General features: G+C 35.9%; 5 protein-coding genes across 12 annotated transcripts; 4 read left to right on the top strand and 1 right to left on the bottom strand.

The window, feature by feature from the left end:
- Positions 1-30,020: 30,020 nt before the first annotated feature.
- LOC126818760 (putative ammonium transporter 3) lies at positions 30,021-43,495 on the top strand. 2 transcript variants are annotated; one of them, XM_050546311.2, is made up of 10 exons: positions 30,021-30,258; positions 30,736-30,976; positions 34,910-35,092; positions 35,520-35,600; positions 36,465-36,747; positions 37,859-37,930; positions 38,682-38,741; positions 39,112-39,188; positions 40,081-40,310; positions 40,742-43,495. In XM_050546311.2, exons 2-10 carry the CDS (start codon positions 30,844-30,846, stop codon positions 41,357-41,359), a joined length of 1,737 nt encoding a protein of 578 aa, XP_050402268.1. In that variant the 5' UTR covers positions 30,021-30,258; positions 30,736-30,843; the 3' UTR covers positions 41,360-43,495. The 2 variants fall into 2 exon arrangements, with proteins under 2 accessions (XP_050402268.1, XP_050402267.1); XM_050546310.2 differs by having other exon boundaries at positions 30,021-30,318.
- A 10,341-nt stretch (positions 43,496-53,836) lies between these two features.
- Positions 53,837-73,482, top strand: LOC126818765 (follistatin). 6 transcript variants are annotated; one of them, XM_050546321.1, is made up of 8 exons: positions 53,837-53,928; positions 54,310-55,468; positions 64,812-65,012; positions 65,454-65,672; positions 66,704-66,928; positions 67,497-67,727; positions 68,368-68,440; positions 71,221-73,482. In XM_050546321.1, exons 2-8 carry the CDS (start codon positions 55,384-55,386, stop codon positions 71,276-71,278), a joined length of 1,092 nt encoding a protein of 363 aa, XP_050402278.1. In that variant the 5' UTR covers positions 53,837-53,928; positions 54,310-55,383; the 3' UTR covers positions 71,279-73,482. The 6 variants fall into 6 exon arrangements, with proteins under 6 accessions (XP_050402278.1, XP_050402279.1, XP_050402281.1 ...); XM_050546322.2 differs by lacking the exon at positions 53,837-53,928 and adding an exon at positions 53,944-54,074; XM_050546323.2 differs by lacking the exon at positions 53,837-53,928 and having other exon boundaries at positions 54,169-55,468; positions 64,818-65,012.
- Positions 73,483-84,980: 11,498 nt separating this feature from the next.
- Positions 84,981-90,112, top strand: LOC126818761 (kelch-like protein 24). Its single transcript, XM_050546313.1, has 2 exons — positions 84,981-85,112; positions 86,012-90,112. Exon 2 carries the CDS (start codon positions 86,057-86,059, stop codon positions 87,764-87,766), a length of 1,710 nt encoding a protein of 569 aa, XP_050402270.1. The 5' UTR covers positions 84,981-85,112; positions 86,012-86,056; the 3' UTR covers positions 87,767-90,112.
- A 1,659-nt stretch (positions 90,113-91,771) lies between these two features.
- Positions 91,772-97,913, bottom strand: LOC126818764 (protein prenyltransferase alpha subunit repeat-containing protein 1). Of its 2 annotated transcripts, XM_050546318.1 has the most exons (7): positions 97,777-97,913; positions 96,138-96,307; positions 95,621-95,696; positions 95,130-95,234; positions 93,552-93,864; positions 92,555-92,781; positions 91,772-92,049 (listed from the first exon to the last, which is right to left on the bottom strand). In XM_050546318.1, the coding sequence occupies exons 1-7, from the start codon at positions 97,842-97,844 to the stop codon at positions 91,809-91,811; spliced, it is 1,200 nt and encodes a 399-aa protein (XP_050402275.1). In that variant the 5' UTR covers positions 97,845-97,913; the 3' UTR covers positions 91,772-91,808. The 2 variants fall into 2 exon arrangements, with proteins under 2 accessions (XP_050402275.1, XP_055956611.1); XM_056100636.1 differs by lacking the exon at positions 91,772-92,049 and having other exon boundaries at positions 92,551-92,781.
- Positions 97,914-98,143: 230 nt separating this feature from the next.
- On the top strand, positions 98,144-110,373 carry LOC126818757 (asparagine synthetase domain-containing protein 1). Its single transcript, XM_050546307.1, has 12 exons — positions 98,144-98,287; positions 99,178-99,378; positions 99,948-100,070; positions 100,437-100,556; positions 102,899-103,482; positions 104,672-104,773; positions 105,317-105,413; positions 105,666-105,700; positions 105,821-106,033; positions 108,093-108,176; positions 109,196-109,286; positions 109,821-110,373. Exons 1-12 carry the CDS (start codon positions 98,228-98,230, stop codon positions 110,004-110,006), a joined length of 1,896 nt encoding a protein of 631 aa, XP_050402264.1. The 5' UTR covers positions 98,144-98,227; the 3' UTR covers positions 110,007-110,373.
- The last annotated feature ends 805 nt before the right edge of the window (positions 110,374-111,178 follow it).

Genomic DNA, 111,178 nt, shown 5'->3' with positions numbered 1-111,178 from the left:
GATTGAAACAAAAACAATGTCACTGAGCGTAACTGGCATCAAACGTTTTTTTTTTCCATCATCAGCTTTGATTTTGTAGAGCCATAATAGTGTATATGGTTACTACCACCGAAATGGTTACTATCATGTTCGTATTGCTTAATCAGTCATGTTTGCCACGACTGTCATATAATAAAGTTTGATTTATTTGTAAATTTGACATTGCGATGACATTCCATTGTAGATTTCAGAAAATATTAATACTACCGCGAGAAGCAAGGCGTGGTTTATTTTTTACAATTCATTCCCATATACATATTTGAAGTCTATGAAGCTGACTGCTGACCGAAGCGTGCCATCAATGATTTACAATGTACCGTCATGGCCAGGCCTTTGGGATTCTAAAGTTTAGAAACAGGAACTGACATAATTTCTACGAATTTCTCAAATGATAGATTGATAATCAGTACTGAATGATTTGTTCAGTTTAACTTTAAAGCCAATAGCCCTGCGTATTGCTGTTTCTTTTAAGTGCACGTGAAAAGTGTAAATGGGCCCTCGGATTTTTGTCTGATCAGAGGGTGTAGGTGCTGTCCTAACCTGGCCCCACGTCCTATATCACTGACAAGGATGAATCACGCCGGAAAGTGCAGAGAGCACTGAGCTGTCTACTATATATAATCGATATTTTTCATTTTTTGTGGACTATTAGGCCTATGTTTGATACAGTATTTGTATATATCTGACATTTTTATATCGACATTTGGACGCGGGGTATATTTATTGTAGCTACTGGCAATATTTTCGTGATGACGTCAGTTACAGTTAGGCTCAATGCCGTAAAAATCGTTATTCATTTCATAATTTTGTCAATGTAGAAAGGCCTATCTATAACATTTCTATCACTTTCTGTTTAATACTTTGGACGCTATTGAAAGAAAGCGCTCTTGTTGGTCTTTGTCGGTGGGCCGCAATTATACAACTCGTTCTGCTGATCTACGACGTGCACACGCTTGTCCGTGACGGGGTAGTGTCTCCTACTTGAAGATACATTCCCACAAAAGTATTTATCAGGTGGTTATTTTCAATAAAGTATGCAATTGTGGTATATATGGAAAGTAGTAATATCCAATCTTACTAGAAAAATACTGAATCCCACAAAAGTATTTATCAGGTGGTTATTTTCAATAAAGTATGCAATTGTGGTATATATGGAAAGTAGTAATATCCAATCTTACTAGAAAAATACTGAATTCCATGAAAAACACCCATGGAGCGCATACAGGACAAAAATATCAAGGTTTCCTTAACCGGCAACTCGGCGATTAAGGGTGCCTGCTCGAGTGACGTCAAAGGTTGCACGCGAAGATTGTCTGATCTCTCAGCGTTAGGGAGCGCTTGATGTATATATATGCTGATAAACATGATGGTGAGCGGACTAGGAAAATGTCAGAGACTTAAACGTATATAACAGTTTCTGAGACAAAAACTTCGGAAAAGGACGTTGGCAGTGGACTATCCGAGAATTTAATTAGGCTTCGATATTTATGATAAATGGACAGCGATTAAAAACAACATCGTCTTGTATATACAATAAATTCTCCTCCGGATTCGCACCCGTTGCTAGGTACCACGTCAGCCAAGTCACGTAACTTGGTGTATTTTCTCGCGAATACAATGTTTTGAGAAGAATTTGAAGCAAAATTTTGATAGCTTAATTAGTTTGAATAAGTTTTTAGTCCAAATATATCAATCTGATCGCCCAGTTTGTACGCGGGAAGGTACCTTTAATGTCTTTGGCTTTAACTGGGTTATTGTCTCATAAAAATGATCAGTTTTGTAATAAAAAATGCATTTTATCTTAAAAGGAAATCTTAACGACTTAGCTATATAAGTCAATTATAAGATCATTTGAAAATCGATGAAAGTGAAATCAAACAATAAGGATTAGTTTATATGTTTCTAAATATATGATATATTATTTTCTGCGCTTTATTCTCAGTACAATGATGTCAGGATAAGGAGACCACTTACTGGTACGCTACTCGGGGTGCCGCGCACGTCTTGGTTTGGTGCCAATTGATTCGACACATCGATCCTAGCTAGTTTAACACAGAGAGACAAAAACCAAATATTTCTTCCAACTCTCTAGGTTGTATTCTTTACGTTAAAACGACTACCATGTCTATTAATGCAATGTTGACATTATAACATCTTTTGTCTCGTTTATTTTCTATGGTTTCCCGTTTTAGAAATCTAGTCTTTTTGATAATGATTCTTGATTTTGAAGATTCTCTCTTATCTTGAAGACACTTTTAAAGTTTCCTCTTTAAAATGCTTTAAAGACCCAATACCACTCTTGTTGTAACTGAATAATATGTCCCAATCTTTATTCTGGTCAACAAATTGTACTATTTTACAATATTCCAATTAATTGATGATACAAATTTCATCTTAACACACCTAATTTAAAAAATTGGAAAAATTCAACTAAATGATTTGAAAAGCCTGACGTAAAGTTTTTCAAATGTGACTTTGATTTAAAAATATTTTTGAACCCTTTGGACAAGTAAAATATGATTTAATGGATAATTTACACAACAGGTAGGACACTAACACATCTAGTACTTAAAATAAGGCTATTTTTTATTTTCTGGAGCTGTTAAGCCAGCAAGAGTGTTATTGTCCCTTTAAAGTGTCTTAAATTTCTCACATAAATCAAACATCGTGGAGATTTAACGTTCGAGTCTTGTGTTTACAGTGCATATACAAACAATATTAAACCAACCTGAAACAATAGTTGTAGCTGTTGTGGCAAACGAAGCTTGAAAGAAAAACTTGGAATAAACCCATCCAAGATCTTCTTCACTTGCCTTAACGAAAAACTTGCCCCAACCATTAAACGCATTGGAATAGGATTCATCGTCACCGAAACTTAGCCCGTACCCAAACATCCAATAAGTTAGACCACCAAATATAACGTCCACTGCATTCTTAACCATAATATTCACTTCATTCTTCTGGGATACGGAACCACTTTCTAATAAACCAAATCCTGGAACAAAAATATTAAAAAACGAGCGTTTGAGGTTACATTCACATGTTACCAATCGACGACAATCTCATAGAGACAGTTGGTAAAGTCAAAGGAAGTTAACGTAGCTTGCCTAGAAATGTAGTAATATAAACACCCACCATTAGCTCCGTTGTGTCCGCGCTGTAATAAAACTATTCATCTTCAGATTTACCACAGACAAACGATAAAGAAAGTTAACATAACTTTGCAGGCAAAGTAATAATGTAAACACCCACCAGCAGCCCCGTGATGTCCTCGCTGCAATAATACTCTTCATCTTCAGATTTACCCCTTCTCTCAGTCTTCAATTAATAATCATAAGTGAGGGGCAATAACTCTGGGATTACTTTGCGAGAACCTCAAAAATCGACAGGCTCAGGTACCATCTTTTGCCCAATACTGAATATTACTAAATATATTTGTTTGTCAACATACGTCATGGTTAATAACTCACGAAACAGCTTTGTAAAAACATTAAAAATGGATAAGGACCATAACTCATAGCTACCCATTTCTGAAAATTGGATGAAATCGGTCAATTAATGAAAATGAAATGGGGTTTAACCCCTAATTTTGCCCCGACAGCCGCGCTACGGCTTACTCTTATTTCGAATTCCACCTGTATCAGGACCTCGGTTTTTCTTACCACCCGAAGGCGCCTTGGCTGAAAAACTCCAGGGCCCTTTCTCAGTTAGAGACTTACTAACCGTGTAAGGATATCAATAAAAATATTGTATTTCTCAACATTATCATAGCACAGAATATAATCAGCTATATACTTGTAATAAATTTTGAAGAAAGAAAGGGGTTTAGAAATTTCTTTCAAAACACTTATCCGTCATCCATCCTTAGCAGTATATTTAAAATAAATATTCTTGAAATAAATATTTCTTTCTCGTTACATTTTGTTAAAATCGAAGTGCCTTTGAATATAATATCAGATTTAGGGGTACTTTACAGCTTGAAAATCGAATTAATTCATTTTGTCAAAAATCCAAAATTAAATTTATGACTATATTTTCATTTTATTTTCAAAATCAAGAACTGGGGCGGCTATGGTATCAGTATTTTTAAATTTTCAGGTGTCAGTCATGGATAAATTATCTCGTGACGGTAAAACAATTATTATGTATTCATTTGAAAGGGCGGGAAGTCTATCAGTAATCATTTAGATGTACTGATAATAACAGTTCAAGCTTTCATACTCAATGCTACAATTTTCATAGTTTTCAACGCGACGACAATATTTATCTAAATAATTACATTAGTTAATGTTTTTGGTATTTGCTAGGTTGTTGGTGGCGTTTGTGTAAATATACTTATGTGTTGTGTAATATTTGCTCCTATAACCATTAGACCTTGCTTAGTACATAAATATCTAGTTCTAAGCCATAAATAAACTCCCTCGTCTTAACTGTGTATCATTATGAGTGTTAATCAATTAATGCGCTTAAACACTTTAATATATCTTTGTTGTTCTTCTTCGGTGGAGTAACGGTCGACACGAAACTTGACGTGCCTGTTGCGCACCGATTGACGGATTCAATTCCAATATGGGCGCGACGACGTCATACACGGTTCCTGGTCCATATAACAAAAAATACTCTATAAATATGAATAATAAACGAATGAATTGTACAAAATGGCTATGTAAATGTTTATAGCTTCAGGTTTGCCATATTCATAGTCTTAATATAATTTTAACTAAACCTTCATGAGATGTGTTGAATAGAAATAATATTATCACCTGTGCCTTTTAATAATGTCTGTATTGAAAGTAAAATAACAATCGATTTTTTTATGTGATTTGAATGTAAAGGACATGTTAAAAGGTAATGATCCGCATCTTCAAAACCATGACCGCAAGCGCATGCCGGGCTGTCTGATATGTGCTTTAATAACAATAACATTTTGCTATCTTAAAGTATTTTTGTCTTTTATCGCCAGGCAACAAAATATACAACCACCAGCGTTTTCTCCCTACGTCAGATGTTGTTAGTTAGTTGTATTTTACGTCCGCTTCCACCGAGGTGATATCGCAGACAATCAACATCAGATGAGAACTAGGCCAATTTAACAGAAACGCCGGTTCCATCTCTTTGGCTAGATATCAATTCTGTTCACAATTTACAGTGCCCGTATCCTTATAATTACATGAATAATACTATTTAAATTCATTTCTGTACATTCAATTCCGATGTGGACTGAGCGCAATGGAAAACGCATCACTTTTTTCCCCAAATATTTTATTACTAGGTTGTTTTGTATGTATAATATTATGCAATACTATGAACTATTGTTTCACACAATGCTCCCAAACGCAAAAAATATCGGCCCGTGTGCAAAAAAAAAAAAAAAAAAAAAATTGCACGAGATGCACATGAAAACCCCAACATTCACGTGCAGCATTGTGTGTTTTCAACTTAATGTGCAGTACATGAACTGTGAAACGTCAATCTCTCGTAATTTGTTGTTGGACGTGTGAAGGAATCGAGCTAGAGATGCCGAGACTTACTGAAAATCAACGGAATGAAGCCATGGGAATGTCCAGGGCTGGCATGTCTACACGTGCTATTGCCAGACACTTTAGTTATCATCAGTCCACTATTGTAAGGTTGGTGGAACGTGTTCGAGTTACTGGATCAACGCGTGACCGTCAACGTCCTAGTCCACAACGCGTTACAACCCAGGCTCAAGACCGCTACATCCGGGTCACTCATCTGCGTGACAGATTCCGCCCAGCGAATCGATGGGGTGGGGGAAGTGTAATGGTGTGGGGAGGCTTCACATTTTATCACCGGACCGCCCTACACATTTGCAGGGTCGCGTTAATGATGTGGCCTACAGTGATGATGTCTTGCAACCAATTGTTGTTCCGATGTTTCGAGCGCACCCACAACTTCAGCACTTCCAACAGGATAATGCACGTCCGCATACCGCCCATTTTAGTATGGACTACCTGGCTGCTAACAACATCAATGTCTATTGGATTGGCCAGCCATGTCTCCGGACATGGCACCGATAGAACATGTCTGGGATGAGATTGGACGCCGTCTGTATGGGAGACCACAGATGCACACCATTGCTGCTTTATGCTTTAGAAGCTGCTCTTGTCCAAGAATGGAACAATTTGCCCCAGGCCTTCTTTCAAACATTGGTAAATTCCATGCGACGTCGCTGCACGGCGTGCGTAAGAGCCCGTGGAGGACACACGCGCTACTGACATCTGTGTCGTACTTTTGGTTTTGATCCCTCTGACTTTGTACCGTTGATTACAGATTAAACATCCATAAGTGTACAATTGTGTTGTTATTGATGTGTTCCCATTTGAATATTGTTCACAATAAGAAGCAAAATAAATAAGATATGTTTACAGGATCATTTTGTTATACAAAAAACTAAGTGATGCGTTTTCCATGGTGCTCAGTATATTTCACTTGGATAAAGGTAATTGCAAAACCAGCGCTGCTGATCAGCTAGGTCTATGCTGGACTGAGTACAGTTTACATATGTATTAAATAGAGAGAAAGAGAGAGAGAGAGAGAGAGAGAGAGAGAGAGAGGTGTTAACGTCTACTCGACACAAACTAGGTCATTTCGGGACTAACATATGGTTCAATTTTATTTCAATAATTCGCTTGCGCGTGGGGGTCTTTAGCAGTGGGAGGAAACCGGGGGACCCGGAGAAAACCCACGAGGTTGGACAGACGACCCTACTCCTTGTCACGTACAACCGGGGAATCGAAAGTCCGCCAGTTGACTCAATGACAGACCTTATAATACAGTGCACATACGCTAACCATTCGGCCACCCACCCCACCCCCCTCCCCCTGTGTTTCAATTCTTCGATCGGGATGTGAATTTGTTGGTGCTTTGGTTTAAGTAAATTAGTGAACGAAAAAAGAAATTATAAAACGTCCTGATAAACAAAAGATAGCATATACCATCGGTTCAATAGTTTGTTCTAATCTTCCAGTAAATAAAGGGATTATTATTATTCGTTTTATATAGCGCTTCATTACACGTGAAGTGTTTTTAAGCGCATATCACAAACATATACTTCAAACACACAGAAACAATCAAAATCAGGAGAACATAATTAAACACAGCTGCCTGTTAGGCGCTATTATTCAAAGGTTTATATCCAACAAATCAACCGGCTAATCTCTACATGTATATTGAACTCAGTCGAGGTATTACCTGATGAACACCTACACCAAGTAGAGTTCAAAAATAAAAAACGAAGTTTAAAAGATTGGTTGTTGTTGTTGATTATGGTGTTGAATGAATGTTATATTGTTATTTGTTAATGTATTTCGACCATGTGACAAATTATATGAGCATTTAATATACCAAACAACACCCACTTCTTGAGATATAGCTAAAACTGTCGATTTTTCAAATTCATTTAGTAAAAGTCCGCGGATTCAGGTAAGAGGCCAACTAAGGGGGGGGGGGGGGGTGGCGGGCCCTGTAAATTACAGTATAAAAAAATCACTTATTCTATTTCTATGAAACGTGAACATTTGAGCTTTTTGATGGTTGGGGTTATGTAGTTGATTAAATTGAATTTTATTTCAGGTCCAGATATGCGCCACAAATCACCATTGACGCCATGATACAGTATCCGCCACTACAAATCGGTATCCGAAATATCACACACACCGCATGACAAAATTGGTTAGTTCCGGAAAACACCACTTAAATAAATTCCCAACCACTGAGACTAGGTCAGTAATTTTCAACTAAAATAATTGACAATTAAAGAAGATTGAAGATCCAGTGCTAATTGTGATTGAGGGTCCAAGATTCATATAACATTCAATTAAATAATTTCTCAACCACTAAGACTAGGTCAGTAATTTTCAACAAAAATAATTTGACAGTTAAAGAAGATTGAAGATCCAATGCTAATTGAGGGTCCAAGATTCATAACATTCAGTCGTGGCAATATTCTGGAAATGTCTATAAGGCTAGAAGTAAGCTGTGGCGGTTTTAAGGACCACACATATTATCAAGTTGTCGTCGGATATCTTATTGATAGATATAAAATTTGAATTATAAATTTAACGGTTGTAAGAATCCTCGGATTATCACATCTTATGTCGTATTCGGTATACAAAAAATAATACTTCTATTACATAGGCGGTATCTGTCGCCCACGCTATGTACAGTTCACGGGGGTCTACTGCTTACTCTCACTAGATCACCTGATATCACATCTAATTTGAGGACTTCGCGCTGTTCTCGGGTCTAGTTTAGCTTTCTTGGAGTCCTTGCACTATGGCGGATGTGTATCTTTTCTGGTCATTTTAATTGCGAAGCCGTCCCTCTCTACCCATTATGCTAGGTTCTCGCTGTCGCACAATGCATTACGATAGGATCGCCCCTATTGCGTACACGATCTGGTAAATGCAGATACGTTCGGATACGTCTCGATACGACTAACTCGATTGTACGACTGACCTCAATATATGATAAGACCTGATAGGATCACCACGATTGCTCCACAGTTAAAACCACGATTTCAATCGTAGCGTGAATCGTGATAGTGAGAACCTAGAATAAGATTGACAGACTTACGATAGCTGTTTCCGATTGCTTAGACACGATTATATCCTGCTTCATGATCTAGGGGATATCTCTACTCCTTAATTGAAATGAACTAAGTCAGACTATTGTGTCAACGGAAGTTAATTTTGTGGCATTTTCGGATGTTCTAACGACCAATAATTGCGTGTAGTATTTCAGGTTAAACAGGAGAATGTGATTATCGTGAACGATTAATTTTTTAAGAATACATTTTATACAGGACTACTCCACAATGGTCTGAGATAAACCGGAAGTGAACGGTTTTATGTAAGATTTAGATATAGGGCTGGTCGTTCTTGCTACACTAGTTTAAAAATAGATGAACGAAAAGGGAATATATTGGAAATTCGTTCAAATTACTTCATTCTGAACGAAGTTATGACTGTTTGAGGAATAGCGTAGTCTCGATTTTCATTACCACTCGATTTTCATTACCACTGTTGTTACGATAATAAACACAGTCTCGATTATAGATTTTTAAATTAAATTATTAAATGGCGATAGTGTTTCAATCTGTTCACAACCACCCGATGGTTTAGATAGTGGATTGTGGCCTTGTCATGTGAATAAATGACTAATTAATAATCTATATAACATTTGAGGCCAAAAGAAAGATCTGCAATAGGCAGATTTAGCTCTTACAAAATGCATCTATAAGACTATATTTTTAGACAAGAATGTTTATGGAAGTTGTAATTTGGTCAAATTCTCGTGAGTTTATTGAGATTTGAGTTATAGTTGCTAGAGTTTAAAACTTTTGCCAATTGATGCATCACTAACATCAATTTATATCAATATTTATATCAATTGATCAATCCGTTTAGTATACATGACTATCATATGTCCTGACTATATCCTTGTTTCTGAACATTTCATTGCAATATCTTCATTTATATTCAAAATATTGTGAGATATTGTCAAATTAACGATATACACCTTTTGATTTAAGCTAAAAATGGAGGAGCAAGACTTAGCTTCGAACAACCAGTACGGCGGTTGAAATTATTACACACGTCTCGTGAAACCTTCAAAATGCTAATATCTTCGCTCGCAAAAGAGTAATTTGAATGAAATTTTCAAATTATCCATTTTCGAACTATTATAGCAAGTATGGCTAGCTCTTTATCTAAATCTTACATAATGTATCTTTAACAAGTGTCTTACCTTAAATCGGTATTCAAAGACTCTATTTTACATATACTTGGCTATGAAAAAACATAACAGAACACTTAAAATATGGAATACCAACATTAGCCAAATAGCATGAATTTTTAACTTACGGAATACCTACACTGCCAAAAATCACGAATTACTCACGCCGCACGCAAGTTATGTCCCCTTAAGAGCGCTGCACTATACTCTATTAAAATCTTAGTTGTCATTACTAGGAAAATGTTTTTTCGAAATATTATATTGTAACGCAAGAAAATAGTATGACTATAATTTATGATAAATTATGATGATACGCATCTGTTACGGGAACAGCTGTTTTCGTATAGATGTTTTTCAAAAACAATAGATTTCAATAGCAGTTATCGAATAGTGGTAGTATAATGATGGATATTGTAAACTTTATCATAATAATAAAAAATAATAATATAATGAATTTATAAAGCGCCTGCATTCCAATAAAACTTACTGCTCCGCGGTGCTATTACATTTTGTAAAAATGGTAGATGCAGAATAAATAAAAATGAATTATACATAAAATCACTTAGCTAAAAAGTTCAGTTATTAAAAGTCGTCACAATCGCTACATAAAACTTGGTTAACAAGTTCAATTTTTAAAATTCATCACAGACACTCCACTCCATAAAACTTTGCTTAAAAGTTCAATTTTTAAAAGTCATCGCGATCACTACATATGAAACTATGGTTAAAAAGTACTGTTTTTAACAATTTTTTTAAAGTTACCAGGTATTGTGAGTTTTTTATGTGTTCGGGTAGAGAATTCCATAACATTGGTGCAGCGTAAGCAAAAGATCTCTGACCGTAGGACGATTTGGTTTTTGGTTGTACCAGTAAATTGTTATTCTGGGATCTTAGAGTTCTAGTTGGAGTGTATCGATGGAGTAGAGATTGAAGATTGTGAGCAGAGTCTTCAGAATGGAGAGCCAGGTACGTTACTTAAAGTTAAGTGGATTTTTCTCACTTAAACTAGCCTTTGAATACCACTAAAAGACTAAGCACTTATAAGTTAAGGCAGCTTAACTTAAAGGGAAAATTCGATACTTAACACTGCCTTTGAATACCACTTACCCCTAACTTACAGTAAGTTACGTATATTTAAGTAAAATCTAGTAGTTAAGTGACTATCTTAGACTTAAGATATCCTTTGAATACGGACCCAGGCCATCAACGGACTGGTCTGTAGTGCATGACTGGTAACAAGCATTAACAAGCTACGCGAAGCTAATGGAAAAGTTATCATTCGTTAACAATTACTAACCCGGGTTCCATTGGCTTCTTCAATTCGTCTTTCAAAAGCTCCCAGCGGCATACGTTTAACTCATTGCGAACGGTAAATCCCACGTCTGCGTGTGTAATAAGAACAACCCTTACCCTAACGGCTAACTGAGCAATAAGAACGAAAGAAAATTAGCATATAACGAAGCATAATTATGCCTATTAGAAGACTGCAAAAATTAGTAATTTTGATCTTAAGAATATGGCGTTCTACAATTTTAATAGCTAATCAATATGTCACAAGTACTATTAATATATCCTAGTTACAAACATCAAAATTAAAAGGGTTTTAATCTGCAGTTCTATCAGGTTATAGACACGGATAATCAATTCCTATAAAGTAATGTGATTGTATTGTGATTTACAAGTTATCTCTTATTTCTTAATGTCAAGCTACAATAAAATCGGAATCACACACAATGTTATCTGGCAATATTACTCACACACGAGTACTTTTTGAAACAATCAAGAAGACGCGACTATAATGTCTGTTATTGGAAACAAAGGAAATGCCATTTTGTAGGGGGCATTTGGTGCATGATACATGGAAAATCCGTATGCACTTTAGATCATCATTGAGTCAAGTGGCGAGGTTTCGATCTCACACTTGTACCTGACAACCTCTTGGGTTTCCACCGGACTCTCCGGTTTCCACTTACTGGTGGTCCCGAAATGATCCCATCTGCTTCTAGGCTTGTCATTGTGTCAACTGGCGTGGTTTCGAATCCCCGGTTGTACCGTACGTGACAAGGAGTAGGGTTGCCTGTCCAACCACGTGGGTTTTCTCCGGGTCCTCCGGTTTCCTCTCAATGCTAAAGACCCCTACGCGCAAGCGAATTATTGAAATAAAATTAAACAATATGTTAGTCCCGAAATGACCTAGTCTGTGTGAAGTGGACGTTAAACCCCATCTCTCTGTCTCTCTCTCTCTCTCTCTCTCTCTCTCTCTCTCTCATAGTAAATAGTATCAAACACACTACCTGATTTAATTGGATGTTTATAACTACCATTTTCTACGCCATCAAAGTATCAAAAGACTGAAAAGTTTTATGCTCTGTTCTAGATGTATATGAATCAAATCAAAATTGAATAAAGTTTCATATAGATATCTTCAAGGTTTTATGAGATATGCAAACGTTAATTGTTTTACTTATTTCAAAAGGCTGACAGAAGTCAGAATTTGTACTTTCAGAACAACGAACTGTCGGGCCTCACTTACAGTTTATATTTGAAACTAGCAGGATACACGGTTTCGCCCAATTTGCGAGTGGCCCGAATTCGCCCGAGGAACAAATTCGCCGAGGGCCGAAATTCAAAGGCCTAAAACATCCACGGGGTCATGCTGGTTAATTTGATACCACATATGTGGAGGTGGAACGTGGTGGGCGAACATACACACTTACATATAGAAACACGCAGATTTATATTTATATATATTTATATAGATAACGGGATTTTGTACTAGGGAGAATCCGAACAGGTAGATTCTCGATGTAAATTCTTCAGTATATGCGGTCCAAATTCTTGTGTGTGAACCCTAACCTAACCTTTGACATTACATTTATTATTTTTTGCATAATGTATGTTTAAGCCGAATTGCGTTGGATGTCACATAATTCCGTGCACAGCTCACTCTTTTAACTTACTCTGTAAACGATAAATAACCTTTAAGTTGGCGGTTAGTATAGGTCTATGTGTGACGTAACGTGACGTAACGCAAACTTGTCTGGGCAAAATTTGTGCCTTTTACCCAGTCATCTTGGGTAAACTGACAATTTTAAAGTATTGCGGAAGAATATATTTATAAATGTTAGGTTAAGTGAGATTTTCTATTTGTAAGAGTAGACAAGGAGCGAGTATGGTTTTTTGATTTTTTTTATCATGTAATGGAAATACGTCGGAGCTGTTATTCTCGGGGAATAGGAAGAGTGATGGGGGCGCAGAATAAATATATGGCATTGTCGGAAATATCAAGAAACAGAAAAAGCAAACGATACTTAGATCATTTAAGTAGAAATCGAAAAAGCAGGGATTATCATGTGTTTCGAAATTATTTAGTACATTTACGATAAAACAAGTTCACTAAAACATCTCGGATAAATGAAAAGTCGAATGGAGTTTAGAAATGTTTAAACATAGCCTAAATAATAATATATTGAACGCCCGTTTTCTCCTTGTAATCTGTCTTCATTATCACAGTCGGATGCTAAACCCCATTTCATTTCATTTCATTTCAATTCCTTTATGTAATAAATATAATTAAAATAAAACACAAGAGAGGCAAGAATAAGAAAAAAAAATATCATCCTTACCAGACTGCATGGTAAAAATGATGAAAGTACTTGTAAGAATCCATATTGAATCCGCCGAGGGATCATCTGTGGAACATTCGCCAAATTCCCTATTTCCTCGTCCGATATCCGAGCTGTTACAAATGACCATATCGAGGGGTAATATAAAGAGTTAATAGTTCTACAATTTCAGACACGTCCGTATGTATTGTGTGTGACAAATTTATGATTATTCCATCGCTATTTCTCACTGTGTATGATATATTGATAAAGTTAACATGTCCTATACACGGTTTTTGTCGTGACGAACACGTGTACCGATTGCTGCAAGCATTGATCGTATAATATCAGTCGTAGTCGTTTTAATTACAGGTTTTAATGTTATTTTGAAATCAATTACCACAAAATAGGAAAATACATTTTAATGATGTGTTTAGAGTAGATATATTAATTAATTTAGATTGTTTTGGACAAAGTTAATAATTTGTAGATGATGTGCGTAACTCGTCTTTAAATTCAAAATCAATAGTAATACACTGCTAGGCCTTTCTCTTCCGGCGAGCCACTCCGTCCCTATCAAAGAACAATTAATCTGAAATGGATGAAATGGGATTTACGTCCTATTATTATGCCCCGCCCGGGTAAACTGAAGACAGGGTTACTCCGTGGAGAGAGGTACTATCGTTTATTCCTACTTTGAATTGCAACTGTCAATGGTTGTTTTACGTACACACAAACGGGTTCATGGGACCTCGGTTTTTCATATGACCCGAACGACTATAGACGTTATTCCTTGTCAAGCTTTTCGTCCTGCAAGGGGAAACCACGTCAGAAAATCACGAGAAACTTTTTCGGCCAAGACCGAGTACTTCATTTACTGTCTGAACCACCGTAAATTTTAAACGGATTTCTTCGATTATGATCAAACTACTTATCTTTGGTTATTCAAGAGAGAACTTTTTTATTCGTTGGGATATTAAATTGTGCAATGGATTTTAATTAACGGGAGTTGATTTCAAACACTCAGGTAAGTTTATAATAACCAAAGTTAAGTAGTTTGATCATAATCAAAGAAATCCGTTTAAAATTTACGATGGTTCAGACAGTAAGCCCCCGTCTGACCGGGGTGGCGTCCTTACTGCGCTGCTGCGACCGTACGGTGGCCAGAAAATGCACAAGGTCGCGGCAAACGTGAATACAACGCGAGAAAATGTCCCCCAAAAATTACAAACTTGAAAAAAGTCGCGTTCTTACCGCGACATTCGCGATCCCACACTGGCTAAGATAGTAAGACGCTAGCTTGCTAAATGGGAGGTCGTGGGTTCGATCCCATTGTTGGGATGGGCCGAAAAGCCGAAGTCCCGTGTAAAAATCTGCGTGTACGTAAAAGATCCATTGGCAGTTGGAATTCGATATAAGAGTAGGCTGTAGTGCGGCTGTCCGAGCAAAATGTCCCTCATAGTACACTGTATGGAGTATGTTTGTCTTCATTAGGCCAGTCGTAGCAAAACAGCGACAGCGCGCCGTTAAACCCCATACCAAAGTGGCACTATATAGCATTTTATTTCAAATAATTCGACAGAAGAAGGTAATAAAAAGAATGTACTCTTTCATCATCTTCTGACGGTTTTTACTATGGACTTAAGTCTGTTAGCTTGGAGATTATATATTACTGAAATCCACAATTCAAAATCAAAGCTAAAGCATCAACTGGTTTAGAATAGATAATGTTATTTCTACAGGCGTCATTTTACCTGTCATCCGATCAAATGTAAATTTAATCACTTTTTAAAATCAAATTATCAAAAGGTTTCATTGATCGACGTTCATTATGTACATGGCCGATTTACAGATTAAAAATAAACATTCATAGTCGATAAATGATAGTTGATAAAAATAAATTAATCTGCTTTTCTGGTTCTACTAAACAAATAATTCAATTGCTTTTCGTGATTCTGTCAATCTGGTTAATATACAGATCTAAATTTTGTGCCGTTTCTATAGACTTTCGATGACCACTATATAGTATAGATTAAAGATACATAATGGGAGATTAGATAAAGAGCTGGCAGTTCTCATTATAATAGTTAAAAACTAGATAATGTAAAGGGAATTTGCTGAAAATTTCAGTCAAATTGATTCACTCTGAACCGAGATTTTAGCGATTGAATTTTCGGTCTAGCTTCGATCATCATTACTAAAATCGGTACGATAAAAACATAGTCTCGATTATCCATTTCTTGGATGAAAGTGGAGCAGCAAATGGTATCCTAATCCAGTAAACATCACAGGTTAGCGTTGACATCGAGAGTTGATTATGGTCTTGATAAGTTAATTAATGTCTAATTAATAAATTAGATAACATTTCAGGCCTAAAGAAAGACCCATCATTAAAATCTACTGGGTTAATATGTTCAGCATCAATATTATTGCATAACATGATTGACGTCATCCTTTGATGTTGACGTATCATTATTTCAAATAATGGTACGGGCAATGTGCCAAGCGTGCATTATTTATACTAGTTAAAATTTTGGACCCGTGTAACGTATTTCATTGCAAAACATGTGCGAGTGTCTCAAGCTTAAGACACTGCGTAATATATTGAAACAACAACTCGTGACTACGTCAATATATTACTTAATGTTTCGCTCTCGACCATTAAACCACACATAATAAACATGGTTCATGAAATACCAGGACACGATAAATATCATCAATCAATAGATAGTCAGTAAAATCAGCAGGACACTATAAATATCATTAATCAATAGATAGTAAGTAAAATCAGCAAGACACTATAAATATCATTAATCAATAGATAGTAAGTAAAATCAGCAGGACACTATAAATATCATTAATCAATAGATAGTCAGTAAAATCAGCAGGACACTATAAATATCATTAATCAATAGATAGTAAGTAAAATCAGCAAGACACTATAAATATCATTAATCAATAGATAGTAAGTAAAATCAGCAGGACACTATAAATATCATTAATCAATAGATAGTCAATAAAATCAGCAGGACACGATAAATATCATTAATCAATAGATAGTAAGTAAAATCAGCAAGACACTATAAATATCATTAATCAATAGATAGTCAGTAAAATCAGCAAGACACTATAAATATCATTAATCAATAGATAGTCAGAAAAATCAGCAAGACACTATAAATATCATTAATCAATAGATAGTCAGAAAAATCAGCAGGACACGATAAATATCATCAATCAAGAGATAATAATCCTGGAGTGGCATTTAGCGATTGAGCACATTAAAAACCCCACCACAATTTATATGGAAAACAATCACTGGTTTATTCTTGAAAACAATAAGGGAATACTTGACAAAACGTCGTGCTATGTGTTTATAAACCAGTGATTGTTTACCATAATTGTGTAAAGTAAAACCAGCAGGACACGACAAGTATCATCAGTCAGGAGATAGCAAATAAACTAGCAGTACATGATAAATATCACCAATCAAGAGATAGTAATGAAGTACAACCAGCAGTACAGGGCACGACAAGTATCATCAGTCAAGAGAAAGTAAGTAAAGAGCTTCAGTAAGAAAAGCTAGCCGGACACGAAAATTGACACCAATTAGAGACGGCAAGTGAAATTATAAGGCACGGTAAGTATCACCAATCAAGAGACTGTCAGCAAAATCAATCTATAGAACGCAGGGAACCCGCATTATACGATAAGTAACATTAAACCAGAATCATAGTAAACCCAGCATGATATACTAAGCATCGTCAATCTAAGGAGTGTAGGAAGATCAACAGAGCACGATAAGTGTCATCAAAGTTGGGGCGGTAGCAAGACACGATAAATATCATCAAGAGACCATGGAAGAACAATGAGGACACATTATTGTCAATAAGTCGAGAAGGAATAAGGTAAGTATCATCAATCTAGAAACGGTAAACAACATCAACAGACACTCAATCATTGGATTGGTTTATGCATACCTGCCCTGTAATACAGATAAAGATTGTTTCCATAAAGCGGCACTCTAATCTCTTGCGAGTATTGGATTGTGGTAAGATAGTTCTTGTATAATTGGAAATGCCATGGGGTTTACCGTTTCTGCACCAGTAAGGAGTACGTTGTTTATTTAAAGTTCGAGATAACATTTTAATGTGAATGTACACACTAAAAGCCAGACGAAAAGATAACCTTTACAAAAAATAATATTTTCTAGACATGTATTCGTTGTCGCTGTTGAGACAATACACGGGAGCGATTTTCAATAGTAATCCATTCCCATTTACCTAACCGTAACCAATAATTTAATCTTATATATATATCCGATTTTGATATGATAATAAATTTTAGGTATTATTGATATCCGGAATGTTTCTATATATGACAGGCCCTTTTAGCCTCTAAGGTAAATCGATTTCAATTCTTTAGTAACACATATACACAAACAAATTATTTTTTCATTTCCTTGTTACGTGTTCACCAACAATATGGCTCTAGTGATATGAACTTTATAGTTTTATTGTTAAAATATTTCCATATCCGTATTATTTTACCATAAATCTTTCTTGTAGATATGTCTAACTTCCGGTGCTAAGTAATCCAGCTAGATAGATAATAATCAATAGTCTAAATAAAGTATAATAAAACGACCTGAGGAATAAAAGGGATCATAATGAATATAGAATAGATATAACTGATATACCGAGAGTGTGTCTCTACGATAAATTGTTATATAAACTGTTATATAAACTCGACATGTGCCAGAAGTATTTATACAGTCCCCACAATTAAACTAGCAATATTATTACTATTTTATAAAAAACAAATCACACCTTTGTACGGAGTTGAAACATGTAGGGTGTCATTTGCTTACTATGGTACTATGGAAGCCTCTTGTGGCCATTTAATAATCTCGACTTAAGATGTCGAAAGAGAGAAGTCGATAAAGCAAGGGGCGAAAATTCGAGAAGCCGAGAATTTTCAAACGCGAGAAAGGGAGAACTCGAGAAGACCAAAGGCGGGGGAGCGAGAAGTCGAGATTACAATAATGTCACAAGAGGCTTCCATAGTTTACAGTACGTGACGTAAAAAATATTATCTTTAAATGGGGTTTAACGTCCTAGTATTCCGCAGATTAGCATGCGGGCAATTTTGCTACGGTATACTCTTATTTCGAATTCCAACTGTTAACCGTACTTTCCTGCCAAAGTTTTTCTCCCCATCCAAACGACTATGACGTAAAAACTGATTATGCGTTACAGAGCTTAAATTGTTAGAATTTCTAAATTAATATACATATTCAACAATTAGTACGATTTTAAAGGTGATTAATGACGACAAATTATTCTGGCTTCTTTAGATTTATTTATTTATTATTTTTTTTTTACCGCTTTAAAGATTCAAATTTGCAGACCTATGTGGTCAACAGCTTTAATGTTCCATTTTGAACTTTTCTGTTCAGCTGCTTTACCAATTGTAATTTGTCTATAAGGAGATAACAGACTGTAGATATTGTTCTATTTAAATAAGTGTTGACGGCACAAATATTACTTTGAATGTTTAAGTCTCATCAAGCCGATTTTAATTTTGCTTCATACATACTGAAAATGTTTCATTTATTTAAAAATTAATTTCATGTTTTCATGAATATGGCCTCAAAAAACATTTTCAGAATAACATATTCAACGCGTATTTAACATTCGACCACTTAAAGATACATTATGGGAGATTTTAATAGACAGTTGACCATTCTTGCTATAACAGTTCAAAAATAGATGATGAACGAAGAATATATTAAAAATTTCAGTCAAATTACTTTATTCTGAACGAAGTTATCACCATTGTAATTTTTGACTATAGAAATAGGAGTCAACTCTCTCTTCCCCGTACACTCGATCATTTAGCCTCGATCTAAAATTTCCGGGAGTATGACGTCAACGTAACGGTTAATCTCCGCTTACGACGCCATTTAAAAATTTAATCAATCAATGAAATCCTGTTTAAATCCAAGCTGAATCCAAGCCATCCGTGGGTCTACAGGGTTAATTTTGTGCTTGTTGTGTAAATAAAGATCTAATTTATAATTTCTATCACATCTGAAGCCTAAATAAAAACTTGCAATAATCAGACTTAGCTCTTGCATAATGTATGTTTAATATTGCATCTTGAAATTATCAAGTAGGCCTAGCCCTCTGAAAAAAATTACGACTATAATTAATCTTTAATACTTCGAGCATTACTTGATTTTCTGGACACATTAAACACTATATTGTTTCATAGAACTAGCGGGATTGGATGACCGAATGGTTGTAATGGATGTAAGTTATTTCAAAATTTTAATGAATTTTCTTTAAATTAGCTATATAATATACCATCGGGATTATAAACCATTCACTTTCGGACGTTAAATTATCCTCACACACGTGTCTGCATAATTTTCTACTAGGCCTACATATTATTATTTATTATTAATATTATGACATTAGGGCCTATTATTTTTTTTATTATTTTGTATTGTTGTAAGCCTTTAGCATGTCCATGCCAGTTTTGGCTTTATAGGCCTACTTATATAGCAGTGGTTTCCACTTTCCAGTGCCCTATTTTGTTTATAATACTAAATTTATGTTTATTCTTTACAGTTTTTCTTTGCTGAAGATTTTCTGAGACGTCTCAACCTGCCGTTCCGTAAATTTATTCTAACATACTATGGTATAGTGTTCGTAGCCAATGGACAAGTTTTGAAACTCATGACACATGGCATGTGTAACTTTTTTTTATCTGACAATTTTCTCGACCATATTTATAATTTTTTTTTAAATTCTCAAACTATCAAATTGTTTCAAAACAGTTACTTTTATATTATATATTTGATTTAAAGAACTGTATTAATTTGGTAACAAGCTTCCAATTATATGAAATTGTGAGAAAAATTAAAACCTCTAACCCTGTATTTGGTTGTGTACAGATTTACAATTGGAATTTTAATTCATAGCTATTGGCTTTGTTTGGTTTTTATTTAAGTTTTTTCCATTATTATTTATTTTCGTTTTAAGGTTAAAACTAATCCAGTTGAAAATAATGGGAAGCTCAAGTTGTGGTAGTATAAGTTTATCATCATTTAGAACAAAAGTTAAATTATTATTCAAGATATCTAATTTAAAAAACAAAAACAACAATATGTATGGCTACAATGATCCATTACTTTGTTCACAGATATTTTATTCACACGACAGTGATGCTTGTTAAAAATAAACCCAAAAAAACATGTGAATTTAACAGAGAATGACCATTAAACACTAAGGCAAATAGAAATCCACAAAAAAATCCATAAGCTTATGATAATAATAATTAATAATAATTTGATACATTTATAAAGCTCACACATTAAAGGTAGTGCACCTGTATAAAATTGTGTAAATTGTATCATTGCTATTATTGAATACTTAGATTCAATAAAAATACACCACTTTAGTAAATGGATGATTGTAAATATTGTTTGGATTGAATCCAGGTTTAGCATCCTATGGAAATTGCAGAAAACTTCAAACTTCGAATTATTCATAAAAATTAACATATCTAATCAAGATTGTAAACAAATTACTGAAGTTAAGGCTGTCAGTTCTGGGGAGAAGGAAATTATCTTTTATATAGCTGGAAGTATTATTAGTAAACTACTTCACAAACTGTATTAAAAGCAAGACAAACAACATATTAACAAAATACTTACGGATTTAAAAATTGATAAATGGAATTCCTCAGTTCCAAATGCAAAACTTGTAAAGTTATTTGACAAGGGGGGGTATACATAAATTACAGAGAAATTAGCAGATTTATTCTTGGGTTTAGAAAGTGTTTGTTTCCGTAGAATGTATCCAGGTGGGCAGATTAATTTAGAATTGTCAAAACTAGAGTTCATCAAGCTTGTAAATCTGTCTTTTGCTGGTGTATGCCGTCTTCATTAGCCCAGTCGAAGCAGAACATTAGAATATTAAACTCCATTTATTTCATGTTAAAAATAATATTATTTAAACATTTATTCACATGACACACTCATAATAAACTCTATACCATCTTATGGCTTAGATATTAAGCGGATTAAACAATATCTACCAAAGGACTGAAAATAGAGACTTTGTTTATTATTCGCGTGGCAATGATACATAAAACTATTTGCACTATATGTAGTCAAACCTTCATATTGCATCTTTATTTTTATAGAATTTGGTTTTAAAACTAAACAAGCGATTATCATGCAATATACGTTCACATAGACAGAGATAGACAGAGAACGAGCTAAAAACGCGATTTTTTGTACATTCGCAGGTGCATAATCAAGAAAGTTAAGGTAATATATACACAAATATTTAAATGGAATAAAAATTTTGACCCATACAAAATGTGAATGGATGGGCAGGGGCGACAACAATATACGTTCACATATACGTTAGTATTCTAGTTTTATGATTGTTATTAATATGCCACGGTACAGTGCGTGTCGTAATTATTATAGACAATTCTGTGTAGAAATAATGGAATTAAAGCGCCCAAGCATAAACGGTCATTGTCCAAGATTCCATCAGCAGGCAATGAAAATCAAATCGCTACATTGATGGACATCTCGTCCATATTGGCGCATTATGTCTTCAACTGATAAATCTTTTCCAATATTCCTAATGTGTTAGCACCATGCCATTATATGATACCATGCCTCCAGAATGCATTTAGGCCTATCCGATGAACTTCCGAGAAACGTTGCTAATGACGGAAATGAAAGACTTAGGTGTGAATTGAAATCAAAACACACAAATGTTACAAAACGAAAACTGGAAATTAAAGCAATTTGTTAAAAAATATTCATGTTCTTCCCTATTTACTAATTCATTATATTTTCTGTTGTTGATTCCTCACAGATAATGTTTCCTATGTTTTCTACCGCCCCCCCCCCCCACACAATCAATATAATAATATAATAATAATAATGCTTTATTTCGTACTCATAGTACACAATACAATACATAATTTACAGAATTTACATAATTATTTACATGTAATATAAGTAAACTATTCTCTATGATGTTCTTCAAGGTTTCTGGCATCATTATAGTTTACATCTCTATATGTAATAAATTCTCTAATACTGTTTCCGAGTTGAACGTATTTATCAGTAATTGGACATGAAATTTCTTTGGCGATTTTAGGTAATTCAAAAGTACACAGGTCATATTTACATAAATTATATTTAAAACAAATAAAATTGATACTATTAGAGACTGTAGACTGGCTGCCATACAGAGCGTGGTTACTACATATGCTTAAACATTTGTTACTGCTATTATATGAACCAAAATAAAATTTTAAAAATCTCTTGTGTAATTGACAATCTATAGGAACATCATTACAAATAACATGTAAAAGATTACTGTGTGTTCGCTGAGAAATACAAAATAACCTTCTTATACTTTTACGCCATGCTGTATAAAATAAATGAATATTTTTATGAGAATAATCCCAAAGGTGACACCCATATAATGACATACAATATGTTTTAAACAATTTATATTTAGTGGCAGATGATACAAATTTAAAATTCTTCAGAGTTACATTTACTCTAACTAAAAAGTTGTTAACACAGTTTAATATGTGTTCAGATTTGGATGCTGAGTTCAGTGTGTTACCCAAGTGGTTTTCTGAAGACACGACCTTAATGACCTTGCCATCCATATATACATCTTTAACAGCGTTGGCACAGCTTTGATTAAAAGGGAATAGCAGAAGTTTTGTTTTATCTGGATTGAACTTCAGATCAAAGTCTTTAAAAAATTGACTTGCTATGTCTAGCAGTTTGGTAAGAGCTTGTCTGGTAGGTGTGACAAAAGTAATGCCATCGGCGTATGCTAATGCGCCTACATAAATATGACCTATAGAGCAGCCGATTCCACTATTTTTACACCGAGACAATAACTCGTCTAGATAAATCGCAAAAAATATCGGAGACAAAACACCACCCTGTTTGACACCATTACCCACATTAAATGTCCTACTAGTTGTGTCGCCCCATTTGACTCTAATTTTCTGATTTAGATACATATTTAAAAGAAATCTTGCAATTACAGGACACATTCCTCGAGACAATAATATTCTTAACAGTTTTACATAATTTACACGGTCAAATGCCCGGCTTGCATCTAGCAGTGCTACATAAACATCAGACCTCCTGTTATTATAATATCTCATAGTTTCATTAAGTACAAATGAACAATGTGAAGTTAAGTGTGTTGTGTTAAAACCAAACTGCAAGTCTGATCACTGAAATACATCTTTGTTTTGTTCAATCAATATCCAGTCAAAAAATTTACCAATGATGCTACTAAGAGCAATGCCTCTATTGTTACTAGAATCATTTAAAGACTTCTTCCGGTTCTTTGGAATGGGTATGATTGAACATAGAACAAAGTTTCTAGGAGAGAAACCATGTACTATCATGGAAGTTAATAACACCGAAAAGTGAACAAATAAGGAGTGTGAAGCATGTATGATGTGATTTGAAGTTTTGGCCAAGATTGCCATCATTTTTTCCATGTTTCAAATGCTCTACGGCCTTAATAACATCGTCCGCACACAATACACGCTTACAATTGCAATTATAATGTTTATCAATACTATTTCCAATTTCATTCTGAAGATTCAACATATTATCATTATTGAAGGACACTGAATTAAATAACTCGTCATACTTATTACAAAATAGATTACATATATTCTCTGTGCCTATCTTACCATCAATCGTATTAGGTAGAGAATTACATGACCCACTTATTTTCTTAATTTCATTCCAAAAATCTTTATGGTTATTGGACATTAAACTGTCAGCAAGTTTGTTAGAACAGATTATATCTTTGTTACGCTTAACCTGTCTTAATGCATAGTGGTATTTAGCTATTAATATTATCATGCATATTATCTAATTATGCCCTCTGTATTTCATATTAACTGAAATCAACCGTGCATTGAGGGATATACAGCATAAGTGCCTATTAAATGCGTATAATTTCCAGTTTTATTCAATTATTTATAAGAGTGCTTCTATATAACTAATGACCCATTCATCTGTAATGATAATAATATTCCTTCTATTTCAACTTGTTATCAAATCATAGGTCAGCGTTAGAAATGATCGAACGTACTAAATTCACCAATCTCGTAAAAGATTGCACATTTCTTGTCAGGATTAAAAAAATGAGAGGTACATTTTCAAGTTGGTGCTCACACAGACTTGAAAATGTACCTTCAGACAAATCACCTCTCGGCGCGTAAAGTAGGGGAAAAATATAGAATGATCTATGTAACATAATTCCCAGAAATGTTCTCCTGTCATTGGGGATATAAATATGTGAATTACGAAATTCACCGTCGTTTGAAACACGCCCATTAGTCCGGTGGCTGAAAGGGGGAAATCACTACCCGAGCTGTGAATTTATGAGACCAAGTTTTTCTAGACTAGTTTTTTTGGGTAGATTCCGAATCAGGTTGGTGATCAGAAGTTTGAGGGGCGTTTTCGAGATATGGGGGGGGGGGGTTCAATGTCTACAATTGGGGGAAAATGTCATTATGTTGACATAAATGATGATCATGTTATATAATTATTAATAAAACATAAATTTCTAGGACTGCCCATCTCTAAACAAGTGTTTATGATGTCCCTGGACAATTGTTTTGATTTGTGGCGAGGTGGGGTGGGTGGTTGCAGGTGTGTGTGTGTGGGGGGGGGGGAATTGGCGGGAAATGGGTTCACGTCAATTTAAAAGATTTTCTTTAGAACTTGATGGAACATCTCTAAATATATGTTTATAATATTCCAATGGTGTGAAGTGGGCGCCGGGGCGGGTGCCCTTAGGGATGGGGGGTGAGGGTGGGGGTAACATGTGTTTTTGTGGACAGAAATCATTTGGTGGGGGGTGTGGGTGTGGGTGGGAGTAACATGTGTTTTTGTGGACAGAAATCATTTGGTTCAAAATTGACCATAAAAGTGTTTTCTCGTTAGCTTTTTCGTTCATTACCAATTTCGTCATTAATTATATTAAATTATAATGGTACTTTTCAAGAGATCTAGAAATGTACATAAAAAACACAGTAGATCATAGTAAATGTTTAGATATTAGTTTATTCTTAGTCTTCATCAGAAGATTCAAAATCAAAGTTCATAATATGAGAGGGATAAATATCTTTTTGGTTTCTGATCAACAGCTCGCATATATCCTTTGGATATGCTTCAAATACCAATTCACATTGCAAATCTTCATTCCAGCCATGCAGCAAAAGACCACTACGGCAAGGTGGTAATAAAGAAAGGTCTGTTATTTTTTCACCCAGAAAATCTTTCTTCAAGCGTCATCTACTGATGTAAGTCGCCTTCCGTGAAATTTTGGGATGTCTATTTCGCCCGAGTAATACGCGAAATACAATTTGTTTCAGCGCTTCAATTAATTAGCAATGCGTAAAGGAGTAGGTAAGCTATTTTGGTGTCCTCGTGGTTTGTTGTCAGCTCTAGGATATTCTCGACACTTTCATACTAATCTTGATATATTTTTTGATCCAATCAAGATTAGTATTGAAAGTGTCGAGAATGATTTTTCTGATGACATAATTACTGGTTTAGAAAAAATTATTTGTACCATGTACGGCGAAACTGGAAAAAAGATTTTCTGGGAGAATTTCAATTGTGATGCAAAATAACAAACCTTTCTTTCTTTATAACCATCTTGCCTGTGTAGTCTTTTGCAGCATATCCAAAGGATATATGCGAGCTGTTGATTAGCCATCAAGAAGATATCTACCCCGCTCATATTATGAACTTTGATTTTGAATCTTCTGATGAAGATTAAGAATAAACTAACATTTAAACATGTCTCTGATTTACTGTGTTTTTATGTACATTTCCAGATCTCTTGAAAAGTACCATTATAATTTAATATATTATTTGGAATGACGAAATTGGTACTGAACGAAAAAGCAATCGGATTAAAATATAGATGTATATTTCGTTTCGTGTTTTTATACTTTCGATGGCCTACACTACATGAAGATCTGACCAGTAGTACTGGGGGGGGGGGGTCACCACAGGGTCATACGAGTGGCTTTTGACCCTATGACGCCAAACATTGATTAATCAATCAGCGTTGACGTGTCTAAGGATTTACCCACAGTTCCGTGCAGAGTACGGCGAGTTCGTTTCATTGGCTAATTCCTCACATCAACTAGACCACCTGTTATATAACAACTCTTCCTGATCCAAGTGTTGTGAAGACAAGTAAAACGAAATTTTGAACTATAAAAAACGAAACGAAATAGCATTTGTGTTTTAATCAGATTGAACGAAAAAGCATAGAGAAAACACTTTTCAGGTCAATTTTGAACTGAATGGTTTCTGTCCCTAAAATTACATTTTGCCCCCCCCCCCACCCCATACAATGGGAATCTTGCCCACATAAATAGAGATGTGTAGAGGAATTAAAAAGTAATGTTTTACCAAGCTCTAAGAAAATCATCATTTAAATCTACGTGAACTGATTTCCCGCCAATTTACCCCCTCCACCCCCTCCATACACACACACACACACCTGCTACCCCACCCCACTTCCCCACAAATCAAAACAGTTGTCCAGGGGCATCATATACACTTCTCTAGAGATGGACAGTCCTAGAAATTTGTGTTATATCAATATATAACATGATTATCATTTATATCAACATAATGACATTTTCCCCCAATTGTAGACATTGGACCCACCATATCTCAAAAACGCCCCCTCAAACGTCTGACCACCACCAGATTCGGAATCTACGCAAAAAACTGGTCTAGAACAACTTTGTCTCATAAATTCACAGCTAGGGTGGTTATAGTTATTAGGTGGGTTAGAAATTCAGTTAAAAAGTCTAAATTTTATGTTTCCAATTACACTCGAACAGCCCGTGACATAGGAGCCACCGTGGTTCAGTGAATAAGACGTTGGTTCGCTAATCTGGAGGCCCCGTGTTCGATCCCGGTGTTGACCGTGAAAGTTTATCTGGATTTTCCTGCGTGGTCAGTGGTGCAAGAGAGGGGGCATGACAAGAAACAACGTTGGCTTGCACGTAAAAATAAAATTGACAGTTAGAATTCGATATAAGATTAGGCCATAGCGCCGCGGTTGGGACAAAATTTCCCCCATGGAACATCCCTCATGGAACACTGTATTGCGTATGTCGGTCTTCATTAGCCCAGTCGGGGCATAACAGTAGGGCGTTAAACCCCATTTTATTTCATTTCATTTCAGCCCCAAAAATAAACACAACCCAAGCACCATATCTTAGCAAAATTTGGCTGAAATCTGTCCAATAGTTTTTTAGTTTCGTAGAGGAAGCCTAAAACGTGTGACAGAGTTAGTCCCACCTATTCACATAATTGGTATTTATGCAAATATCTCCCCCCGAAAAAGGAACCAAATTCCCATCTTTGTTGAATGCGATAATGTAAGAGACATAACTCTTGTTTCTGTTTTCTGGATTCAGACCAGTAAATCCGGACCCCCTCCTTATTACCTTCAATGCAAAATGTATTCCGTTTCGTAGCCTCTAACACATGATTTAATATGAATCATAATCTTTACAGTGATAATTTATGTTTACCTGGTAGAAAATGTAAATTCAAACACTCTTTTTCGATTCTAGACCTAAAGGTTAACAAAAATTGCTATGCAAATGGTGGGGGTGAAAAGAAAGAAAGAATTGACATAAATAGGCAGGAACTACATTCATGAATTTCCTGGGACCTGCTACTGGTCATTTTTCTAACAATTTAAGCTATAGTACTGACAATGCCCTTGAATAATGTTTATCTCTCTTTAAAGGAAATTTTGGTAAACTATGGAAGCATGTTGTTGCCTTTTGCTATCTCGTTTTCTCGTTCCATTGTTCCTCGGCATTTTGACCCTGGTCTACTCTACTATAAAATGGTCACAACATGCTTCGATAGCATTATAGGAAACAAACAGTATTTTTGTGGCCTACCAATTGAAGAATTATAGTTTTTAAAAGTAGTATATGAAAATGTGGACATTTGTAAATGATTTACAGATGACCATGATATAGCACATTTTAATTCCGCCCGGATGTAACTGGTTTGTATAAATTAATAAAACTATTGCTACTTTAAATATCAAAAAATATAATGTGGATTGCCCAAATATGGAAGAAAAACATATATCCCCAAACTTCAAAATTAGTTTTTCCCATTTACAGGTACTGTTTATTTAAAAACAAAAGCACATCTGACCATCAGATTTTATAAACCTGGCTTCTACTCAGAATAACTAGTTTAATAACATTTATTTCTGGCTTAATAACAAAATAACAGGTCTGACACTTCTGGTGGAAAGTTTCTACTGTCCGTATAAAATATAAGGGTGATTCTTGACGTCATTAGGCTTAGTAACTAATCATCATAATTAATTACGTAATATTTGTCCAATTAAGTAAATTGACAGGGCTATCTTCCAAGGACACTGTCAATGTTATAAGACCGATTCGGGTCTTATAGACTTTAGACACACTGAAGATTCTAAGATATGACACATGCATTGAGAGAGAGATACCGTTTAAGTTGAAGAGACATCATCTGGATTCAGAATACCCCTTTTAGGTTTTAGGAGAGCCATATGATGTAGCAGCCCGTCAGTAATCTCGTTCTGCGAAATGATGGGGTTGAGAGAGTAGAGAATGACTTTTATTGTAATCTAATCTTGTAACCTATGTATCCAGTGCTTGATATAAAACGTTAAAACAAACTATTGCATTGTTGTTCCTGGTAGATAAACGACTTAACCACTGAGATAGTAAGCAGAAAATACACAAGGGGTCCAAGCCAAAGGAAGAGAATTACACCAGAGACAATACTAGGCGATCACAAGAGGATAATAAAATGTGTAGAGGAGAGAGTATGCGTCACACGTTATATGTGGGGAGTTTTTAGGTCGATTTCACTTTCCATATATAACCAGCGACGCATATTACTTATTTTACTACACTAGCCAGACATTTTGAAGAGTAGGACCTTTAAATCAGGAATCATAACTTCGTGGTAAATATATTGTAGAGTTAGATTCCATCTTATGTCTTATGAAACATAACAGCTGATACTTTGTAGACGTACACAGACGTCCACAAACTTTTCAGATTCACACTATGCCATAACCAAACAATTCCAATATGTTAATAAATAAAATATAAAAAAATGGAGACGCCACATAACCACAGCGTAATATGTACGGATTGATAGAAGCCTTTAAATTATGGATAGTGTGATCTGGTTAATACAAATGCCTAGCAACGGGTCGCGCTCTTGCGAGTCTCTGAATGGATTGAGTGGGTCTGAATCCACATTATATGGATCCACCCATGAGTATCTCAAAGAATTGTCTGCGGGAACTGCTCTTATGTTTTATTTACGAATTCAATTGTTCAATTCTAAACAAAGTGCTCACGTTAATAAACATATCGTTATACTTCAAATGGTCACAAATGCGATCATCAAAGTTTAATTGCATCGAGAAAGTGCCATGTCGGTGTCTATAGTCCTATCCTTGACAACGGATAAACATAACGGTTATACTTTTCTTTGAATTAGTTAAATGGAACTAATGTTATATTCCCTATAGTATTTATATGTACAGTTTTATATAACATATTCTACATTCAAACAATGCAGTTCGCATAATCAATAAAACCTAGGACGTCAAGCAAGTTTGTTTATCGGAGACGCAGGAATTCGTATAGATATGCTTCATCAAGACCTTATCTGAACACTGGTTGATACAGAAGCAACGTGAGTTTCTGAATTATATATTTTCTTCTGGGATAATCAAGAATACATAAGGTACTGCAGGTAATCTCTGATATGTTATTTTATGTGTAGAACGATATTAGTAGCTATATTGAATAGAATATTTGCCTAAGGAACTAGAACCTAGTCTACTCAGTAGTTTTGCAGCAAAACTGTTGTTTGTTTTCTCTTGAATAAAATATTATTGAACGTGTATTTACTGGATTTGAAAAGATGTGGTAGAATATACAATTATAATTGTCAGGAAAATAGTTCTATTGCAAATTGATGCAATTCATATATGATTATGTTTTCTTAGTATAATGAAATATAGAATTATTGAGTGCACCATTTTTAAAAAAAATGTATTCCTTTTGTTCTCAAAATAAAGTAGTCAGTCATCTATTAGGTCAATCACCAATGAGTCACTCTTCCCTCCAAATTTTCGTGACAATTGTTTGTTTTCATCTTTTATTATAGTGTAACATCGGGTTATTCCACTGATTGCTAATCTAATTAGCCTCTAGGGAGTGGCAAGAAATCATTTCATGTCGTTGTCACGGAGATAGTTGTATATATAAAGTAAAAATGGCGACAACAGTAGCAGGAGTTACGACAATTAATTCAACAATAACCACAACTACGTCATCACCACATTCACCATGGGACGATGCTACGTGGATTCTGACCAGCGCCTTTATAATATTTACCATGCAGTCAGGTTCGTATTTATATACAATCTTTTTAAATCATTCCAAGTCCACAGATGACAAAAGATGCCCATTTCTAGTCATATACTTCATATTAAGTCTAACAAGGATGCTAAACTGGGATTCCGTGTGTACTATGTATCCACATTGGTGGATTGGTATACATTGCTCCCATATGTCCGTCAAAATCTTTTCACGACAAGGATTAACTTCACGCGGATGTTGATGTAGCTTACACTCCCTCCCTACCTGTTTTACCTCCACGCTCCACTCCGCCTTTTTATTCATGTATGATATCTGTCCTCTGGAATTTTGCACCAACCGGAGTAGTGAAGAAGGGCCTCCACCTACCTGCATTGTCCTATTCTGTAAATATTGTCAATGTGTGGCTTTCCGCCTATTCTTCATCGAATTCCAACCTCGTTCACTGACAACTAAACCAGGTTGGAAAATCCCGTTAAAAAATTCTCGTCCATCCTCAACGGTATGGAATTTGAGTGCTAACTGATGCTAAAAAGGCTGTTTTGCGCAGGAACTATATTTTGTGTGGGTAGACCGACTTTAAATTGCTAATAGGGTCTAATAGGTTAGGATTAGGGTTAAAACGTTTCTGAAAGAAACGTCAGTGACTTTTAAATTTTTTTATATTAACTCTTTTAAGTGTTGCACGGCTCAGGATTAAGCGACATCGATTTTACTTATATGTTCGTGATGCGGATATGTTCGTCATCATGTTTAGTGTGTTGCTGGAAAGTTATTGTCGCAGCAACGATTCATTTCAGACCGACGTGGATAGAACTTGGTAATTAGATCTTGTTACGTCATATTGTGAAGTTGCTCTGGCATTATACTTGCATGATACATGCGCAATGACCAAGTGCACTCGCAATAATTCAGCAGTAGCCGAAACCCGCATGTTTTATTGACTTATTGCGAGTGCATAGTTTTTAGTTGGGTTATCGTAATTCCCTTGTTTTTATTAATTGTATACTTAATAAAAACGTGGTAATGCACTGACATTTTCCATTTTTCTCGTTGTCTCTTATCTAGTGACAGTTAATTATTTGTTGAATTGTCAGATAGTCTGCCACAGTCTCATATAAAAACTTCAAAGGAATTATTAATGAGCAGAAATCCGTCACTTCAGTCAGTTATATAGAAAGATAACTCGTGTGTTTCTTTTGAGTTCGTCACATCCCTTTCTTGAAATCTTCATAACGCATCTATTGTAGCAATGATCTCTGTATTAAAATTATATTTGGAACGTGTTTAATCAATTCTATCACATATATGATAATGACTGACACCAATATTGTCCTTTAATATCGCGATATCTATCACACTGTTCACTCAGACTGTTGACCCTTTTATGCTTCCATATAAACGCGCCCCTCATTGCGCAAACGTAAACATGGAATCCTTATAACGTAAAACTAACCATGTGTTATATCATGTATAAACGAGTCATTGAGACACTGTCATACTAAATGTTAACTCTGTCACGAATTTCAGACATGGTTAGTTCCAGAACAATAGTGAACTACATTGGGTTACTGTTCTTAATAAAAGAAATGGTGTGATTCATAAAAATGACAATGCATCTAGGTAGCGGCAAATAACCTATTACATGACTTAAAGGTGCTAAATCGCTAATATTTGGAATCTAGAAATTAACAAAAATTACAAATGGGGCCACACCGCATATAATAATGTAATATGAATGTATATAACGCATATAATAATGTAATATGAATGTATATAAACTGATTTACATTCAATTGTTTCCGTTTTTACTCTAATTTCAAATCAGTTATGTTCACCGAAATACGCCAGAAGTCTCAATCGAATGGCAATCTCTAGCATCTGGTTATACCCGCCTACACTAACAATATTTGTTGTTTTTTTAAATAATACACTTTTTATTTACGTCAATAATTACAAGCACATGTTACACGTATACATTTATATCATAAATATAAAATAGATTGTTCTGTATAAACGGTTAATCACAAGGGTTTCTACTATACACAGATCTAAGTACATAAATCCATCAATGGGGAATCGGTATGGAGGAGGTCTTAAAAAGATATTTCCATTTATGCTCTCTAGATAAGACTATGGCATCACCGTTTTACATGACTTGTGAAATATGTCTAACCTTGTTCTTCGAGTCCCTTCTTACAAATTCGTGTACCAATGGTAAAATGTTTATTTTGTCCTGAATATTGGATATCAGAAGCCTATCTTTTCCCGGTAAAATCACAACATCAATGTTGATTTAAATTGACAAATAATTTGTATTTCCAATGTCGAAGACTTTGGATGATATTGAGTTAGAGACTTAGCTACTTAAAGGGTCAATTCCGATAATATTCTGGAGAATAAAACTGCTTCATCCCGTGTTAAAATCCCTTAAAATCCTTTACCTTAGGGCCGAGCAACTAACTCAACATATGAGATACGTTTTTAAACAACTTAAACCCGTCAGTCTCCATCTAGAAATGGAGACAGGTGTCCCAAGCTGTATAATGTGGTGTTTGGGTAAAACCAGACTTTTATTTTATAAAAGTAAAGTGTAGGTGAAATTTACAGCACATGGGTCATTTATTGTATAGACATTAAAAGGATCAGGAATCGATTATCAGGTGACCCAACGAAAAAATTGACCCGAAATCTTAAAAGGCTTACGTGTCCGGATAAGCAGTTTTGACTTTCACGTCCAAACGACTCAATATTTTGAGCTAGAATTTTGAGACAAGGTAAATACACAATTCCTCTATATTTTGGCGTGTAAATTTCATAAGTTCTCCGACTTTTATTTTTGAGACTCTGATCAAATCGGGATAAGTCCCTTTAACACCACAATCATGTTATTGATTTTGCAATAAATGTAAACTCTTTCTACCATGTCGAACTTTTAAATACAAATATTCTGAATTATGTGACATTTATTTAATTAAAGTAACGATTTATAATATTTCTGATTAATTAAAGATAAATTTAAATTAAAATCTTCTCGCAATCAGATGCACTTTTTTGTTATCATTTAAAACAACTAGTTATAATGAAACAATATTCGATTTTCTCGTAACCGTTTATTAAAATAAATAAACATTATGGTTTCATAACGTTGGTGGGTTAGAACCGAGACAATTCTCACGGTGACATATAATTTAGCACTGTGTTAAATATTTTGATTTTGAATATCATTTCGTACATAATTCGACAAATCAGAAACAGGGTTTAACGTCAACTCGAAATAAACTAGGTCATTTCGGGACTAATATATGGTTCAATAATATGGTTCAATAAGTCGATTGTGTGTAGGGGTCTTTAGCAGTGGGATGAAACCTAGGACCTGGAGAAAACTCACGAGGTTTGACAGGCGACCCTACTCCTTGGGGAATTAAAACCAATCCACTTGACTCAATGGCAGACCTTGCGATCTAAACTTATATTAGTCTAAAATGTAATACTATTTGTAATGAACAGGAGCCTTACCTTCTTAGCACGGGCGTACATCACACCTTACTAGGTAACACCATCGCGCCTCCATTCGTCATTAGGCTTTCTCAAATACTGTTAACTTGAAGTATTGTGAAAGTATTACCTGTAATTTTTAAAAACACAAATATTATGTTCACCGATGATATAGCAACTGTGAGGAAACTTGTCTTTTAAACATTATAACTTTATTTTACCAATCACTGTATCTATCAAATTAGACACATAGGATCACCAGTGGTTTCTGATGTTTGTGTGCATACTGCAAATACCAACTTTTACCCGCTATTTTAATATTGATAGTGAGAGGCAACAAATTTTATTCCAATAATTGGGAACATTAACTGCCATATCCGTATTTATATTCGTGAATGTGATTTTATTTCAGGATCTATCCATGGACAGTTCTGTCATTAAATCCACTATAATTGCTATTTTAGGGTTTGGGTTGTTAGAGAGCGGTATGGCGACGAGAAGAAATGAAGTTAACATCATGATGAAGAATGCTATAGATGTTGTATTCGGTGGTATGTTGTATTGGGCAGTTGGATATGGTATTAGTTTTGGTGTTAGTCCAGGATCCAACGCCTTCTCTGGTTGGGGAAGTTTCTTTCTTGATCCAGGTACACACAAATTGGATGCATTTAGAATCATGATATATCTAACTAAATGCATTGGTCTTTAATGCCACCAATATCAGCAAGGTTAATTATATCTTTAAATTTATATGCATTCAAATTTTAATAGAACCACTTTTGTTTTAAAACAAGTGCGGTCGTACTATGGACCATGTTCTTGGATAAAGTTCAAAAATCTAATTCAGCAATCTATGCAGAATTGTTCAAAGAAGAAGCATGCCAATTTTCATGTCGATCGGACATGAACTGACGGAGCCTAAGGCTTTTTTGAAGAGCGTCGTCCCAAGAACAAGTTCGACAACAGCAACAACAAGATGAGTAGTGATTAGACCAATTTTGTTATCACGGGGGTCCATCGTTCATTTACTACTACTTTGACTGTGTCATATTTATTTATATCAAATCTTTTTAGATGATGAACACATGGGAACAGAGTTTTCCAAATTCACATTTCAAGCATCATTTGCGACTACTGCAACCACTATCGTATCCGGTAAGTAGTTTGAGACACGGGTTTTGTCTACGGTAATTCGCGTTTAATTCTGTGATCGAAAACAGAACAACAAATTAAGGTCAGCGGACAATTTTTAAAAGATACTGTGTAGTGTGTAGACCATGCTCTTACTTATCTAAAGCATTGTCGTGATTAATCCAACTACAATAAATGCCTCGTCGGGGGTGGTATACGTGTGAATTAAATAATTCTAAGCATCATCAGTCTTATAAAATTTATTTAATTTGTTTCATTTAAACATACATTATGCAAGAGCTAAATCTGATTATTGCAAGTCTTTATTTAGGCTTTATATGTCATAGAAATTATAAATTAGATCTTTATTTACACAACAAACACAAAATCAACTCTGTAGACCCACGGATGGCTTGAATTCGGCTTGGATTTAATTTTGTCTAATTTTTTACACTACATTATAATCTAACCACCATTCTATTACTATCGTGTCTGACAGTAAGAGTTCAATGGATATCTGACAATAATTGTAGAACAACTCAGCATGCGTTCCAATTATTCGCGACAAAATGCGAACAATTTGATTAGTCAAGACGGCCATTTGACCTGAACATCGATTACAAGAAAATAATGCCGGGTGTTAATATGGAGTGTAACATAAATTAAAAACCCACACGAAATGGAAATGGCGCCTGATTTCATCCAATGTGGATAGTTTCAAGAATACTCTGAGACTACCGTTTGCTATAACGGATTTGGTACATATATTTGCATATGCGTCACCAGACGGTAGATTTCAACGCTACTGTTTACAGTGTGTGTGTGTGTGGGGGGGGGGGGGGTGTCAAGGAATATAACCCTTTTAAATGTATATTATTTTATTTGTAGGTGCGATGGCAGAACGAACAAAGCTGCATGCATACATTGTATTTTGTCTTACCAATACTCTAGTGTATTCATTCCCGGCACATTGGGTATGGGCACCTAATGGCTGGTTAAAACAACTAAATGTAGTTGATGTGGCCGGAGTCGGTCCAGTTCACTTAGTGGGCGGTGTAACGGCATTAATAGCCGCCATTATGTTGAAACCTCGTTATGGTAGATTTGGTGGAAGAATTAAGTTAACGAGTTCGAGTCCCGTCAACAGTCTTCTGGGCCTGTTTATTCTGTGGTGAGTTCAGATCCTAAAGCGGTGGACACACTAGCCGAATGATTCGCCTAGTATGGCCACTGTCATTCGCCCGAATCAAATTCGCCTGGTGTGTCCGCTTCGCCGACGCATTCGGTCGAATATAGAATTCATTAGCCAATTACCACTCATATCGAGAAGTCACGTGATTGATTGAAGACATCGACGCCGCCATGTTTAATCATGTGACGTGAAAGGTGATGCAACCGACAGGTTGAATCGGGCGAAGCCTTCGGCTAGTGTGTCCACCCATTCGGTCGAATAAAATTCGGCGCCGATTGATTCCGGCGAACGATTCGGCTAATGTGTCCACTGCTTTACAGAACGGATATTCTGTTATCATTTTATAACATCCAGTATATTATAATTAGAATACAATAATAAAATACCTTTTAGATAGATATAACGCTTCATAATTTTAACATAATTTGGTTTATGATAAAAGTAATTAGTGAACGAATTGCTATGATGTAAACAGCAGGATACCCAATAATTCTGTAAACAAGAACTGCATACGGTCCTGTATAATTACACACAATCATCTTATCAGGGGCGGATCTAGGAATTTTTGCAGGAGGGGATTTGCCAGGCTCCTGTTAAGGACATTTGACAATTGACAATGCATAATGCCATCATGCTCTCTAAATTACGTAGGCATACATACACATTGAGCTATTTAAAGAGAGGAATCCAACAACCCGTTTGACGTCAATTTTTATTATGAATTAATAGGATCACATTGTGATTCAATTTCATTGATGCAATTGTGATATCACACACTGCGATATCGTTACATCGCGCTTTGAATGTTAATCCCATCCCACCACCTAATTATAAAGGATAAGCACACAACCGTTACACTTTTCTCATAAAGTGTTGTTTTACAATTTTTTATGTAACCGAGCAGGGTGAGGTTTGGACCCCCCTCCCTAGATCCGCCCATGCTTATTGAATTCTCCTTTGGGTATACAAACATATTTTGAGGTATTTGATATAGAATGTAAGGTTCCATCTCCTGTCAAGAAATTCGTATTTTTGAAAAATTTCCCGCTTTTTTTTTATCATTTTATGTAATTACTACATGGTCGTACAGGTGGGGTTGGCTTGGATTCAATTGCGGAAGCACTTTTGGTATCAGTGGAGGCAAGTGGAAGCTAGCTGCAAAGTAAGTTTATACTGTACAATTGTTGGTAAGGAAAAAGAAACATGCATAATGTAAACGCTTTGTCAATAAGGAATGGTGTAACACTAGGTGGTTCGGGCACTGGTAATTTATCTTTGTCGGTGATTAATCGCAAACATGGAATAGGGTTAACGTCCTACTTTTCTGCACCGACCGGTTTAAATAAGATGGGCCTACACCATGCAGTGTACTATGACGACAATTCTGTCTGGATAGTGGTGTTTCCGCGTCTACACATCGGCGAATTCCAACTACCATGGGTTCTTGTATGTTCATGCAAACGTTTACTTACACAGAAGCTCGGTTTTTCGTCCCACCCGAGCAACTAGACACCGGCCGTCCGCCCTACAAGATTGGCAAGGAACTACCTCAGCCAAAATCGAGCTGTAACACGCGACCTCCTGGTTATATTTTCCAGTGAACTAAAGCCATATTTTATATAGTATCAACTGTTCACTACTACACATTCTGCACACACAGAACTCGCTACTTTGAGAATAGATCTCTTTCCTGAATGACCGTCATATTAAAAATTGGTATTTATTTTGTAGTGTATTTCTAATCCGTTTTAAGTCTTTATTCTACGGTTAAAATTGTCGCTTTAGGAACTCAAATGTGTATTGGTTATACATTTTCTCAAGCGGTGCTAATTTTAGACTACGTAACTTTCGTATGACTTCTGCTATGAGTTTCCTCCAAATATGTCATCTACGCGTATCTGTTTGTTTTACAGAGCTGCTGCTACGACTATCATGGCGTCTTGTGGAGGTGGTATAACTGCATTTTTTATAAGGTAAATAATTAAGTAAAGACTAATCATGGAAGAAACAATACTTTCACATATGATATATAACAATTTAATATATAACATTCACGTTATACATAAATTCTATTTATCTCAAAGTTCTTATCATGTATGCAACAAGTACCAGATGGTTCGGTCATTTTGTCTTTCTCCTTGAATATTACTGTTGATTGTATAAGATTAACTCTTTCCGGATCAACCGAAGGCCAGAATCTGTACATGTTATTATCTCATAATATTAGTGAAGACATGTCAAATTGAGCTTTTAAAAATTAGATGCTACGTGAAAATAAGTGTTCCTCGTCACAGAGCAAGCTGGTAAAACATTATCAAACTAATACTTTGGTTTACATTTCAGTTTCGTTTTCTACAAACGTATAACAAAAGTACGACTTATTACTAATGGTATTCTGGGTTCATTGGTTTCTATTACTGGTATAGTTATATTATTATACGTCTACTCAAATAAATATCTAACACAACCAAGTTTTATGGCCAACAATCACTATATTATCACTGTGATATAGTGATTGGTATCCATAGAAATGTGTTGTGTTATATTATTTTCAATCGCTAAATGAAATTCCAAGATTACAATAGCTGTGTGTTTTAGTCAGATGAGGAGTTGGTCATGCTCTCAATGGTCTCCAATTGGATCCGACATATCGGAGTTTAACAGACGGCTGTGAAATGTCGGTAATATCAGAGCTGACCATAATCGCACAATCTATTGAACAAATTATCAAAAAAGTTTACACCTGGGAATTTCAAAAATTGAAATCCGTAGTCAATTTAATCCATTAATATGTTCTATTTGTGTGTAATGCGTCTCAGTCGACTCACATCATTCTGGAGTTATGGCCCTTAAACTTCGCAAAAACGGTGCATTTCCATTTGTTCACACTTTTGAACTTTGTGCTTTAAGATAGAGAAATGGGGCTCGTGTGTGATGAGGTAAATACAAATCAAGGTCCAAAGGATTAGAGGTCGAACAAAATTATCGACCTTTTAAATATTTGATTTGAGATCAGCAGTTGGAATTAGAGTTTTACTGTTACATTAAGTAAAAATAGTTCCTTGTCCAGAATGAGTCTTCTTGTCAGAGGTAAACATCTGGCCGTCTTCATACATTGGGTTTGGTGCAGAATACTTAAACCCCATTTCCGATGCTGACATGTATCCTGTAGCCTTTAGTATACACCAAGCAGGGTAAGTATCTATAATGCTTTGATAACCTAGAATTTAAACCATATTCCATAAAAATAGGCTTTATCTACGCGTATTTTAGCCATAATAGGGTTTATACTGTTGAAATCGTTGTTTTCAGGTATTTGTGCTGTAACACAGTGTTGGGCGGCCATTATTATAGGAAGTGTGGGAGCGATCATTGAAGCTGCTGGTGAAGTTCTATTACTAAAGTTCAAGATAGATGATCCAGTAGGGGCCACGGCTGTTCATTTCTTCTGTTCTGTCTGGGGTTTGTTGTGTTGTGGACTTTTTGCTAACGTCGATACGGTACAAAACAAGGCATTTTCTGCTCATTCTGGAATTATCATGGTATGTATGAAATATTCAAAGTTTGTAAAAATTATTGAAAAGAAACATGGCCATATCCGGTTTAGAGTCATTGGTTCGGCACCTAATAAACCGTACCAATGTACTCAATGTTCATTTGTCTCGGATCTGTAGGATCTATATTTATTCTGATGCTCACTGGTCCGACAGTTATTATTAATATTCTCCTAGGTGAGAAGGTTATTTGGTCTGGGCAAATGCATCAGTGCGTGCCTCTAAGATGTTGCCACCTAAGTTATGGATTTTTAGAGAGTTAAGTTCAGTTTTACCTAGCGTGCATTAAAACGCCAAAGTGAGTAAAAACCCAGCTTTTATCGGGAATAAATATGGCATCTTCATTTACAGGGAGTCTTTATTGTTATCTTCATGACAAACAGTGTTTTTGATATTAAAACCATTGATAATTTTTTTAGGGAGGTGACTTTTACCTGCTGGGAGTACAGTGCTTGGCTGTGGTTTCAATCATTGCATGGTCGGCCACAGTGTCTTTCATCAACCTAAAGATACTGGATTTAACTATCGGACTACGCGTGGATATCGAAGACGAACTGCTAGGTGCTGATGTATACGAGCACATGTGCTACCCACCCGGTTTCGATCTGGAGGACGCCAAGAAATCCATTCACAAGCGTGTCGCCAAAGATCGTATGTTTGGATTCATAAAAGATAAGCCTAAAGCAAATGAGGTTACCACTGATGGCAGTTCTTGTATGTGTTTCTTTGGGAAATCTCGGGTTCTCACAAACAATATCGTCCATCCCCAAGAGCAAGATCAAGATTCTAGGCAAGATGGTGATCACTACCAGAAGAAAAGTTCTAAGTTATCTGACAGCAGATTGCGTCTTGTCGCGAATGACAACATATGCATAAGCGATATTGAGACTGACAATGACAAAAAAAGTGTTAATTCTGACAAATCGTTGGGGGAGGCTAATTCGGCCGATTCTGAAGTCCGTGGAAGATCCAGGGCTTCGTCTGGAAAAGACAGCTTACAAGATACAGACAGAGACAAAACTTGTCAAATTATGTAAAATACACTTAAACTTTTTTAGCCTTCATTAACTGTCAATATTATAGACGGGGTGGCGGATATATTCACTTTTTCCCGAAGTCCGGATTTTACTTGGAAGATCCAAAATCTGATGATAATCCCTTTTTTTTCAATACGTTTTTCATTCGTTTTATATCCCGTATTTTATTTTTACCAGGTCCAATGTTCCATTACGTTTTATTATTGGGTTGTGTTTTAATTTTTGCACTGTAAGCAGTTCTTCCAATCACGTCAAGCTATCGTCCACTGATTTAACCTCGAGCATAACGGAAATTATAATTATTAATAGATGGAAGGTCACATGGCTGATATATTTGCTGTGATATGACAATCGTCAACGCTATTGCTTTCCTTTGTCGATTTGTAAATGATTAAGAAAGAGGGCGATATTCCATGATAAAACCAACATGACTGTAACATAAGCGGTTCGTCAATGAGCATCTAACTTGTGAACGTGATAAAGGCTACAGGTGTTTACATGTTTTCTTTCATATTTGGTCTGAAGCATTGAGGTCAGGCAAGGACGATCCCTATCGATATTCGGTGTTTTATGGCCTTGCGTTCCCGAGTTGCCGCCGATTATAACGGATTGTTTTCAAGTATTTGGTGGGGTCATGCGAGGTTGAACGCTATTCACCATTCCCTTCCAGACTTATCCCCACACTAGGCCGAAAAATCTAGTAAAGGCGATAGAGGCGACAGGGTTTAACGGATTTTTTTCTATCTTGCGAATACGATAGAGGTAAGATTTCTTGAGGGCATAAAAGATCCTTATCCAATTAGGTCAACATCCAAATTTTACTTTCGAAAAAGTAGCTGCCAATCGTCTTTTTGACACATGTATAGCTTTACTTGACTATCTTTATTTACGGTTGATATTCATTTGGGAAAAGTATATATCCTTTCAGTAATTATTGTCCAGTACTATCGTCAGCGGCAGTGCTGATTAGAGGGACATTGGGTAAAATTAGATAAAGAACTGACATTTATCGCTTTAATAGTTAAAAATACATAATGAAAACAGAATATGCTGAAAATTTAAGTCAAATTGCTTCACTCTGAACCGAGATATTACCGATTCAATTTTAGGCAAGCTTCGATCGTCATTACTAACGATGGTACGATAATAAACAAAGTCTCGATTATCCATTTTTACTTTAAATTATCCAGCACAAAATGTATTCAAATCCACTAAATATCACAGGCTAACGATGACATCGAGAGTTGATTATGGTCTGGATAAGTTAATTAATGTCTAATTAATAATATAGATAACATTTCAGGCCTAAAGAAATATCTGCAGTATGCAGGTTTAGCTCTTGCATAATGCATGTTTAAGCGACTACCTTATTTTATTAAATCACGGGGGGTTGGATGGATGAATGGTTAGCGTGCGCGCGCTGTATCATAAAGTCTGTCATTGAGTCGACTGGCGTGGTTTCGAATCCCCGGTTGTACGTGACAAGGAGTAGGGTCGCCTGTCCAACCTCGTGGGTTTTCTCCGGGTCCTCCGGTTCCCTCCCACTGCTAAAGACCCCTATGCGCAGGCGAATTATTGAAATAAAATTGAACCATATGTTAGTCCCGAAATGACCTAGGTGTGTCGAGTGGACGTTAAACCCCATTTCTCTCTCTCTCTCTTATTAAATCACCACCACGATACACCCATCCATAGTTTTACTTTTACTATTTGTGTGTGCAATTTTGTAATATCTTGATAATTTTTCAATAAACGAATTAAAAATGTTTTGTTTTATCTAATAAGCTGGCATCATCACCATTCATTCTGATCTATATATACCTACATGTTTGTACACAGAGGATTGCTTTTCTGCCGACAGCTCAATTTCTGACTCGCGAATTGTAGAATACAATCTGTCGGACTTGTTGATTTGGTGTAGACCAATGATCACTCTTTTCTGTGCGCCAAACTATATATCTCTTTGGTGATTGGTCTGTATGTATATACTTAAACAGCATTGGTAACCGAAATATTCGTAATTTTGGAAACGAACAAGAACTCTGAGATATGTCTAGCAGTACCTTCACAAAGTATAATGTAAAAATTATAGCAATTTTGAAAACAAAAAACCAAAAGCTTGCATTTCTGTATATTGCGTGGAATAGGAGAGAGAGAGAAATGGGGTTCAACGTCCACTCGACACAAACTAGGTCATTTCGGGACCAACATGGTTTAATTTTATTTCAATAATTCGCTTGCGCGTAGGGGTCTTTAGCAGTCGGAGGAAACCGGATGCGCGGAATAGGTCCAATTTAGAATTTTGTGACATGGATTTTGGACTACGACCCTAAACCTGTATCAAAGGAACACAAGAAGAAACCTTTAAAAAGGTAGTAACTGTAACAAAATAAAAGAACGACTGCATTATGCCTTTCTAAAAACGTTATACATTTATTCACCAACCTTGGATTTGTTGTCGTCTTGATTTATCTATTCTTTATTCTTTGTTACACAAAATTACCTGAATTATATATACGAGATCGCCCTATTTATCCAAATGACGTAATTTAAGAAAATACTATTATAACTTAAAAGTGAAAAAACAACAATCGAGACAGGCTAATTTCCGAGGATTAGCTTATTTAATGACTTATGTATGAGAATGGTAAATGTTGTAAGAAAATAATTTGGGGTATTTTTTCTTACAAGGCTTAAAAATTAAAACTGGTATAACATCAAAGAAAGGGGTTAATCTCTGGGGATTAACCTGGTAGTTTTCTAGATAAGTTAAGACGATAAAATAGTATAAAGTAACATGTCATTAATCCACTATACTATTTGTGGGTTAAACGGTCGAGGAATGTCGCCGTTTACTCGTATTTTGACGACCGATCAAGGTGGCGTGTCGCAATATTGTTATTAATTTATGAAAGCTATATCTACGCACAACTACCTGATAATATTACAGGTTTAGGCTTTATTTACCGTGAGAACTATATAAAAATATTAGGCATTACCTATTCACTAGACGAAAAAACTTCGGAAAAAATGAATTTTGAAAATTGTATAGACCAAATTGAAGATACTTTGAATACCTGGAAAAGACGAAACTTAAGTTTAATAGGGAAAATCCATATAATAAAAACATTCTGCGTATCTAAAATATTATACCCTGCATCAGTTAAAACTATACCTGAAAATGTAATTAAAGGCATTAATAAATTATTTTATAACTACATATGGAACGGGCCTGATAAACTAAAGAGAACAGTTATAAATCAAGATATAAATAAAGGGGGGCTAAATATGATTGACTTAAAAGAAATGATGATATGCCGTAGCGTAATCTGGATAAAAAAGATACTATCACACGATGTTCAATCATGGAAAATTCCGTACGCTTATATATTAAACGAGTATGACGGACAAATATTACCGGCATGTAATTATGCAACATCTTTTTTAAAATTATCTCCCTTCTATCAAGAACTTTTCAATAATTGGTTCCATATCTATACCTCAAAAATCGGTATGTTAATAAGCCCTCAAAATCAAATCATCTGGAACAATAAGCATATAAAGACTAACAAAAAACCTTTAATAGATAATGAATTGATGAAGGATAATATTTTATTTTTGGTTGACTGTAAAAGAAGACTTTTTAATCAATAGGATAATGAATAGTAATAAAATATTAAGAATGAAAAGCGTTTGCTTAGCAGTTAAAGAAGTTTTTGGATACAATCGACTACGAACCTACGCCTATAGTAAGAAAACAAAGCGTGTTTGACATTATTAATAACAACTGTATAAATATATATAAAAAATCACTAGATAAGATTAAAGCAAAAGACATTTATTCAATACGAGTAGATTCTAAATATAGTAAACCATTAGCAATAATGGGAAGAAGAGAATAGTTTTATATTTGAAGAACGTGAAACCTCATGTATATTCAATTTGGTCTATAAAACGAGCACTGATACTAGATTACAAAATTTTCAATTTAAATACCTCCATAAAATTATATATACAAACGACCGTTTATTTAAAATCCAATTAAAGGAGTCTTCATTATATACTGCAATTACGCCCAGGTAATATGGAATGATTTACATGAAATCTTCTCAACTAATGACATTTCATTACAATTACAACTTACGAACATTCATTTCGGTTTTCTTAAAGAAACAGTTTTTAAATCATATCGTGAATTCTTATTTGTAAATCATTTAATATTTTTAACAAAATACTACCTCTACAAATCGAAAATAGAAAATATCAGACCGACAATTATTAATTATCGAAACTACCTAAAAGGTAAACAACAGATAGAAAATGAATTAAACGAAACCTTAGTAAATAAATGGGATTATACCATATGAATATTATGCATACCTCTAGTGTTGCATTTCTAGTATTCCAACTCCTTAATACCTGTAGCTATTTTTTTTTTTTTTTTTTTTGTTTAGTTTTTATTAGCTTTTATTTTCTTTGTGAATATATTTGTTCTACTCAATGTAATATAGTATAGCCTTCAACATTAAACCGACGCTATCTGTATGATGTTACACACTGTGATTGTAATATGTGAACTATGTACTATGCTGTTATTGATTATTTGAAATATAGAAAAAAAAAAAAAAAAATTTTTTTTTATCTAAGCTGTGATTCCCCCTTGTCAGTGATGCAGGACTGAGGGCCTGACAAGGACAGCTGTACCGAGGTCCCGTGTAGACATTGGCGTGCACGGAAAAGATCCCTTGACAGGTAGAGTAGGCCATAGTGCCGCTGTCCGGGCAAAATTTCCCTCATAGCACACTGTATGGCGTATGCCCGTCTTCATTAGCCCATTTCGGAGCAGAACAGTAGGACGTTAAACCCCATTTCATTTCATTTATATATCTAAGCTCGTGGGTTTTATGAGTGTTCGAGATAATCCTAGAAACTCATGTTTACAATTACAGACATTTAAAGGTATGCGGATAAACTAATAGTACCTGATGCTATTAAGTCGGCAAGGGGTGGGGGTAGGGGTGTTTGTGGGGTTAATGGTTAGCGCGGTTTCCCCCCACTGCTAAAGGCCCCTCCGCGGAAGAGAACTATTGAAATAAAATAGAACCATGTGTTAGTCTCGAAATGACCTAGTTTAACCCTCTCTCTCTCTCTCTCTCTCTCTGTCTTAAGTCAGATAGACCTAAAAGTAGTGTCAATGTACAATTACACGTATTTATATAAATTACTTCTATTAATGTAATAAATTACAATATAAGAAATAAAATAAAACAATGGTAAATAAAATAAAAAATAGATTTAGGACACGATTGACATGTTCACCAGACAGACAATATTAACATTGCTTCCTAAATATAAACGTTTAAAGATGCATTATGTAATAGATAAATCTGCCCATTGCAGATATTTATTTTGGGTTCAAATGCTAAATAAATTATTATTTGGGCCAAAATATCCGCATTTACCGTAAACCGACCGACCTTAGTTAGGCTACATCTTTAAACACTCATAACATCGGTCAGAACTAAGTAATGTGAATAATAATCCCTGGGCCGTACAATGACGCCACTTTCAGTGGAGAACACACAAAACAAATTAAATGGTTTAAAAAAAAACTATTGTACGAGATGTTTAAATCAACCGAGAATTCAATGGAAAGACTACTTTTTAAATTTATGAAAATAATCTAGATATACATAGTTCTCCAGATTCCTCTAACTGCACGGAAATCACTGTTTATATTTTATTAGAATATACAAAAAAGATGGACACCCCTCTTTAAACATGCATAAAAGACTCAAATTTTACAGCTTAAAAAATGTCATTGTGTCGAAAATTACATTAATTGTCTAACTAGAAAAAAAAACAGACAAAAAATATATTTGACTGAGCCTCACAATATCGTGGACCGGATTGGTTCCACACCTTTAATTTGCGTCTGGCGCCATATTGTGTACCTCTAATAGAAAGCTGTTTGATACGAATATTTTTATTAGTTTGATGGAATCCGGACGTCACGACTTCGGTATCGATAGATGATATTTTGGTTATAATTTGAGTTTGATGGTGTTGGGGGTAGCACATATTTAAGCAATTGTCAACGCACTATGTTGTATGTCGTAATTCCCTCGTAATGCTATTTTGAAGCTTTAACAACATATTCCATTTCGCCATATGTTGCTAAAGAATAGCAATATCCTAACACACGCGTGCGTATTTAAAACGAAATGATGACATACAACACACTGCGTTTATTCAATTACCTCAACAAAAATAATCTTTTCGGTGGTAAACTAATTGCAACGATCACAGCATGTCGACATTACTAATATCGCGGAATCCATCGCGTTATTGACCCTTATATGTTTCCATAATATACACATTTAATAAGGACGTGTACACAGGGCAAACTGCCTGTGGGCGAGACTATTTATGATATGACGACAATGTAACATTTGATATGAACTGTTTTATATCTTCCGCTTCGATTCACGATTACATTATCACGACAAACAAACAGGATGTTTCCTTAAAGGGATTATCCCGATTTTAACAGAGTCCCCAAAAAAATGTCCAAATACGTATGAAATTTAAGTGCCACAATATAGGGGAATGGTGTATTTACCTTGCCTCAAAATTTCAGCGCAAAATATTGAGTCGTTTGGACGTGAACGTCAAAAATGCTTATCTGGACACGTAACCCTTTTAAGATTTCGGGTCAATTTTTTCGTTGGGCGAACTGATAATCGATCGCCGTTCCTTTAGAGGTCTATACAGTAAGTGGCTTATGTGCTGTACTTGATAACGAAAGGTACTTGATAACGAAAGGTAAATTTCACTTACACATTGTTTTTATGAAATAAAAGTCTAGTTTTATCCAGACACCGCATAATACAGCTTGCGACTCCAGTCTCCTTTTCCAGATGAAGACTGACGGGTTTAAATTGTTTGAAAGCGTATCACATATATTGAGTTAGTTGCTCAGCCCTGAGATAGAGAATTTTAAGGGATTTTAACACAAAATTAAGCAGTTTTATTCTCCAAAATATTATCGGGATTGACTCTTTAAAGTCAAAAAAAGCTCATCGCGTTTTGGCGCAATAGGAATCCCTTGCAAACAACAATATTATGAAATACTAACAGGGCTATTGTTCCAAAAATAAATGCTTCAATATGGACTAGCCTCCTTGGAGACTGAGATAGCAAATCACCAGTCTTTGCTTCCCCATAACCTGTGTAAACCAGTTCATATTTCAGCAAATAGAGAGGGTAGAATTATGTTTTTTCCAAGATCTATTATAGGGTTTTTCGATCAAATAGGGAGTTGAAAGGGAAATTGACATAAAAATGTTACATGCAAATTGATTTAATAAATAGTTATTTAGATAAAGTGCTAAAAGTACAAAAATTAAATCGTATTTTAAAATTTCTTTAATCATAAAAAATCAACTAAGCGCAGGCACTGAATAAAGCAATTACAGTATGCAAGGAGGCGGCCGTCACTGAAACTTTAGCCCTTGGGCGCTACATAGGCTTGTGAAGGCCCTGGGGTTATGGTTGTGTTTTAGTGGTCTTGTTATGCCTTGACTCGAGCCTTTAAATGGATACAGTGGTGTTAAACTTAGAAAACACCGATGTCACAAAAGTGTTATTGCTAAAAATTCTACTTTTGTTTGTGTCTCCCGTTTTGTCCTGACGGACTCATTTTTTTGTAATTAAAGTCATGTCTCAAATGCGAAAAAATAGTTGACAAGAATAACATACATATCCATCGCTCGAAAATTTAATACTTCTCCACATGTAGCCTGTTCAGCATGCATTATTGATTGTATGCAGACACTAACCAGTAAGGTTGATGATGTATATAGATTAGCAAACTGAAACAGAGAGAGAAATGGGGTTTAACGTCCACTCGACACAAACTAGGTCATTTCGGGACTAACATATGGTTCAATTTTATTTCAATAATTCGCCTGTGCGTAGGGGTCTTTAGCAGTGGTTGAAAACCGGAGATGAACAGGCGACTCTACTTCTTGTCACGTACAAATCGAAACTACGCCAGTTGATTCAATGACAGACCTTATGATACAGCGCGCACGTGCTAACCATTCGGACATCCAACCCCGATCAAACTGAAACAATAAGCTTGATCAATTTATTGTGGTGAAAAATTGCTACGATCGATATTACCTCAAGGGTTTGCAAACGAAATGACTGGGCTAATGAAAACCAGCTTCCAAACTCTTAGTACATGTCGACGACCACATTATAATGCAATTCACATATCAATTGAACTCAAATTTAAATCATTTTAAATTTCATTATACACGACTGAGTTAAAAACCTTCAGAATAATCTAACTGAATGTATTGATACAATTTTTCACCTTTTTGAACTTAACCAGTCTTATCCTTGTGACCTTGACAAATATTTGTGTAAACATATTTTACCACGAGGATTACCTTACTGTTATGTCGAATTAGAGCTGTTTGAAAGACCGCCATTCGAATAAGGAATGCGTGATTCAGTATTACTCATTATTATTATAAAATATGGAGATCTTAGGTAATATCAAAGATTTTTTTTCTTAAATAGAAGGTTTGAATCCATGATAACGAGTAATGAAATGAGGTTTAAGGTCTGCACTAACCGCGATAATGAAGACAGACATTCACCATGCAGTTTTCATAGGCGGAAATTTTGTCTTGACAGCGGGCACTACGGTCTATGTTTATTTTTGTTTCCGCGATAATCCTACGGAACTTCTCTGTCAACATCGGTATCGAACCAAGAACTTTCCGATTAGCTAGCCAGTGCCATACACACCAAGCACCTTGGCTCCAAACTAATCAGACTACTTGTTGTTAAGTAATTGATGCGTAATTTCTAAAATCATGCTTCGGCCGCTTGAGAGCGTTTCATAACCCTATGTTTCTGTCTATAAGGACCCATCCATAGCCCTATTATGTTTCTAATAGTACGACGCCGGCCTTTAGGGCTTTGATGCAATTCTATGGAAATAAATCAGTCGTAAGTGGAATCCTAACTTCTCCGTCCAGAACCAATGACACGGTGAAACCGGGTGAAATGATCTCTTGGGACTTCTCTGTCAACATCCGGATCGAACCAAGGACATTCCGATCAGTGAGCGAGCGCCATACTCACCGGCCACCCCGGATCCATAACAATAAGAAACCTTTTGATTGTTAATTAATTCATACTTCGTAATTTCACGAATCATGACTTTAGAAGGTTTCATAACTCCATTTCCTGGCTATGGAGTCCCTCCATCCATAACATTATTATGTTTCTGTTAATAGTACGAGAGTCGTTTAGGGCTATGGAGCAATTCAGTAAAAATAAATCTGTCTAAAATGGACCAAGAACTTTTAAATCAATCACCAGAGTGTACATAAATGGTAAAATTAAAGAGCCAAAATAAAAACAAGGTTTTCTGGGTTCCCCATACAATCTATTAATTGCTTTTTTCCTAATACAATTTTGCGTCAATTTTTGTGGAAAAAAAGGAGTTAAAATAACGTTCGAGTTCGCGACAAGAAAAGTCGACATTTCTACGTAATTTCAAAGTCAAATTAGAAACTCGTAAATGTCACACCAATCAAACGCAGCAGTAGTCCCCGGAGTCTTCGTCTTCAACGAAAGGCCTGATCTTAATAAGATGTTGTAAAACTCGCGGTCGTTGATTCGGGAACATGGAGAGTCCTCGGCTATGATATACAGATCTCTGTTGTAAAAGCAGTCATGCGGACACTAGTCCTCCATTTAATTAATCACGTTCAGCTTAATTCACCACGTTAGGTCATTGTATACGTCCGAGTTCGTCAAGGAACCACAGTCATAACAACATTGATCCCATAGCCCTTTTCCCACATGACGTACCCCAAATCTGAAAGGATACAAGCGATTCGCAACAAGTTGAAATTTGGTAGTCCTTTTGTAATGTTCGTGTTCCGAGAAGAACCATCACACGCTCTCGTTCAGGACGTTTCCCACTTTTCAGAGATAAAGTTCTTGGGTCTGTAAAGAATATGCGTTTAGTCTTTCGGGTGGGACCATTGACACTTATCTCTCGCTTGGAATTCTCTCTCGCACTGAAAACCTATAAACGACGGAAATAATTTCAATTTAGTAAATTATAATGTTAAAATGGCAACCATAATAGGACGTTATGCTCTGAAAAATATTAGTTATTTCTTTGTTTTGCTTATTGAATAACACCTTGTGACATAAACCAAAAATAGAAACAAATAAAATCGACAGTCATGCACATCCCGTATTTATTAATATAAAATATGTTTAGAATAAGATGTTTAGATTCCCTTTCATGGATAAGAATATATTATTTAATTACAAATAATTTTGTGCAATAAGAAAGATCTATTGATGGTATCTCATCTGTCATAGCACAATTCTCCTCCAGATGCAGCCTGCAGTATACCCGTTAACGATATCTAAATCAAAATAGGTTAAAATGTTTACCATACGTTAAAACTAAAGTGCACATTATGTGCACATTATACCTGGATGGTGTTTGTTGAACCCAGACGCCTCAGATAACATCCTTGGCAATAAACAGGTGTTCAAAGTCATAAGAAAAATATTCATTATCAAGATATTGAAGATATATCAACCCGACACGCGGTATAGTAATGCACCATTTATACGCATTATAAAAAAATGAATTATAAAAAAGAATGATGATGGTATCTAAATGGTCTTAAAACATTACAAAAAATGAATTAAATCTGTGTAAATACATGTAAAAGGATATAAATTTTGAAGCAAAATGTAACTTGGAGAATTTGCTTGATTATTTAACATCTAATTTAGATCTCGCGAAACAGAAAGATGGCGGTCATCCTCATGATTACCGTAGATTGCAAAATGACCGACCGCTCAACTTCGAAGAAATGTAGACCGGTGTTGCCAGTATCGGATTTACCTAGGCATGGCAGACTGAAGGGATGGGGATGGGGCATGGGGTATAAGTTGAAATAACCTAGATTGGCAGATTCTGGCAAGAAAAAGGAATGAGAAGAGAGGAAAATAGAAAACGTAAAGTGTACCATATACACTAGAGAGCAGATGGAATTTCAGTTCATGTCTGTTCATATTGATCGGAATTGAGCAGTTTTTGACGGATATTCCTGCGAGTTTTAACTTTTGCTATATCACTCAAATCAGAGACTCCACAAAGCATTCTCAGACTTAAGTTAAGAATTTTCTCAATTTTCAATCACTATATATGAGAAATACCTTTGAACCAGAAACCCCAAAATTTGCACATAGTTTCTTATTGGTGTATTTGATACATTAAAATAACAAAGTTTTTATAAATGGCTATATTTTAGTTACAATAAGGCAAACAATTTTGAGTCAATTCTTAACTTAAAGGAGCTAAATCGCTAACATTTGGGACCTAGAAATTGACAAAAGTGGGTCGCAACGCATATAATGCTGTAATATGAATTTGTATAAATTGATTTACATTCAATCGTTTCCGTTTTTACTCCAATTTCAAATCAGTTATGTTCGGCGAAATAAGCCAGCAGTCTCAAGCGAGCGCAAATTTCTAGCGTCTGGTTATTCCAGTCTACATACGCCGTTTGATTTGGTGCAATGTGTCTAGCCTCGTCCCTCGAGTCTCTTGATTTAACTGGGTTTGATGCGCCTTATGGTACACGATTCGTGTACCAATGGTAAAATGTTTATTTTGTCTTAAATATTGGATATCAAAAGCCCATCTTTTCCCGGTAAGATCACAACATGAATGTTGATTTAATTTGACAAATAAATCGTGTTTTCAATGTTGAAGATTTTGGATGATATTGAGTTAGAGACTTAGCTACTTTAAGTCTGGAAATGTTTTGTAAAACCGGGGCCGGGCCTTAATTTTTAAGGTTGTTTTTTCGACGTTATCAGATTATTTTAAACCAACTGTGTGCCTTTACACGCTCTCCTTTCTAGGTCCGTGCCTTACCACTTTGTAAATGTCTGGTAAAGTCACGACTAATAAAAAGAAATCAAATTCTTATCAAACTATTTCCGTTAATGCACCTAAATATAGTGGATTCCTAACCCTGTCTAAATTTTTGACCACGCATTCATTCCACATTTAATATTCTTTTTACCCACAGTTATTTCGAAAATTTAAGTGAAACGCTCTCAATATATTCTAACTACGCCTTTTAAAGAAATGTCTTTATGGTCTATAATATTAAAGGTAGGGTGTGATTTCATTCATTCATTTTTTGTCTTATGTTCTTAGTATTTTGTCGCTCCTATTTATGGAGGGTTACTATATTTGGCTGTACAATTCTTATCACTAAAATCTACGACTAACCCGCAATCTATAAACAACACAAATCTATTTTTGGCCCAATAAACTATTGTATATTGAAATGACGCGAAATATTATGTGATGTCATGGTGGGGGTTACCGCGTGCAGTCTATTATAGCCTACATATTAATTGGTGTGTCAGTAGATTTTACTATAATATCGAAATTCACTCGGATACTACAGCAGTCTTTCAACGAGACTTTGTTTATAGTAAATAATATGCTCTTAATATGTAATAAGATTGATAACATCTAAATATAGATATAGATAATCAACAGGTGCAGGCTATTGCAATAACTTTCAGCGTGTGGGGGAGTGGTTGGGCAAATTTATTGGCATTCAATGCAATTTTAAAAGTATTATTGCTTATATTTTCTTGTTATAATTGAGGAAAACTAGTATAGTGTACAATTTGGTCTTATGGGACATATTTATCAAAATTTTCCTTGTTTAAAAAACTTTTTTTATACCATAGGAATTTATTGAATTTCTGATGATGTAATAATATGGGTGGCATGTTTAATATAGAAATAGGATGTAACGGTTTAACTGTTTTATTGTATGTTTAGCCTCAATTTGGATTTGTTACAGATCTTGTCATTGACTATCAAGGGCTTCTCCACGGTAACAGGGATTAATCTGGAATTCTGAAATACCAAAGAGAACTTTCGGAAAGATCAGGTAAATAGAAATCTCAAGAACATTTAGAAGGAAAAGAAATCACAAATTTACTAGGACAATTAAATGGATAATTAAATACGACTTTTGTTAAAATTGGTTTTTAAATCGCTTTTTGAAAACTACAAACTACAATACCCAATAAACTGGCGTAGGAAAAGAACCGTTATAAAAGCAGATCAATGAAATAATATAGTGCGAACAATACATAAATGAAGTGAAAATCGATGAAGTGCTATCTATATAATAACATGTGCGCTGTGTAATCATTGTGATTATGAACAGATACTCAAAGTTTAAGTTTAGCTTTTAAATGCCTATATATAAATAATATTCGTGACCAAGTTTCTGAAATCCAGAAAAACAGCCGTATTATTCAGTCTTGGACAACTTATTTGTGAAGATCGATGTAAAGATGTTTTATCTGGTCTTATTATTCTCTGCATGAACTTTTTCCTGACATTGTATTTACGAGATATTTTACTACGAGGACCCAATCCGTTTCCTGGAGCACCAAGACAGACAAACATATTGCTCATTTAAGATTGATTCGATTGTAATTAGAATAAACTGACAAACTTTTTAAAGTCTGCAAGTGTCTCTAACGAGCTGCCGTCTTGTGGTTGAGGACACGAGAACTGTCATTAGAATGATGAAGAGTATAGACAATCGTTCATCCTAGAGGAACGCGCCGTACAGAGACCCCAGGATGACATATTTGTGTTTATGCCCTATAAAAAGGTTGCCATGTCTTCTACCGAAGTAAAAATCACTTCGACCTAGACAAAGTATTATTTCAAGTGTTCGCAGGAAGCTTGAGGCTACAGCACAGCAGAAAAAAATTAAAGACTACTTCATAATCAATAGAGTGGTCTAGGCAAAGATTAAAAAAAATAAAAACAGTTCTATATAGGCAGTAAAGAATTAAGAGTGCGCTAGAATTATGCTTGAACACTTGTCTATGGTTTTGTTTAACTATCGTTATCAATGAAGAAGATGTGTTCCATGGATTTTCTAGGAGTTACATCATACCTGTTACTTCTATTTTTACAAACTGTTTATACCTCAAACGGTAAGTTATATTACCTATATGTATGTATATTAAGTTTTATATAAAGTGGTGTAACGATATTTTGCTTTAAATGTCCGTGGGGGAGGTGTGTGTGTGTGTGTGGGGGGGGGTCGAGAGGTGTAACGCGTGGGCTTTATAGATCATAAGGTTTGTCAAGCAATGCAGTGACTTGACAAGGGTTACTCTCTCTCTCTCTCTCTCTCTCTCTCTTGTCTCTAATAGCACCCACCGAGCGACATAGCTCTATATAAGTCAATTGTAAAGTCGTATATCATATTCGCAGTTACAATTATTCTTACTAATAAATTATTTGTTCGAACAGTATTCGAATCGTGTGGTTCTAACATATGGCACAGGCTCATTTTTGAAGTTCTAATTAGCTTCTTATGATTTCAAACCCTACCCCCATATTTCTGTGCCTGGGGAAATTAAAGTAATAATAATTGCACTGTCTTGTACAGGGCAGTCTATTCTTTACAATAATAGTCTTTATACAGTAATCGTACCTTTTAGTGTGTTATCTATATCCCTTTAAGTGAAGTCTGTAAAAAATTAAATAAAATGTTATCTCCGTGACACTGGAAAAGCTAAAAACATCGCCAAATAACAAAATTACGTATCCGGAAACCGCAAAGCTCAAGGAAAAAAAAAATAAAAAATGAATTATAATTAGTTTATTTTGTTAATCTATTTAACTCTATTTACATGCCTGTCAATCTGTTTAATTCTGTTTACATGCATGTCTGTAATTAGATCAAAAGATTTTAATCGCATGTTTACAGAAATAGATAAGCATGTGCGTATAGAGATAACCGATTTCTGGGGTATGGCACACCTGTGCGTAGAAATTACTCGTTGGTAGATTAATTGAAGGTGTTGAAGGCCAATTCATCGAATACAAATACAGCCAACCTGGAGTGTTCAGCTTTCTCTGTTAAAATTTTCCCGGTTTTGGAGAGACTTTGAGATTATGGAAGTTCCATGTCCATCGTATACGATTAGGTGGAGTCATAAAGGCTTGTTTTATTGAAATGAAATGGAATCAAATGGGGGTTTAACTCTTTACAGTTCTGACCCGACTGGGCGAATGGAGACGGGTGTGTTTTGTTGAAGAGTGCCTCCATAATCTTATATAGAATGAAATGGGATTTAACGTCCTACTGTTCTGTACCGACTGGGCTAATGACGACGGACTTACGCCATACAGTGTGCTATGAGGGAAATTTTGCCCGGATATCTGCGCTACGACCTACTCTTGTATCGAATTTCAGCTGCCAAAGCATCTTTTACATGCCCGCCAATGTGTACACGGGACTTCGGTTTTTCGTCCCATCCGAACGACTAGACAGCTTTCCTTGAAACCCACGCCGGAAAATCCCTCTGAAATATCTCGGCCAACACCGGAAGTGAACGCGCGACCTCCAAGAGTTTTACTCACTTAGCTATTGTAGCTCCCTCCACAATCTCAAGACATGCTGCCTTATCTACAAGTTAAAACTGCTCAGATTTTCACAGGTGCTTTTTACAATGTTCGGCGTTAAATCATCTTAGTCTCCACTATCTAAAGAAATTAGTAATTAATTATTGTAGTATGCGAAACCAATCGTCCCTAACTGGTAGCCATTAAAAGAATATTCACAGATAATTAAACAAAATCTATCTTTAAATTTAGTAATTGACTAGAAATCCCGTGGGAAAGGTTATACCATATCTTACAGTTACTTATTTACCAGTTTGGGTCAAATGCAAGTAGCATGCTGAGTTGTTGGTAAGAGCATTTCTCATCAACAGAATGTTTATAATATAAATTGTAATATTCCTTATATCTACAATAATTAAGAGTGTGTAAGTGAAATTGAACGAATCTGGGTTTTTTTAATTCAGAGAGCAGTGTAGCACAATTACCTAAATGCGGATCGTTGCCAAGCAACGAATATTTACCCATCAGCAGCATTTTGACGGGTAACTTTCAAATTTCAGGGATTAGGGCTATAATAACGATTTGGGCGACATTGCAAGACTCTCGATACTCTTGTATTCCTTATTTGGACAAACTAAGCAGACATCCCGATTTCTGTATAATTACTAAAAATGGCACCTTTTTAAGCACTACCCTTATATGGGACCACATTTGGATCGTCATATCCTGTACATTCAGGTGTGTTTACAAAATCAAACAACGAAAGGAACAGTTAGTTTGAAAATCGAATAAAACAAATCTATAATAATACACACACTATAATAATTCATTATTTTATGCTGATGAAAAGATGAAAGTAGAATTAAAATGTATTATCATGGTAATCATGTCTCGATCAGTCTCCATTATCCGTAATAATTGTAGCCTATACTAATATAGGCTTACACAACAGCCACCATGGTTTCCATACAGATTTTTTCGGCTTTTGCACTTGTTGCTCTCTTTAGATTGTTAGACGGTAACAGCAGCCATTTACACCTGTATTTTGAGAGAAAAACCCATATAATTGATAACATTATCCGAAATATTTATATTGTATTTGACGCACGATAAGAATGTGGGATTGGTCAAAGGTAGCGCATTCTATTCGTAACTATAGAATATTAAATTTCCCATAAAGCGATACATTAGACCACCTTTCCTTTTTGGAAAAACTGATAATCTATCTTGACGTTAAGAAATGCTTTGAACATGCGTCAAAATTCAACAGTCGATAAAATATGATTATCATAATTCCTTTCATTTCTTCTAAAAAAAAAATCGGAAGTATGTATACACGGCGGTTGTATGTATAATATTACCTACTCGAGACATCATTTGTAAACTTGTGTGTTTTAAGCAACCGTTATAAAGTCTTCTGTGTCTTTAAACAATTGAAAGAATACCTCTAAGAAATGTGTTTCCCAAAGAAGACAGTCTACTAAATATAAGTTTGCTTGAAAGAGTCTGTTATCGATTGTGCTTGTTTACACAATTAATATATCATTCATGTCATTGTAAAGGCTATCCCCCTAAAACCCTGCAACACACTCTGATAGACCAGATGCACTTCTTTGACGTTTTGAATATAGATATCACGAGTAAGTGTTTACACTAATCAATCTATTATTGGTTAACGATAACCAGTGCCGGACTGGTAGGCCAAAGGCCCACCTGTCAGGTCATTGACCACGGCCGACGCATGTACGCAATGAAGGCGCGTCACTAGCACGCCGAAGGCGCATTAGCATCCGTGGAGGGTCTGGGGGTCCCCTCCCCTCAGGAAAATTTTAAAAATTTAAAAATTGACAACCGCAAACCCATTTTCCAAGCATTTCAGACCAAAGCTTCCTATCATTTATTTCTGCTGTTCTGTGTCCTGTCCTGTCGTCCTCGCCCTTCTTCTTTCTTTTCTTTCCTCCCCTCTCCTTTCTTTTTCTTATTTCATTTTTCTATCTCTTTTTTCTTTTTTCTTTATAAGCTTAGGTCCACTTTTTTTAATGAGCTTAGGCCCACCTGTCACGGACAGGTGGACAGTGGGGCCCAGTCCGCACTGACGATAACACATATCGCAGTCCAGTAATTAACAAATTGTTAACTTTTTGTTTCACTTTTGTATTTAAACCACTGGGTTGGTAATCTCTGTAAATGGCTTCATCATGCATATCTTGTATATTAACCTCGAGTTTACTAAATGTCATTGTGCTTGATAACGGCAAGAGGATACTTGTCGAAACGTCGTGCTTTTAGAATAAAACCATAGATTGTTTACCCATAGATATCGTGTTCTGTTAATGTGTTTCCCAATCGCTAAATGCCACTTAAAGATTATATTCGGATATCTAAGTTCAAATTATCTCTCCTTTAATTAAAGGGGAATTATGTATGATTGGATAAAGAGTTGACAGTGACAATTCTCGCTATAGTAATGAAAAGGGAATATGTTGAAAATTATAAAATTACTTCACTATGAGCCGAGTTAATGCCGATGCAATTACAGTGTATCCTCGATTGTTATTGCTACCGTCGTTACGATAATAAAAATATCTCGATTATCCATTTCAACCGCAAATCGTATTTAAATCTATTAGAAATCTAGTGTATCCGATGGCATCGAGAGTTGATTATAGTCTTAGTAAGTTAATTAATATCAAATCAATAATTCATATATAAGACAACAGGAAAGACCTGCAATAGGCAGATTTAGCTCTTGCATAATGAAGTTGGGTGGGCATCAACAGGGAAATCAAGACGGGCATATGTCATGCAGTAGTCTATGAAGGAAATTTTGTCCTGGCAGCGGTACAGCGACCGTTAACCTGATCCCAATAGTATACACAAGATCTTTGCTATTGTACCATCCGAACGACTAGTCGTTTTTCTTTGCCAATCACTACTTTGAAACCACCCTTCGGTTTTTAACAGAAGTTTAAATAGCAAATATTTGTTGTACTTCTGTATAACTATTATTATCCTGTAGTCTAATTAATCACAATCATCTATTTCAAATAGCTCGTTAGTAGCCCTTTAGGTAAAATAAACATTTGAAACTAATATCAATATTTTTATTTGGACAGACGTCAATTCAAAAGTAAGGCATAGGGAAGGTTAACATCCTAGCCTTCTGCTTCAACCGGGGTTATGGAGACTCCACACGTAATGTAGGATGCCATGAAAGAAATTTGGCCAGGGTTGCAAATGAAGTCCAACTGCAAATCCCGGGGAACTCCTGATTAGTAGGCCGGGTGTCTAACTCACTGAGCCACTGTAGTTCCCAGGTTTTACATATAAATAATTCTTAATGTGAAATAAAATATTTAATGTCCCAAGAGGTAAAAATATACACAACTCAGTTTATATGGAAAACAATCGCTGGTTTATAAACATAAATCACGACGTTTCGACAAGTATTCTCTTACCGTTTTCAAGCACTTTATATGTGTTTATATTTGTATAACCCAGGGATTGTTTTCCATATAAATTTTGTTGTGTTTCTTAGTGTGCTCAATCGCTAAATGCCTCTCAAGGATTATATACTACAAGATAATCGTTTCATAATTTTTAGTAAAACACATCATTAACATGTGTCGTAGTGGCAGACATGACAACCCCTGCAGTTAAACCCGTTTTTGGGGTCTGGGCCACAGTAGGTACTATAGTTCAAATAGTTTTAAAACTGAAACATATGCTTGGAAGTTGGTGGAGGTTTGCATACATTATAGCTACAGATCACCAATTATTTCACCATTGAATTTATTGTTATAGACCGTGTCTAACTTTTCCCCAAATTTTCGCGGGATTGAACGCTTTCTAACACAGGTCTAAGGTACACCATGGAAAATTTGAGATACACAAACTGAAAGTAGCATACATTTCAACCTTACCACCGTCTTCATTAGCCCAGTTTAGGAGCAGAACAGTAGGACGTTAAACCCCATTTCATTTCATTTCATTTCAACCTTACCAGCCTCTTAACTTTCGCATCCTTCCGCCTCAAAGTCATGAATATTTACCGAAACCTGACAGAAAATGTATTTTCAAACCATTTTCTTTGATCCTACACCAAAAGGTCAACAAAGGTCACCATGCAAAAGGGGGGAAGGGAGAGAAAGTGAGCTGTGTCTAATATAATCATGTGTAACCATGTGACTTCCGGTTTCAGATAATCATCTGCCACGCGTCCGCCAGTCAGATTTTACTAATTTTATCGATTTTGTGCAATTACATTAATGTTCTGATCCAGTGAACCAGGCTTCGGTGTTTTGAGTGCAAACCTAAATCATCAAATGGTCACGGGTTTCTGACCACAAAATAAACTCTGCGTTAATCGATAATTGATTGTTTAAAGGATCCGGTGCAAAACTGGGTCTTTGATAACTGTGTCTCGGTTTTACAGATATATATAATTAGGAATAAATCACCAGGAACATAATTTCAAACCGGGAGAAGATCGAAATTAGGTCAGAAAGTAGTTTATACTAACTATCCAGGCCGCTTTTTAAAAAATCGATATGAAATGAAATGGGGGTGAACGTCCTACTTTTCTGCCCCGACTGGGCTAATGAAGACGAGCGTACACCATGCCTTGTGCTATGAGGGACATTTGCCCGGATAGAAGCTCCACGGCCTACTTAGTGTTTAATGAGCCAACTAGAAGACACGTGAATATAGATGATTTGATAAATGACCACCGGTGTTTTAATAACAAAATGGCCGGATATTCCGAATCATTCCGCCAGCAGTTCTGACACGAGACTGGATCCGCCGCTGGACATTTTAACTACTCGTATTCAATGACTTGCCTGTTATATATCGTTATATCGACTAATAATTATTTATCACGTTTAGTGCACACTTTTAAATCAAGTTATGTGTCCATAAACACGTTTATTATCCATAAAAAAACACGCGGCTTTGAAACCTGTGTCTAGAAGCACACCAGTTACATCACTCGTAAATGAGTCTTAATAGATTCATTTACTATTAAAATACGTTTGCAATAATTTACTACAAATCGATATGTTATTCACTCGGTGCTTTTGAACAGACTTCTATCAAATGCCAAATGTCTAGAGTTTTGTTTTTAATGAGTACGTAACCCATGTAGACATTTCGGCTACGCTATTTTTGAAATAAGCGATATTCAGACGTTACGTCAGACGTCTATTTTTTTTTATCGGCCACTGATATTATAGTTGAGCTTATTTACGCATTCATTTTAATGACAGGAAATCAATTGAGAACAATAAACTGTGAAAGGTGTGTATTTTTGAAGAATATAAGGAATGGATGTACAATTGAACATATTTTAGTACCCATAGCAAATTGGCAGATCCTAAGTAAATCTATGCTATTATACATGTATTTTCGTGTGCATGGGAGCTAGGAGCAAAATAGACGAATCACATCCCTTACAAATTTCTCAAATATGCAAATGCAATGCGGGATTGCCTGGAATGTTAATATTGACAAGACTCTGTATTGTTCAGTATTTTGGTAAACCCGTCATTTTATTTCTTCAGAAGGTCGCTTTTATATGGCATGAACGGTGACAGTTACATTGGATTCAAACTTAGAATTAATGAGATTTAAAATGATCCGCTTATAAATGTGCTGCGTTTTCAGTACATATAACATACATATAGTATTAAAACCAGTGTAGTAGAAGCATGAAAGACATGAATGTTGTTCCCATTAACTACTGCCCTGACCTTTCTAAATATAAACAATCGGTTTTCACCGGGTAGTTAATAGTTCAAATATTCAGGACGATAAAGATACTTCAAATATGAACATTTACAAACTGGGTGCTGATTAGCTATGGTCGACCCAATGCTTCATATTTCAAAACGGAAATTAAAACCTCGAGGTCCTAGAATAAAAGTTAAATCTACAGTTTCCAGATCGTAGAGAATCAAAAGTTAAATTGATTCAATGGCATTTAATAATTAAACTGTAAATACGTAGGTCACAATTCTATAGAATACACTTACTGTGAATAAAAAAATTATGGACATTTAGGGAAGCATTATGTTACATAAATAGCTGGTTGTTATTGCAGTAATACTTCAAAACAATATAATGAAAAGGTGTATATATTATATTGTAAATTTCATTCAAATGGCTTCATTTGTAGGCGAATTTATGAATGTTTAAAGATGTAGTGTAGATCCTGAAATATCGTAGCAACGGTTCCTGTCAACCGAGACTAAGTCTCGATTATCCATATTATTGTTAAATTTTTAAATCTCGCGGGTGTTCAGATTCATTTAAACCTATGTGATAATGGTCTTGACATGTTAATAAAATTTCTAAAATATATATATATATATATAACATTTGAAGCTAAACAAAAACACTTGCAATAGGCCCATTTAGCTCTTACATAATGCATCTTTAAAGTTTACAAGGGTTTATATTGATTTCACATCGCCACCTATCTATCTGTCATTAAATATGCAGATATATTAACTATAAAATGGTACAGATTATTAACATTTTACATAGGCTATGTTATGGGAACAGTCTGACTTTATATGCCTTTAAAACTGTGTGTTGTTTTAAACATTATAGTTTAATACATTAAGACATCAACTTGGGCAAGACCTCTCTTCCCCAAAAATATAGAAATATAAAAATGGCCAGCTTTTATGGGGTTGTATAATTTCTTAAGCTTGAACCGGAAGCGGAATGATTGGGTCTTGTTCTTACCGTTCAACGAAGCGCATAGTTGAATAAATGAAATAGGGTTTAACGTCCTACTGTTCTTCTCCGGTTGGGCTAATGAAGAATTTCATACACCTTACAGAGTAATAGATGAGAATTTTTGTCAGGACCGTGGCGCTACGGTCAATCTTCCAAGTATCGAATTTGAACTGCCAAGAGGTCTTTTACGTGCACGCTATTGTGTAAACAAGCCTCGGTATTTCGTCGCATCCGATCGACTGTAGGTTGTCATTGTCAGGCCCTCTATCCTGCAACACTGACAAGGGGGAACATATATAGCTGAATAAAAATGTCCCTTTAAATTTTGACACTAATATTACGTTGAGTCACGTATGTAAAGTTCACATAAGCTATACAATTGATGTGTTTTAAATTATGTATTGATAACATCCAGCCCTAATACTGGGTTATTTGGTATGATATTTATGAAGTATAATTAGTGTTTAATATTTTTATAACCATTACAATTCCCAAATCAATAAGTGCATAGAAGAATGGTTGAAATTGCAGTCGTTATGCATGTCGTTCAATGCATTCAACCTGTCCAATTCAAATTCAATAATATGATTGATTAATCGCAGTTTGTGAAAACATTCAGTGATTTTTGGTTTTCATGGGAAACGTATTTTCTCTTTGACTGTAACTACGCGGACATTAACTATGTATTTAATCGGTGTTTTCAGATTTAAGAAAAGTCGGTAGGCGTATCCAACCGGAGTGTAAGTGTACGCAAGTTTACATAATAGTAATAAAATATGTTGAACTAAGTCTTCTGCAACGATGGAGACTGGGGTAGTCGATGGGTAGGGGATCGGGGTAGTCGATTGGTAGAGCACTGGTCGTACGCATATCGGCGTGAAAGTGTACATAATCCTCCGAATAGGACAAAAATCCAAAGTTAACCATTTGGAGAAGAGTAGGTGGAAACTAGCATAATACAGCCCCCCCCCCCCCCCCCCATTGTACATTTAACCATAGAAATTCAAATTACCGTATACGATTTTTAACCCCATTCTAGAAAGATACCCTGCTCATCCGTTACTCCTAACACTGACATCAAGTATTGTGTTGAACTTACTGTCCTGAACACAAAACTACCTGGTACAAGGCGACCTGCTTCTGAATATGTAATTACGTGTATTTATGTATGTTCTTAAGCTGCAGGTGGAACTTGTTGGATGTCCATCAATAGACATGGATTGTGTCGTAATGTATATGGCTTAAATATGACAAGAGAGGAGTGCTGTGCTAGTGGAATAGCAACCATGTCGTGGAATCCGTATCCTAATCCTTCTAGAAGTACACTCTTTATATGGGCCATATTGTCAGGAGGTGCGCCCAATTGTTCTCCTTGCCACAGTAAGTAAACAATATGTACATAAGGAAGGGTCGGTGTGCTCTACCCTTTGCAACGCTGGTTTTAACGGTCGTCTTTACATATTAGTCATGTGTTCTAAAGCGGTGGACACACTAGCTTAATCATTCAGCTCAATCGTTCGGCCGAATCAACCTAGTGTGTCTGCTACTTAAGAATAGTCTCTTTCAAGAAACGTGATCTCACCGATTCATGCCCATGGTCAGGAACAAACTGTCTAATTGTGGTTGGGTAGCCTCCTTATATGATTAAGGACGTCATTCTTCATTTACCTTAATAACAAAAGCATGCGCAACGTTAAGTAATATTTCAAAATTGAATAAATGAGCACATCAAATCTAATGAAATTTGTTTTACACATTAATAAAAACTATCCTGCTCTATAAATAAATCCACAATTCATCAATGAAGTAAGTTTCTGTTAGCTAGCTGTGTTAATGTAAGATGTGAACAGAACCGGGAGTGCAGAGTACGGCGTGGTTATCCAAAGTGTGTGTGCGTTCCTGATTGTCCCAGGGAAGTAAAATTACAAGGTCTGGTGTGTGGGTCCAATGGTGTGACGTATAGGAACAACTGCAGTTTGCAAAGATACAACTGTCGGTTTAATTCAAGAATACCTGCTGTCTACTCTGGTCGTTGTAAGGGTAAGATTTAATTAATTTACTTAAATGGACAGTCAACAAGATATGGAGTCCGTAGAAAAAAAAAGTTTAGCCAAACATTTCTGTCCGTCTTTTTCCCCGGAGATCGTGACTGACTTCACCCCAAATAATCTTCTTTAACTCTCTAAGGCTGTAAGTTCGCGATATCGTCAACAGTCATCAAAAATAACCAGGCAAAGCGTGGAATACACCCATACTGCAGCTATGTCTCAACTACAGCTTATACCGAAAGAAAACTTGGATTTTGATCAAATTTGATAAGGATCTAGGATCCGTGAAGAAATCTAAACACTAGGGTTCATCCTCTTATGATCCAATTGCTTTCAACCAAATTTGGAAAAGCAGTCTGTTAAAACCTGTAGCCCCTATCGTGATCACAAGGTCTGCTTCAAAGAACGGAAGGCTGTGGAATAGGGGTCATTGATCCCAATGCTTTAAGCCAAATCTGAAAAAGATTCATTAAAGAATTATAGCATTTAATAGCGTTCATAGAGTTTTTGGAACGTTGAAAATTGATAGGGTTCATTTTTCCATGACCTTAATGCTTTCCACCAAATTCAAAAACATTCCATTAAAAACTTTAGCCTCGTGTTCACAAGGTTTTCGGAAAGCGGGCATTCCTCTTAAGCTTCACACTAAATTCGAAAAGAATCCGCCAAAAACTGTAGTCTCTATTAGTAAGTGCAGGATGACCGCACAGCACGCAAAACAAAAATCTACAAAATAAACCTGCGGACATGACAGAAAATAGACATTGCGCCAAATAAACAAATATCAAATCAAGTGAATGGATCCGGGGGCCAGCCGTAACGTGTTGTTGACGGAACGACGGACAAGGTGACGAAATTAAACACCCACACTAAAAATTGGGCGTATAAAAATCCAGCTTGGGTTGTAAAAGGCCAATGCTGACAGTATTTATCCGTTGAGTTGAGCTGAGTTAAGTTTTTAAGGTCGAAATGCGCCAACTTTGGCTGTTGTTGGTGACACCTAATATTTTTTTATGTTTTCAGCGTCATGTCATAACGTGACATGTAATAATGGTTTGTCATGTTTAGAGGACCAGAATGGAATACCTCACTGTGTAAATAGTTTTTCAGTCTGTAGTAATAGAACTAGAGAACAACAAGCTGTTTGTGGTGAAGACGGTATCACATATCCTAGTTTGTGTCATATAGTATTAGCCACATTTAGAAAACAGAGTTCAATACGTGTAGCGTACAGACGACCATGTATAGGTAGGAAGAAATATTTGTTTATATTATAAGGTAATCCCGGTAATAAACCATATCTCAAAGTTATCCCTAATGGTGAAATTTCAATGACTTGTATTTAATGAACATTACATGAAATGAGCATGTTATACCATATAGAGTACTAATCAACATGTCAGAGATATAAGGACTAGATGTTGGCCACGGGCCCATTAATATAGCTAATTGCGGTTTGGTTCCAATTGGGTCGGAATTACATTCCATTAGAACAGAGTACTGGTGGGGGTTATTACCCTTATTAAAACGAATATATAAACATATTATTATGTAAGCCACCGGATAACAACTGATGCCATCGTCAAGCGATTTAAACGAACCAGATTGAAAATTTGAATTCATCTTCCCATGCATTAAAAGAGTCTGATTTCATTTTCATAAAATACACCCGGACCTCTATATTGTCCGTTCTAGGAACACAAAAATGTATTGAAACACAATGTGTTCATGTAAATTTGATTTATGTTATTGTTCCCGCTCTCCCCAGCGGATGGCCTTGTCATGATCTTACTTTATTAATCTCATGTCATTTCAGAAAATGCTACATGCAGTACTTTGCAGTGTCCCAATAACGGAACGTGTTTAACTGATACTGCCACTGGTTTTCCACAGTGTGCTAATTGTAGAGATCATTGTTACCCCACATTACCAAATTTAAATGTATGTGGTACGGATGGTGTGACGTATCGAAATTATTGCACCATGCAACAAGAAGCGTGTAGAACGAAAACAGTAATTAAAACGAGGAATTCTGGAATTTGTCATGGTAAGAATAATATCTTGAAATTCGTGGTCATTGAAACTTTATCTACAAAGAGGTTTTCCTATATAGCCAAAGTTAAAGGTGGGGCTACATGAAGGAAACGCAATAATGCGCTTTGCATTATGAGATTAGAGGTGTTACGCCCCCTCTCAATGTTTTGACAAGAATATTTTCATGTTCAGATTCTATCTTCATTATTTCATATGGCATTGCTCAACCTATGTCATATAGCATGTTCCAAACGACCCTGTATATCGGCGCCGCGGAATGAGACCCATCCTTCTCCCCCCAAAAATATTTGGTTTTAGTGCCACCCGCCCTTGCATTATATCTCCGATACATTATGTGGTGCAGGGTGAACAATTGGCGTGCTATGTTTTTTTTGGGAGACGGGTGTGCATTGAACGAATTGAGATATTTTTCAAATAATAATGCGTTTTGAGGACCTAAAAGATGGGCTAATTCGACTAAGTATATGCCTTATTTTAAAATCATATCCAGCCATTAGTTCTACATAATGTTATAAGATATTTGTTTAAATATGAATACGGTATACATTGATTGACATTTTATTGAGGTGAGTTACAGTGTAAATGTGGTTGATATATATTTAGAATTTAATTTGTACATGCTATTGGTACAGATAAAATAAGATTTACTAAGAAGAATAAAAAGTGTCGTAAACATCGACGTCATAAAAATATGACCGGTTTAAGGTATAGTATAATATATATATAGGTGTTGTATAGTCTCTCTTGGTGTTGGTTTTATACAGGTAATTCTCGTACTCATTGGTTTCAATCTTCATTCTCAATCAACGCCACTGTACTAAGACTGTCAACTGTTTTACTGGATGTAGAGAAAATATCCTCGATCATCCAGCACACGCGTTTCAACTCGGACCGGAAATGAAATGAAATGAAATGGGGTTTAACGTCCTACTGTTCTGCTCCTATGCTGGACTAATGAAGACGGGCATACGCCATACAGTGTGCTATGAGGGAAATTTTGCCCGGGCAGCGGCACTATCGCCTACTCTTATATCGAATTCCAACTGCCAAGGGATCTTTTACGTGCATTCCAATGTATACACGGGACCTCGGTTTTTCGTCTCATCCGAAGGACTAGACAGCTGTCCTTGTCAGGCACTCCGTTCTGCACCACTGACAAGGTGAAACCACGCCGGAAAATCCAGATGAACTTTCTCGGCCAATGCAGGGATCGGACACCCGACCTCCAGGCTAGCGAGCCAGTGTCTTAACCAACTAGCCACCGTGGCTCCTACTCGGACCGGACTTGAAAGCATAATGAGATGAAATGGGGTTTAACGCCCTACTGTTCTGCTCTGACAAGGTTATTGACGACGGGCATATGCCATATAGTGTGCTATGAGGAAAAGTTTGCCCGGACAGCGGCACTGCGGTCTACTCTTATATCGAATTCCAGTTGCCAAGGGATCCTTACGTGCACGCCAATGTGTACACGAGGCCTGTTTTCTTTACCGTCCGAACGACTAGACAGCTGCACTTGTCAGGTCCTCTGTCCTGCACCACTGACAAGAGGAAACCACGCTGGAAAACCCCGGACCTTACAGACTTGCAAAACACCGTGCCAATTATAACATCTCTTGAATTTATTTGAATTTGATTGTATGTATCAAAATATTATAAAATTCAATGCCGATCTTAATAAAATGTGAAGGACTAGATATTCGTAGCGACATTTTCTGTTAAGCCATGGTGCCACAGGTTGGGAATGTATCTTGAAACAGATGGGTATACTAGAATGTATATACATGTGCTGTATATAGAAAAGAATTCAAGGTTATGAAACGTGCTCAAACTTACATTAAAAAGTGCATGCTAGTAGTTATTGTCCTTTGTATTAACAACCTTGTGTTCAAGCTAGAGATTATACGTTATGAAGATGTGCTCAATTTAATGATTAGGTTTTTTGGACAGTGCGTTCTATTAATTTTGAATGTATTATCGTGAACCCGGTGATGTCATTACTTCGTACACTGACGAGCGACCAGGAGACAGGGCTAGACTAGAACTAACCCTAACCCTAACCCAAGACCTAGCCCTAACCTTTACCCTAACCCACAATCCTCAGCAACATTCACATACCCTGACCCTGTTTACATCTCGTGATCTGAATGGTGGCCTTAGTGTTTAGATCTGACCCTCTAGATGTGTGTAGATTACTAACCTGTTATAGGCTAATATCCACTTAACTTCGGTGTGCACATTGCCTTTAGTCGAATGTTTTTCACTATATGGAATTTAACCTGTTCCGTGTTACGCAGTCTGTTCACAAATAAGTTACCTCTCTACCTTGCTGTTCCAGGAAGGTTGGGAGTTTTGGGGATGAGTCCGACGGCAAATTGTAATATAGGATTTGTGGCATATCCTATCTAAATATCGGATGTCATCAACAATAGACTTGTGCAACTCCAATGGTTGCCGGTAGAAGCTAGATTTGACTATATTCTGACAACTATCCATAAAGCCATGTTTTCTGACACTGCACGACAAAACTTGCGATCTCCAGCAGATAAAACATTGCTTTCGGTTCCTATAAGATATAATGAATTGTATGGAAAATATTCTTTAGCAGTTCATGGTGCATATTTATGGAATAAGCTTCCACGACAAATGCGCACGACACCTCTATATCCAAGTTTCAAGTCAACACTAAAGAAACATCTGTTTACCAAATATATGAGCAAGAACAATAGTTGACCTCACTGTGAAGCGCTTAGAAATGACCAGCGGACATGATTTAGCGCTGTATAAGACAATTTATAATTTTTAATATTATCCAAAAATTGTAGAAGCACAACAGTATAGAGTTAAGGACAAAAAACCGACAATTTTATATACTGTCTGCTAGAGGGGGGGTCGACGAACAGGAGGTTAAGGCATATAATATAAATGTATGTGCTCTTTCCTAGTATTTTCTTTTATGTTTAGTAGTGGTGTAGCCTAACTGTAACGTAAATACGAAGTATCATTATTAGTTCATATTCTTTATTCATCTTCATGTCAGTACACCAATCCTTGCATTCCTGTATCCTGAATCTGATGTAAAATTTTGTGGATTTGAATTATTTACAATCAAATATACCCACATAATGCTTTATGTTATTGTCTCATTTACATAACATCTATTACTCTTTGAAATGTATCATGTCCGCCACGTTCCAGCTTATGGCAGACAACTTTAGAACTCATGCCAAGCACCCCCTAATCAAATCTAAGTTCCCTGATCCGTTTGACCGGTTGACCAGATCATTGTTATGACAACCGTGATCAGTATTCTTAGAAACAATTGTCATGCGTTATGTTAACTTCATTATTTTTATTCAGTGTTACGTATGATTATTTAAATTAAAATAGAAAAGTAAAAGAATTCAATGCTTCAAATTAACGCTACATTTCTCTCTTTATGCATATATGCAGAAATATATTTTTTTATATTTTTATAATTACAGCTTTCTCTGTGCCTCAAGAAAGTTCAGCAGACGACATAGGCCTAACTCTATTGGATGATTACTACGAATTTAGAGATAACATAGAGGAGAGCATGTATTCTTAAAATGTTCATACTCTGTTAATGCGTTTAAAGCTGAATTTCTTTGACGGCTATCAAACGACACTGAAAACGGAATACGGCTTCATCTTTGTCGGGCGTCTAATGTCAGAGGGGTCTTGAATTAAATTACGAGCAAGAACATTTCTATTTTCTATTATTTTAAAAACTGGTAGGTCCGATAGCCGATGCTTTGAACTTACGTCATAAAAATGGGATCGAGTTTGTTAGATAAATAGTATGTCCAGACCTCTTGCGTAATTCGAAAATACGACTATATGACACCCTAAGTTATATTTGCCAATCAGTAGACGATAAATGTTTGAAGTATACGTTTGTCAGGTCAACCAGAAATGGGCGTTGCTAGTCCTGGAATTCAGCTTTAATAGGATTATTCTTGCCAAGATGGAATGAATTTTAAAATGGTACATTTATATGACATTGTATTCTAAAGGACGTGTGACGGGTATATTGTCAGTGCCATGTGATTAGAATATGATATTTGGAGTCTAGAATATTTCTGGGATATGAGGTTGTGAAATTTGTGTAAATAAATATAAATATTCACGCAAGAAGACAAAAAGGTGTTTTATTAAAACGGGTAAGATATCGATCGAATTAATTCGTGTAATCGTGTTTCGCCTTACAAACAATCTCTGTCGACCTATGCACCCGTTTTAAAATGCTTTGTTCGACATAATTGAAGGTTACCAATTAAGAAGAGAGCTGTCATCGGAAAAAGGCGGATTCGGGTGAAAGACAGATCATGTGCATAATATACATTCATGGCCTCTTTTGTAGTTATTATTCCACTTATAATTGGTTGTGCATTATACATTTGATAACATTTTATTATAATTATTGTACCGCATGAAATCCCATATTTGTATATTGATTTTATATACATGTAAATGTTTTGTTTTATGAAACATTATGTTATGTGGACCTATAACTTATGTCCTCTTATCGTGTTCAACAACGGTATGATTCTTTTAGCCATAATTGGCATATATTCCTTCTTGTATTTTCTCAATCTAATCTAAATATTTTGTTATTTAAAGATACATTATGTAAGATTTAGATACAGAGCCGAAAGTTCTTGCCATACTAGTCAAACATAGCTAATTAAAAATGAATATATTGAAAATTTCAGTCAAATTAGTTTATTCTAAACGAAGTTAAAATAAGTGTCTCAATTGTCAACTATGCCTACCATTGTTACAATAATAAATAAATTCTTGATTATCCATTATTATTAAATGGCTGTTGTGCTTTAATCCATTCAAAATCAGGGTCATCTGATGCTTTAGAGAGTTCAATATGGGCTTGTGATGTGAATAAGTGCCTAATTAATAATTCTTATAATATTTGAAACCAAAAAGAAGACCTACAATAAGCCGATTTAGCTCTTACATAATGCATCTTTAAGCGGCACACATAAGGCAAGTTTGAAAGCGGCTGATAGGAGTATGCAACTCCCAAAATAGTGATGCCGAGTTAAATATCTATTGCTCATCACTTTGATTTAAAATACAGTTGATAACTCTAGTTTTCTGGAGATATTCTCGTCTAACTTTGGCAGTCGTAATCAAGCGGGACTTACCAAAAGGGTAACGACCGCACGCAACCTTAATTCCTGTCGTATATAGATATGTGAGTTTGTTTTCTTGGTGGCCAGTGTTTGATTCCGGTTTTGGCTACAAAATATTCCTCTTGATTTTCCAACGCTGTTTCCATTGGTCAGTAGTACGGAAAAGGGTGTGTCTAGTCATCGGATGGTACGACAAATCGAAATGCCCACGGAAGTTGGCATCCACGGAAAAGAACCCTTGACAGTTGGAATTGGATGAAGAGTAGGCGGAAACGCCGTGACCGAGCAAATTTTCTCTCATAACACGTCTTCATTAGACGTGCAGAACCGCAGGACTTGGAACGCATTTCATTTTTTTCATGATGTTTGCATATTCGCTATTCGCTTTTTTGCAGTTCGGGTAGTCAAACACCTATACTATAGTTTCAAATACGACCCTTTAGTCACGTTGCCTCGTGTGAGTCGAAACTCTATTTTTGCACATAATCATTTTATTTTTATCGAAACACACAGTGTCATATTTGTGTCGATTGTCTACTCTTTTATCCTTAATAAAATAGATTTATTATAGACTTTTCTGTTTCATGTTGTTCGAATCAGAGACCTTACTGAAAAGTATACCACAGCTTTACAAAAAATATAAAAAAGACGGCGGGGTAAAGACGGATTGAGATTGGGAAAAAATCCAAACATTTCTTTTCTAATTAAGGATTGTACAAGCCTATAGGTAAAATCATTGGCATATAACTGGAGTTGTTTGATATTCTTGATGACACGAAGAGGGATATATCTATTGGATGTAATATATTTAATTATGTGATATTTGAGCGTGTATCTATGGCCATTTTGACATAACAATCTGTATGACCGTACAACATGTTATGTTGACCGAGGTCTTATTCCACGAGGGTATATAGGCTGTCTGGTTGAAATTACACCGTTTCTCTTATATAGTTGATTAACCATAAAGATGTATGATCGAATTAGTGATACCATTTAAGAATACATATTCCACTGCTTTAAATTGAAGTTACTTTGGGAATCACAAATGTCCCATGCACAAAACAAGTACAATTAAAACACGGGCAAAGGTCCGGGTGTATGTTGCAGGATTATTCTGGCTGTTTCGAGGAAGAAGCACGTGTACAACTTTCAAAACTGTAATAACAGATGTGACACTGCCGAGACAGAAGGTGGAAAGACTGACAAATGGCCAGAGCCGGCGGAAGCAATTCTTGATTGGGGTGGAAGCTTCAGGTGTCTAGATGGTTGGAAACGCTTTCTAAGCGATTTCTGGCTTGTATAATTACTCGGCAATGAAGTTTTTGGGTTGTTTTTTTTAACCCCTTGCCACGAAAGCACCCTAGTCGATGTTGTTTTCCTGTAAAGTTGAACTGGACAAATATATACATAGTATTACCAAGGTTGTGGACACTCTAGATGTCACAGTTTTTATTAGATTTTGATTACGCAAATAATGTAAAAGCATATAATACCCAGGGCGACCATCGGATGTCTGAACCAGCACCCGAACGTAAATGGTCCGGACCATTGGCCCATGTCAGTTGTTTCGCCTGCTATATTTCTGCTATTTACTCATTTCTAAAACTATATTTTTGACGATGGGGATGAAGGGATGCTTTTTAAACACTTTCTTACAACGCTGACTCCATCCGGGTTAACTGGTAACATGGATCATTTTACCAATCTTAATTTGTCAAATTCATCAAGAATACTCGAATAAACCATACCCTAACCTTCATTCTCTAACTTCCGGGTGTTACCATGGACCCTCAAATACGATCTATGGTGTAAATAACGCATTGGCAATCGGCAATTTTATATTTTTTAAACTAATCTACACACGTACCAGCCTTTTCAGCCACCCTTGAACTATCCCGACCGTGCTCTATCGCATGGTACGGCTGGGAGGTCACAATTTATTTCCGATTTTGTAGTCCGAAAAATCACGTTTTTAGCTTAGAGGTAGCAATTTTCATCTTATTTTCAAAATCGTTCAAATATATCACCGTTACATGGTTGAGTTCGAAATTCCTGAAAATCGGACCAAAACTTCCCGTCAAATGACCGCCCCCCTTTACGCAAATTGTGTAAAACCAAGGTTGTAACAATTTTTATCCGACTTGGATGAAACTTAAAACGAGTGTTGGGTGAGTTCGTTCTAAAATTATGCCTAATGCCTTTTACGCAAAATGTGAAATATGAATGAAGTTTGTGGATCTCCCAGGAGGCGACAATTTTTGTCCAATTCATGAAGTAAAAATTAAACTATGTGTTGAGGATCAAAAGTTCTTGGATGAGTTTCACTTTGGTACGCATAAGACCTTCCATTGTAGAGCTTTAGCCCCTGCAGCAGAATGTTAGAAAAACAGAAAAACTCTATCCCGTCGTGTTTTAATTAGCCAATCTGTCATAGATACAACGGAAATGAGATGGAATGAAATATTCGAACGTTCAGTAAACTTAACCAATCGCGACCCTCGCAACTTGGGGCTCTTAACCCAGGCTCTTAACCACGGGTTTTTCTTTTGAAAGTCTACGTTTTACTTCTAGAAGTCTCACTTCTCTTCCAGTTACGTCACTGTATCTAACTGAATAGTTACAATTGCGTGCAATAACCTGGAGAACAGGGTACTTGCGGCCAAATTATTGAGGTGGGGGGGGGGGGGGCTAAAGATACACTAGCCCCCCACTCCGCCGTTCCGAATGGCTCATTGTTTAGTTGATCGGGGGGCTAAAAGACGAAATACCTATTTCTATCAATCGAAAGCCTAATTATTTATCTTAACAGACCGGCAGTCGTGTGTAATGCTTAATCGGCCTGTAGCATAATTTATCATCATCTTTCGGATGATTGTTGCTGTTGTATCAGATGAATTTTCTACTCTGCCAACAATTCCTTCAAGCATCGTTCGTGCATCCAAATTGAACACATAACTTTGAAACCTTAATATTTTGATAGTGTTTTCTTTATTAAATGTTTTTAGAAAAAAGAACGTTGTTGGTAGTTTGCAATCAGGTGGGAAAATTTGCACGGTGGACCGACGTTTTGAGCAGTTAACTGGTTAGAGTTTGGTTAAAATCGTTGTGGTCCAAACGTTGCACATTTGTTAAAAATACGTTTAAGAAGACGTATTTTGTTCTAATTAACAATTATCGGATTAATAACTTTTGTGTGTCCATTCGTCAAATAGTATGATGGTTTTGATATGTTTGCTTATCTTGACTCGTTGTACATTATGTACAGGTTATTTGGCAGGGGTTCTCAAATGTATAGTCAAGATATTTAGCTATTAAATAATAAAAGTATCGTGCATGAGGAAAATATGTTTCCTCTTTCTAGAACTTCTGATTTCACCTCGTATTTATTCACTTGCCTTTGCATTACTGTAACTTACAATTTTACAAAAATAGGATTGCCTAATTCAGGTGAAATGGATAACAAAACAAATGATATGGCAATACAACACATCATACTACACGCAAATTGGTTATTTCACAAAAATAATTTGGCCGTCGAGGGCAGGTGCTCTCAATGTATCCAACGACGTGATATATAGTCTTTGAAATTAATAACAAGACACGTGTATAAAAAAAATATCCATTCAAGATTATAGCTTATATCGCGTTGACAAGTTTGGGGGCAAAGGGGGTAAGTCCGGTACGAAACACTGAGCAGCTATAGGATTCGTCTTCTCATTGCCCCAATGCCTCCCCACAATTTGAAAAAGACCCGTTAAAAACTATAGCCTCTATCGCATTCACAAGGTTTTCAATCCGTCGCGGAACGCATAAATTGATAGGGTTCGTCCTCCCATGTACAATACAGCCGCTACCGCGTTCTCAAGCCAATTGTTGACGCACGGACCGACAGTATACACCCAAACTACATATGGGCTATAAAAATCATAATCAATCACAAGCATTATCAATCACAATGATTACACATGACAACTGGTGCAGATCTTGTTCGGGCACCCATTTGGAGTCATGGCCATCAATAACAACTTTAAATCGTTTAAAAGCACTATCTCCAAATTAGTCAAAACTAGATTTAAGATTGTCATGTACAAGAAAATGTTAATATAGCGGCATTCGTGTCTAGTGTCAAAACCCATTAATCAGTATAATTAAATAAATAACAATAGCATCCTAAAACTACGGTAAGTCTGTTTTTGGCGGCCTTAAAAATATCCTAAGAAGTCATGTTTAGACAGAAATTTTGTGTTGTTCGATTATCCTCTATGGAGTCTATGACACAGTGCTTTGAACAATCTTAGGTCTAGACAATGGAGCGTACAATACAAAGACCCTTGATATGCTCGTGGCAGCATGTACACACTGTTAATATCCTAGATATGAAACTAACTGCTATAAAAAGAAAGTAGCTTGAAATGAAATGGGATTTACTCATTTAGCATCCTACTTTTCTGTAGCGACCTAGCTAATCAAGTGGATTATGAAGGAATTTAGCTCGGACAGCGTACACGTCCTATCCGAGCGACTAGACACTGTCCTAGCCAGATCCTCGGCCAGGCACACCGGACGAGGACAACCCGCGTAGGAAAATCCGGATTAACGTTCTGGGTCAAGACGGGGTGGGGGGGGGTTCGGGGACCTCATGGTTAGCGTGTCAGTGATTACTCACTAGATCACTGCGGCTCCTCTAAAATTTGAAGACAACATACTGATTTAAGATAGACAAGGAAAACAGCCCCCCCCCCCCAACGCCACACACACACCGATCGGCGACCAACCCCACTCCCATACTCGTATAATTGATCTGTTCCGCTGTACCGAACCCCCTTAACAATACTACTTATTAGTACATTATCAGAAAGATTTATTTCAATTAAAAGAAAAAAGAATATTTTTTTTAAGATTTTAAGAGTAAGTTTTGCCTTATAAAATTGGTGCTGAAACGTTTGAACTGTTTATCTTAAAGTACTTAAACATAATAGTGTTAAATAAATTAAAGAGCGGGTCATATCTTTCTTCAATTAGAATTTTTTTTATTGTAAATAATAATGGCCTGTCACGGGATTTTCTGGTCTTCAATAACTTATGATTTACGGTACCGACGAATGGGTTTGTTTTTTCTTCATAATTATTTCAGGACTACGATTCTTTAACAAGGGCTATTGGATTAAAACAAACAGCTTCCTTAATATCTCCGTCGATAAGCTCTATTTTAGGGTCTCTGTATATCAAATCCGATTGAGAGCTGACCATATCAACTTCATTCATCAAATCAAACAAATTTAACCATGGTTCATTGCCATCGTAAACCGTTTCACTATCACGGACACGTTTTTGTTCGTATACACGTCTAGCTTTTCTGTCTTGTTTGTTTTTATGAATTAAAATTTGAATGTTCTCAAAATAGCGAAAGAAATTTTCGGCAATGTTTTTCTCCTCGGTATGCATATATGATGAACTGGGGTGAATGTCGTAAAATGTCATATGACCCATATCCACGACCATGTTTGATTCACTAAGAGTGTAAGCTAAATCGCCATCCAAAATGGAACATTTACCCGTATCGTTCACTTGTATCTCGTGTTCGCGAGAATATTCAGGGTCCATTACAGCATCGTTGCTCAAAAGAAAACTCAAAAATCCTTGTCCTCGTGTCACGTCCGAAGATTCCGCATACACCTTTCCGTTGTTTTCTACAAATAGACCGGTAAACGAACTAACGCCCGGTGTGAATTTTGCAGTACAAACTGATTGATATTCCTGGTCAGCTACGTATGGAAGAGCTTGGGGTAAATTTGTGGCGCATGGATTTAAACTTGTTGATATAGATGTGTCAACTTTCACAGTCTCTTTAATCTCTACCACTGGAACGATCGCAGGAACTGTACTTGCTGTGGTCGTGTTTTTGTTCTCCTTACAGGAAAAGGTCGATCTACTTGAAGTGGGTGAAGCCACTGGAACGGGTTGAAGTATGAATTTTGGTTTAACATCACAGGTTTTCATTGAGGTATCCCCTACACTATGGCTGATATTAAAATGCGTCTTGTTTCTGATAGTGTAAACTTCACTTTCAAATGGGTGGCGTGCTTTCTCAAAGTTCTTGACATCCGTGAGTGGTTGCCGGAACACTTCGTTTCCAGAATTACGGGAGGTCACATTGCCTAATGCACTTTTTGTAGCCTTCTTCAGAGATTTACTCCATTTCTGGTACGGCGTTAGGTCTTTCTTCACACTTGCAGATTTTGAGGACTTGGTCTTTGGTTTTTTCGGGGCCACGCGTTTTCTGTAAAGATCGTAAAATTCCTGCTTCATACTGTAACTCGTTAGTATCGTAATTATCAATCTGATTCTGAACTACTGAAATAACCAAAATAAAGATATGGTTGAAGGTAAGTTTAGCTGATAAAACCAAGGTGAAGGGTTAATAGAAACCCAATTAGACAAGAACTTTGTTTGCAAATATTTGTACCTTAGTTCAAAATTACCCCGGTGGCAAGCCCCCTTAACCCCATGGCTCGGTCACGTATATGGCAGGATGTCCAACCATGGGATAAAATTTAATTTTGCATATATTGGGGCCCAGGGAATTTTCCACACAAGATGTTTGCGTCCTTCGAGAAGACGGAAAGCGGATTTACTTCAAAATAACTTCATTATAATATCCCTGTTCTTTATAAATACACCCACACAGAAGCAATTATAATGTCCCTGTTCTTTATAAATACACCCACACAGAAGCAATTATGTCTCGACGACAGCTTAACCAAATTTGATATTTCGGCAAAAGGGGATAAAATGGAACTCAAAGTCGAAGAATGCTGAATATTGATCGGGTTCGTCCTCCTATTGCCCCAATGCTTCGCTCAATATGAAAAGAATCAGCTAATAATTTTAGTTATTCACAAGGTTTTCGACAAAGGAATGGGGCGGAATATCGAAGAAGAGTATAGGGTTCCTCCTCTCATGACCCCAATGCTCCCCATCGCGTATCATGTTCACAAGGTTTTTGGCAAAAGGGGGATTACTCAGGTACGAAAAGTCGCCCCGAACGCTGAATTAGAATAGGATTTGTCCTCTCATATAGCCACAATGCTTAACGCAAATTTAAAAAGAATCGATTAATTAAAGACATAGTCTGTATATCGCGTTCACAAGTCAATTATCGACGGGTAGACCAACGGACCGGGTAACGATATAATACGTCCACACTGAAATGTGGGAGTATAACAATTGGAGGGTAGATCACAAGCAAATTATCCAACTTCGATTAAAAACTGGATTTAAGGTGGACGGAGGAGGGGTAGCATGGAAGGGCCAGGCGGTTAAAATGGAAAGTGTAAACTGTGTAGGACGGGAATAAGATGGGAACCACGGGGATGTGTGAGGGGAGGCGGGGGTAAGGTGACCGGAGGAGTATTTTATGTCTGGTATAAAATTGATAATGTTGGTAGTTGATAAGATAGGTTGAAAGAGCATGGAAGGCAGAATGAGCGGAAGGGATTATAATAGAGGGAAAGTCATAAAACGGGGCGGTCGGGTATTGTTAGGGGGGGGTGTGTGTGTGGGGGGGGGGGGACGAGTGATCAGTGGATGCGTAAGGGTGTAACCTGGCTTGGGGTGGATTTCGGGTCTTTAGTTTGATGAGCAGAAATGGGGCTACCCACGTGTTGTTTGGTCTTAAAAAGTGTTGACAATGCTGGCGTAGTTGAGTGTATTCATTATTGCAGCTACAGTCTCCTTGTCCGCAGATACGGTGGTGATGGGTCCCATCTTTCTTAAGTTATTTGAGGTCTCTGTGTTCTCATTAGGTGTGGTTGTTGGGTTGTCACCTGTGAGGGGGCTAACATTGATAACAGTTTTAGTAGTTCACAAACCATTCTCAGACTGAAGTTAAGAATTTACTCAAAATTGTTCGCCTTATTTTAACTAAAATATAGCCCTTCATAAAACTTTTGTTGTTTTAATGTATTAAATACATCAATAAGAAACTATGTGCAAAGTTTTGTGTTTCTGGATCAAAGAAATTTCTCATAAACAGTGATTGGAAGTTGAGTAAATTCTTAACTTTAGTCTGAGAATGCTTTGTGAACTCGGGGCCTGAGATATAGCAGGTTCTTGGGGTACATTTTAGTTGGTTGATATTACTGGTACGGTTGCATTTCACAAGGATGTATAGATTGGCATTGGCTTTAATCTGTTGCGAAGTATGTTATATGTATCAGAATTAATTGGAGGCGAGCTGGTGGCACAGAACTTCAGATAATTTGATGTGTTTTTCGTGTACCTTAATAGCGACGAAAGAATCGGTATCGAAATAAACATCTTAGTAACCTGTGATTTATACAACTGTGTCATGTGACATACCTGAAATGTTCTGTAAAAGGTACGTCAATAGTCAGTGAGCAGCTAAAAAGACCAGTATACGTTGTCGTCTGGTCAGTGGATCAGAACTGGATTCATGATCAAGCGTTCATGATCAGAATCATTAAGGTGATTAAGGTCATCAAGAGATGCGTTCGTTCTCGCGATAAAGAGTTACATTAGCGAGGCGTGTCAATTATTCTGTTTGTACGTTCCGCGTGTCAGGGATATTTATCATTGAAAATGCATGGGAGTGGCCATTTATGATGATCGTTGGAATATGTTGATAGTTTTCAGTTACATTTTATACGTTAGTCATTTGGTAATGTACCTTAGGTTTTGGGATGGAGCAATTAGATTTCTGGCTGGGATACCCAACTATTGAAAACATCTGCCTTGCCATTCTTATGTTGAGCATTTTGCAACATGTTTCGTGCGATAAGTAAATGGGCTCATCTGACTTAGCCTTTGGTGTGGGGAAACAGGAACGTCTGGATGGGTCGGCGGAAAGTTTACCCAATACTACCCAACATAATTGAAGTATTACATTAGTTTCCAACAATAATGAGGTAGTATTGGGTAGACCTAGTGCTTAGTTTCGGGTAGTAGTGGTAGTGGGTAAATCGCTCAGCCCGGCGGGGATACCCCACCACTGAAAATGTCTGGAGGTGATCTTTTTTGTGATTTTGCTGGACATTTTGCAACATGTTTCGTGTGGTTAGTAAATGAGCTAGTGGGGTGGGGTGGGACAATTGGGACACCTGACGAGTTTACACCACCGCTGAAAATATCTGACAATTGGCACCTCTGATGCACGTGACGGTGCTGAACATGATGCAACAAACTTCATGCAGTTGGTAAATGCGCTGATCTAGCCTGCTTAGCTTAATAAATGGATGTCTTTACAATTAGAATTTCCCAACATTAGAATTTACTGATTTTGTCAATGGTTTAATAGCGGAAAGGCATTTGTGATGCACAAAAATATTCCCAGCATATCGAAAAAAGTGACGAAAAGTTAGAACCAGCGGTTGCCAGGCAAGATACGCCCACATTTTGCAAGAGATGGATAGAGAACAAGCTAAAAAAAAAGGCGATTTTTTGTAGAAATCAGGGGCCTTAATCCCGGAAGTTACGGTCTGATATGCAACAATATCGAAAGGAATCGAGATCCTTTGGATATAAACATATATTTTAAGTTTCGTCAAGATCGGATAAAAATTGTGACTTCTAGGGGTCAACAACCTTGGTATTTTTATTACATACTTTTACACTATCTGCGTACAAGTACCAGCCGGTTTTTCAATTTTCACGAAATTCGAACTCAACCATCATCAGGGCGTAACGGTGATACATATGTAAACGTTTTTTGATTTTTTAAAATCGGATTAAAATTGTGACTTGTAGAGTGTCCACAACCTTGGTATTACATACTTTTACACTATTTGCATACGAGAAGCGGCCATTTTGTCCGGCAGCTTTGTTGATATTTTCACTAAATTCGAACTCCACCATCATTATGGTGTAACGGGGATATATTCGAACGGTTTTTTTTTAATCGGATAAAAATTGTGTCCTCTAAAGGGACCACAAGCGAAAGGGCGATTTTTGGTACCATCAGGGGCCATATTCCATTTCAAGTTTCATCAAAATGTCCACAAGCTAAAAACGTAATTTTTCGTACAATCAAGTTATCAAGGGCCATAATCCATGCCAATTTGGAAAGGAACCGAGATCTTTGGAAGATAGACCTATATTTCAAATTGTGGACGGACGGGCGGGCGGAAGGACAGGGGCGACGACAAGATATGTCCATATGAAAATCTGGGCGTATAAAAATCGTGGATTTTATAAGTCAAATGGGTGCGAAAACCAGAACGCAGAACGCCTGTAACTTTTTTTGACCAAGGCCGATTTTGGTGGATTTTTATCCCTGATTGTACTTACTAAGACCTTTCATTAAAAAGCAAGAATTATCTTTTTCGGATTTTTTTCCTCAGCTCACTAAGTCCGAAGTTCTCCTACCAGCCTAATTACTACCAGTGATATCCCAGTAACCTGTTGTTGGACCTACCTCAGATAATAGGTAGGACCTAGTTTGAATGTTTCGTTCACACTAAATTTACAAAATGAGGCCGAATCTAACCGGGTAGAGACTCGAACTAAAGACGTAAAGTAAGACAGTATGGACAATATATATGGTCAATCTGAACGACAGGCCCACCTAGGCCTACCATTTAATTTTCGTACGTTAGTTACGTGCGAGTCTATGGTCTGGCTATATAATTCCTGTGGACGTCAATAGCAAACGGGGGTCACGGTGGCTAAGTGGATAAGACGCCGGCTCGATAGCCTGGACGAGTGTTCGATCCCTGCATTGGCCGAGAAAGTAGCCTACAATCCAGCTTTTCCGGTGTGGTTCCCCCTTGTCAGGGATGCAGGACGTGAGGTCCTGATGATAAGGGCAGCTGTCTAGTCCTCGTTCGGATGGGACGAAAAACCGAGATCCCGTGTACACATTGGCGTGCACGTAAAAGATCTCTTGACAGATGGAATTCGATACATTATCATGGGTAAGCCGTGCTCGTAGTGCGCTGTCCGAGCAAAATTTCCCATAGGGAACACTGAGTCGAGTGTAATAAAGTGTATGGCATTGTGCCCGTCTTCATTAGCCCAATTCGGAGCAGAGCAGTAGGACGTTAAACCCCATTTCATTTCAATAGCAAACAGTATTAATAATACTATATGTATAAAATCTGATCTACACTGACTTTGACTACGGGCTAAACAAACTATCGAATCTACTGTAGCATCAAGCCCTAACCCTAGGCAGAGGCTAGGCCATAGCCATAGGGCCTAGACTGGGCTATTTTTACCTCTTTTCTACTTACTAGAAATTAATGCCAGTCTAATAATCCTACAACAAATGCCTGACAGACAAGTTGGGTTTGATTTTGTAAAATTACTATTTTGGGGTAAATAAGTCGCCGGAAGCCTGCTAGTGCTACTGTATTGTAAAATGCTTGTCTACATTGACGTCTGCTGCGATCCACGCACGAAAAGGCTAAAGTCACATGACAAAATACCTTTGTCACGTGATTGACGAATGACGGAATTAAAAATTAGAAAATTAAAGGGACAATAACACTCTTGCTGGCTTGAAAGCTCCAGAAAATAAATAATATCTCTATCTAAGTACTAGATGTTTAAGTGTCCTACCTGTTGTGTAAATTATCCATTACATCCTATTTTACTTGTCCAGAGGGTTCGGAAATATTTTTAAATCGAAGTTTCATTTGAAAAGGTTTACGTTAGACGTTTCAAACCATATGTTGAATTTTTCTAAATTGTTAAATAAGGTGTGTTAAGCTGAAATTTGTATCATTAATTAATTGGAATATTGTAAAATAGTACAATTTGTTGACCAGAATACAGATTGGGACACATTATTCAGTTACAACAAGAGTGGTATTGAGCCTTTAAAAGAGTTATAATATATTATGTAAAAGGATACATTTTTCCACCTTTTTATAGACCAATGGGTGCGCTATCCTGTATTTCGTATTTTTAAACTCTTGGATAATTTTATGATCATTTGAGCTGAAATCTATATTAAATCGTTTTATGATAATTTGAGCTAAAATCTATATTAATTCGTTTTTCAGATTGGAATTTCAATGTTAAATTTGAATTGACCAAGGGAGACAACTGCTTGTAATAAAATCTTGTAAACTTCCGGTAGTAAACAAAACTACGATGTTTGAGAGAAGAAATTCCGATTGTTACGTTGGTTTTTTTTGTAGTAATTAACTCTTATATCAGTCACTTGTGAAAACCATAAGGTATGTACCTATTCTTGTAAAATTTTCATAATTTTTGTCTTTTGTTTGCTTTGCTAGCTGACTGCAAAGGTACTTCCTTCAATCGGAATTAATGTCATTGGATCATTGGTGATATTTCTTCGTGTCTCGTCTACTGATCATGATAACGTAGCTACGAGAAACGTTTAGATGGATTTGTTTTTAGTTACTATTGTGTCCATTAAATTTCACTTTCCAATTTATTTCATTTATTAATGCCTGCAGCGTCTGAAGAAAAAAAAGAGAAAATGATTTTATACCTGTACATTTATTTCAATATTATTTGTCATTGAGTGATTGCCATCTTTATGGTTAATTAATTAAATATATCCATGTGGCAAGAATATTTACGTACAACAGCAACTATTATCTTTGAGTCTAATACCATTTTTCACTTGTGTTAAAGACTTACCATCCTGTTAGTCTCTCTAAATCACATATTTTGGTCGGCTATTGGAGTAGCTTTGTCCATTTTGTGACTTGGGTGTGCTTCAAGTTCAATTGATATCAGATAAGATTGTGTCAGATGATTATGTGCTTAAATGACATTGTAGTTTGGTTTGGAGGAAATTGAATGAATGACAATCGATCTTTGTTTTATGGAATGATGCAACTTAAATGCCACACATACATAGATAAATAAATTCAAGTACACATGTACACACAGGTCTATGACAATGCTTATTCTTTCCGGGAACTGTGATACTGCATCTCTTAATTATCATAAAGCATTCAGTAAAATGTCCTAATTTGATTTGATTTGATCAACTGCAGACCATTATCTGGCAATCTGCAGAGGTTTTACAGATCAAGCACAGAACATAGGCAATGTTCCTGTGTTAATAATTTGGATTTAATTAAATTTCTTTTGATTATTTCAGATGATACTATTAATATATAAGTCAAGACTATAGAACTCAAACAATATGGCAGCTACATTGATGAGCAGGGACTGGGAGGGAAGAATAGCAGTCTCAGTACTTGATGGTTTTGGAAAATACTTCTCATCTGGAACCTTTACAGACACCCAGATCCATGTTGAGGGGGAAGTTTTTCACTGTCATAAAGTATTTCTTTGTGCTATATCAGATTACTTTCGTGCCATGTTTTTGTCTGGTATGAGAGAAAGTCTGGATGGTCGCGTGTGTATAGATGATAAGCTTATTAGTGGCTCGCTATTTCGTGATATTTTATCTTTTTATTATAATGGAAAAGATTCTGTTGTCACTGCTGAAAATGCTGAGGATCTTTTACGAGCAGCTTCAATTTTACAAATGAATTGTCTTATTGAAAAATGTGAAGACTTTTATCTTGCTCAACTCACTTCAGAAAATGCTTGGGAAATCTTAAAATTAGCAAAATGCCTGAACAGCCAAATGTTGTACAAAAAAACAAGAGAATTCATTACAAGTAATTATGAAAGTGTTAGTAAGGAAGCTGAATTCTTAGCATCAGATTTTGATGACCTCTCTGACCTTTTGATCAGTGATGATTTAAGGATACAGAATGAAGATGTTGTCTGTGAATCTGTTATAAGATGGCTGGGTCACAGTGAAGACAGATATAGCTATGCAAAAATCTTGTTTGGTTCTGTTCGTTTGAAGTTTGTTTCTAACGAATTTCTGAAAATGACTAAGATTTTCTGTGAAGCAAGCTCTGAATTAAAAGAATGCATTCCGTTAATTTGCAATAGTATTGAACAACGATCAAAGTTTCATTTTGGAGATGGTACTGGTCCATCACCGAGAAATTTTGAAGAGATTTTAATAACCATTGGTGTTAAAGTTTCCTCTTGTGTTCTACCGAGGGTAAATGGCTACAGTTTTCAACAAAAGACATGGTTTGCACTAGAGTCACTACCCTTGGATCCAGGTGTTGGTTTTGCTGTGTGTACATGTAACAATGATGTGTTTATATCAGGAGGATCCGGAAGAAAAAGCTACCTGCTTCAGTATATTAGTGATGCAAATGTCTGGCGGTCATGTCCAGATATGGTGAAACGTAGAAGTTATCATGCAATGGTGTCAATCAAGGACAACCTCTATGTTATAGGCGGCTGTAATCGCAACAATGGTGCCCTGGAATCTATTGACACATACAACACTATTGATCACACATGGTCGGATTTTGGTGACCTACAATTGGGCGTCTATTCCATTTCATCAACAGTTCTTAAAGAACAAATTTTCATATTTGGTGGGCGTGGTCAGTCAAGTCGTATGTGTCATGAAATTCAAATGATTGACGTCAATCTTAGAACATCAAGTATTATTTCTGCATTTAGTTCTCCTGTTACAGAGAGTCGTGCATTAAGTATTAATGATGACAGTTTAGTTGTTTTAACCAATGGGAGTGTTCTAAAAGTATTAGAGGATGGAGCTGTGTGTCCTGTTGCCACCATTCCTAATTTTGATCGTTATAATTTTGGTGTTTCTTCTCATCAAAATTCTTTAATTATTTTGGGAGGTGAGACAAGGTACCCCTCGGATACCGGAACATATGATGATTTGATTATTATGAACTTAACTAATGGTCAAATAGAAATTATGCCTGATAAACTTTATCCTGGCGCTTGTGCTTTTGGTTGCATAAAAATATTGATGAAACGTGCATTCTTAGCTTCGCCATCTTCGTAAATCAGCAACACTCAAATAACAAAAGTAAATTTTGCTATTTTTAATACATACCGTTATTTTTTAAAAAGGGTCAAATGTAAATTTTAAAGAAAATGAAAATTTTGGAATACTGCTACAATAGTAATATTTAATGTGCAATTCATATTGTTACAAATTGCATTCTCTGATATCCTTTTTTTCCTACACAGAAATAAACCTATCAACATTTAATATTTTTCAACTGCGAAAATATAGTTACATGTATATCTTTCTGTTTGTAGATGAATGTTCTATGGAGTTGATTTAGGCTACATGTACATGTATTTTTGTTCAGAATACTTATAAATAAAAATGTGCCGTGCCCTCAAAATCCACCATAGAGCTTATTGTTTTTATTAGTCAGTCATATAATTACATACCTTTAAGTGGGCACATATTTCACTGCCTCACGGCAACCTAAATATTTTTTTTATTTCTATTTGAATATTGTGATCGATTTGAATTTGGATATATTTTATTCTTTGTTTTGATTTTTAATCCTCTGTATACTGTAATTAAACTGTCTCATATCAGGACTCAAATTCATTCTTACTCCTCACAATCTTTTATTTGGTTTTGATTTATCCCACTCTACGCTGCTGTGTAAAAAACCATGGGGGTGGGGGTGAATGGTTATGCGTGTGCGTTGGATCACAAGGTATGTTATTGAATCAAGTGGGCGTGGTTTCAATTGCCTGTCCAACCTCATGGGTTTTCTCAGGGTCCTCCCACTGCTTAAGACCCCTACAGATGTATGTGCAAAATTTAATTTTTGACATGGTTGCTATGGTTGATCTGTTACATCTACACATAATTTCCAGATGTGATGTAAATAATGGAGAGTAGTTATATTGTTGGAGTAAAGTAAACAATAGTAACAAGTCAACTTGTCAGCTCCACACCAAGAAAACATTCAGTTTATGTCGGATGGGAAATGAATATAGATTTGTGATTTATAGTTACTTTTTTAAAAATTTATTTGATTTCAATAGACCTACATGTACCTGTTACTCAATATGTAACTACCGGTATAACTTTTTGTTACAGATCAACCATAGAAAAGATAGTTGCTTTAAAATTATATCGGGAATGTAATCAGTTAAATTTGGGTCCTGTTGACAATTTCAGAAATCGGGTAGCTTTTAATCTGCTGTTTGTTTGTTTGTTAATTATTTAATCCACTTCAAACAAAATATTAGACTATAGTAATTAATTCTTTAACTATAGTATTTGGGGCTTTTAGGTTTTAAGCCGCCTTCCACTGATCGTAAATACTGTACATGTATATGTCAATCCTGATCAAAAACATGTTGTCATATATTTTTGTTTGAAATATTAATATGGGAAATACATACTATATAAGTTTTAGACTTGTACCATTTAGTCAGCGCATAGGAAAATGTATACCACAAATGTACGATATTATACAAGCTGTGTCTATAATGATTGACAGTTAATCCTCCTTTTTATAAAGTTGTCTTTTACACATTCACCTTTATTCTTTTACTGACATTTTATCTAAAAGGCATTGCAATTACTTTTGTATTTTAATTTTTGTATGTATCTTATTTACAATTGGGAAATGACAGCTATCAGGAAAAAGTCTCATTTTGGGCTAGGTAACTGTAAAAAAATTTTTTTAAATATTTCTAAACAGACATTTATTTTATTTGGTCTTTGCCTAAATTGATGAGGTCAGGAAGACATATTTATTGTGACATACACTTGTTTATCTACAAGTATGACTTGATCTATCAAAGATATGATAGTGAAATTTGAACATATCTTTCATCGAGGTGAGTTACTGTAAGAACAGAAGTATTAAACATAAATTGGGTAATGATTGTTACTTAATTTATACATACTTCAAAATTACAAAGAAAATTTCCAGTACCATATTTCCCATTTTCTCTGTAACAGAGTGGGGCCTTACCTCATTGGAGTAGTTCTTGTTGAAGAGTCATTAACAAAGGTGAATGATATTTAATGTGACTTTTCTGTGACTTATGTCTTATTTGCAGACACAATATACTACTTTTCTTTCTCAATATAGACAGAGCTAGAATAGATGTTGTCAGATTTCACAGTGTAGCAATTTATACACAGGTTATGTATTTTATAGAGCTCTGTTAATGTACATTAAAGTATTTAGATTATTATATATATATATACATTTTGCCTACACTACTGGATCACTGGAATTCACACAGAATATGCATAATTATTTCTTTCATTCCTAATACATCAATTCCAATGCATTTTTGTTGTTTTAGAAACTATATAATGTGTTGTTGTTTGCAGTGTGTAATTTGTTACTATCTGCAATAAAGAGTCTATTTTATGTAGTGGCTTTACGTTTATTTTTGTTGTTAAAACAGTGGACTTACATACAGAATATCCGGATCCCATCGTCAGTTTACAAAAAATCTGAAGGAAATTTTAAGACCCATTCTCAGTAGTAAGGTGATTCTTCATCAATGCTGACAAGAAATGTGTGTCTAGTAATTCAGATGCGACAAAAAAAAAGGTCCCATGTACAAATTGGTATTGCAAATAAAATGATAGGTTGCCAGGCAACGAAACATGCCCACATCAGCTAAAAGGTCCGAGCGGTCAACAAGGGTTGCATATTTTTACATTTTTCAGTAATCAAAATATTTACAACTTACTAAAGTATGAGTAACAACTCATTTGGCTTCTAGTTCTGCCCTATACTAATGTTTACTATACAAAACATTTAATATCAAGGGCTATAACTTTGGTAGTAATTGTGAAAATCAATAGGCCTCTTTGTCACATGACATTTAAGACTGTGTATAAATCTAAAGTCCACTGGATATTAACTTTTGCGTTTAGAGCATCCACAAGGTATTTAAAAGTGATCAAGGGCCATAACTCTGGCAGTAATTCTTGGAAATCAATGAAAATCAAGGGCTATAACTCTGGCAGTAATCATCGGAAATGATTGAAAATCAATAGGCATCTTAGTCTCATGGCCTTTAATAGTGTGTATTAATTTAAAGTCAATCGGATATAAACTTGAGCATCTAGAGCATCCACAAGGGATCAAGGGTCATAACTCGGACAGTAATTCTTGGAAATCGTTGAAAAATCAATAGGCTTCCTGGTCTTATGACTTTAAACAATGTGTATAAATTTAAAGTCAATCCGATAATGACTTAAGCATCTAGAGTGTCCACAAGATATTTCAAAGTGATCATGGGCCATAACTCTGGCCTTAATTATCGGATATCAATGAAAATTGTTAGACTTCTTCGTTTTATGACCTTAAACATTCTGTAAAAATTATAAGTCAATATGATATTAACTTTAGTATCTAGAGGGTGGACGCCGAACCGATGTACAGGGTGACGACAATATACAACTACATTCCATTGGGGGCGTATAAAAACGAATTATTCTCCTTGCATTACACATGTTACCACTAGAAGACATATAAATTAACAAAGATTAGACTTAAAATGATCCTAGTAGATTCTTGACAAGAAGTTAAGTCCCATTTAATTCCTTTGCTTCTTTGAGGGGGCGTTGGTTGGATGAATAGTTAGCATGTGCACGCAGTATCATAAGGTCTGCCTTTGAGTCAACAGGCGTGGTTTTTATTCCCCGGTTGTATGTGACAAGGAGTAGAGTCGCGTGGGTTTTCTCCCCTGTCCTCTGGTTTCCTCCCCTCTGCTACTTTTCCTTCATGTTTTAGTCTGTAACAGCTTTGTGCATTTCATAGGCACACAGAATATTTTATGCTTGGATAGGAGGCAAAATATTTATCTGCAATTACGTATGAAAGAAGTGCCATAACCAACAGGTCTGACCATCTGCATTGCCCCAAATATCTTTGTCAGACGTCTGCCAGGAAAGCCTTGACCATAACACATTTATTTCTCCAGAATTTATTTTTCATGATAGGCCAACCTTACATTCCTCTTGAAATATATTTTTAATAAATAAATGAAAGTGTTTTGAAAGTAATAAATGAAGTAAAAAATTTATTAAAATGAAAATCCTACAAACTGAGCATTCTTTTTATCCACACAATATATCTGTTAGCTAATTCACGTTCTCTTTTATCACAACTAAGTAGTTCTTTATTTGAAACTAGATTGATTTCTTTTTCTAATAAAAGTTGACGTTCACTCTCAACACGACTTCTTTTCAGATCAATACCGTTATCTTTGGACAGTGTTTCCCTGAGTTGGTCTGCTTTTGTTTTTATTTCATCAATTATCTGATGCAGTACAAATTTTCTATAAAACAAATAAAAGCATAATAGTTACAAGACACAAAGCTGATTGTTTTCAAGGAAATACAACATTTTTTGCTCTGCATACTTATATTATTTTTGGGAATATCTGTAAAACCACTTTTTATTGGCTTAGAAATATGACAACTAGATGTGAAGTAGCACAAAAAAATTCTCAGTTTGAAGAAGCAAAATGATGAATTTCGTAAATTATGCCAGATATCTTGATTTGACATATTTTTGACTGGAATGATTCCGTAAATGTTTATAAACACAATTTAAATTTAATGAAAACAATTTAAATTACTTAAAACTTTATTGTGACATAACATAAACTGTTACTGACATGCAAATCGATTTGAGTTTGTCAATAAATATCTATCATTATTGTATATGTATATTGTATAAGCCCGAATTTTCTGGTCCATACAAAGTATATTAAAAACTGTTGGAGCACAACAGTGGTACTTTAAACCCAGTTTCATTTCATTTCTGTACGAAAAACTCACCTGTGGTACCATAAAGCTTCATGGCCTGGATAAGTACCAATCAAATCTGTAGTTTTATCAAATTCCTGGTTCAAAAGGTCATTCACATCTACACGAAATTTAAAAGAAACAGCTTGTGATTGGTTGATTAACGATTTGAGTAAGAACTGTCGATAATGAAAACCACAATGATCTGATACATGCTGAGTAAACCAAGTAACAGTTGTGCGAAATTCCGATAATAATACCTGAAATTATAAGATATCAATAGTTTAATCACTTTATGCGTGGCTTGTAAACAATTGAGAACTTCTGTTTATAACATGCAGACCATGTATATAAAACAAAAAATAATTTCTTTTCGTGGTATCAAATTTAATGACGTTTTAATTCTATTCAGCACAATACTTCAGCCCATGTTGAATTCCAAAATCCATATGACCATTTATTTGCACAGCATATACAGTTTTTAATCTTCCCTGAATGATGGGAGCTACAGTGGCTCAGTGAATTTGGTGCTGACTCACTAACCAGGAGGTCCTACCTTCAATCCCAGTGTTAGTTGAGAAAATTCCTTAGGGTTTTCCAGCGTGGTTTCTCTTTGTCTGTGGTGTATTTCTGGCAAGGAACAATTTCTAGTTGTTTGGATGGGACAAACAGCTAATGTCCTATGTACACATTGGCATGCCCATAAAACCCTTGACAGTCGAAATAAGAGTAGGCCATAGAGTCACTGTCCAGGCAGAATTTCCCCAATAGCACACTACTCGTCTTCATTAGACCAGTATGTGTAGGATGTTAAACCCCATTTCATTCAGAATATACAATGTTCTTGACAATTAGGAAGGACCCATTTTTGAAAAGTGGAAATCTGGTTTTATGAGACATTGTAATCATCATCTTTCAAATTTAAAGGTATTTTTCTCACCATAGACTAGTGATGAGGGGACTCTGGTCAAAGCCCTGAGCATCAACCCTTAGTAAAAGCATGGTGTACATGCCGTGAATGTATATTTACCTGTACAGCTGAGTTAAAAGCTGCCTGAATTAACCAGATCCTGTGGCTCCACGCGTTATAATTACATGCATAGTGTTCAGCAGCTCGCAAACATATATCAAACTCATGGTGCACAGTTCGATGTAAGTTTCTATCAATTTGTTTTGGCAGTATATGATTATTGCTACAAGTATTTTGATTCGTTGGTAAAAAGTTCACTGAGATACCATCAACACCAACTAAAAGTTCACAACTTTCAACACTGCTGTTACTATGGTTACTATCATTACTAGAAAGCAGACTTTTGTTGAGTAATATTTGTAGCAGCCATCGCCTGTAAAGAAAAAAGATCCATTATTTGCCAGATTATTACCTAGTATGTTTGTTGCTTCAAATGTTATACAAATTATTTAGACATTCATTAACATGACAAGCCCATAATCAACGCTTTAGATCATTGGATGACTTAAATATTGAGTGGGTTAGAGTCTAGATTTGACAGTATATGGCGGGTTAGACAATGCCCACCATTTGCATATTCCTGAAGCAATGGCCCGAGAAATCCCTCTCTGGCCACTGCTAGATTGGCTTCAGATACTTGAGCTTTTGAGGGAGTGTGTCTATTCTTCCCGTTCAATCAAATCTATCCTAAGTACAGCAACATCTGGGGTCTTCCCTAAAACTTTGGTCAGTGATTTAAGCTATTAAAAACGGTGAAAGTATTGTTCGTCTTCAAACAGAATTGTTTACATTGTATCCATTTTGATAGCCTCATTTGTCACGCAAGTAGCTTTTCTGCAATATTCTGCTATGCACTGGTTAAATGGGGGTAATAAAATCGTGAGTCATGACGAAATGTTATGTAAACATATTTGGTCCAATTTGGAGCTCTGTTTAAAGCGTAATGATGTTGTTATGCAGTTAGCTATTGGTTATTAATTTGGAACAGAAATTTGCTTCCATTACAGCAGTGGGATTAGCTCTAATCGAACGAAACACTGTGAGGAGTATGACCATGTATTGAACACTAATGGCCGGAAACTGCCTATGAAAGTATTGACAATCGAGACACAAGATTTTGTTTCTTGGCAATGAAACTTCAATTCAGAAATGAAATGGAGTTTAATGTCCTACTGTTCTGCTCCGAACTGGGCTAATGAAGACGGGCATACGCCATACAGTGTGCTATGAGGGAAATTTTGCCCAGACAGCAGCACTACGGCCTACTCTTATATCGAATTCCAACTGTCAAGGGATCTTTTACGTGCACGCCAATGTGTAGACAGGGCCTCGGTTTTTCGTACCATCTGAACGACTAGATAGCTGTCCTTGTCAGGCCCTCCGTTCTGCATCACTGACGCCAGAAAATCTGGATGAACTTTCTTGGCCAATGCAGGATCGAACAGCTGACCTCCAGGCTAGCGAGCCAGCGTCTTACCCACTTAGCCACCGTGACCCCACTTCAATTCAGCATCCAATATCCATCATACGAAAAGTCAAAACAATAGAGTTTTATCTATTTACTTAGGATTCATTTGTTATTTAAACAATAGAAAAAATATGAAGGAATTTGCTTTAAATCATATCTTTAAAACCAACCTATGTATAAATGTTTCAGGACTTTTAGGATGTTTAGTGAGTATTAATTCTCCTAATTTCAGATCTTCATCTATAGTTAGATCTCCATTCTCAACACACTCTTTCCTGTAAATATAGATCACATACATAGTCATGGGTTTTTCATTTAATAAAGTTCACCCCTGGACATCTTTTTACCCACAGTGACAAAACTTTTGAATAGCCTAGGCAAATGCAAATACCCATGCCATAAACTCAGGAGTGAGAGCTGGATGAATTAAAATGGTTTCCGAGGCTTATGAAAGGCCTTTCTTATTGTATGTATCTTAATCAGGAATTCTGTTTGTTCCGTACTGGCATGCACGAAAAAGAATCCTTGGCAGTTGGAATTTCTCCCATAGCACACTGCATCAGAAGCATGGCATACATATAAGCCCTGTTGCTGCAGAAAAATAGGACATTAACACCATTTCATTTCAATTAAATTAAAAAATATCTAGTTAACAACTAACCTGATATTCCAGACTGTGTAACATTCTGGATTAACCAATAAAACAGCACGACACAAATTAACTACTTCTCCTGGCTCTGAAAAAGAGAAAATCATAATTATATGACAATCCCCATTTGTACAATCTTGGGTTTTTTTCTTTTGGGGGGTGGGAGAGGCAGGGCTGGGATTTGTTCCTTGTATTTCTCTATGAATTGATGATATCTCATACATGAGTTTCCATGGAAATAAAAGTGCTGTTGTTTTTACGAGATCTTTGTGCTACTTTGAATTAGATTTGTGTGTTAATTTAATTGGCGTTAATTTAGTTAGATCTGTGTTTTAATTTGATTGGATCTGTGTGTATTTACCTTTCCATAGATATGTTTTAACAGATTCAACTAATGCTGACATGGTGAAAGTCAAAGCAGCAAAAAACACCTTTAATTATCGACAGCTACTTACCTAATTAGTAATTGAGGGAATATATTAAGACATTTCCATTTTTTCTAAGATATACTTGTCCTTTCAATACCTACCTAGGAATTTTTCTGTGCCATCTCTAGCACGCCACGAGAGAAGTTTATCATAGGCATATTGATATAATATAGGAATACACCATAATTCTACACCTAATTTATGCTCTATAACAACTAGTGGACTCTTATTCTGAACAGGTTCAGTCACAGGTATCACATCATATTCATCACTGTAAAAATAAGAGAAAAGAAAATTCACTATCATACTTATAATGGGGTGCACTTACTGCAACAAATAATATTACAGCCACACGACCCCTCTATCATAGATTGTAAACCATCAGAAATCTATATCTAAAATGCACCGGTTGCTTGCAACAAAAATATATACTGTTATCCTAACTCTGGGAGTATAATGTTATCAATTATTTGATTAAGTCATGCAACTTTTCTAAAACTAATTCATTTTCCACATTTCCGTATCGCATATGAATTTTTGTAGAAACAAGAACTTGTATGGCATCATTTGAATGGTGGTCCATAAGGAACAAGAACTTGACCAATGAAATCACATCAGTACTAACATCACAGTTTCATGGAAGAATTTAGAAATCTCACAGAATACATAGAATAAGCTTACCACAAACAGTATTTTAATTGAAAAATTCTCACACCTACATGTATACTCAACAGCAACACTATAAGGTCCATGATTACACTGGATGAATCCTATTTGAAGAGGTTTTTGTGGTTATCAGAGGGTCAAGTGAAGTTATATAATTTGTGGTTTCCCACTGACAAGTTACATTTAGGCCTACTTGGAACAGTGATCATTGATCTTGAAATGTATTCTTTAAATGAAATTTTAACTAGGTAGATCTGTGTATTATCGGTACTAATACTACCGGTAATACATGTATCACACGGTACATAATTGGTGCAAGATCGATATGTAAGCCATTATGTTTAATGTTCATTTCAATTCATAACCGTTGTTATATTTGTTATTTTTATTGTTTTTGTTATAAAGGGCACAACGTGTCAGAAAGGTCCATACATATCGGACCTATAGATCGTTCACCCTTTCGAAATAAAGATATTATTATTATTATTATTACCTACTCATTTTCAAATGGATGGTTCTAATTAACATTTTTGTGATGACTTAATCTCATATGGAAATTTATTGTCTGCAATCAACATATCAGCCTAGATGCAATTGCAATACTAATAACTAGTAATAAATGTAGACTACATTAAAATCATCATTTGCTTTGTATGTAAATGTTTACATTTGCCATTTTGTTATTTATCATTTATTATGTACATATTTATATTTTATGCTGTCTAAATGGATGTTTCGGTACAATAAAATCTTATCTTAGCTTATCTTATCTTTATCTTATCTACTGGTACAGGTACTGCAGAGGTATACTACTTTAAAGTTAATCCAATCATGGACCTTATATCCAACCAATATACATGTAACTTTATTTCATAATGACAAATCATAGCAATATGGATGATTCTAAGAAATGAAATATCAATGAAACTGTTAATTGTAAATTTAGCCATATTATATTATCATGATGATATGATATGATATATTATTAATAATATTTGTGTGACAAAATATACTAAAATATCTGGATTGTAATGATAGATCTACAAAATAAAAAACTTGAATAAAAATGCTAACATGGAGAGATCTTTCCTAAAAATGTTGTTTAAATCTGTAAATAATCTTGAACCTCTGCCATCAGACATTTTGTTTGTTTATGTCACATGATATGTAAAAATGAAACACAAAATAATAGACTTTCAATGGTTAATGGGAGACAACTCCGTTTAATTATTTATATTTCGTGCAGTTTCTTCATTAGGCCTATTATACAACAAAAAAAACCCCAAAAACATAAAATTAACTTTTTGAATTTAGATTTAGAACGAAAAACAGTAAAAAGTAAGTTTTTAAAAAAACAACAAAAAAACAACAAAAAAAACCAACATTTTTTCGGTGCCAGTTTATCTACAAATCAATATTTTTTGGCGACCAGGGACAGGTAACTACCGTGAATAAGCCCAAAAAATTCGACTGCTGTAAAATTTATTTATATATTAACTGTGATAATTTAATTATTTAACAGAATATGTGTGGAATTTGTTGTATTCTATATTCTGGAAAAAATGAAAATAATCCAAAATGTTTGGTAAGCAAAAGATTAGGTCCACAGTAGGCCTACAGCTAGACAATACGCCATGCATACTGTAACTGTACGTTGACATGGGCTGGACATGATCAGTAATACAGTATTTAAAAGTAGGCCTAGCTAAGTCTCTAACTCAATATCATCCAAAATCTTCGACATTGAAAACACAAATTATTTGTCAATTTAAAGGAGCTAAATCGCTAACATTTGGAACCTAGAAATTGACAAAAGTGGGTCGCAACGCATATAATACTGTAATATGAATGTATATAAACTGATTTACATTCAATAGACAATGGTTTCCGTTTTTACTCCAATTTCAAATCAGTTATGTTTGGCGAAATAAGCCAGCAGTCTCAAGCGAGTGCAAATTTCTAGCGTCTGGTTATTCCAGTCTACATATGCCGTTTGATTTGGTGCAATGTGTCTAGCCTCGTCCCTCGAGTCTCTTGATACAACTGGGGCTGAAGCGCATTATGGTACACGATTCGAGTACCAATGGTAAAATGTTTATTTTGTCTTAAATATTGGATATCAAAAGCCCATCTTTTTCCGGTAAGATCACAACATGAATGTTGATTTAATTTGACAAATAAATCGTGTTTTCAATGTTGAAGATTTTGGATGATATTGAGTTAGAGACTTAGCTGCTTTAAATCAACATTGATGTTGTGATCTTACGGGGAAAAGATGGGCTTCTGATATCCAATAATTAAGACAAAATAAACATTTTACCGTTGGTACACGAATCGTGTACCATGGTGAATTTCAGCGCCATTTTTAACAAGGGACTCGTAGAAAGAGGCTAGATATATTCCACAAGTCATGTGTCAATCACAACCCCATTTTATGAATAGGACAGGATCCTTACCTTAAAATTTTATTTACAGGAGGGATCATCAGGATTATGTTTTCTTGGTGCAAGAGGTCCAGATCTACAAACTAATAGAACAATAGAATTAAACAATGACTTTCATTTGCAACTTGCCGGTTATGTCTTACATCTTAGAGGTCAGCCTACTCCACAACCATTGACAAATAAAGATGGGGATAGTTTATTATGGAATGGAGAAATATTTGGAGGAATAGAGGTTAGAAAGTTTGTAAAAATAATTCAATCAAAGATACAATCTGAATGAAATACAGATTTATAATTTGTTTCCGTTTTTGATGCTTTTGATGGCCTACACTACATGAAGATCTGACCGCTTGTACTGCATTGTAGTGGAAGGTCATGTCAGGGCTCATACAAGCGCCTTTAGACCAGTTGACTTCAGACATTACTTAATCAATCAGCATTGACGTTTCTAGTGGTTTACCCACAATTCTGTGCACCGCAGGTCAAAAACTTGATGTTACAGATCGTTTCATTGGCTAATCCCCCACATCGACTGGAGTGCGGGTTATGTAACAGCTCTTCCAGATCTTAGTGTTGTGAAGACAAGTAAAACAAAATTTTGAACAATAAAAAACGAAACGAAATGGGATCCGTGTGTTCATCAGATTGTCAAAGATAAGCTGCTCCTATATCTTGACAAATCTACTATAGTACTGTATGTTTTTTACTTTCATTTATTTGTGTCTCGTGTTTAGAATAGTGTTTCTGATGTTTGCTTGCTGTTGATAAACAAAACTCAGCATATTTTGATTTTTGTTTTAGGTAAAGGAAGAAGAGAATGATACACAAGTTCTGTTTTCTAGACTAACAGAATCTGTGACCAATACACAATTACTACATGTAGTAGAACAAATTGAGGGACCATGGGCTTTTATATACTGGCAGGTAAATATTTGTGAAATATTTTAATGTATTACAATGAATTGTTTCAGAAATACCAGATTCTTGCAAAATGTGGTAGAGACAGAGGGAGACAGATGGTTCAATTTTATTGCAATAATTCGCTTGTGTGTAGGGGTCTTTAGCCGTGGAAGGAAACCGGACGACACAGAGAAAACCAACGAGGTTGGACAGGTGACCCTAATCCTTGTCACCCAGAAGCAGGGAATCAAAACCGGACAACTTTACTCAATGACAGGCCTTCTTATCTAACATGCACATGTTAACCATTCGGTCACACACACCCCCCACCCCCAAAATGTAGTAGACTAGTCCCAGTGACCATGCACGAATGTTTCTTACTTGTTGCAGAGTAAGAAGAAAAAGTTATGGTTTGGAAGAGATCGATTTGGCAGAAGGAGTTTATTATGGCATTTACCTGCAACTACAACTGATGCTTTTATGCTGACATCCGTAACCATTCTGTCACATGTAAGTCATTACATTCATAAGTTCAATAACTATTGGAAAGCTGTAGTTTTATCTAAAGGTCTAAGTACTTCTCACACTTTGACAGTGGTCCTAAAAATCTGCTAAATATTAAATGTGGTCTCTTGGTGAAGTTCGTGTTACTAGTGAACTGCATTATTTTCGGCAATACAAAGATGTAATGAATGTCAGGAGCAACTGCTAAAATTTGGTTGTTGTTCTTCTGCAAAATTCTCCCATCCATTACATACCAGACATAGCTATAGGAAAGAAGAGAACAGTGTTTTAGTATCAGAATAACTTTTCATATATACTATTCAAAAAAAGTAGGGGATATTTGATTTTTAAGTGTTATTAAAGTCACCTAATGAAACTGACGAAGAAACAAATGACAAAATGAAATGAAGTTCACATTCATCGATTTATTCCAAATGATCGTTAGACTAAGTAAGGCACAGACTGACCATTATAAGGGTAAAATGATACCCGGGGTCAAACAGCAAAGTTACCACAGCATCACAACCAAGTCAGTAACGGGTAAATCCTCCTCTGTTTGCCAAACAAGCATTGATCCGACGTGCATACTCCTAATGAGACGTCTAAGGTCATTTTGGTCCAGATTGTCCCATTCCTGTTGCAACGCAGCAGCAAGTTCTTGGACATTGGCAGGACGTTGTTGACGTTGACGTAACCTCTGTCCAAGCATGTCCCAGATATGCTCGATGGGGGAGAGGTCGGGACTCAGTGCTGGCCAAGGTAATGTGGTGATATTCTGTTGTTGGAGGTAACCTGTAACGATCCTGGCCCTGTGACATCTTGCGTTGTCATCCTGGAAGATGAAACGGCGGTCATGACGTCGTGCAAACGGCACAACATGGACTGCCAAGATGTTGTCCCGGTAGTACTGGCCTGTAACACGCCCTGCAACAACATGTAAAGCCGTTCTTCCAGCAACAGTGATGCCTCCCCACACCATAACAGAACCACCCCCAAATCGATCATGTCTGATGACGTTAACGTCTTGGAAGCGCTCGTTTCGACGACGCCACACCCTCCTACGTCTGTCCAAAAAATCAACAGTGAACCTTGACTCATCTGAAAACATCACATTGCTCCAGCGTCGATTATCCCAGTGCTGACGATCCCTACACCAACGACATCTTGCCTGAATGTGATGATCTCTCAAACAAGGGATCACGCGAGGACGTCGGGCGCGAAGGTGACCCCTATGCAGTCGATTCCGAATCGTCTGGCCACTCACTCTCACACCAGTGTCTGTTTGAAGACGAGCGCTGATATGATTTGCGGTGATGACACGATTTCTCAAGGCCAAGGTACGGATAAATCGATCCTGGGCTTGAGTTGTCGCCCTTGGTCGACCTGAGCGTGGTCTGTCCTGTACAGATTGTGTATCACGGTATCTGGACCATAGCCTGCTTATGACAGACTGAGAAACATTCATCGTCCGCGCCACAACCGCCTGTGTTGTGCCGATCTGTAGCATGCCAAGGGCACGTAACCTTTCATTTTGGGTAAGCCGACGCATATCAAAATTTGTTTTCTGGTCACTAAAACAATTAAACTGATGTTTCCACCCTGGAATTCAATGCCACAATGACTGTAACATTCAAAGTCAGAGTCGTGCAAATCTTGGGTTGGACCCCCATGATGATCCCAAGCATCACCTGCATTCCATGCGGTAGCTATTGGTGCGTTTGGGCGTCACATGTAACTGGAAATGTTTCTTCTGTTAGGTTCTATAGTGACTTTTTTCGTAGTCATTTGCATATTTTAGTATTATGCCCCCAAAATCAAATATCCCCTACTTTTTTTGAATAGTATATTAATCAATAGAAAACAGTCCCTTCAAAATAAGACATCAGTTTTTAATACTAACCAAACAACTGGTACTTGTCAATCTGATTAAAACACAGATCCTATTTCGTTTGATTTTTATAGTTCAGAATTTCGTTTTACTTGTCTTTACAACACGAGGATCTGGAAGAGTTGTTATATAACCCGTGTTCTTGGTAATGGGATGGATTAGCCAATGAAATGAGTTCTTCATGGCATGTGGTGGACAGAACTGTGGGTAAACCACTAGAAAGATCAATGCTGATTGAGTAATCAATGTCTGAACTCATCGCAGGGTTAAAAGCCGCTCGTATGACCCCCAACGCGACCTTCCACTACAACACTAACAGGTCAGATCTTAATGTAGTGTAGGCCATCAAAAGTATAAAAAAAACGAAACAAAATATAGATCTGTATTTTAATCAGATTGGGTACTTGTATAGTTTGATGAAATTACAGATAACATTATTAATTTATTTTTCTGTTTTCAGGAATTTTATGAACTTCCATCTATTGGTGTTTTTTGTCTCGATTTAAGTGAAAATGACCCAAAAGATTCAAATTTGAATCTGGAATTGTTTCCATGGAAAGATGCCAAGTGGCCTGGAACTAATGATTGTGTAGACAATGACAATATTCTCCAATCCAACATTTATCCTGTTGATTATTCCAACATACAGATCTCCATTGATAAAACTACTAAAATAAATTCATGGATACCCAGTCTTAATATGGAAATTCCATCTGATGATTTTAAATCTGTAGACTTGAATAACATGACATCTAAAGAGTATTTACACAGTCTTTTACAAAACAGTGAACTGTTGAAGAAGTCAGCTGAACAGTTTGTGGATATTTTAGAAAAAGCTGTCAAAAAACGAATATTCAATCTACCTCGCGAATCGGTGTCTCATCATGCTCAAAATCCATGTAGTCATTTAAAAGAGAATGTACCTATGAACAAAGATGCCAGTTGTGAAAGAGAATCCAGTATATTAGAGTGTGGTAAAGCAAAAGTTGCGATTTTGTTTTCTGGTGGAATTGATTCTGCCATAATTACAGCTTTAGCTGACAGGTAAGTTGTGTTTTTGAAATGGTTTCCAGATTCAACTGATTTAATAATGTCTGTTCAAGGGTTGTGTATTTTATACCAGGTTTCACGGGCCAACAAATGCATATACATGTATCTACACTGACTTAAACGATTACAAATTGTTTTGTTTATCATTTTGTTTATCTTTAGTAATATACCTTAAAGGCTTCACCAGTGCAGGTCACTCTAAAAGTGTAGTGTTCTAGGCCAAGATCGTAATTGCCTATTGGCTATGGCTAATTTCACCACTGACTGCATAATGTGGCCCGATCCCACGAAACCAGGCGCTTATCGCCCAACTTTATTTTAGACCACGGGCACAAAAGCATAAACTGTATGCCTTCTTGTTGCTGTGAACGAGCCAAACTCAACTCCAGATGATACGACAAATTAAAAAGAATTGCATTTTTGGAAAGTTTAGTCTGCGGACTATTCAAATAAGCTGCTAGCTCTTTTTTTTTATATAAAAATGACCAAGAGCCTGGTTTTGTGGGAGCATCTCACAATTGTCCCAGTTGGTGCTGAACATTAAGACATTAAACCCCCATTTCATTTCTTTTCTATTAGACATAAAATTATAAATGTGTATATACTGGCATTGTACTGATCTTCTTGAAGACTAGCTAGCATCAGGGTGGCATCATGCAGATTCTGAATCTACACATACTGATTTGAAGATATATAATCCATCAAAAAACAATAGGTGGACTATATTTCCAGGTTTGACAACCTGCTGCCGGACTACTGGCAAGAGACAATGTATAGTCGTTGTGATGGAATGAAAAACCTAGGTCCCCATGTTACACATTGGTGTGCCCATTAAAGATCCCTTGACAGTTGGAATCGATATAAGAATAGGTTGTAGAGCCGCTGTCCGGGCAAAATTTCCCTCATAGCACACTGTATGGCGTATGCCCAACTTCATTAGACCAGTCAGAGCAGTACAGTTAGATTTCATTGCTGGGATAAACATGGCTCCCTTTACCGTACTACATGATATGGTTTTCTGTTGTTTGAAAAGAGCTGTGCCAGGTAATAAAGTGAAATACTAGGTCCATTTTGCTGCAACATTTTAAAATAAAACCTTGTCTTGAAAATCTGTGAAATTTTGATACCTTTATGTATGCTGTGTTGAATGGATAACAGTCACTTATTTCTTTTTTTTCCATAGATGTGTACCTGTCAATGAACCAATTGATTTATTAAATGTAGCTTTTGAACAACTACCGAAAGCTCAACCAAATACAGTTAAAAGGGGAAAGCAAAGTGTACAGTGAGTAGAAACTTATCGAAACCCTAAAAAAATTCAAAATTAAAGATATTAAAAAAATGGAAATTCAATGCATGTGCTCATATTGCTGGATAGATTTAGTACCCATATGTATATCTTTAAAAAAACCTCAGACATATCATTATTACCACTACAAGTACAATAAAAGTTTTCTCATAGCCAAAGTATGACACTGGCTCACTGACCAGGAGATCCTGTGTTCAATCCTTGCATAAGCTGAGAGACTTCCTCTTGATTTTCCTGTCTGGTTTCCCGTTGTCTGTGGGGCAGGATGAAGTATCTGGCAAGGAAAGTGTCTTGTTGTTCGGGAAGAAAAACGGATGTCCAACTGTGTACTCATTGCCGTGGAAGTAAAAGAACCGTTGACAGTTGAAAATCAATGAGGATTAGGCAGACAGGGGTAAATTTTATTTCACACAATGTCTTAATAGTTGTCTATAATATAAAAAAGGTGGATGGAAATTGCTGCTCACTATTTTTGCACACAATCATGAGTTTGTTACATGAAGGTGCCTTTTTTTTCAGAGCTGAAGTGAAAGATAAATTTAGTGTTCCTGATAGATTAACTGGTTATACAGCCTTAGCAGAATTAAACCCCAATAGGTGTTGGAACTTTGTAGAGGTAAAATCAAAACTATCCTGGAAACAAGACTGATTTTTGTGGATACTGGATACACATTTTTATACAATAATAACTCAATAACTGTTTGTTTGCTTTTACCTCATTTGGAATTGCAGACTAGTTTTTAATATGTTTTCTTTGGCGAAGAGGAAATACTTGTCAGTAAATAGTACCATAAGTTACCAAGTTTAGTTAATATGTTTTACAAATGTCTTTAGTTTCTTGTAGCATTTTTGTTTTTTTTTATTCTAGATAAATGTTACACAAGAAGAATTAAAAGATGTAAGGTAGGTATGGTTGATTTACTATATATACTGTTTTAATTTTAAAAAATAAACTTTTCCGATTAAACACAAAAGCATAGGAATGAAAAATATCTTTTACTCATATAGTTATTTTTATTTCAGATCAAGACGTGTTCGTCACCTTGTCTACCCATCATGCACTGTATTAGATGATAGTATAGGATGTGCCATATGGTTTGCAGCACGTGGACAGGGTATTATGGGTAATGGTAAGAATAAAGGAGAAAGATTTTCCAGTACAGCTAGAGTTATATTGTGTGGTATGGGAGCTGATGAACAACTAGCTGGATATTCTAGACATAGAAGTAGATACAGGTTGGATTAATTATTTAGTATCTAAATGCCAGCATGTACCTCCTATCATTTACTTGGCATTAAATGGTTTAATATAATGTAACTTACTTACATTTCATTAAAGTAGGCCAATCTCCGAAACAGAGTTGTCTTCCCTTGCCGTCCAAACTATTTCTGCTAATGGCTCATTTGACTACGCCACCAAGATTCTTTGTGTCGATCGACAATGATAAACAATACGATTTTTAACAAATAAATGATGATATATTTAATACTATTACCATATTTAAATAGAAATGGGGTCACAATTGCAAAGTAACAATGTATTTACAAATATTACAGGGAACTCTTTCGCGTAAGATTACAGGGTTAAATGGTCGGAAATACGAACTGCGCATGTCACCGTGTTCATTTTAGAATATAATACACGTGGACCTGTTTACCTTTATAATACGATCATAAGGCCTAATACATTTACACACGAAACATTCAAAATTAAACTGTTTTCTTTCGGAGGGGTAATAATTGATGACATTTTCCCCTAAACTTGACTAAAACTCATCAAGTGTTTATAAAAATCCCGTTTTTAGCTTGTGAACACTGTAGAGATCACAATTTTTATCCGATTTAGTTTACACTTGAAATGTATGATTATAACCCAAAGATCTTGGTTTCTTTCGATATTCACGCATATCGGAACGTAACGTCCTGAATTATGGCCCCTGATTGTACGAAAAATCGCATTTTTAGCTTGTGGACCCTATAGAGGTCAAAATTTTTATCAGATTTAAAAAAACGTATTATTGTATCACCGTTAAACCCTAAGGACGGCTGAGTTCGAATTTCGTGAAAATCGGCCCAAAACTGACAGACAAAATGGCTGCCGTTCGTTCTTAAATAGCGTAAAAATATGGTATATCAAGGTTGTGGACCCTATAGAGGTCACAAAATGGCCGCCGATCATTCTCAGATAGCGTAAAGATATGGTATATCAAGGTTGTGGACCCTATCGAGGTCACAATTTTTATCCCATTTTGTTGAAACTTGAAATGTAAGTTTATAACCCAAAGATCTAGGTTCCTTCCGATATTCGAGCATATCGGACCATAACTTCCTGAATTATGGCCCCTGATTGTACGAAAAATCGTGTTTTTAGCTTGTGGACTCTATAGAGGTCATAATTTTTATCCGATTTAACAAAAACGTATTATTATATCACCGTTACACCCTAAGGACGGCAGAGATCGAATTTCGTGAAAATCGGCCCAAAATTGACAGACAAAATGTCCCCCCTTCGTTCTCAAATAGCCTAAAAGATTTTATTTGTAAGTTTATAACACAAAGATCTCGGTTACTTTCGATATTTGCGCATATCGATTGTAATTTCCTGAATTATGGCCCTTGATTGTAGGAAAAATCACTTTCTTTTTAGCTTGTTCTCTATCCACCTCTCGATAATGTGGGCGTATCCAGCCTGGCAGCCGCTGGTTTATATGTAATAGACATGAAAGAGTCATAAATCTGGTTGATTAGGTTCAGGTAGAGTAGAAAAATCCAGAAAATAACTTCATGGATGTGAAGATGTAGTCTCACAAAAGGAGTCACATGGGCTAAAATGAACTTCCAGTTTCATGTCGTCAGTTTCTTTTCACAAAATGAATTGAAATGGGGTTTAACCTCCTACTGTTCTGCTCCAAACTGGGCTAATGAAGACGGCCATACAGTGTGCTATGAGGGAAATTTTGCCCGGACAGCGGCACTACGGCCTACTCTTATATTGAATTCCAACTGTCAAGGGATCTTTTACATGCACGCCAATGTGTACACAGGGCCTCGGTTTTTCGTCCCTTCTGAACATCTAGACAGCTGTCCTTGGCTGGCCCTCTGTTCTGTATCACTGACAAGGGAGAACCACACCGGAAAATCTTGATGTACTTTCTCGGCCAGTGCAGGGATCGAACAACCGACCTCCGGGCTAGCGAGCCAGTGTCTTACCCACCGTGATCCCCTTCTTTTCACAAGGAATATAGTAAAGTAATCAAACTGTAAATATTATGTGTATTGTGTGTTATACTTTCAGTGAAGGAAAATGGGATGGACTTTTACAAGAGATAAAAATGGAAATGCAAAGAATATCAGCTAGAAATTTAGGACGCGATGATAGGTAAGATAAGAATTAAGAGATCCACATACAGAAGAAGATACTATGTTATCTCCCTTGAATGAATGGGGTGGGGAGTATACATAATTAGGGGATTACTAGAAAACTATTAATATACAGGTTATAGAAGCTTTGCGTAGCCATGAGTTTGCTCTTACAGGATGTGATTTGATGATGATCAGAGTATTGGAAGCAAGTTCCTTTAAAGTGTAAATATATATTATATATAAACATGTTACATCTCTTGAATTTTCGGAGCAGAACAGTTGGACGTTAAATTCCATTTCATTTCATTTCATTTCAAATTTAATGAAAATAAAATATGAAGGAGTAAAATATTGAACATGGGCCTCTCACCATTGATAGACACACGTGCAAGCAACATTACCCCCAAATTTCAAAAAATTTCATGGAAGGCACCTATGCATGTTTATCGTCTTCGTTAGCAGAACAGTAGGACGTTAAACGCTATTTCATTTCATTTCCATTTGAAATACAGGCATTTTAGCTATTTTGTTATGTAGGCTGATTTCAATGCTAATTTTCCAAGAAACCGGAACAAGATTTGGCTTCAAATATGTCTATTCTAGAAACACATATAGATATATTATACATATGACAAGTAACAACCTCTAATATATTGTAGTTAAATTCCTACATTGTTTCGAAATCTTTTTGGCACTTTAATGCATGCCATACATAGTCGACAGTACTTGTTCAGAAAATCTGATGGAGGATTATTAATCTACATTTGAAGAGTATTGTCTAACTAGATGATATAAAACCAGTGCACCTATATTGAGTCATAGAATAGTAGTTTCAAAATTTGCAATTCAAAAGGCCACATCTAAGTCAATATTAATGCTAGAGTCATATGACTTTGCAGTTTTACACAACTTTGTTCGTGCTATAACATTTTTTTTTTCATAATCTTCTGAGAGGGTCACCTCACATCTTTTTGAGAATTTTGTCCACTTGACATGGAATGACCCTTTTATGTTTAAATCTTCTTTTTTTTCCAGAATAATAGGGGATCATGGTAAAGAGGCCAGGTTTCCTTTCTTAGATGAGAAAGTTGTTCAACATCTCAGTAGTTTACCTATTCATATCAAGGTATGTGTAATGTACTTATTGAAATATTGAACTTTTTACATTGCTGTGTTAGCAGATGTAGAATATGATACTATTCTAATAGGTTGATTGTATAGGTCCCTAGTCCAGTACACACAGTTTAAATGGGGGTGTAAAAGCAAAAGGGCATTGTAAGCAATATCACCCTAGGTGGAAGTGGGCGTAAGTCCGTCCCCTTACATGAAAAGTATCTAATTTCCATGCTAATCTTACTTATAAAGTTAAAACTGGTTAATTACTTTGACTAATGTTCATATACATGTATACGAGTTGTAAGGTATCAGTAACCTATCTCCACAAATTATACTATATCCAATGCTTTACTAATAGAGAATAGACATTTCTGACTCTGTGATAAGCAGGTTTGCTTTGTATAGGTAGAAACTACAAATTTCAGATTAGTTTATGTTGACAAATTTTGTTTAAACTCTAAAATGTTCTAAACACATTAAAAATATATTCAGATATGCACATAGATTTAGTTTAATATAATTTTTATTTTCAATATCTCTCTAGGCTCAACTTGATTTACCAAGAGGATTAGGGGAGAAACTATTATTACGATTATCAGCCTACAGTATAGGATTATTGAACACTAGCTGTTTTCCTAAGAGAGCTATACAGTTCGGTTCCCGAATAGCTAAACTGGAAAATAATAAAGAAAAAGCAAGTGAAAAATGTGAACGTTTAACTGGTGAATAGACAAAAGTGATAGATGAATTAAAGACCTTATAACATATACCAGTAACATCTTGTATTTTTAACACCAAACAATGAACATTGTACAATGTAGTCGGCAAAGAATATAGCTTTTATATCACAAATTAAACATGCTTAAAATGGCAATGTTGTGGGCATTGAACCAAATATGACCTTCTATGGGTAATCCTAAGTTATATTTTTAACATGCACATTATATTGTGACAAGCAACTTTTATCATACATTATATTGAAAGTTTTCTCGAAAGCAATACCCTACTGATATCACATGTTGGTCAACTAATGATGGTCTATGAACCAAACTGTGCAATATATTTGTATAATAATAAATAAAGTTGGATCAACCCAATACCATGTTTTCATTTTGTTTTTTTTCCTAATACATCTGGGATTCTAACAAGGTTTGACATTGTACCACTAGCAGATGACTTATAAATCCATGCCATTACAAAAACAAATAATACTGATAACAAATTAATTATTGAAATATTTATACATAGTGATAAAGTTCATAAAACAAAGAATACCATTGATTTTGTGGGGCTCTAGATCTACAAGCTAAAGATCATCCGACTGATTTGAAATTTATACACAGTGTATATGTTGATGAGACTTGAAGAAGTCTATTGAACTGCTAAATAATTAATTATTAAGCTATCATCATTAACTGTACCTGTTTTGTTTAATTATAATTAATGTGAGCAAATTATGATTTTAATTTTTTTTGTTAATTAGACCCACTTCATGAGTTTTGGTCAGTTTTAGTTCCTTATGTGGGTGTAAAATCCAAAGTTATTCTAGATTATTTTTATCTCAAATACTTTGTGGTTGTGAGTTTGAATAAATGTTTTTGCCTGCATTGCATTAAGCAAATTCTGTAAATGTAGGCCTATATAGTTTCACGGAGTGCATTTTCAAAATTTCATTTTTACCAAGACCTTTATTTTAAATCTTTGCATATTCATCTGTGTATATATTAGGAGGGATGGGTGGCCGAATGGTTAGCACGTGCGCGCTGTATCATAAGGCCTGTCATTGAGTACGTCAACAGGCGAGGTTTCGAATGCCCGGTTGTACGTGACAAGGAGTAGGGTCCTGACAAGGAGTAGGGTCGTCTGTCAAACCTCGTGGTTTTTCTCCGGGCCCTATATAGC

Source organism: Patella vulgata, chromosome 4 (genome assembly GCF_932274485.2).
Source record: "Patella vulgata chromosome 4, xgPatVulg1.2, whole genome shotgun sequence".
In the NCBI taxonomy this organism is placed as follows: Eukaryota; Metazoa; Mollusca; class Gastropoda; family Patellidae; genus Patella; species Patella vulgata.
The sequence above is the reverse complement of the archived record's forward strand: the minus strand, read 5'-3'. Positions and strand labels throughout refer to the sequence as shown.

Excerpts from the sequence above, each read along its gene's own strand:
- LOC126818764 (XM_050546318.1), bottom strand. The coding sequence starts at position 97,844 with ATGTCTGATGGCAGAGGTTCAAGATTATTTACAGATTTAAACAACATT. Across the intron at positions 95,697-96,137 it reads TGGCACAGAAAAATTCCTAG|AGCCAGGAGAAGTAGTTAAT; the intron begins GTAGGTATTGAA and ends TCTCTTTTTCAG. Across the intron at positions 92,050-92,554 it reads GAAGCTTTATGGTACCACAG|AAAATTTGTACTGCATCAGA; the intron begins GTGAGTTTTTCG and ends TTTGTTTTATAG.
- LOC126818757 (XM_050546307.1), top strand. The coding sequence starts at position 98,228 with ATGTGTGGAATTTGTTGTATTCTATATTCTGGAAAAAATGAAAATAAT. Across the intron at positions 98,288-99,177 it reads AAAATAATCCAAAATGTTTG|GAGGGATCATCAGGATTATG; the intron begins GTAAGCAAAAGA and ends TTTTATTTACAG. Across the intron at positions 100,071-100,436 it reads GGGCTTTTATATACTGGCAG|AGTAAGAAGAAAAAGTTATG; the intron begins GTAAATATTTGT and ends TACTTGTTGCAG.
- LOC126818760 (XM_050546311.2), top strand. The coding sequence starts at position 30,844 with ATGGCGACAACAGTAGCAGGAGTTACGACAATTAATTCAACAATAACC. Across the intron at positions 35,601-36,464 it reads TGCAACCACTATCGTATCCG|GTGCGATGGCAGAACGAACA; the intron begins GTAAGTAGTTTG and ends TTTTATTTGTAG. Across the intron at positions 36,748-37,858 it reads CTGGGCCTGTTTATTCTGTG|GTGGGGTTGGCTTGGATTCA; the intron begins GTGAGTTCAGAT and ends ATGGTCGTACAG.
- LOC126818761 (XM_050546313.1), top strand. The coding sequence starts at position 86,057 with ATGGCAGCTACATTGATGAGCAGGGACTGGGAGGGAAGAATAGCAGTC.
- LOC126818765 (XM_050546321.1), top strand. The coding sequence starts at position 55,384 with ATGAAGAAGATGTGTTCCATGGATTTTCTAGGAGTTACATCATACCTG. Across the intron at positions 55,469-64,811 it reads AACTGTTTATACCTCAAACG|CTGCAGGTGGAACTTGTTGG; the intron begins GTAAGTTATATT and ends TATGTTCTTAAG. Across the intron at positions 68,441-71,220 it reads AAAAATATGACCGGTTTAAG|CTTTCTCTGTGCCTCAAGAA; the intron begins GTATAGTATAAT and ends TTATAATTACAG.